At 40.9% G+C, this 144,179-nt stretch overlaps 1 protein-coding gene and 2 non-coding genes across 3 annotated transcripts; 2 read left to right on the forward strand and 1 right to left on the reverse strand.

The window, feature by feature from the left end:
- The first annotated feature begins 31,830 nt into the window (after positions 1–31,830).
- LOC102268490 (TAF5-like RNA polymerase II p300/CBP-associated factor-associated factor 65 kDa subunit 5L) lies at positions 31,831–33,654 on the forward strand. Its single transcript, XR_001351857.2, has one exon. It is a non-coding gene; the product is annotated as a TAF5-like RNA polymerase II p300/CBP-associated factor-associated factor 65 kDa subunit 5L (transcript).
- A 21,527-nt stretch (positions 33,655–55,181) lies between these two features.
- On the reverse strand, positions 55,182–92,380 carry GRPR (gastrin releasing peptide receptor). Its single transcript, XM_005888711.2, has 3 exons — positions 91,968–92,380; positions 57,554–57,905; positions 55,182–55,685 (listed from the first exon to the last, which is right to left on the reverse strand). The coding sequence occupies exons 1-3, from the start codon at positions 92,378–92,380 to the stop codon at positions 55,296–55,298; spliced, it is 1,155 nt and encodes a 384-aa protein (XP_005888773.1). The 3' UTR covers positions 55,182–55,295.
- Positions 84,587–84,690, forward strand: LOC138986526 (U6 spliceosomal RNA). The gene has a single exon (XR_011463342.1). It is a non-coding gene; the product is annotated as a U6 spliceosomal RNA (small nuclear RNA).
- Positions 92,381–144,179: the final 51,799 nt, after the last annotated feature.

Genomic DNA, 144,179 nt, shown 5'->3' on the forward strand with positions numbered 1-144,179 from the left:
TTTTTAAAAAGAGCTCAAAAAAAAAAAAAAAAAAAGAAAGAAAGAAATAACTTTGCTAATGAGTATATGATACAAAGATATTTCTAGCGTTGAAGTTTCTGGAGATTCCTCAAGACAACCATGAAAGACTAGCCCCAGGCTTGGTCTTGGCTTGAAGCCCACAGGCTTAATACCAAAAGGCTCAAGTGTGAAAGGAAGGGTGTGCCAGGTTCACTGGGATGCTCTTCTAGACCATTTGTTTTCTCTTTTGCCATGATTTACACCCAACTCAGTGGTTTACCTTCTCACCTTTGTATCCCCACTACCTATTTTAGGGTCTTCCACGGAGTCCACACTAAATAAGTATTCACAGATTTTTTCTTTTAAGGCCAAATTTTCCTTAAGTTTTTTAATTATACTTTTTATGTGTAATTAGTAACTCCCAAATTTTCTGCAGAAGAAAACACTGCCAGCACTTGACATGAGAATTTTAAATCTTCAGCTTTAAACAAATTATGTTCATAATGAAGGGGAGCAGAATAACACCGCTAAATATGCCACTTTTGTTTAAGGATTATCTTGAGCCAGTTGTTTTTAAGAAACTGCGAACACAGGAGAGGCTCTGAAAACCCAGCAAAAGTTACTCTTTTGTAAGAGACATTTACATTCCCCCATGAAGAGGAAGATGACTAAATCGCTAGAAACTCTTACCAATGGATAAGCCACTGACTTAAATCTGCATAACAACCATAACCTTGTTTACTCTGCTTTTCCTGGTAATCTCCCATAAACGTGCTGCAACTCCCCACTCCACACCCCTACTTCCTCCCCCACCCCCCACCATCTTTCTTCTGTCTTTAGCTAACAAAAGAAAGGTTTTGAAGGTGGTGGTGGCTTGGGCCATTTCAGGAGTTACTCAGTTTTCCTGGGTCTCTCCCATGTATACAGGAGGTCTACATGTTATAAAACTTCGGTTTGTTTTTTTCCTGTTAATATGTCTTTTATTAAAGGAGGTCTCAGCCAAGAAGCTAGAAGGGGAGAGGCAAAATTATTTTTCCTCCTTGTAATATAAACAAAGGGGAATTTAATTATTTTTATTTGGTAATTTTTGCCTTCCTCCGGTCCCATACACCCTTCTGCTGCTGCTACTGCTAAGTCACTTCAGTCGTGTCCGACTCTGTGCGATCCCATAGACGGCAGCCCACCAGGCTCCCCCGTCCCTGGGACTCTCCAGGCAAGAACACTGGAGTGGGTTGCCATTTCCTTCTCCAATGCATGAAAGTGAAAAGTGAAAGGGAAGTCGCTCAGTCGTGTCCGACCCTCAGCGACCCCATGGACTGCAGCCTTCCAGGCTCCTCCATTCATGGGATTTTCTAGGCAAGAGTACTGGAATGGGGTGTCATTGCTTTCTCCGATACACCCTTCTACCTGGATGTAACTGAGCTTGTACAAAGTCAAGATTGAGAACCTCCAGAATAAAAGTATTCAAGGAAAAGAAAAGTTATCAATGACACAGGTTAAACCAAAACAGAAAGAAAATTAGTATAAAGACTCATGAGCATATATCTGAAGACAAATCTCCATATTAGGTCAGTAAATAGCACATTAACTCATCAGAATATTTGAAAGTTTGCTACCAAAAAAAGATAATTTTTCATAAAGCAAAAGGAGACAGGTAACACATGAGCATTTACAAAGCACATGCATTTACCATTATTAAGAGTTTCTAGGGCAGTAAACTGGAGAAGGCAATGGCACCCCACTCCAGTACTCTTGCCTGGAAAATCCCATGGACGGAGGAGCCTGGTAGGCTGCAGTCCATGGGGTCGCTGAGGGTCGGACACAACTGAGCGACTTCACTTTCACGCATTGGAGAAGGAAATGGCAACCCACTCCAGTGTTCTTGCCTGCAGAATCCCAGGGACGGAGGAGCCTGGTGGGCTGCAGTCCATGGGGTCGCACAGAGTCGGACACGACTGAAGCGACTTAGCAGCAGCAGCAGCAGGGCAGTAAACTGAGCAAGCTGAGGTTGACATGAGACATTTTGAGTAGACTGAAAGGCATTCAGATTTGGGATAACATTTTAGAATTTTTACATACCTAAGGTCACAGTCAACTCTAAAACTGTTTAAAGATGTATTTATTCTATAAAATCTGGACCTTCCTATATTAACAATACCACAAAAGAGTAATATTGATATATTTGAAACAAGTGATCTCAAGAGCTGAGTTACTTTATTGTTTTCATTTAAAAAAAATCTATTTTATCGAAGCATAGGTGGTTTACAATGTTGTGTACAAAAGTGTGTGTTTTTCTGGTGTATAAAAGTGTTTCTGGTGTATAAAAGAGCTATTTTTTTCTTGGTAAGTTTTATTATGTGAAATGTTTAAATACTTTGGATGTAAGTTGCTTTTCCGTTGGCCCCCAGATTTCTAGTTCAGTGATTCTTAACTTGGGGGTGGGGTTTCACCTTCAGGGGACACTTGGCAAGGTGTGAAAAACGTGTGAAGACATTTTTGGTTACCTCAATTGTGAGAGTGAGGAGAGGGTTGCTACTGGCATCCATTGAAAAGAAACCAGGGAATTTATTTTATTCATTGTTTGATCTCTTGGACCTTTGAACATTGCCTGATAAATTGTTGTTGTTTAGTTGGCTGTCTTGACAGACTCTTGCGACCCCATGGACTGCAGCCTGCTAGGCTCCTCTGCCCATGGGATTCTCCAAGCAAGGATACTGGAGTGGGTTGTCATTTCCTTCTCCAGGGGATCTTCCCGACTCAGAGACCAAATTTGCATATCTTGCATCCTTTACCACCAGGGAAGCCTTGCTTGATACTCAGTAGATGCATAATAAGCTTTTGTTGAATAAGCAAGGAAGTAACTGAATGAATAAGCGGATGAATAAAGAATGATACAGTTATTCTCTCTGAGCAGTTTTCATTCACTTAGTTTATACTGTGGTGTTGTTAGCCATCAAAGTCTCTGCAAATGGAATTCGAATCTTAGTTTTCCATAATTCTCTCTACTGCACGAGAAAGATGTGAATATTCCCCATGCACACACACACGCACGTGTGCCCACAATGACAAACAACATGGATAATTCATTTTATTGGAGGGAAAAATCAATCAAGAGTGTTCGTTTTCACTGTGAATATCACCAGGAACAAGATTGTGGTTGTGCATTTCCTGATGAAATGTTTAAGGAGCAGCTATAGATAATTTGAGTCTGTGCCTCCAGATCACAGAAATCAGCAGTCGCTTTAGAAACAGCAACTCTATTTTGTTTCTGTTTGCTTTAATCTCACACCTGAGCTTTACCTGCTGCACTGTCATTTTAAAACTGTTTCCTTGCCAAGGTCAGCAGTGAAATCACTTGGTGCTGGGATCAAAGATTAATCACAGGCACAGCTTTCATTGGGGTAGAAGCAAGTATGGCTACTGTTGACTCTGCAGGCATCAGCAAAAAGCACTGATCTGGGCATTGGGAGTGTGTTAACTATCTAGTGCTGCCTAACAAATTACCCTGAAACCAAGCAGCTTCATAAAATAAATATTTGCTACCCCATGATCTCTGTGTGTCATGGCTTATGGGCATGGCTTAGCTGGGTCTTCTGTCTCGGAGGTCCTCACAGGGTAAAAAACAAAGTCTGGCTGAGACTGAAGTCCTCTCAAGCTTTGATGGCTTCTATTTTTTTTTTTTTTAAATTTATCTATTTTACTTGGAGGCTAATTACTTTACAATATTGTGGTGGTTTTTGCCACACATTCACATGAGTCAGCCATGGGTGTACATGTGTTCCCCATCCTGAACCTCCCCCCACCTCCCTCCCCATCCCATCCCTCAGGGTCATCCCAGTGCACCAGCCCTGAGCACCCTGTCTCATGCATCGAACCTGGACTGGTGATCTGTTTCACATATGATAATATACATGTTTCAACGCTATTGATGGCTTCTAAATTCACTCACAGTTGTGGGTAGGACTCAGTTCTCAGTGGACTGTTGGACTAAGGGCCTCAGTTACTGCATGGCTGTTGATCAGAGGCAGCCCTCATTTCCTTTTCATGGAGGCCTCTCCACAGGGCAGTTCACAACATGGCCACTGGCTTCATCAAAGTCAGGGAGCAAGAAGAGCCAGGCAGAGAGTAAAAGCAAGATGGAAGCCATAGTCCCTTACAACCTAATCCCTGAGGGTGACAATGCATCTCTTTTACCATATTCTACTCATTAGGAGCAAGTCACTAAATCTAGCTGACACTCAAGAAGGCAGTCACACAAGGGCATGAATACCAGGAGATGAGAATCTGAACTATGGCATTCTGACCTGCCCTCTCTCCCCCGAAAGGTATACTGAGCAGAGAATTATCTAAATTACACTCCATAAGAAGGTTTTAATTTATTTTAGTAATGAAGACTTAGGTTTGACTTCAAACTTTTCAATTGAGTTTAGTGAAATTGAAACTTTTGCTAACTCCCTGTTGACTTCCTAGTTTGGAGTGGAAGTCACAGCAGACAATTCAGCTCAAGGATAATATGTTTACTCTGGAACGAGAATGGAGAGTGCCTCACACACATACAAGTCTCCTCTCCAATTAGGAAGCGATGTTTCTACATTTCCCTACTTTTTCTAAAAATATAAATTCTGGCTTACAACATAATTTCAATACTGTATTACCCTTATAATTAAATGAAGATTCATTGATCCTTTTTTCATCTTTGCTCATTGATATTTTTCTTTTTTAAACCCTTTCAGGGTTCATTTCATCCAGAAAATCTTTTGCAACTTGATTCCTTAGTTTGAGTGATAATTATATGCTTTTGGAGCTCAAAGAGAATTGAGGAAGAGGCTTGCCAATGCAGGAGACACACAATAGATGCAGGTCAGGAAGATCCCCTTGAGGAGGAAATGGTTACCCACTCCACTATTTTTGCCTGGAGAATCCCACGGACAGAGGAGACTGGCGGGCTACAGTCCAGGGGGTCACAAAGAACTGGACATGACTTAGCAACAGCACACGCACACAAAATGTATATATGTAAAGAAGTGATTCCGTGGTGGCTCAGAGGTTAAAGCATCTGCCTCCAATGCGGGAGACCCGGGTTCGATCCCTGGGTCGGGAAGATCCCCTGGAGAAGAAAATGGTAACCACTCCAGTATTCTTGCCTGGAGAATCCCATGGACAGAGGAGCCTGGCAGGCTACCGTCCATGGGGTCACAAAGAGTCGGACACGACTGAGCGACTTCACTTCACTTCAAAGAAGTGATAGTTCATGTACCTTTGAGACTGGACCAAAGTATATGTCTGCTTCAAACTTAGTGTCACATTCCCATTTGATGAAATATTCCCCTTTAGGCAGCCCAATGGTTAATATGAATCCCCGCCCTTCTAAGTTTAACACTATATAGCGGAAATAAGTTTTATTAAAAACTTTAATAAGCCATTCACTGTTTTCTTTTTTTGGCTTGTGGGATCTTAGTTCCCTGACCAGGGACCAAACACCTGAGGCCATAGCAGTGAGACCACTGAATGTCCATCACAGGACCACCAGGGAACTCCCAGTCATTCACCATTTGACATTGTATAACAGGTTTTACATTACCCCAGTATCCCACAAGGTCTTCAAATGAAACTTTATTCAAACACCTCTTGAAAATCTACGATCAAAACAACAAAGTCTATGAACTAAAATAACTTCAGAATCTACTAAAAGTAAACACATTATAAAATCACACTTACTCATTTCACAGTAAGTGGTAATGACCAATCCAGGGAGGAGCCCTCAATTACTTGACAAGTTCCTTTTGTGACTATGAGGGATGTTTTGGGGGTTACTGTGATACAGTGCTTTTTCCTACAAAATTCTCTGCCTTTGGACATTTTTGCAAAAAATGTTTAGCCCAATCCTTTAAAGTCAACAGCTGACAAAGTTCATTTTTTTCTCTTGCTGAGCAGTGGCCTTGCTTTTGTGCATTAGATCAGCTATAAGAGGGCTCACTCATTGTCCATGGGAGAGTGGGGAGAATTGAGACCTCCTGTGTATGACTGGCTATTCCATCTGGAAAGCCTAGGATGTAGATGTGATTCCCACAGAAGACAACTCACTCTTGAATTTCTGCCCTCCAGCCAATCATGTGTTCTCCAGTCAGACATCTTAAGGGAAAAAGTGCCACGAGTCAGCTGTCAGAAGTCAAAGCAGAATGTATTTCTCAAACTTGTCCCTAGCTAATGAATATTTCATCATTAGACCTTATATTATTTGCACAAATACCTGAGCTTATTGATTATGTATAGAAACTGCTTTGCTTAGTATCACATTTACTCCAAAAGAAGGATTTACATGGTAAACTTGAGCAAACACTCTAATAAGAGCAGAATTAGCTGCCTCAGTGACAAGAAAATTTACATTTTAAAAAAGCTATTTTGAAATTTCATTATGCATGAAGAATTTATCTTGCCTTTAGCCTTTCCTCTATGGAAAACTGAAACTTTTTCACAGGCTCATGTTGATACTACAGTTGAGTGTCTAAATATGAGTATTATTGCAATTTATAAGTCTTAATCCCTTGTTGGCAGTTTAGTCCCTCTAAAGGGCTTCTTGATACTGCAATAAGATTTTGTTCCAGACTCTTCCTCTGACTGCCCCACCCCCCAAGGCAATATGTTTCTTTTGCATTAGTATTAATGTAAGGGAAAGTGTAGCCAATGATATTGAAGAAACAAGTAAAACATACTTTTTAAAATTTTTGGCTGCATGTTGTGGTATGTGAGACCTTAGTTCCCCAAACAGGGATTGAACCCATGTACCCTGCAATTGAAGGGCTATAATCCAATATTGGAATATTAATGGCGTGTAAGAGCTTCTTATCCTTCCAAATGAGGTCATGATATAACAGAACTAACAGACCATCTTGAAAAGATCCTAAGAACCAGATCTCTAGGCAATGGTTTTCAAACTAGACAGCATTCACTCAGGATAATTCCCCCCTCAATTTAGGGAACAAATAAATAATTATTTTGAGGGGCAATGATAACACAAGCATTCTGAGGGTTATTTTTTTTTAAGGGACTAACTACTCACTACTTGTTTTTTAGTTTTCAAATATGTCTACTGTAATCTTGGCTGTTTTTTTTAAAGATATTGAAGTATAACATACATTCAATAAAGTGCATTAATCATAAGTGTACAGCTGAATTAATTTTTATGACACCAGTCAAGACATAGAACGTTTCCAGAAACCCTGGAAGGCTGTCTTACTCATGTTCTCAGTCAACACCTCTCCCCAGAGATAACCAGTATTCTGACAGCTATCAGTTGTAATGATCTTTGCCTATGCATGATATTCATATGAAAGAATACTAAACAGTATGTCCAATTTTGGGTCTGGCTTCCTTTCACTCATCAAGTCTGTGACAGCCATCTGTATCCTTGTGTGCTGTTGTAGTTCATTCTCTTTTTACTGTTGTATAGTATTCTACTGTATGAATATAACACAATTTATATATCTTTCTCCTACTGATAGTCGTTCAACTTGTTTGGATTTTATGAATAAGGATATTATGAATGAATGTGCACATGTCTTTGGAAGACACATGCATTTATTTCTCTTGGTTCTATATCTAGGAGTTGAATTGCTGGCTCATACAATATATGCATGTTTAGCTTAAGTAAATACTGTCAGTGTTTCAAAATGACTTTGCCAACTTACACTCCCATTGATAATGTATATGAAAGTTCAGTTGCTCCACATCCTTGCCACCACTTGGTATTATCAATCTTACTAATTTGGGGCATTCTACTCTGTTTAGCAATATCTCATTGTGGCTTAAGTTTGCCTAAAAAAAACTGTGCATGTTTCCATGTGCTAATGGACCAGTTGAATATTCTCTTTGTAAAATGCCTCTGTAAATCTTTTGCCCAGTTATAAATTTAGTCACTTATCTTTTTTGTATTGATTTGCAGGAGTTCTTTATATATTCTGGATATGAGTCATCTTTTGTATACATAAACTTTCTTCCTAACTTACCTTTTTATTATCTTAAAGGTGTCTTTTGATAAATTGTTCTTAATTTTACTGAAGTTCAGTTTATCAATCTTTTCTTTTATGGTTGGTATTTTCTGTACTATTTTAAAGAAAAAAGTTGTACCTTCTCTAGTTTCACTCATAAACTATAAGGATTGAAAAATATAAAAATAGAAGCAAAAAAAGATAAGAATTGAATCCAACATTCTTATTGATGTGGACAATTGGAAAACTTTAAAGTGTTATAAACCCCACTAGAACAGCTAAAAGTTCAACGACTAACAACATACAATGTTGGTGGATGTGAAGCAACTAGCAGTCTCACTGTTGGTTGGAATGTAAAGTAGTACAATCATTTTGGAAATCTTATTTGTCAATTTCTTATGGAGTTAAATAAACATTCACCCAACCTATGACCCAAAATTTCTGCCTCTAGGCAGAAAGAAATGAAATACTTAAGAGAAATGAAAACATGTCCATAAAAAAGTGTTGTACAAAAATGTTTATAATAACTTTATCTGTAATAGACTTCAATTAGAAATACTCAAATACTCACCAACAAACAAGATAAGCAAATTGTGGCATATTCATACAAGAGAATACTACTGAGAAAAAAATTACTACAAGCAATAACCTGGATGAGTCTTGCAAACATTGTAAGTGAAAGACACAAAGAACGCATATTGTATTGCATCATTTTACTTATATAAAGTTGCAGAACTTGTAAATTAATATGGGGTAACAAATCAGAACAAGCTGACAAGTTTAAGTTCTAGCAAATATTTTTTCCTGTAGGGAAAACTCTACAGAGGATATGAACAGTGCCAGGAGAAAAACTGTATTGTCGGAAACACAAACCCAAATTCTACTGGCAAACAGCTTCAGTGTCTATTTCAGAGTATCAAGACGGTGACTATTATTATTAGCAGCCCAGGGAACATAAATCAAGTGTCCAGGTCAGACACTTTATTCCCCAGCACAGAGGGCATCTGGAAGCTTATGGCTCAAAGGAAACCTGTCTGTGTGGCTACAGTGGGGATAAAGCTATGGGCAAGAGGTGACTGTCAAGAGGATAAAAAGGCTGAAGAGGAGACAAAGGTCAAGTTAAGAGGAGGAGGAGGGTCCCCTCTACTAGTCAAAGGAGAGGCAAGTTATAAAGGGCTTCCAAAGCCAGAATGCAAACTCTGAGAGCTGTCCTAAGCAGTCTTCTGCATTCTCCCTGACCACTTAGCTACAATCAGTGCTATGACACTTACTGATTATTGTTTTTTTTTTTAATTTTTATTTATCTATTTTTTTACTTACTGATTATTGTAAGTGTGTGCCATCGTGTGACCTTCCAACTGTTGCATTTCAGCTTTTACCTTACATTGATCCTTACTTCTAATTCCTTAATCTATTTTACTTAGACCCCAGGGCTTGGTGCATCATCACCTGGTCTGTTCAAGGTATGGCTCCAGATGGAATTATTTCCATGTTATGAGGAAATGAAAAACTAAGGAAAGGAAAACATAGTACCAGTGTTTTCTGTTGCAATGTGGAAAGATCTCTTTTGGAAGACCTAAGGCCCATTATTAGCATCTTTGAAATACTTTGTCTTTCCCCAAGAGGTCTATATGTGCAGGAGAGTTATGCACGGAGATGCATCCAAAAGACGAGACTCAGAAATACCAGCTTAAAGAGTAAAGCACCCCTAATGGCAGAAGTTGACCTAGAACTGTCAGCTAAGCCTGAGTGTTGCTTGGAGCTGGGCCACAGTGCTCTCCTGGTGAACATAAGCCATCTCAGAAACACCAACATCACATAAGCCCATTCTGAAACTACAACAGATCAAGATAAAAACAAGACCACCCTGTAATCATGTCTGAACAGAGACAAAAGCATGAATAGTGTTCAAATGACAATAATGACCTCACCCTAGTCTCCCCTCCTTTGTTGTTGTTCAGTCACTAAGACACATCCCAACTCTCTGTGACCCCATAGACTGCAGCACGCCAGCCTCTTCTTCACCATCTCCCAGAGTTTGCTCAAATTCATATCCATTGAGTTGGTGATGCCATCCCACCATCTCATCCTCTGTCACCCTCTTCTCCTGCCCTCAACCTTTCCCAGCATCAGGGTCTTTTCCAATGAGTCAGTTCTTCACATCAGGTGGCCAAAGTATTGAAGCTTCAGCATCAGTCCTTCCAATGAATATTCAGAGTTGATTTCCTTTAGGATTGACTGGTTTGATCTCCTTGCAGTCCAAGGGACCCTCAAGAGTCTTCTCTAGCACCACAATTTGAAAGCATCAGTTCTTTGGCACTCAGCCTTCTTTATGGTCCAACTCTTACATCCACACATGATTACTGGAAAAACCATAGCTTTGACTAGATGGACCTTTGTTGGCAAAGATCCAGGGATCAAACCTGTGTCTCCTGCATCTCTTGCATTGGCAGACGGATTCTTTACCACTGTGCCACCCTGGAAGACCCTTCTCCTCTTTTAGATAAGATTTATTAAAGTACCCCAGGGGTTCCCTGGTGGGTCAGCGGTAAAGAACCTGTATGCTATTGCAGGAGACAGGGGTTTGATCCTTGGGTTGGGACGATCCCCTGGAGGAGGCAATGGCTACGCACTCCAGTATTCTTGCCTGGAAAACCCCATGGACAGAGGAACCTGGAGGGCTACAGTCCATGGGGTCGCAAACATGGGGTCCATGGGGGCACAACTTAGTGACTAAACAATAACAAAATTAAAGTACCCAATCATAGAATTACTCCCATTTCCTGACAGCACCTAAACTAGAATAAAGCCCTATTTCCTGAAGTTTGTCAATAACCTCAAATATGCAGATGACACCACCCTTATGGCAAAAAGTGAAGAAGAACTAAACAGCCTCTTGATGAAAGTGAAAGAGGAGAGTGAAAACGTTGGCTTAAAGCTCAACATTCAGAAAACTAAGATCACGGCATCTGGTCCCATCACTTCATGGGAAATAGATGGGGAAACAGTGGAAACAGTGGCAGACTTTATTTTTCTGGGCTCCAAAATTACTGTAGATGGTGATTGCAGCCATGAAATTAAAAGACGCTTACTCCTTGGAAGGAAAGTTATGACCAACCTAGACAGCACATTCAAAAGCAGAGACATTACTTTGCCAACAAAGGTCCTTCTAGTCAAGGCTATGGTTTTTGCAGTGGATGGATGTGAGAGTTGGACTGTGAAGAAGGCTGAGTGCAGAAGAATTGATGCTTTTGAACTGTGGTGTTGGAGAAGACTCTTGAGAGTCCCTTGGACTGCAAGGAGATCCAGTCAGTCCATCCTAAGGGAGATCGGTCCTGGATGTTCATTGGAAGGACTGATGTTGAAGCTGAAACTCCAATACTTTGGCCACCTGATGTGAAGAGCTGACTCATTTGAAAAGACCCTAATGCTGGGAAAGATTGAGGGCAGGAGGAGAAAGGGATGACAGAGGATGAGATGGTTGGATGGCATCACGGACTCGATGGACATGGGTTTGGGTAGACTCCGGGAGTTGGTGATGGACAGGGAGGCCTGGCACACTGTGGTTCATGGGGTCGCAAAGAGTTGGACACGACTGAGCAACCGAACTGAAATGAACTGTCCCAAGTCACTATTACAAATCCAAATACTATAATAAATCCTTTCCAACCCCCTCACTAAGATGCTCTATGATTCCCCAACATGTACCTTCATTCTCATTATAATAAATCAATAAATCAGCTTTGACTCTAGGTGTGTTTCTCATGGTCTTTAGCTAGAGGACATTAAGAGAACTATAAAGAAATCAAGTGGAATTGCTAAGACATGACCAAGAAAAACTGCACCTTGTGTATAACCTGCATATAGGTCAGTACCAAAAGTCAATTATGTACCCCTTAATGAGACATCTTGCATCTCAATCATTTTTAACCTGAGCTCTTTGCTACTAGAAGCAGAATAAAACCTGTTTACCTCATATGGTGGCGCTAGTGGTAAAGAACCCGCCTGCAATGCAGGAGACATAACGAGATGTGAGTTCGATCCCTGGGTCAGGAAGATCCCCTGGACGAGGGCCTGGCAACCCACTCCAGTATTCTTGTCTGGAGAATCCCCATGGACAGAGGAGCATGGCAGGCTGCAGCCCATAGTGTTGCATAGAGTCAGACATGACTGAAGCGACTTAGCATGCAGCACGCACTTCGTATAGAAACCTTGTATAGACTTATGTCTGTTCTTGATAAAGATGTCCAGGGGAGAAGTATGAAGTACCTATCAATCTTTAGTGGGTCTGAGTGCACAGAAATTCTTCCCAGAAGCTGAGGCTCACAGAAGCTGGAAAAAGTACAGGAAGTCCAAGCCTGGGGTGATCACCTTAACAGAGAAAATGTACGAGAAAGGCAGAGTGACACTGAGTCCTGGATTGCCCCCTGGTGTTTACACCAAAGAACTGTTATCTGTGACAGAACATTTGCCCCAGCAAATTGTCATACAATTGTCAATTTCCTGCAGACTCTTGGTGAACAGCTACATGCCCAAGGCAGTTTTACTAAGACCTTGTCCTTTTGACAGGATATTTATACTTAAAGCTACTATGTGGTAGTTAAAAATCAGGTTCTGGAGTCGGAAATGCTCGATTTTAAATCACTTACAAATTGATTCTGGGAAAGTTCCTTAACATTTTGTGCTTTAGTTTCTTCATCTGAATAACAGACACAATAATAACTGAAGCTAGTTTGTGGGGTTTTGTGGATTTAAGGGGCTTGCATAGTGCCTGCCACATGGTAAGCTTCTGATGAATGGTAGTCATTGTTTATGCTATTAGTCCGTATTCAGAAACATAATGATGTTGACTATTCCTAATACTTGAATTTTTATTTTTGGAGAGTTTTACAGAGATGTCACGCATACTCACATAGTTACATGTGTATGTATACACTCAAATACATATGTATCTGTACCACACATGGGGTTTTTCATGGATATTTGTACTTGAATGGGCAAATACTATCAAATACAGGGGCCATGTTAGCTCAGGGATGAATATAAACCGGTCAAATGCTAAAAGTGGCTTCATAAAATTCCAAATCTTAGTGATGATAAATTGTATTTGAATTTTCCCAAATTGTTTCCCTGAGCTTAGGTAGTTTTCTTCCTTAAAGAATTTGACACCCCATCTTGTCATTTTATACTTTCCACTAGTTTCTGAACCAGAGTTATCATGACCATCAATATCAGCTCTCTCCAAAAGTACTCTGGTCCACAGGGACACCAAAGAGCCACAGTGAAAAATTATTTAACTATTGCTAATGACTACCTCTCCAACGAGGACCTGTTTTAAAGCAGTCCCAGTAGACCCTAACACCAAAGTCCAAATGGTGATAATGTTTTTCATTAAAAATAGTTTAGAATGACTATTCATTAGTTTAGTGTGCCTTCTTAAAGGGAAGGATCAGAGAAATCACTTCATGCAAGGGAAGCATGAGGGAAGATTCCAGAGTGGAAAAAGATAGTGACCTCGACCAACTGTGGTTGAAATAGCTTGCATGTGTGAATTTGACAAAAACATATGACCATGGGAATCATGTTATTACTTGTAAGTCTATACTACTTGTAAATGAGCTCATGTTATAAAACTTTAGACAGGGGCAGTTTTCTCCCAGGAGCTGAGGAAACCCCTAAGTCTCTGCTAAGGCTCCGGGCAAGTGCTGAAGGAACCTCGCGCATCCCTCGGGCCTTACCACCTAGTCCACTTCAGCTAACTTCCACCTGCCAGTGTCAACACTGCCTTAGGTGGAAGGCCACTCGGCTCATACACAGGACAGGCTGGAATTTCCAGGAAAGAATGCCATCCAGGAACAGCTAACCACTGACAACTGTTAGTGTATAAATATCCCAGCTCCCAGGGCCCTTCGGTTAAATAACCTGGGGTATGGGTTTTACACCATTTCTCCAAGCTTTCCTGTAGGATTAAGCTCTCATTGTTAACAGTGGAAGTTAGCTTGATAATGGCTTCATGCTTTGTCAGCTGCCTTCTCTCTCTTTCACATTTCCCCACTCTCCTAACAGTGCTATCTGCACCTCCCAAATAAACTACTTGCTCTTGTATGCTTTGCTCAGATTCTGCTTTTGGGGAAGCCCAAGCAAAGACAGGTTTGGATAATGGAAGCAGTCTTGGAGAAAGGCAAATATTTGGCTTCACGCTGATAGCTGACCGTGCGGTTTCGAAGGAGGAGGATCAGTCATTGGGATGGGGTTAAGCTCTTGTGGTTCATTCTATTAACCCAACTACTAGTTTGCTGATGAGGGCTCACTTTCCCTGCAGTCACTGGTCCTCGAATCACCCCACCTGCCATGTGGGGAGGAGAGGTGTTTGCGTCAGCCAAGACCTATGCTGCTGCTGCTAAAGCAGAAAATAGTGCAGTGTCATCAATCAATGCCTTGTACACGCTCTCAGCCGAAGGGCAATTAGTGTTACTCAGGATGAAAACTAATGTAAGGCTGTGGATGAACGTGTCATTGGAGAGACTATCAGATCAGCCTGGCTGTAAGAAGTGATCAGAGGCAGTGGGAGTGCTCCTTGCATATGCCAGGCAACAGCTAGTGGAGAGCAGCCTTCTGTCTCCAGCTTGGACGGGGTCATACCACTCACTGATAGGAAGATTAGTCATTTTCACTACTTCCGCTCTTCTGGATTATTCCTTTAACAGGCTCAGTAAATAGGGCATATCTACTTCTACGGTTGTGGCCATGTTTTCTTTCCTAAAAGCAAGAAAATGGAATTCCTTCAACGTACTCAGGATATTTTTTGAAAGCTTTTTCCTTTTCTGTCTGGCTTCGGCTCTCTCACATTCTCTGTATTCCTGTCATCCTCTTCCCTCTGGCTCTTTCTCCCTGCAACCCGACCTCATCTCTTTCTCTCTCTGTCTCTTTTCTTCCTCTCCTCCTGCCCCTGTCTGTCTACCCTGCTTTTCTTTCTGCTTTTTTTCCCCATCTCCTGTATTCTTTCTCTCTCTATGCCCCCTTCCTCTGCTCTGGTCCTTCATTTGGTTCTTGGAATATATTTTCATGTTCTGACATTCTTTAAAGTAGATTAATTTACTGAGTCCTTGATATATCCACCAAGGAAAAGCAGTTATGCTTAAAATCTTTCTATGTCATGTGTAGTCAAATAACCCAACATAAAACCAGTTAGATTCATTTTTAAGTAAACTTCCCTCTTGGGCTTTGAAAATATGACTCCTACAGTTCCCCATCTGGATAGACTGGCTGTCTGCTTCTCTGCCTTTATTGAAGCCCTGCTGTACATGCTAAACAGGCAGTGGGGCAGCACAAAGTTCAGTCACCTTTTCAAAACAGGTGCCAAGTGACATCTCCTCCTGTTTGCCTAGAGAGGCAGAGGGGAAAGGTAGTAAAAGGGTGAAGGAAGCCATAAAGGCCTGCTGTTCACCACCACCTAGGGCTATGGTTTACTGCCTGCAGTTCGTAGGTTGGCCTGTGAGGGGAGCGAGGGGGGAGGCGGCCTTTACACCAGAATGGAACCAAGACCTCCACAGGCTAATTCTGGCTGGATTTTGAGATGTCATAAGACTGAGAGCCCCCTGGAACTTCCAAATAACTCCTGGTTCGGTATCATCCATTAACCCAAAGGCAGAAGTACTAAAAACTTGCTGGAAAGCAGCATGAGGAGAGAATTTCCTAAGTCTCAAAACGATCTTGGAAACTATAAGTCAAAGAAAGTGAATAAATCGTATGCTAAGACAGACAGCTGAAAAAACCATTGATCAAAACACAAATGCACTCAGAGCAAAAAGCTGAAATAAGAAAATAGCTTAAAAAGATTTGCACATAAGTATGCCTAAGATGGGGCTTCCAGGGTAGCTCAGCTGGTAAAGAATTAGCCTGCAATGCAGGAGACCCCAGTTTGATTCCTGGGCTGGGAAGTTCCCCTGGAGAAGGGATAGGCTACCCACTTCAGTATTTATGGGCTTCCCTGGTAGCTCAGGCAGTAAAGAATCTGCCTGCAATGTGGGAGACCTGGATTTGATCCCTGGGTTGGGAAGATCCCCTGGAGGAGGAGAGCATGGCAACCCACTCCAGTATTCTTGCCTGGAGAATCCCCATGGACAGAGGAGCCTGGCAGGCTATGATCCATGGGGTCATAAAGAGTCAGAGATGACTGAGCAACTGAGCACAGCACAGCAAAGCACAGTACATGCCCGAGACAGGTTAAAAAATAATTTTTCATAAATTAAATAGGAAACTATAAAAAAGCAGACTTAAAAGAGTAAGAGTCAGGACTTACAAAAGAAACCAAAGGGAAAACTTAGAATGAAAAATATAGTTACTGGGATTAAAAATAGGATAGGATAGTTCCTCAAAAGATAAGATAAACTGAAAGCTAGACACATTTGAATAGAAACTTTGTAACTAGAAAATAGTCAGTCTTAAATAATTCATCCAGAATCTAGCACATAGATTCTGATACCAAATATAAAAGATCAATTATAATGTATAAAGATTGAGGGGAAAAAAGAGGGGGAAATTGAAGAATATTTAAGGAAATACTGATAACTTTCCGTAACTGAAGAAAGACTTGAACCTTTAAAACAAAGTTTACTTTGAAACTGAGAAGGATAAATAAAATTATACCTATCTTTAGGCACATTGTAGTGGAAATGAACAGCAAGGATAAAGAGAAAATATCATAAAAGCTCCCCAATAGAAATGACAGGTATAATAGAACAATTAGAGAGTAGGCTTCTCATTAACAATACTTGCAAGTCAAGCTAGAAATTTATGTGCATGTAAGTTCATATTCAAGAGTGAAGGGAAAATAAAAATACTTTCAGATTTACAAAGGCTGAATTTATGATTCACAGACCCTTCCTGAAAGAAATATTAAAGTATATACTTTGGGCAGAATCCTGCCTCTGCTTGTGAAGGACCGGCTCTGTCACGTGGCCTTCGAAATCGCGCCGGGCTGCAGTGCGCCGCGCTCTTTTTAAAAAAAATAAATAAATAAAGTATATACTTTGAAAGAAGAAAAGTAATCACGGAGGGAATGCTCAAGATGTGTGAAATGACAGTGAACAAGTTGATAAAACATGTCAGTAAATTTAATTAATGGCTTAAAAATAATCATTTTTTATAAACCTGAGTGAAACTAAATCTCAAACAATAGAATGGTGGGGCTGTTCCAGGCATAGTTAGAGAATGTTATCTTCACCTTAAGAAGGAGAATAAGCAAAATTGAGAGTTTTTGCTTAGAAAAATTTATACTTAAATATATTTTTAAAAGTTGATCAGGGACCTCCAAAAAATAAAAGAAAGATATGTTCAAATATAAAATAATAAAAATAAATTTCAATGAGTTAAACCCACCCAATAAAAGATATAGACTATCACACTGGATTAAAATCAAAAACCAAATCTGCTATCCTTAATTTATAAAAGAAACCCTTAAAGTCAAACTACACATAAAGGTTTAAAATAAAGATCTAAGAGAAATTCATCAGATTAATAGTAATCAAATTAAAATTTGGATAGTGGTGGCAATTTGTGAAGCAGAATTTAAGAGTGTTGTTAGAAATACAGAGAAATATGTTGTTGTTCAGCTGCTAAGTCGTGTCTGACTCTTTGCAACCCCATGGACTGCAGAATGCTAGGCCTCTCTGTCCCTCAATATCTCCCGGAGTTTGCCCAAGTTTGTGTCCACTGAATCAGTGATGCCACCCAACACCTCATCCTCTGACACCCTCTTCTCCTGCGCTCAGTCTTTCCCAGCATCAGGGTCTTCTCCAATGAGTCAGTTGTTCGCATCAGGTGGCCAAAGTATTGGGGCTTCAGCTTCAGCCTCAGTCTTTCCAACGAGTATTCAGGTTGATTTCCTTTAGGATGGACTGGTGGTTAGGTCGTCTTGCTGTCCAAGGAACTCTCAAGAGTCTTCTCCAACACCACAGTTCCCATCAATTCTTTGGTGCTCTGCTTTCTTTATAGTCGAAGTCTCACACCTGTACATGACTACTGGAAATATCATATCTTAGACTATATGGACCTTTGTCAGCAAAGTGATGTCTTTGCTTTTCAATATGCTGTCTAGGCTTGTCATAGCTTTTCTTCCAAGAAGCAAGCATCTTCTAATTTTATGGCTGCAGTCACTGGAGTTCTCTTCTGCTTTTATTTTTTGTGTTGGATTTCTACTATTATTATAATAAAGGAGTACAATAAGGCTGTATATTGTCACCCTGCTTATTTAACTTCTATGCAGAGTACACCATGCAAAATGCCAGGCTGGATGAGTTACAAGCTGGAATCAAGATTGCTGGGAGAAATATTAATAACCTCAGATACAGATGATACCACTCTAATGGCAGAAACCTAAGAGAAACTAAAGAGCCTCTTGATGAAGGTGAAAGAGGAGCATGAAAAAGCTGGCTTAAAACTCAATATTAAAAAAACTAAGATCATGGCATCTGGTCTCATCATTTCATGGCAAATAGAGGCGGAAGAAGTGGAAGCAGTGAGAGATTTCCTCTTCTTGGGCTCTAAAATGACTGCGGATGGTGACTGCAGCCATGAAATTAGAAGACACCTGCTCCTTGGAAGGAAAGCTATGACAAACCTGGACAGTGTGTTGAAAAGCAAAGATATCACTTTGCCGACAGAGGTCCATATAGTCAAAGCTATGATCTTTCCAGTAGTCCTGCACAGATGTGAGAGTTTGACCATAAAGAAGGCAGAGCTCCAAAGAACTGATGTTTTTGAATTGTGGTGTTGGAGAAGATTCTTGAGAGATCAAACCAGTCAATCCTGGAGGAGATCAACCCTGAATATTCATTGGAAGGACTGATGCTGAAGCTCACACCCCAATACTTTGGCCACCTGTTGCGAACAGTTGACTTATCAGAGAAGACCCTGATGCTGGGAAAGATTGAGGGCAGGAGAAGAGGGTGACAGAAGATGAGATGGTGGGATGGCATCATAGATTCAATGGACATGAACTTGGGCAAAGTCTGGGAGATACTGAAGGACAGACAGACTTGATGCGCTGCAGTCCATGGGGTCGCAAAGAGTTGGATATGACTTAGCAACTGAATAACAACAACAAATTTGATAAGTATCTATTAAAAACCTACAAAAATTACATCTATTAATTTTTATTATTGTATAATACAACTCATAAACATTGTATATAAAATTCATATACAAAATATATGTACAAATCAAAGAATAAATTCTTAGAGCTTAACATGATTGTTAAATAGACTTCTGCTCTTTGTCGAAGTCAATATGACCTGGAAATATGGGTATTTTATTCACAGAGCTTTAGAACAGTGTTTGCATGCAGACAAGGTGTTTGACTTTCACAAAAACCAGGTAGTTCAAAACTAGTTTAAGGAAACATTTTTCACTTTGCAATCTCAACATCATACACTTTCCATATGGTTTTCTCCTGGCAAATGGACTTTTCCAATTATTTAAAAAACTAATTATCACCTAGTTGAAAGACATTATTTGTTTAAATCAACACTAAAAAGATTTTACGTGTACAATTAATACAAGTGGCTTAGTTGGGAGATTTTTGCAACATCAAAAACTAGAGTCAAAAGATTAGTATCTATAACATACAGGGAAATGATGTAATTAACAAAAAAAAAAGGCAGGAAAGATAAGAAAATGGATGAGTTATAAGAAAAGACAAGTCACAGAAACAGAATTGTTACTGAGTAAACAAGAACAAGAAGAGATGTACAACCTCTCTGGTAATCAGGAAAATGCAAAGTAAATAATTTTATTATCATAAAATATGAAGTGTTTGTGAAGAGGTGAGGAAACAGAAACACTCACGGACTTCCAGCAAGAGTTAAGACTGGAGCAGCTATTGTGGACAAAACTAGTGGTGTTTTAAGTGAAATTACAGATATTCCCAAAGAAATGGAATTCCCACTCCTTTGTATAGAATGTAGATATATCTCTCGCATGAATCCATGATGGTAACTGAATAGGTTTGCTCACTGGAGCTTCATTTGGGAAAACAAGGAGTTGGAGGCAACCTAGCTGTTCATCAATAGTGAAATGGATAAATAAAATGCATGCTAGTCTGGAATTAAAAAAACAATTGCACTGTGGAAAGATTTTAAAAACACATTCTCAAGTGAGAAAAAGAAATAGATGAGCTCTGCAAGACAATGCTGTGCTGTGCTTAATCACTCAACTGTGTCTGACTCTTTGCGACCCCATGGACTGTAGCCTGCCAGGCTCCTCTGTCCATGGGGATTCTCCAGGCAAGAATACTGGTGTGGGTAGCCATGCCCTCCTCCAGGGGATCTTCCCAACCCAGGGATTAAACCCAGGTCTCCTGCATTGCAGGCATGTTCTTTACTGTCTGAGCCACCAGGGAAGCCCTAATAAGACAATACCATTGTATAAATTTAAAGATACATGGTTTTTAGTTTGCAAAGATGCAAATACATCACAAGAGAGTTAACAAACATATTCAAGTGGGCCTGTGAGGGGTGAGAGGGTGCAGCCAGGCTTCACACCAGAATGGAGCCAAGAAGTCCACAGGCTAATTCTGACTGGATTTGGGATGTCCCTGATATCATCCGTCACAAGACTGAGTGGAGATGGAGCCATGGGACTAGTGACTGGTAATGAAGAAAACAAAAATAAAATAAAATAAAACAAGAAAGTGACCACGTACCATCCCAAGGTCATAGCATTCTCTGGTTTGGAGAACGAAAGAACTTAGATTTCTGTGTCTGGAATTAAAAGAAAAGGGATTGTGTTTTGTCTGGTTTAATTATCACCCTTCATTATCATTAAATTCTTTTATTAGTACTTTTAACTATTCATTGTTTTGTCTTGACTTTTTAGGCAAACATTCATGTTAATTGAGGTTAACTTTAATTTTGCCCACTCTTTTCATGTATAACTTACTTTTCCTGTCTTATTAAAGTGTCTTGCACTTTCATAATGTTGTATTTTAAAATATTTACATCCTGAGAGAATAAAAATTCTGTGCCAAAGAACTGTCTTTCATGCTCAACGTAGTCTATGATCACAGGCTACATAGGGGATGACAGAGTTTTAACTTATAACCTATTATAAGCACATTATAATGACAACATACCGTTTATATTGCTTGTCTATTAAATGAGTCTCTGGATCCTCACTAATAGAATTGCAGGATATTTGAATCTGAAGATATTGTTTGATCTAGTTTATTCATTCATTTCACAGAGAAGGAAGCTGAGGTCCAGAGAGGATAAGTAACCTGCCTGACAACACACAGCTGGAGTTGTAGGGCTAAGACTAGACCCATGCAATGCTCTTTATATTTATCCTCCTTGATCTGGCAGAAGTGCATATACCATGAAGCCAGTGAAGCTGAAGCTTCCAGGCCTCTAATTTGCAGAACCTGTCTCCACATGACTAGCAGTGCCGGGGAAATGCATTAACAGGGTCACAGGTAAACTTTGCAAAAGCAAGAAGTCTGAAATGTAGTTATCTAAGACCACTGTCTCTTTCCATTCTGACTTCTCCATCACACCTCCCCCTATGTTAGGGAACACTAGAGTGGCCAAGAACATTGTATATTTGTAAGTTCATATTATTTTTCTTAAAGAGTGCCCCTACAATACCTGGATCCACCCAACTTTCATTTCTAATACCATTAATACCTGTTATTGAGTGTTTGTGACCATCCATGAACATCCTACCCAATCCAGGGATTTGGACATCACCAACAATTTAATTCTACCCTGTGTTCTGCTCCTCTCCCATCCTGCCTCTCTCTGATGGAGTAACTGTATTTTGTGTTTATTGTTCCCTTGTCTTTTTCTTTTGTTTCATTTCATGTACTTTATATGCTTTACAATATACAATTATTTTGATTTGCAATGAACTTTGTGACAGGATCTTGTACTTTAGTCTTCACCCAGCATATTGTTGCAAGCAGCTGTGTTTCAATTATTTTCACTTCTGTTTAATGCTCTGTTGTATGAATGTACACAAATTAGTTTACTCATTCTTTTGTCAATGGCATTTGGGTTGTTTCACATTTTTTTCTGTTTTGAACAGTGCTGCTATAAACATTTTTGTACGTATTTGTGGAAAACCACATGCAAGAGTTGCCCTGGGGTATACATCTAGGACTAGAAACTCTAGTTCATAGAATTTAAGAATGTTTAAGTTTATGATATAATGTTTTACCATTTTCCAAAGTATTTGACCAAGATATAATATATGAGAAATGTGTTATACAAGAGATTCATTGTTTCACCTTCTTATCAACACTTGGTATTGTCAGGCTTCCTACTTTTCACAATCTTATGGGTATAAAATGAAATCTCCTTGCCGTCTTCCCATTTCTTCAGTTCAGTCACTCAGTTGTGTCCGACTCTTTGTGATCCCATGGACCGCAGCACGCCAGGCTTCCTTGTTCATCACCAACTCCTAGAGCTTGCTCAAATTCATGTCCATCGAGTTGGTGATGCCATCCAACCATCTCATCCTCTGTCATCCACTTCGCCTCCTGCTTTCAATCTTTCCCAGCATCAGGGTCTTTTCTAATGAGTCGGCTCTTCGCATCAGATGCCCAAAGTATTGGAGCGTCAGCCTCAGTATCAGTCCTTGCAGTGAACACCCAGGACTGATCTCCTTTAGGATGGACTGGTTGGATTTCCGTGCAGTCCAAGGGACTCTCAAGAGTCTTCTCCAACATCAAAGTTCAGTTCAGTTCAGTCGCTCAGTCGTGTCTAACTCTTTGTGACCCCATGAATCGCAGCACGCCAGGCCTCCCTGCCCATCACCAACTCCCGGAGTTCATCCAGACTCATGTCCATCGAGTCAGTGATGCCATCCAGCCATCTCATCCTCTGTCGTCCCCTTCTCCTCCTGCCCCCAATCCCTCCCAGCATCAGAGTCTTTTCCAATGAGTCAACTCTTCACATGAGGTGGCCAAAGTACTGGAGTTTCAGCTTTAGCATCATTCCTTCCAAAGAAATCCCAGGGCTGATCTCCTTCAGAATGGACTGGTTGGATCTCCTTGCAGTCCAAGGGACTCTCAAGAGTCTTCTCCAACACCACAGTTCAAAAGCATCAATTCTTCGGCACTCAGCCTTCTTCACAGTCCAACTCTCACATCCATACATGACCATAGGAAAAACCATAGCCTTGACTAGCCGGACCTTTGCTGGCAAAGGAATGTCTCTGCTTTTGAATATACTATCTAGGTTGGTCATAACTTTCCTTCCAAGGAGTAAGCGTCTTTTAATTTCATGGCTGCAATCACCATCTGCAGTGATTTTGGAGCCCCAAAAAATAAAGTCTGACACTGTTTCCCCATCTATTTCCCATGAAGTGATGGGACAAGATGCCATGATCTTCATTTTCTGAATGTTGAGATTTAAGCCAACTTTTTCACTCTCCTCTTTCACTTTCATCAAGAGGCTTTTGAGTTCCTCTTCACTTTCTGCTATAAGGGTGGTGTCATCTGCATATCTGAGGTTATTGATATTTCTCCCGGCAATCTTGATTCCAGCTTGTGTTTCTTCCAGTCCAGCGTATCTCATGATGTACTCTGCATATAAGTTAAATAAGCAGGGTGACAATATACAGCCTTGACGTACTACTTTTCCTATTTGGAACCAGTCTGTTGTTCCATGTCCAGTTCTAACTGTTGCTTCCTGACCTGCATATAGATTTCTCAAGAGGCAGATCAGGTGGTCTGGTATTCCCATCTCTTTCAGAATTTTCCACAGTTTGTTGTGATCCACACAGTCAAAGGCTTTGGCATAGTCAATAAAGCAGAAATAGATGTTTTCCTGGAACTCTCTTGCTTTTTCCATGATCCAGCAAATGTTGGCAATTTGATCTCTGGTTCCTCTGCCTTTTCTAAAACCAGCTTGAACATCAGGAAGTTCACAGTTCACATATTGCTGAAGCCTGGCTTGCAGAATTTTGAGCATTCCTTTACTAGCGTGTGAGATGAGTGCAATTGTGTGGTAGTTTGAGCATTCTTTGGCATTGCCTTTCTTTGGGTTTGGAATGAAAACTGACCTTTTCCAGTCCTGTGGCCACTGTTGAGACATCAAAGTTCAAAAGCATCAATTCTTCAGCACTCAGCTTTCTTTATAGTTCGACTCTCACATCTATACATGACTACTGGAAAAATCATAGCTTTGACTAGACAGACCTTTGCTGGCAAAGTAACATCTCTTCTTTTTAATATGCTGTTTAGGTTGGTCATAGCTTTTCTTCCAAGGAGCAAGGGTCTTTTAATTTCATGGCTGTAGTCACCATCTGCAGTGATTTTGGAGCCCAAGAAAATAAAGTCTGTCCCATTTCTTGATTACTAGTGAAGTTGAGCATCTCTTCATGTCATTTTCAAATCTTACAACAACCTTGTAAGTTAGGGATTATCATCATGACATCATAGAGAAAACCTGACACAGAGAGGTTATACTTAACCTCTCTTAACCTCGTACCCATCCAAGGTCACCCAGCTACTAAGTGGTGGTTCAAGGATTCAAACCCAGGTCCGCCTAATCAAAACCCTCATGCTTATCAATCCTACTGTATTAACCACCCCATTTCTTTCCTACAGATTGTGAGGAGTAAGAATCTTGGAGAAGTTGCTGTTCTAGGTCTCGTAAAATTGAGTACGCAATCACTGAAAAGGTTTTCTTTCTCAAAGTTTGAATTAGTAGCCATTGACCCACCAAAGCTAATATCTGTGCCCTTTCAGTATTAGCATTTATCAGAACAAGTCTTTGCAGGCATGGAATGACCTATTCTATCTAGCCCTTTGGGTTTCTGAGGCAGATATATTATTCTGTTTGCTTGGTGATGAACTTTTAGAATAATACTTAAATCATTCCATAAATACAGAGTGAGGGTTAGGAACCACGAAACAGAGCTGAGAAAAAGTTGGCTTTTAATTTTTGCCATGTAAACTATTACTCTGGCAGGAAAGAGGGGATACTGTATTTTATAGAGCTGCCAGTTACAAAGATGTCCGGAATATGCAATTAACCTACTACAGTTTTTTTTTTGTTGTTGTTGTTTTTTAAATCAGGACCTCTTCTGCCCTGAGCTCCAGTTACCTCACATAGGCCAAGGAGTGATCTCACTGAGGAGGGTGGTGTTGGCTCCAAGTGTTTAATTCCTGGGCTACTGCCAATGAGCCCAACTCCTGGCCCTCTATGAAACACCCTGAAAGGGAGCTGTCATGGGACAGCCAATCCTTATCTATGTCTTTGCCTCAGGGACATAGGAGTAGAATGAACACATATTTACAAATGCCTACCTGGGCACTGATTTTTTTTTTTTTTTTTTATGTGGACCATTTAAAAAGTCTTTATTGAATTTGCTACAATATTCTATCTGTTTTATGTTTTGGTTTTTTGGTTGTGAGGCATGTAGGATCTTAGCTCCCAGACCAGGGATCGAACCCGCACCCCCTGCATTGGAGGCGAAGTCTTAACCACTAGACTGCCAGGGAAGTCCCCGGGCACTAATTTTTGGAGAGGAAAAAACAACCTTGATATTTTAGATGCAAAAAAATCATAGCTTTAATATGTCTAGCATCTCTTTAGTCCACCTAAATGATTTCCACAACAAAACAAGGGATAAAGAATGGGTCCCCTTGCAGGAATTTTGAAAATAATGCTATCTGTATCTTCACCTTGGAATCTCTAGGTAGAGGTTATCACAGTGTTCTTGTGATCTGGGTCCCTTCTACTTCCATATGAATCTTAGAATCACCTGATCAATTTCTTCAAAAGAGGCAGCCGGAATTTTGATAGGGAATGTGGTGAATCTGTAGATCAATTTGGGGAGTGTTGTCATCTTAACAATATTAAATCTTCTAATTCATGAACATGATTATTTCCTTTTATTTAGGTCTTCTTTAAATTATTCAATGATGCTTCGTAGTTTTTAGTGTGTAGCAGGTCTTGTATTTCTTTTGTCAAATTTATTCTTAAGTATTTTTTTGACAGTATTGTAAATGAAATTGCTTTTTTAATTTCATTTTTGGATCGTTCATTGCTAGTTATATAAAAATACAACTGATATTTGTATATTGATCTTCTATTCAGCAACCATGCTGAACTTATTTTTTAGTTCTAACAGTTTTTTTGTGGATTCCTTAGGATTTTCAATATACAAAATCATGTCATCTACTAATAGAGATAGTTTTACTTCTTTCTAATCTTGATGCCTTTTATTCATTTTCCTTGCCTAACTGCCCTGGCTGAGACCTCCAGCACAAGGTTGACTGGAAGTTAGGACAGCAAATCCTTGCATTGTTCTTGATCTTAAGGAGAAATTGTTCAGTCTTTCATTATTAAGTATGATATAACTTTTATGTTTTCGTAAATGCCCTTCAATAGCTTGAGGAAACTATCTTCTGCTAGTTTTCTGAGCATTTCTATTATGAAAGTGTTGGATTTTGTCAAATGCTTCATCAGCATCTATTGAGATGATCATGTAGTTACTGTCCTTCATTCTATCGATATAATTTATTAAATTGATTTTCACATGTTAAACCAAGCTTTTACCCCTGCTATAGATTACACTTGGTCATGGTATATAATCCTTTTAATATGTTGCTGGATTTAGTTTGCTAGAATTTTGTGGAGATTTTTACATCTATTACATTTGGGATATTGGCCTGTAGTTTTCTTTTATTCTGATACTATTTGTCCAATACTGGTATCAAAGCCTCATAGAATGAGTTGTGAAGTATTCCCTCTTCTATTTTGTTAAAAAATTGGTGAAGGATTGGCTTGAATTTTTCTTTAAATGTTTGGTAGTATTCACCAGTGAAAACATTTGAGCTTGAGATTTTCCAAAAAGTTTAAGACTATTATTTCAATCTCTTCAGCTGTTAGAAGTCTACTAAAATTTTCCCTTGCTTCTGGAGTCAGTTTTGGTAATTTGTATCTTTCTAGAATTTGTCCATTTTATCTAGACCATCTACTATGTTAGCATATAATATCTCATGTGAAAGTGTTAGTCACTTAGTTGTGTCTAACTCTTTGCAACCCCATGGACTGTAGCCCTCCAGGTACCCCCATCCGTGAAATTCTCCAGGCAAGAATACTGGAGTGGGTAGCCATTTCCTTCTCCAGAGGACCAAAGCTGGGTCTCCCTGTATTGCAGGCAGATTCTTTACCATCTGAGCCACCAGGGAAGCCTCAAGAATACTGGAGTGGGTAGCCATTCCCTTCTCCAGGGTATCTTCCCCACCCAGGGATTGAACCTGCAGGCAGATTCGTTACTATCTGAGTCACCAGGAAGCCCTATAATATCTCAAAGAATTCCGTTATGATCCTTTTTACTCCTCCGAAGTTGGTAATAAAGTCTCCTCTTTCATTCCTGATTTTAGTTGAGTGTTCTTTTCTCAGTCAGTATAGCTAAAAGTTTGTCAGTTTTTGTTGATCTTTGCCAATAATCTACATTTGATTTCAATTTTCTTTACTGTTTTTCTATTTTGTTTCGTTTATTCCTGCTCTAATCTTCATTATTTCCTTCCTTCTGCTTGCCTTGGGTTTAGTTTGCTATTCTTTTGCTAATTTCCTAAGATTGAATATTAGGTAATTGAGATCTTCTTTCCTTTCCTCTTGAGTACTACTTTAGCTACATCTCATACATTTTGATATGTTGTATTTTCATTTATTTTCTAATTTCCATTATGATTTTTTTATTTGATTATTGGTTATTTAGGAGTACACTGCTGCTGCTGCTGCTAAGTCGCTTCAGTTGTGTCCGACTCTGTGCGACCCCATAGACGGCAGCCCACCAGGCTCCCCCGTCCCTGGGATTCTCCAGGCAAGAACACTGGAGTGGGTTGCCATTTCCTTCTCCAATGCATGAAAGTGAAAAGTGAAAGGGAAGTCGCTCAGTCATGTCCGACTCTTAGCGACCCCATGGACTACAGCCTACCAGGCTCCTCCGTCCATGGGATTTTCCAGGCAAGAGTACTGGAGTGGGGTGCCATTGCCTTCTCCGAGGAGTACACTAAATAATACTAATTAAACACTAATAATGTGTTTAATTTCCACATATTTGTGAATCTCCTAAATCTTCTTCTGTTATTTATTTCTAATTTTTTTTCATTGTGGTTGATTAATACACTTTGTATGACTTCCAATTCTTTTACATGTGTGGAAATGTGTTTTTGCAGTCCAGTGTATGGCCTATCCTAAATGTTCCATGTGCACTTGACATGAATGTGTATTTTGCTCTTGTTGGGTAGAATGTTCTATAGATGTATGATAGATCTAGTTGGTTTACAGTGTTGTTCAAGCCTTTTATGCAAGAGTGATTTTTCAGAGGTCCTTACGCCACCAACTCTGGAAATAATTTTCCACTACAGTTACTTTAACAGAAAATAGCTTTAGGATGATGCTCTCAAACAAAGAATTTTCTTTAGGTTGACAACATCAGTATTAATAAAACAATTTACTTAGCTTGTATTTGTCAGTCAAAGCTATAATCTTGTCTTTGATTACTTCTACAAAATGATGTAGTTTGAAAATACTAGTGAAAAAGTTTTTTTTTCTGGGCAATCTTTCAAACTAAAGAAGTCAAATTATTTTCCTGGTGGTACTTACTACCAAAGGCTATGATTGGGTCTTTGAAAAAACCATGAAGATAACAAAGTAATAAGAAAACATGAGAGGCTGAATTTCATTGGGATTTTGTTGTCCAGAGGATGTCTGACAATTTCTGCAGAGATTTCTGTATGTCTTTACCGGATGGCACTACCAGTATCTAGTGGGTCGAGGCTGGGGATGCTGCTAAATATCCTATAATGCACAGGACAGGCCCCACAAGAGAAAAAGATTTGGTCCGGCATGCCAATGGTACTAAGACTGAGTAACATTGCTCACAGATTAAATCCAATTTGTTGAGATCAAAATGGAGGAATTGTTTAAATTATATTACTATAAACATCATACATTTTTTTTCATCATGCACATTTTAAGTGCCTTGATTTTGTTTCATGGAGGAAAGGACACCAGAGGCATGGAGAGGTAGCATTTCCTTAAGGACTGAAAGGAACTAGAATATTGATCAGCTACTCTTTCTCTGCAAAGCGGTAAGTACTTAGAATACCTTTAATAAAGTAATTTTGTTTTAGGTTTCATAGACTTGTAAAGGTATTTAGGATTTTAGATTTTTAAAATATATACATATATATATATATGTATTTTCCTGGTAGCTATGTATAGCACATAGGATCTTAGTTCCCCCACCAAGGATTGAACCCACACTCCCTGCAGTGAAAGCCTGGAATCTTAACCACTGGACCACCAGGAAAGTCCCCTAGGATTTTAGATTTTTTTTGTCTAATAGGTAGCTCTCATTTTCTAAAATCCATTGGTATATATGCTCCATGAGGGCAAAGACTGTTTAGTATTTTATCAGGTATTCTGCTTTCTAGTTCTTTCTTGTGATCTAGAATAGGAGTCAGCAAACCTTTTCTATAAATGGTAAGATAAGAGATATCTTCACCTTTGCAGAATATATAATTCACATTACAACTGCCCAGGTAGGGTCTTCAGTTGGTCTTGTAATTGGCTGTTGTTTATTTATATGAAAACTACTGCTGTCTATATTTGATTTTACCACCAGAAATGTACTAAAATTCCAGATCATTTGTAACAGTTTTTTAGTTCATGCTGTTGGGTTTTCTAGCAATAATTTATATCATTATATATACAATAAATATATAAAATTATACATATAATTTTATCCATGAGAAATAATAACTTTACCTCATCTTTCCCAATTTTTATACCTTTTGATTTCTCTAGTCTAATTGTTTTGGCTAAAAATTTTAAAATAATAACAACAACGGTAATAAAAACTATCCTTTGTCCGGATTTTAATGGGAAAAGCTTCTACCATTTTCCCATAAATCGTAATAGTGACTTTTCTGTTAAATTCCATCATGGTAAGAAAGTAAATTAATCAATTCCTATTTTATTAATAGTTCATTTAAAATTGTGAATATATGTTTCATTTATCAAATGCCTTCTCTATTAAAAAAGGATTATGTCATTTTCTTTTGATTTGTTAACCTGCCAATCTCCAGTTTACTTAGTCTTTCAAACAGATTTTTCAGTTCAGTTCAGTTCAGTTCAGTCGCTCAGTCATGTCCCACTCTTTGCCACCCCATGAATCGCAGCACGCCAGGCCTCCCTGTCCATCACCAACTCCCGGAGTTCACTCAGACTCACGTCCATGGAGTCAGTGATGCCATCCAGCCATCTCATCCTCTGTCGTCCCCTTCTCCTCCTGCCCCCAATCCCTCCCAGCATCAGAGTCTTTTTCCAATGAGTCAACTCTTTGCATGAGGTGGGCAAAGTACTGGAGTTTTAGCTTTAGCATCATTCCTTCCAAAGAACACCCAGGACTGATCTCCTTTAGAATGGACATGTTGGATCTCCTTGCAGTCCAAGGGACTCTCAAGAGTCTTCTCCAACACCACAGTTCAAAAGCGTCAATTCTTCAGCGCTCAGCTTTCTTCACAGTCCAACTCTCACATCCATACACGACTACGGGAAAAACCATAGCCTTGACTAGACAGACCTTTGTTGGCAAAGTAATGTCTCTGCTTTTGAATATGCTATCTAGGTTGGTCATAACTTTCCTTCCAAGGAGTAAGCGTCTTTTAATTTCATGGCTGCAGTCACCATCTGCAGTGATTTTGGAGCCCCAAAAGATGAAGTCTGACACTGTTTCCACTGTTTCCCCATCTATTTCCCATGAAGTGATGGGACCAGATGCCATGATCTTAGTAGGCTGGGGTTGGCCACCAGAGAAAGCCCCATGAGATTTAGAAGTTAAGAAGTTAAGCAGCACAGGGCAGCAAAGGAGACACAGACTTAAAAAACCGACTTTTGCAATGAACATTTATAACAGCTAGGACATGGAAGCACCCTAGATGTCCTTCAGCAGAGGAATGGATAAGGAAATCATGGTACATGTACACAATGGAATATTACTCAGCTATAAAAATGAACACATTAAAAAAAAATGAACACATTTGAATCGATTCTAATGAGGTGGATCAAACTGGAGCCTATTGTACAGAGTGAAGTAAGTCAGAAGGAGAAACACAAATCCTGCATATTAACGTATATATATGGAATTTAGAAAGATGGTTATGACGATCCTATATGCAGGGCAGCAAGAGACTTAAAGAACAGATTTTTGGACTCTGTTGGAGAAGGTGAGGGTGGGATGATTTGAGAGAATAGCACTGAAACATCTATATTACCATATGTAAAACAGATGACCAGGGCAAGTTCGGTGCATGAAGCAGGGCACTCAAAACTGATGCTCTGGAACAACCCGGAGGAAAAGGGTGGGAAGGGAGGTGGGGCGGGGGGGGGGTGCGGTTCAGGATGGTGGGACACATGTGTACCTGTCACTGATTCATGTCGATGTATGGCAAAAACCAGCACAATATTGTAAAGTAATTATCCCCCAATTGAAATAAATACATAAATTATATATAAAAACAACAACAGACTTTTGGGCCCCAGTGGCCTGGCCCAGCCCACGACGGCTCTTTGCATTAGTCAGTCAGGGGGCGGCTGCCCAGAGCCACCACCGGGGGATGGGGGTGTGGGGGAAGGGGGTGGGGGAGGAGAGGGATGGGTAGGGAGGGACGGCGTGGGGTGGGGGAGAGGGAGGGGCAGCATGGGGTGGTAGGGGGGAGGGGGTGGCCGAGCCTTCCAGGAGAGACGGAAGTGGTTGTGGAGCAATCCCGGCGGCAGCGGCGGGCACAGGAAGCGGAAGCCGCCTGGGATCTTCAGTCATGGAGGAGTTTCGCACCGAGGAGATGCAGACCGCCGTGTCCTGCTACCTCAAAAGCCGGCAGTACAGGGGCGCAGATGGCCCACCGAAGCAAGGCCTGCGACTGTCACAGAGCGTCCAGGATATGGCTACCAGCCTCGCAGTCCAGTCAGAATCTGGTTGTGCCAACACAGTGTCTGCAGCCCCTTGTCAGGCAGACCCCCAGCAATATGAAGTACAGTTCGGACGGCTGCGGGATTTTCTCATGGACTCTGACTCCCAGCATAGCCACGAACTGATGCCTCTCCTCTACCCTCTCTTTGTCTACCTCCATCTCGACCTGGTCCAGAACAGTCCAAAGAGCACAGCGGAAAGCTTTTACAGCCACTTTCATGGAATGTTTCTCCAGAACGCCAGCCAGAAGGACGTCATAGAGCAGCTCCAGACCACCCAGACCATCCAAGACATCCTGTCTAACTTCCGGCTGCGGGCCTTCCTGGACAACAAGTACGTGGTTCGTCTGCCAGAAGACTGCTACAACTACCTTCTCTGCTACCTCCAGAGTGACAACAACACCGCGCTGTGCAGAGTCCTTACCTGGCACATCCACCTGGATGTGCAGCCCACCGAGAGGGTGGACTACCAGCTCTATGCCAGCGGCGGCTGCTCCAGCGGCGAGGGCAGCTGCTCCAGCGGCGAGGGTGGCTCCTCCAGTGGCAAGGGCGGCTCCTCCAGAGGCCAGGGCAGCGGCCTGGAGCCCACCGACCTGCCCATGTACATCCTGCAGAAAGAGGAGGATCTGGACATCCTTCAGGAGACCATCAAGTGCGTCCAGGATGGCCCCCCTTCCCTCATCACCATCTACTCCTACGCCTTCTACAACACTGAGCAGCTGCTGAACACGGCGGAGGCCTCCCCGGACAACAAGCTGCTCGCCACGGGCCTTAACAACTCCAGTATAAAACTGTGGAGTCTGACTTCCAAGTTTAAATCCAAGCCCCATCAAATAGACGTGTCCCACATCCACTTGATTAATGATACCCTCGAGGTCGACGAGGAGGACAGGACAGCCAGGGAGAGGAAGGTTCTCCTGGGACACTGTGGGCCAGTATACAGCACCAGGTTCCTCCCGGACAGCTCCGCGCTGCTCTCCTGCTCTGAAGACACGTCCATCAGGTACTGGGACCTGGAGAGCTTCACTAACACCGTGCTGTACCAGGGCCACGCCTACCCTGTGTGGGACCTGGACATCAGCCCTCACAGCCTATTCTTTGCCAGCGCATCCTACGACCACACGGCACGGCTGTGGTCGTTTGATCGGACATACCCACTGCGAATCTACGCTGGGCACTTGGCGGGTGTGGACTGTGTCAAGTTCCACCCCAATTCAAACTATTTAGCCACGGGCTCGACAGACAAGACGGTGCGGCTTTGGAGTGCCCAGCAGGGGAACTCGGTGAGACTCTTCACGGGCCACTGCGGCCCCGTGCGCTGTCTGGCCTTTTCCCCCAACGGTCAGTACCTGGTGTCGGCGGGCGAGGACCAGCTGCTGAAGCTGTGGGACCTGGCATCTGGGACCCTCTACAAAGACCTACATGGCCACACGGATGACATCACCAGCGTCACCTTCAGCCTGGACAGCAGCGTGATCGCGTCAGCATCCATGGATAACTCTGTGCGTATCTGGGACATCAAGAGCAAGCACAACAGCATGCCCGCCGATGGCTCGTCCAGTGAGCTCCTGGGCGTCTACACCGGCCAGATGAGCACTGTGCTGAATGTGCAGTTCATGGCTGGCAGCCGCCTGCTGGTGACCGGAATCAGAGAAGAAAATCAGGAACACTGATTTGTACCTTTGAGGTAACGGACTGGGCAGTGCAAAGGGTTCCAGACAGCAAGTCTTGGACAGACAGATGGAATCACTGACTGTAAGACTCCCCTTGTCCCCCCTTGCCCCACAGATGTCCCAAGGCCACCACCCTCCATTCAGCCCCCAGGTGTGGAAGGACAGGGGGAGGCAGGGTGGTAACGGGGAACAAACGGGAGATCAGAAATCCCGGAGATGCCGCTGTGTCCTCCAGCGGCCCCTTCCTGTCTTTGGCACCAAGGTGTCCTCGCCTTGCCAGGGCTGCACTTGTCTGGAGGATGTTTGCCAGATGCCCTTGCCAGGAGCAGTGCTGCAGGGTTACTGGGTGGAAGGGACTCCATCCCGGTAGGAATGCAGGGGTGGGATGTGGGAAGGGAGCAGGGTCATCCTGGCAAATGCCTTTCCTTTTCCCTGATTACAGAGAACAGGGCTTTTTTTAATGATTACTGTTATAATTATTCTTGAGAAGAAACCTAGCACTGGCAGAGGGGGCCTTTGCTGCTCTCATCTTTCAGGTTTTACTCCTGGCACTGGCTGTGATACTTGGAATTTAGAGGTTCAGGGAAGTCACAGAACTTGGTTGCATAGTGTATTGGGAGAAAGGGAAAATTTCTGGGTGACAGATAGATCACTCCGGATGACATGTTTCAGGAAGGGGGTGGGTGGGTTTGATTGAGAAAGTTGGGCTCTTGCAGCAGGGGTGGGAAAGAAAGATTCTTTTCGTGTCTGCACTTCTATTAACAATTCTCTCTCTTGAAAGGACAGATTGTGGTAAAGAAATGAAAATACTTAGAAGTGAGAAGTCAAAAGATAAAATTAGAAAATGTCAAATTTCCAAATGATTCTGAGGTGTGGCTTTTCCAACATCTTTTCCTGAGATGGTCCCGCCCACCTTCTGCTGTGCAATAGCAGTTTAATGAACAGTCTGTGAAACACGTGCATACAAACACATGCATTGAAAACTACGTTCTGGGGATGAAGCAACTTCTAATTTGTGGGAAAAGGATTAAATATTTCTGTTTTCTGAAAATAGTTATTTTGTATTTTGTTTTTTATTAAAATATATTTAGCTTCCAAAAAAGTACAGACTTTTGGACTCTGGGAGAAGGCAAGGGTGGGATGATTTGAGAGAATAGCATTGAAACATGTATATTAGGGTGGGATGATTTGAGAGAATAGCATTGAAACATGTATATTACCATATGTAAAATAGATGACCAGTGCAAGTTCAATGCATGAAGTAGGGCACTCAAAGCCAGTGCTCTGGGACAACCCAGAGGGATGGGGTAGGGAGGGAAGTGGAGGGGGGTTCAGGATGGGGGGGACACATGTATACCTGTGGCCCATTCATGTCGATGTATGGCAAAAACCATCACAATATTATAAAGCAATTATCCTCCAATTTAAATAAATTAATCTTTTTTAAAAAGAAGTTAAGCAGCAGCTATTTTAGCTGCTATATTTACAGCCTGCCGGGGTCCAGCCCCGGGTGATCCAGGATATTTGAAGGAGAGATGGCATCGGCGACCTATTTATTTAAATATTCATCAAAGATATAAAGAGTAATAGAATGAGGATAACTCAGTGAGGAAATTCAGTGGAGAAAAGCGGCTGAAATAAGGATAGCTCAGTGAGGAAATTCAGTGGAGAAAAGAGGCTGAATAATTCAGCCAGAAGGTGAGAGAAAGAACGACATGGGGAGACCAAGTTTCAGTGAACAAGGCCCGCACTTTATTTTTCAAAGTAGTTTTTATACCTTAAGTTATGCATAGAGGATAATGGGGGAAGGGGTAGAGTCATGCAGTAAGCCAGGCTTTCTTCCTGCAAACTTATCATATGCAAAAGTTTAGGTGATTTGCATCATCTTCTGGCCCCGAGGCCTGTTAACATTTCAAGACCCTTTCTTCAGAAAACTTATTTTTCTCTAAAGGTGATTAGTCAGGCGCCACCCTCCAAAAGCATTAAAGTTGCATTCCTATAGGGCAAAGGTGTGGTGGGCTATAACAAGAAAAAGAATTAACTCAAGGGTCCAAGGTTACAAACATTAAAGCTACTACTTATACCAATTATATTAATCAATACACTGCCAGGGACACAGCAGGTAAGGGATATGGAGACTTAGCAGCAAACATTGGCCCAACAAGTGAAAAACTCTTCACCAATACAATTTCTAATCAATCTATTAACTGCTCAAAGGAATCTGTATTTAGACAGTTTAGAACATCTCATGCCTCTCACAGTTGGGAGGCTCTGAGCAATCACATGTGGCCGGAAAAACCTATTCAGGCAGGCTAGAGGACTTCCAAAGGAGTTTGTAGGTTGAAACACTATCACACCCAGGAACTTTATTAACTGGAGCTATAAGTTAACTCTTTTTTCAGAGAGAGGTAGTGGGGGACAGCCCCCCGTAAAGTCAGAGGTGTAGGTGAGAGCACAAAGCAGAAAGCAGGCAGACTCTGGTTTGGGGGGTAGATGCTCGAGAATTTCCAGGGGGACTCCTGAGGCTCCATCCCGCCTTTGCGTATGCCGAGCCTCCTTCCTCATGACCTTTGCCACGGGCGGAGTTCCTCAGGCTGGCTCCTGGCAGTGATAGACTTCCAGTTGAGCTATTCCAGATCCTGAAAGATTATGCTTGTGAAAGTGCTGCACTCAATATGCCATATGCCGGGAGATGGCTCCCGGCAACAGCCCTGCTGTAGAGTACCAGGAGAGCTGCCACTGATCTGCTGGTTCACCTTGTTGGCCAGGGGCAGTACTCAGTGCTTTGGGTAGCCTTCAGAAGCTGGTTTTGCCATGGCGCTGCATCTCCTGACAGCTTCCATCCTTAGCTTCTCTGGGACAAGCACACATGCAGTGCCATGGCAAAACCAGCTTCTCCTGAAGGCTACCCACAGCACTGAGGCTGGAGGTCCAGCTTCTCATTTGTCTTTGGTCTCATCTATGCCCAGCTCACCTCCAATTACTGGTCTGGCTGAACTGCCAGCTCAACACTAGATGCAGAGAAAATAGCCTTACATGACCTGCTCCACCATCCCCACAATAAGCCCCATAGTAAACCCTTTATGTTATGCATGGTGTTTTTCCTTCTCTATTGAACTCTGATTATTCTCCTAGAAATTATTTCACCCATTCTCATTAATGACTTCAGCAAGTCTGCTGGTACAATCTTATTTGGTACAGAATCATTGAAATTTTATATATTTTATGTCCTAAGTTACACATCAATTTTAAAATGTGACTGAATCAACTTGAAGAATATCTCTTTGTTTCTTAAGTGCTAGTGAATTATATTTTTCTGAGGGAAAATGGTCTCCTGAATGGAAGCCACTGAAATTGTTTGTGATGTATACTGACTCAGCAATTCTAATAATCAGATTTCAGTCAAATCACTACATGGGTGTCCTGGGAGACCTTTGGTCAATGTGGAAGTTTTAATTGTTCTGGATTGGACAGAGGAGCCTGGTGGGCTGTGGTCCATAGGGTAACAAAGAGTCAAGACACTGCTGAAGCTACTTAGCACACATGCCTTGACTTAACCATTTAATACACAATTAGTGATTTTTCCACTCTTAGGGAAACAGATAGGACTGGAAATTGGGACTTTTTTCTTTTCTACTTAAGTATGTCACACTGTGTCCATGTTCCTAAAAACAGTTTTATGCACTGTAATGACTGAAACATGTACTGCTTAAATATTTCTGTGAACGATTTCTCTCAGCTCAGAGGTGATGCCAGCTTGCTATAATGTCATATTTTTGCATTTGGCTGATGATGTATTTCTGTCACCTACAATTTGAGGAATTCATCCTCTTATGGGAAAAACCTGGGTTCATCAATTTCCAGCATGTCTCAAGCTCAGCATGATAAAGATTTGGAGCCAGATAATTCTTTGTTGGGTGGACTGTTTAGTAACATCCCAGGCGTATGCCCACTAGATCCCAGTAGCAGCCCCACCTTGAGTCACCCTAAGTTCTGACAACAAAAACTATCTTCAGACTTTGTTCCATGTGCCCTAGCAGGGAGCGGGGAGGAGGAGAATCACCCTGTCTGATTACCACTGAGCATTTTGATTCAGACACACTTGGACATGGGTTAGGGAGAGAAGAAATCTCACAAGTGGAAGCTGTAAGTCATGGCAGGCACCATATGAATAACTTTATCCCTCTGTATTCAACGGGGATGGGTTCTAGGACCCTTGAAGATACCAAAATCCATGGATGCTCAATCCCTTATGTGAATAGTGTAGTACTTGTAGAATTTGGGCTTCCCTGGTGGCTCAGATGGTAAAGCACCTGTCTGCAATGTGGGAGACCTGGGTTTGATCCCTGGGTTGGGAAGATCCCTTGGAGAAGGAAATGGCAGCCCACTCCAGAACACGTGCTTGAAAAATCCCGTGGATGGAGGAGCCTGGCAGGCTATAGTCCATGGGGTCGCAAAGAGTTGGACACGACTGAGCAACTTCATTTCACTTACACACAACCTCTCATATGCTTTTTTTAATTTTAATTTTTAATTAGAGGATAATTACAATACTGTGATGGTTTCTGCCATACATCAACATGAATTGGCCAGCCATATACTTTAAATCACATCTAGATTACTCATAATACCTAATACTATGTAAATACCATGTAAATAGTTGCTGGTGTGTGGCAAATCCAGTTTTACTTTTCTGGAATTGGTTCTACTTTTTTTTTCTGAGTATTTTTGATTTGCAGTTAGTTGATTCTGCAAATGCAGGACCCAGGGATCCAGAGGGCTGAGTATAATGCTTAACACTGTTTGGGGAAGAGAATAAGAGATTCTCTAGGGACCCCTCTGCAAAGTCAAGGGTATGATCTTCATCACTGCCAAATGATGGGCCAGAATGGAGTAGGATACCATCTTGCTTAAGTAGCAGAATATATTAATATATGATTCTCTCTCTGGCTCTGTCTCAGCTTCCCTGGGGAAATAAGTAAATTTGAGCCTGTGCTGTGCTGTGCTTAGTCGTTCAGTTGTGTCCGACTCTTTGCGACCCCATGGACTGTAGCTCGCCAGGCTCCTCTGTCCATGAGATTCTCCAGGCAAGAATACTGGAGTGGGTTGCCATGCCCTCCTCCAGGGGATCTTCCCAACCCATGGATGGAACCCAGGTCTACCTGCATTGCAGGAGGATTCTTTACCATCTGGGTCACCAGGGAAACCCCAAGTTTTTGTCTGAGGGTTGCTAATTATATTCACTGACTTCATGATAGGTATCACAATAGAAAAGTAGTCAGTTGGTCAACTACGTATAAAAAAACGAAACTAGGACACTTTCTAACACCATACACAAAAAGAAACTCGAAATGGATGAAAGACCTAAATGTAAGACCAGAAACTATAAAACTCATAGGGGAAAACATAGGCAGAACACTCTCCGACATAAATCACAGCAAGATCCTCTATGACTCACCTTCCAGAATAATGGAAATAAAAATAAACAAATCAGACCTAATTAAACTTAAAAGCTTTTGCACAATGAAGGAAACTATAAGCAAGGTGAAAAGAGAGCCCTCAGAATGGGAGAAAATAATAGCAAATGAAACAACTGACAAAGAATCTCCAAAATATACAAGCAGCTCATTCAGCTATCAATACCAGAAAAGTGAACAATCCAATCAAAAAGTGGGCAAAAGACCTAAACAGACATTTCTCCAAAGAAGACATACAGATGGCTAATAAACACACTGAAAGATGCTCAACATCACTCATTATTAGAGAAATGCAAATCAAAACAACGAGGTATCATCTCACACCAGTCAGAATGGCCATCATCAAAAAGTCTATAAACAATAAATGCTGGAGAGGGTGTAGAGAAAGGGGAACCCTCTCTTACGTTGTTGGTGGGAATGCAAACTGGTACAGCCACTATGGAGGACAGTGTGGAGATTCCTTAAAAAACTGGGAACAGAATTGCCGTACACCCCAGCAATCCCGCTGCTGGACATACACCCTGAGAAAACCAGAATTGAAAGAGACACATGTACCCCAGTGTTCACTGCAGCACTGTTTACAATAGCTAGGACATGGAAGCAACCTAGATGTCCATTGGCAGATGAATGGATAAGGAAGTTGTGGTACATATATACAATGGAATATTACTTGCCTATAAAAAGGAGCACATTTGAGTCAGTTCTAATGAGGTGTATGAACAGGGTGAAGTAAATCAGAAAGAGAAAGACGAATACTGTATATTAACAATGATTGTACTGACGATTCTACATGCAGGGCAGCAAAGGAGACCCAGAGGTAAAGAACAGACTTTTGGACTCTGGAAAAGGAGAGGGTGGGATGATTTGAGAGAATAGCATTGGAACATATACACTACCATATGTAAAACAGATGACCAGTGTGAGATCAGTGCATGAAGCAGAACACCCACAGCTGGTGCTCTGGGACAACTTGGAGGGATAGGGTTAGAGGGAGGTGGGAAGGGGGTTCAGGATGGGGGGACACATGTATACCTATGGCCCATTCATGTTGATGTACGGCAGAAACCATCACAATATTGTAAAGTAATTATCCTCTAATTAAATTAATGAAAAAAAGAAAAATCACCAGTTATACAGTAAATAAGCAAAAAATATTACTTCTGGACTTTAGTTTCCAGTAATACAGTAGGCAAAATCTTTCAGATTGACCCTCCTGCTGAGAAAAATTTAAAATACTGGATTAAAAAAGTTATTAAAAGAGCTGATAGCAGGCAAGAAAGACAGGGAAACATAGGTAATAAGATGGAAACCCAGAGAGGTAAGTAGTGCACCAAAGCAGCCTTTGACATTGAGAGTAGTGGCCAAATTGATGTGAACTTGAACTTCAGTGTCACACTTCTCTGGGGCATGATACAGGAGAAGAAACCAAGGGCCTGCCTAAAAGGCAGAGTCTACACAAAAGTCCTCATCATAACACTGGGAACCCAAAGGGTTATAGTCTTAAGGAACTGCAATGAAAATTGCTCTCTAAATCTTTGTACTGAGAAGAGAGAGAGGAGATTCCCTCAGGAAGATGTAATAATAAGCTGCCCCTTTGGAGCCTGCTGCTGCTGCTGCTAAGTCACTTCAGTCGTGTCCGACTCTGTGCGACCCCATAGACCGCAGCCCACCAGGCTCCCCCGTCCCTGGGATTCTCCAGGCAAGAACACTGGAGTGGGTTGCCATTTCCTTCTCCAGTGCAGGAAAGTGAAAAGTGAAAGTGAAGTCGCTCAGTCGTGTCCAACTCTTAGCGACCCCACGGACTGCAGCCTACCAGGCTCCTCCACCCATGGGATTTTCCAGGCAACAGTACTGGAGTGGGTTGCCATTGCCTTCTCCGCTGCTTTGGAGTGTAGACAGCCCAAATTCACATTTCTTATAACACATATGGGTGTTCAACAAAACCTGAAACCAATAATCTAGTAGTTTTAGACAGGCTGGATAAGTACCTACAGCTGACAGATGAGAGCAAAAGCCAATTCTCTCTACACAAGGATCTCTACTCCAAATATCCAAGAATTCCAGCAAATAAAATTTTTAAAGGAATACAAGCAAGAGGCAAAATAAATCATGAAAAAGAAGGCAGGAAAGTACGGTACCATGAGTGAGAATTTGTAGAAAAAAATAAGAGCAAGGAGAAACAGACCTATAAAGATTTCACATATTAGACTATAAAACAGCTTATAAAAATAAAATAAATAACGAATAACTTTAAACATACATGCAGGGAACAAGAAATTGTGAAAAATAGCCATACAGATTTGAAACAGAACTTTTAGGAGTTAAAAATAAATAACTCAAAAGGGGACTTTGGAATATTTATCAGAAGAAATTAATCAGAATGCATGAGAGACAAAAGTAAGGAAAATGTGAAAGAGAGGTTATAAGATACATAGAATAGCATGAGAAAACTAATCAGAATTATAGATAGCAAAGAGAAAGCAAACAGGCACAGGTAATATCTGAACACACAGTACAATAAAATAAAGTCAGAGGACATAATTCAGTCATGACATGTTCATTCCGGAATATAAATACAAAATATCAAATAAGAAACATTGAGTTTAATCCAGAAACATAAGACTGCTCTAGTATTTAGAAATCAAACAATAACAAGAAACATGGAAATATGTCAACTCAGTAATTGCAGAAAAAGCATTTGAAAAAACCCCCACACCATTCATAGTATAAAAACAAGTACTCCAAATCTTTAAGAAACATCAGCATAGGAGGGAACTACCTTAACCTGATAAGAGCAACTATTATGTTAAAATATATGAAACTGCTGTTTTTGTAAGTCAGAAATGGTCAAATGCCACCAATTTTTATATTTTTCAATCTAATACGAAATGTTACAACAAACATCATAGTCAATGAGGACATCCTAAAAGCCCTGTCTCTGATACAAGGTGAGGGGCTCACTCATCACTTTCATTTAATACTGTGCTGATGTCTTGATCAAGGCATTAGGGCATGAAAGAGAAACATAAGGCAAATTGGAAAGAAAGAGATCAAGTATCATTATTCACAGGGGATGTGATTTATGTTTCTAAAAAAAGCCTAAACTATGCACGTATAAACCAAAACCAATACGAGAGTTTAACAACACTGCATGCCAAGTTACTTCAGTTGTGTCCGACTCTCTGTGATCCTGCCTGGCTCCTCTGTCCATGGGCTTCTCCAGGCAAAAATACTGGAGTGGGGTGCCATGCCCTCCTCCAGGGAATCTTCCGAGCCAGGGATCAAACCCGCGTCTCTTATAGCTCCTGCATTGGCATGCAGGTTCTTTACCACCAGTGGCACCTGGGAAGTCCATTAATAAGATTACTAGACTATATGTATATACACATATATCTCACATATGTTTTTCTCAATTAAAAAATAGATTGGGATGGGGAACTTCCCTGTTGGTCCAGTGGTTAAGACTTCCCCTTCCAAAGCAGAGGGTACAGGTTCAATCCCTGGTCAGGAAGCTATGATCTCTCATGCCCCACGGCCAAAAAACCAAAAAACATAAAACAGAAGCAATACTGTAACAGATTCAATAAAGACTGTAAAAATGATTCACTTCAAAAAATCTTTTACAAAAATTTGGAGGGCATGAGATTCCCATATACGTGCTTAATCATTCAGTCGTGTTCAACTCTTTGTGACCCCATGGACTGTAGCCCGCCAGGCTCCTCTGTCCATGGGGATTCTCATGATGTGCTCTGCATATAAGTTAAACAAGTAGGGTGACAATACACAGCCTTGACGTACTCCTTTTCCTATTTGGAACCAGTCTGTTGTTCCATGTCCAGTTCTAACTGTTGCTTCCTGACCTGCATACAGATTTCTCAAGAGGCAGGTCAGGTGGTCTGGTATTCCCATCTTTTTAAGAATTTTCCACAGTTTGTTGTGGTCCACACAGTCAAAGGCTTTGGCATAGTCAATAAAACAGATGTTTTTCTGGAACTCTGTTGCTTTTTCGATGATCCGACGGATGTTGGCAATTTGATCTCTGGTTCCTCTGCCTTTCTAAATCCAGATTGAACATCTGGAAGTTCACAGTTCACGTATTGCTGAAGTCTGGCTTGGAGAATTTTGAGCATTCCTTTACTAGCGTGTGAGATGAGTGCAATTGTGTGGTAGTTTGAACATTCTTTGGCATTGCCTTTCTTTGGGATTGGAATAAAAACTGACCTTTTCCAGTCCTGTGGCCACTGCTGGGTTTTCCAAATTTGCTGGCATATTGAGTGCAGCACTTTCACAGCATCATCTTTTAGGATTTGAAATAGCTCAACTGGAATTCCATCACCTCCACTAGCTTTGTTTGTAGTGATGCTTCCTAAGGCCCACTTGACTTCGTATTCCAGGATGTCCGGCTCTAGGTGAGTGATCACACCATTGTGATTATCTGGGTCGTGAATATCTTTTTTGTATAGTTCTGTGTATTCTTGCCACCTCTTGTTAATGGCTTCTCCTTCTGTTAGGTCCATACCATTTCTGTCCTTTATTGTGCCCATCTTTGCATGAAATGTTCCCTTGGTATCTCTAATTTTCTTGAAGAGATCTCTAGTCTTTCCCATTGTCTTGTTTTCCTCAATTTCTTTGCACTGATCACTGAGGAAGTCTTTCTTATCTCTCCTTGCTATTCTCTGGAACTCTGCATTCAAATGGGCATATCTTTCCTCTTCCCCTTTGCCTTTTGCTTCTCTTCTATTCACAGCTATTTGTAAGGCCTCTTGAGACAACCATTTTGCCTTTTTGCATTTCTTTTTCTTGGGGATGGTCTTGACCACATCCTGCTGAACAGTGTTACAAAGCCCTGTCCATAGTTCTTCAGGGACTCTGTCTATCAGATCTAATCCCTTGAATCTCTTTGTCACTTCCACTGTATAATCGTAAGGGATTTGATTTAGGTCATACCTGAATAGTCTAGTGGTTTTCCCTAGTTTTTTCAATTTAAGTCTGAATTTGGCCACCTGATGCGAAGAACTGACTCACTGGAAAAGACCCTAGTGCTGGGAAAGATTGAAGGTGGGAGGAGAAGGGGACAACAGAGGATGAGATGGTTCGATGGCATCACTGACTCAGTGGATGTGAGCTTGAGTAAACTCCATGAGTTGGTGATGGACAGGGAGGCCTGGCGCGCTGCAGTCCATGGGATCACAAAGAGCTGGACATGACTGAGTGACTGAACTGAACTGAACCCCAAAGAGGACTATCTTGAATAAGTACATCACCAGCCAAACCCCGTTTCCACCCCTCCGGGTTCCTTTCTTTTAGAGATCTTGGTTGATTTCAATAACTGACCACTTGTACTCTTGTCTTCCTGTGCTTTACATTCCCCCTAGCCCTCAAAACCCTAGGCCTCCAACCTCGACCCCAATAAAAGCAGGTATTCCGTGTAATTTCCAGGTCCTGTAAGTAATAAAACTTAATTTTTTCAGCGCTTTCTGATGGTTACTGCTGAAGGGCATCTTGCTGTCATAATAAAACCCCCAAGGACCAGTCCGCCCACAGCACTGGTTACTGATAGGCTGAGACTGGCACAAAACAAAACGCTCTACAGCAATGAAGATGAACAAACTAGAAGTGTGTGCTTCAACACAGGTGAATATCACAAACGTAGTAGAGAGCAAAGTAGAGAGTCACAGACGATTACCTACAATACTTGGCCAGGTTTAGTCAGGAAGTTCATTTGACTTTTTCTGTAACATGGAAAAACCCACGCAAGCTTTCTGGCCAACCCCATAGTTCCACTCAGACTTCAAAAGCAGGCAAAAGTGGGCAAAGGATTAAATTCTTCAGGAATACATTCAAAGTTGGGAAAAAGAAAAGCAAGAAACAAGTAACACAAGATTCAAATAGCAGTTACCTCTGGGGTGGTGTCTTAGCTCAAAAAACAAAACCTCTATCACTCACTGCTCTGGAGGCTTCGAGGTCTGAGATCAAGGTACAAGAAGAGGTGGTTCTCAGTGAGGGCTGTTTTCTCATCATGTCCCCACAAAGTGGAGAGAGGGCCAGCTCTTCTCCTCTTCTTTTAAGGCTACCAATCCATTAAGAGACTTCCCAGGTGGCACAGTAGTAAAGAACCTGCCTGCCAATGCAAGAGACTCAGGTTCGATCCCTGGGTTGGAAAGATTCTCTGGAGAAGGAACTGGCAACCCACTTCAGTATTCTTGCCTGGAGAATCCCATGGACAGAGGAGCCTGGTGGGCTGCAGTCCATGGGATCACAGAGAGTTGGACACGACTGAAGCAACGTAGCACACATGCACACAATCCCATCATGAGGGCTCCACCCTCAAGACCTAATTACTTTCCCTAAGGCCTCACCTCCAAATACCATGACTTTCAGTCTTCAACATATGAATTTTGGGGGCACAGTTATTCAATCCATAGCAGGTAGGAAGGGCTATGCCATCAGGAAAGGACCACTGGGGTTGCTGAAGTATTGGCAATGTTTTATTTCTTAAGCTACAAGTGGCACACTGGCATTCACGTAATTATTCTTTAAACTCTACATACATATTTTATATGCTTTTCTATATGAAATATAGATTTCAGAGTTAAAAAAAGGAGTGATATCAAAGTCCCTCCGGCTAATCTCAATCAGTGCATTGATGTCTTGAAATTTATGACTCTGTTTATTAATATTAACTGAGAAAAGAAAGGCACTCCTGATTTTCTCAAGCTCCTGTTTTCCCCGGCTAGTGTTATGATTAAGAGTTCTCAATCCTCGGAGAACCTAAAGGCCAAAAGATACTAAGAGGGCTGACAGCAGGGGCAGGTCTGGTTGCTGCTGCTGCTGCTGCTGCTAAGTCGCTTCAGTCGTGTCCGACTCTGTGCGACCCCAGAGACGGCAGCCCACCAGGCTCCCCCGTCCCTGGGATTCTCCAGGCAAGAACACTGGAGTGGGTTGCCATTTCCTTCTCCAATGCATGAAAGTGAAAAGTGAAAGTGAAGTCGCTCAGTCGTGTCCGACTCTTAGCAACCCCATGGACTGTAGCCTACCAGGCTCCTCCATCCATGGGATTTTCCAGGCAAGAGTACTGGAGTGGGGTGCCATCGCTTCCTCTGCAGGTCTGGTTAGGACCCCGCAGATATATATTCTCCCTCTACTGATCTGGGTTCTCAATAAGGGCGAGCAGTCCTGCAAGGGTGATATCCTCAACTCATATACTTACAGCTTTTAGAGAGCAGGGGTGGTTTGCTGGGGGACCGCACCAGTCTGTACGAACAGAGTTTAGGTCCAAATGACTAAGGTGGTAAACACAGGCCCAGAAGGAAAGGGATTCCAAGGCTCTCAACCCAGATGATTTGGAGAAATGTGTAGACATCCTCAGATGGCACAGAAAAAATATAAAGCCCAATATGGGTTTCTTCACAATAAACAATATCCTCTGCCAGTCACCATGGGCTTCCCAGGTGGCATTAGTGGTAAAGAACCTGCCTGCCAATGTAGGGGACATAAGAGATGCAGGTTCGATCCCTGGGTGGGGAAGATCCCCTGGAGGAGGGCATGGCAACCCACTCCAGTATTCTTGCCTGGAGAATCTCATTGACAGAGGATGGGTGGGCTACAGTCAATTGGGGCACAAAGAGTCAGATACAACTGGAGCAACTTAGCCACGAGCGCACACCAATGACCACAAGTTGAATATGCATAGGATTCACTAGGGTATCTGGTAAAATTGCGGCACAATAGATGTGAGGCCCAGCATGAGAGTCTGCATTTTCAACTAGCTACCAGTTGAGAGCGACAGGGCTGGCCCACTGAGCATACTTTAAGTAGCAATATCCTGGAAACCACCCCCCAAGAGTGGACACACCAACAGACTGTTCTAGCAAACAGCACACTGGTGAGTCTGAGCTAGTCTAATCCCTCTGACAGGCTCTGAGGTGGGAGGGACACCCTGAGAGACACAGTCGGTAGGTGTCAGGGTTGACAAGTGATCTCAGCTCTGGGAAGGGGGCTGTGCTTTTATAAATTCATCTGTATAATACTGAACAGAGTTCAGCCCATATTCAAGAGACATGACTCCTGCTTTTGTGTGTCTTCTTGACAACACATAATCCCATTTCTCTTGTATCAGAAAGCATTGTTTCTCAATATTGAACCCAGTGAACAGGAAGCTTCTCTGCATCATGTGTTACAGGATATGCCTGTGCGAGTCACCTGCCTTCCAGCAGAAGGGCATGATGAACCTCTGCTCATTCACGTCATCTCTGAAGATAATTAGTTTTCATTTTCCCAAAGCCTGATGACTGTGTAGGAACACAAGTCATGACACTTTGCTTTAACTTCCTCATTCTTGGGATGTGGGGTTGTATCTGGGCATTCTCTGGGGGTATCTTCCAATTCCAATAATCCACGACTCTAAGAGAATATTAAATTCTTCATGCTACAATCTGTGCATGCAATAGAGCTTTCTTTTCTAACATGGTAGGCAGCATGCTTACAAAGACACATTTCAGAGTTTCTAATAGGAAGAATCACCTGGGCTTTGGGTGGAGCTCTGAGCAATTAACATGGACAGATCTGAAATGTGCCATGTAATCCAGGGACACTAGAGACACAGAGTCTACTTCAGGCACGAAAGTGAATCATGACTTTTAGCGATTTAAAGCACTGACACTTTCAGAAAGCACTTACAATTTAACAGGGAGTTGTAAGTGCTATATGGCAGGGGAAATGGTGCGCCTTCCTCCAGGATGGTCCCATGGTTACACATCCCCTGCAGTCCGCAGCCCCCGGACCTGGGTGCCAATGCGCCCCTCCAGGAACTGGCTGACTATACCTGGTGGGCATGCCTGGTTACCCCTTCTCACCTAGGGTGCAGGGAGCATGGACAGCCCCCACTTGCTGCCAGCTGTTTTGTCGTTTCTTTGCTGCTTTCCTGGTCTCTGATGGTTAGGATTATCCCAGAAAACAGAGGCTCTCAAACTTTGGTATTCAAGCCCTAAGGAGAAAAATTTGGAATAACTGTCAAAATTATTAAGATACATTGGTCTCTGGTTCCACGATTCTACATTTAGGATTTTTTTTTCCTGAAGTAACACTTGTCCATACATGAAATTATATATGTTATTCACTGTAACAATGTTCATAACAGCAAAATAATGGAAACAACTTCAATGTTCATCAGAGATAGACTGGACAAATAAATTAGAAGATACTCTATAGGTGTAAGAAAGAAGGAGGAAGAACTTTATATAATGATATGGAAAGATTGCCAAGATAGGTGTGAGGTGAAGTAAGCAAGGGACCAAACAATGCCTATAATATTAAAGTAAAGTGAAAGTGAAAGTCGCTCAGTCATGTCCGACTCTTTGCGACCCCATGGACTATACAGTACATGGAATTCCCCAGGCCAGAATGCTGGAGTGAGTAGCTGTTCCCTTCTCCAGGGAACCTTCCCAACCCTGGGATCAAACCCAGGTCTCCCACACTGCAGGTGATTCTTTACCAGCTGAGCCACCAGGGAAGCCCAAGTATAATATGCTATGGTTTCTCTAAAATGTCAAATAGTGGTGGGATGCTGGAAAACACACATTTGTGTTTATTTTCATATGCATACATAATGTCCTGGAGTATACACACGTAAGAAGCTAATAACAGTGGCCACCCTTTGGAGGAAGGTGATGATGGATGCTGACCGTGAGGATAGCGGACTGCAGTAGCCCAGTGTCTTCTCACTGATTTCCTTTCTGTGCTTTCAATTTTGAATCATGAGACCAGCTTACTTCTTCAAAAGTTAAATATATATATTTTAGACATTTAATGAAACAAAACTCTCATGTTCTAAGGAGTCTCCTAGGGTGTTTTAAAATGCTGATTTTTAGGCCACATCCTCAGATGTTCCAAAGTCAATAGGAGTTGATTTGGGTGCTTCTGATGCAGATGGTTCTGGAACCAAGGAACTCTGGGGCGTATAGCCACAGACTACACTCATGCAACAGCTATGTTTTTATTGAATACTGCATACATGCATCGGTCCATTTCATAAATTATGCTTTATTATATTAAGAAACAAAACACATTTCTTATCTTCTGTGACTTGAATATTCAGCTTACTACATTGGATTTGACTTAATGTTATACAGGCCAGGTACAATGTAATAGAAGCACTGGGAACATTTCTTGAAAAATAAGAGTACAATTAATGAGCACGCTTCATAGATAGAATTTTACAAGGTCACACAGTTAAGTTTGCACATTTAAAAGGATCTGAATCATTTATATTATTATTGTGAATTTCTTATAAATAATTCATTACTCTTAGGAGTCTAGGCAAAGCCAAGCCATGACATTATTTATACTTGTTCCGAGTTATTTAATACAGTGCACGTTTTTAATGCAATAAATATTTACAGTTAAGAGTAACAAGTACAATTATAATTTACAAAATATGAATCTAATATTTAAAGCAAAACAGAAAATGACATTAAATAAGTTTGTGCCAGATATTTTTACAACTCACTGAATTGACCATTTAAACAAATTTTATTACCAAAACCCTGTTGACTCAGATGCAAAAAAGTCATGTTTTAATCAGTTAAGCCAAAATTACAGGAAAAAATTTTTCTTTAAGAAAATCAGTTTAACTTTCTTAATGTTGTCAATATCAATAGCTAAAATTGAAGTAAAGTGATGAAAAATTTGGATTCACTACAGGCCCAATTATATAATGCAGTCTGAACACTGAAATCCTGGATTATACCAAAATTTTCAAGCTTGTCTGGGAGTTAATCAGGTGTTGAATGTGTGAGGTTTTACTGTCCATTAAAATGGTCCTTTTAAAAGACCATAAAATTATGTGAGTCCTTCCATGGCACTATATGGCTCTGGGAATGAAATTTAAATTTGAGGGGAAAAGGAAAATAATCTTATCTTCTAGAACATGAGCTGAGAGACAGCAGAGAGGCAGAGGCATCTGGGATTATAACAGGGCCCTTAAGGTCAGGCACCCAGACACCCAGGTCCACATCTGAGCCCACAACGTGGTCCCTTAGTCCAGGAGATAGTTTTGTATTCAAGGCTATTCATGTGGCCCGTGTCTCCAGACTTCAGGAACCATCCACTGTCATGTTTTACTCTTTCTTGGGGAAAGTAAGTGGCTCTACCTCTTCCTGACACCTTTTCCTCAACTAACCCTGATCTGAAGAAGGATGCCTGGACTGACTACTCTCACTGGGGTGCTCTCTGTGAACATGGCCCTTCACCAAGGTTTTCTCCTCCTTAGTAAGTCACAGAACCAGGGCCACCAACTGCAACTGAATTGTGTCTCTGGGAGCAACTGAGCTAACGGACTTCCTTGCCCACTTATTTTGTGCTGTGCTTCAGCTTCTGTCCTTAACTTACGTGCTTACAAACATCTTTGGTGCCCTTATTGTATATTACTTGACATTATCACTAGTTCAGGCCTTTAGACAAAATGCAGAGTGGGTCTATGAGGTTCCATGAACAAACTTCTCATGTGGCCTGGATTTGGGGAGCAACACTGAGCAGTTGAACGGATGAGGACATAAGAGAGAGGCAGGCCCAGGTTAATGCTCTGTCATTCAGTTGTTCCAGGTGGCCCTGGAGCCGTGAATCAATCCCCCTGCACCTCGGCTTCATCTTCTGAATGTTCTTCAAGGTGCTGGTGAGGATGAACAGCAATGTGCTCAGCACTGCATGTGACACATCCTTGGGGCCCGGGGAAGTTGAGCCCCTTCCTTCCAGCACTTCTAGAATGGCAGAACTCCATTCAGATGGAGAATGCTGTTCCAAGTAGTATGCCTCTCTTGAGGCAACCAGTGATGAAACCACTCACTCCCTTGTGCCAAGTTAAATAGACTCACTTGGGCAAGAGACTGTCCTGTAAAATGGGTGGCAATGATCAGCTGTTCTTCAATAGGCACAGAACGGGCCATGAGAATGAATGAGATCACATTACATCGAATCACATGAAATCACCTTTCTGAACATCAGTGTGGGCCAATAGCCAGGTTCATGCTTCAGCCTCATAGTTCCCTAGGCCTTTTAATCTAATAGTGGACGGTCACGAGTCAATGTCCTTTACAAATTTCCACAGGAAAGGATGTACAGCAGCTCTCTGGCCAGCAACAAAGGCTTGGATAAGATGAATCAATGAGTATAAAAGTGCTTTACAGACCATGAACACTAGGTCACTGCAAAGCCTTTTTTGAATTAATTGTGGATATATGTAATACTTCAACTGAGGATTTCTGGAACTTTTTAGAAATTTAGATAAATTCCACCGAATGCATTTCTGATGTCAACTTTCACATGAGAAAAGCTTGTTCTCAGTGTGCAATCTGTTGACTGCCGGAGTTAATGCTTAGCCCTCACCTAAAAATGGGTGTTTTTGAAGGCCAAAATCATGGTAAGAGATTGCTTGATATGACGACTGTGTTTGTGTTGGGCCTGTGGGGCAGGAGGTGGTTGTTGAGGTGGGGGCTCAGAGAAATGACCATCTAGATTCAGAATGAAGTAGAGTTTGTTAGGGCTTGGTTTCATTGACTAGCTCACACAAAGTTTGGTCCCAGGGGAGTGACTAATTCCTTTGTTTTCATCTGTTAATCCATTTTATGAAAATTCAGTCAAATATTAGACAAATGGGCCAAATGTGTTTCATTCTGCCCAACAACCCAGGGTTAATTTTAAACTACTCTGTGATGACAGCTCCTTCCTGGTGTGGGTGTGAAGGTCACAAATGGCAAGAAAGTTTGTACCTCCCCATCTAATCACAAGAGTTTGTACAATTATACCACTCTTATACAGTCAGGTCACCAGAGCATTGTTTCTACCTGGCTCCTGGAAAAAATGATTTAGCTATCTTGATTTAGCAGTCCATAGATTGAGGATGTCATTCTTGTAGTCCCCAAACAAAGCTAATCACTATTATCAAAAGCTACTTGGCACATGAATAGACTCCAAAAGCAATAACTGGCTGCCACTTTGGGCACAAATGAAGACTTTTAACTTAAGTGGGCCCTGTGGGTAAGTTCATTTATTTCTATTCAATGTATATTTTCATAACAAGCTGAACTTGGTTTGTGCGAAGGAGTCTCTAAACTGTTTGTTTATCCAAGGTTTCTCCATCCTTCTAGAGGAAACCAAACTGTGGAGCAAAGCAGGGAAATCCAGGGCTTGTTAATGAGGCAGAAGATCATGTTCAGTGGGGGAGCGTGAGGGCAGCTAGAAGAAGAGGATTTGGCCATTCACATTTATGGGGAATCATCATGTCAATGACAAGGCGGGGCCTTGTCTGCACAGGGCAGGGAGGACCATCTTGCTCTGGAAAATCCCTGCCTGCAGCAGCCCTTGGTGGGAAGATTGCTTTGTTTATTGCTTAATCTATCACTGTTGAGCTGCCTGCCTTGGGGAGGCTCAATTTAAGATAGATTGAAAGGTAGTGTCTGTCAATTGAATAAACACAGATGGTTTTCCACAGCCAAAATTGATTTTTTTCCCTCCTCACCAAAGACATAGTGCTAAACGTGATTATCTTTGGAAGCCAGGTGTGAAATGTCTTAGCTCCAGCCCCTGCCATGCTAAACCCTAACACAGACGTGATACCGCATGGGGGCTTGGGTGTCTCACACTGTGATTTTAGGTTCTGGAGGTAAAATAAAAATTTGACTTCTCTAGAGAAGGGCCTGGCTAAGTTCATTCCACTGAGAAGGCTGGGGCCAATCAGTTGATTCACAAAATAATGTGACCAGTCCTATAGGTCACTGTCTGGCAAAGACCTCCTCCAACCTTTTCATTCAAGAGTCTCAAAGAGGTGATAAGATTTGCCTAAGAACACATAGCTAGAGCTAGATATCAATCTTCTATTTATTCAGAAGCTAGAAAGGAAGCCAAAGTCTATGCCTATGATGTTAACTGGAGGCATTAAGATAAGTCCTACTCCCAAAACATCTTTGGAAGCAGGTAGATCAGAGATGCTTGAACAAGTCATGCTAGGAAAACAGACACTTTAGCAACTAACTAGGTATGGAGTCACTTAGACTCAAGAGTTTTGAAGAAAGCTAAGGGTAAAACTGTGAGCAGCAGTTCAAGATAACAGGTGCGTGGAGGGTGAAGAACTGTGAACAGGAAGAGTACTCTTTGCACAATGAGGAGATCGAGTAATGTGTTTTCTACTGTCTCTTTCAGCTCTAATTACAAAATACAGCAAGCTAATGGGACATCATTCATACAAATTATTCCAAGCGATGGAATTCTCTATCTTCTTCCACTCCACTAATGTGAACATGCGTGTAGAATGGCGTAGGATTGGATTTCTCAAGAGGAATTGTTGCAAAGGTGGCAGAGGCGGGACAAATGCGGGCAGGTGGTTACATACATGCTTTAGAGACAGACCTAGAGATGATGGGGCTCAGAGGATCTTAGCAATAGGTGGAACTGTCTTCTCATTCTAGAGATTTTAAAAAATGATACTCATATCTATATATACACACACACACATATATGACTAGAGACAGAGCTGGGACATCAGGCTAAAAATCTTGGTTCTTTCAGCTACACTACCTGTCTTCTTTTCAAATGGCCCCATGTAATATGGAGTGCCAGGAAAGCAGGTGTGTACACTATATAAGTGCATGTGGCAAACAGAAGTGCAGAGGTTCATTCCAGCTAACACAATTATAGGTACAGATCTTGACAACAGTCTTGGTCCCAGCTCCTAAGCTGAAACAAAAATCTTATGAAATACGCCATGTGGAAAAGAGAGCTGGCTCTTCTATCTCACCTGGATAGAGAAACGGAACTAAAACTGTCTTAGTGTGTGAGGGCTACACATGAGGGCACATTTGCAGAATTTGGATTCATCTGAAAGTGGGTTAACACATTTGCAACCTAGCAGAATTGGCCTATCCTTGAGTAAAGAAAAACTTGATTCAGGGTTTCTAAAGTAAGAGAGTCAAATCCTTTTACTCAGTTGGAAAACAAAGGAGATTTAAATCCAGTATTTTCCTGTACATGGGCTGTTTTATAAATATACTTCATAAGTAGAAACTTAATGTATATATATCTGTCTTTCAGTCAGTTCTTAAACCTGAGACCCCTACAACTTTCTCACACATACTGAGACTGAAACATACATTACTGACATTGAATTCATTTCCTGCCACAGACTTTACCTAAAGCAGACATTAAATGTAAACATGTTTCTATTTCCACTCCAATATGATCCTTTTCGTCTCACATTCTTCAGCGTAGCAGACAAGGACAGCCAAATAGACGTCAATACAGTTGGCTGAAAACCTATATGCCTAAAATAAATACTTATTATGCATCTTTATAAATTTTGATGAATAAATAACATAATCAATCCCACCCACCCCCCAGCCAAAGGATTTCTCTAATATGGTAATGGCACCACAGATGATTATAACTGGGTAATAGCAAAAAGGACCTGCACTGAGTCAGAGCTGTCACTCCACAGGCACATGTGGATTTGATATATGTGTCAGTGTGTTTGGTTGTGTTTTTGCCTTAAAATGATGTGGTGAGTGTTTTTCCTATATCCTCAGCTATGTCTTTTAAAAACAATCGAAACTCAGGGATTTGTTTGAAATTGGCTTCCAGTGTTATCAATTTGGGGACTGTCCTTTATACATGGGACTCTCCGAGGGTTGGCTTTTCCCATTACAAGTGTAAAAATAAGTGCCTTGGTTTGTGATTATAAATATTCCTGAAAAATGACTCAAATCACATTCATAAAGCACTAGCTTCTGCTTAAAGAAATGGCAAGGGGCAGTTTTTCAGAAAGCAGTCAGTGTGCAACTTCTCTGCTATATAAATCTGGTTGTTCAGGCAGTTTCTCTGACTTAGTTGAGCACATCTGTATATCTGGGTTTAATGCTTAAAATAAAGATTTCCTATTTGTTCCCTTTTCTTAAAAAGGGAAAGTTTGTTCTACCTTCGAAGCAGCGTCCACAAGTTGAAATGGAAAATGCAAGCCGTGATAGGCCTTCCAAGTGACCCATTTGGGCCTCTCCTCTACCCACCTAGATCACTCACAAGCCTGCCAAAGGGTCTTCGGAGGGTACAGAGACAACCAGCAAAACAAGGGCTCCTCACCAGCCACAAAGCAAAACCAGGGGGGCAGGGTCAAAGATGAGTCTAGACATACCCCTCGTGACAGATGTTTCCATTGATGAGGCTGAAGGTGGCGGCGGAGGGGTTGGTGCTCTTGAAGGAGGTCATGCAGCTGGTACTTCTGCCGGCACTGTGAGACCGGCTCATCAGGCCAGGCCGGCAGCAGAGGAGCTGGGTGTTGAACTGCTTCCTGAAACTCTTGCTCAGCAGGTAGAGGGCAAAAGGGTTCACGCAGGAGTTGGTGAAGGCCAGAAGGCGGGCGCAGATGCTGGTGATGAAGTGGAGCATGGAGGTGTCCACCTCGGAGTAGTGGTAGGAGCGATACAGGTAGATGATATGGTTGGGGAGCCAGCAGAAGGCAAAGAGGCCCACGAACACCAGCACTGTCTTGGCCAGGCGCTTCCTGGATTCGATCTGAGGACAGAGTCACACGCAGAGAGACAGAGGGACCAAGGGACAGGGTGGGGGATGCAGAGCCAAAGATGTGGGCAGGGAAAAAGAAGGGGAAAATGCATTAGGGAAATGGACGAGCTCACAAGGCCCAGAAAATGAGTTCCATAGGAGAGAGAAGAGAAGAGAAACAGAGGAGAGAAAAGCAATAGAAACAGAAAAAGAAAACAGTCAGAAACACAAAAAGGCAAATGCCAGGAAGCAGAAATGAATGAGCAGAGTACAGTGAGAGCAGCTCTTTAAACAAAGTTGATTACACACTTGAGTGGACTGCACAATGAAATTCTAGTAAGTGCCCTCTTTTTCCTCAGGAGGGCATTGGTGCAGTTATCAGCCATATGACTTCATGTCTTCCTTGGCTCCACAGTTAATAATTTCTTCTTTCCTCTGATGCTTAAAAAAGGACCAAGCTTTGTTCTTCCCCACTGGCCAAACTAAGATAACTGCCTATTACTTTTTTTTTTTTTTAATCTCAAGTTATTTCTAACCTATATAATATAGGAAGAGTCTCAAACAAAAGCGGGCTGAGCTTCTCCTTCTGTTCCCAACTCACTTTGCTACGGCAAGAGGAAACATCATTCTCCTTCAAGAATTTGGGATACAATGAATGTTCTCCACTGAGAGCTCCTTCAAGCAGGGAGAGAGTTTCACTGAGGACTGCTGCTTTCCCCCCATAATTGAGTGGAAAAAAAAAAGAGAATTTTAGAGGTGAAGCCTCCAACTAAGTCGGCTACACATTTTAAATGAGGGGAGAGTCTTTCTGTCTTTCCATCATAAATACCACTCGATCTACATTTGGACTAGAAGGCCAAAATTGCCACAGAGGAGAAAGCCAGAGTCCGTGGTTTCTACCATTTATACCTCAGGATGAGATCATGGGGGTGATGGGGGGACTGGGGAAGAGAGGCTAACACAGATGGAGGGCATCCTGCATTCTGGACCACCTGGGGGTATATATGCTCCTCTTGTCATCCTCCAACAGCCTTCTAATATAAGGGTTATTACCCTCATCATGGGTAAGAAACTCAGAGAGGGTAAATGAGTAGGTCAGGAAGCCTGGATTTGAACTCAAATCAATGTGAACCCATCTTAATCAAACTACTTCTTTTTTCTTCAACCACCCTCATTTTCCAGCCCTTTCTGCCTTATCACATATGGTGACCCTCTTCCTACCCAAAGAATGCGACTGGAGTTTAAAGCAGGCACATCCTCTGAGACACTACATTTTATCTTTTAAAAAACACTAACATGCTTTTTTTTTTTTTTTTTTGGAGAAGGCAATGGCACCCCACTCCAGTACTCTTGCCTGGAAAATCCCATGGACGGAGGAGCCTGGTGGGCTGCAGTCCATGGGGTTGCACAGAGTCGGACATGACTGAGCGACTTCACTTTCACTTTTCACTTTCATGCATTGGAGAAGGAAATGGCAACCCACTCCAGCATTCTTGCCTGGAGAATCCCAGGGACGGGGGAGCCTGGTGGGCTGCCGTCTATGGGGTCGCACAGAGTCGGACACGACTAAAGCGACTTAGCAGCAGCAACATGTTTTTCAGATTTTTCTCAGAAACAAACCCATACTCCAAAGCTTTCAGGTTCTCAGCACCTCACTAAACCTAGCCTTAAGTAAAAGAACAAGATTCTAAGGGACATCTGAATGCTGAGTCTTCTGCAGCTAGGAGCCTCTGTTTACCATCTGGCCACAGATCACTCACCTCTTCTACTGTAGAATCAGGCAGCAGGACCACCTAAATATGGAACTTGTCAATGGAGTCCTACACATAAGCAAGGGATCGAATCCCCAAGGAGGAAATGAATTACTCCTAAGCACCCACCTGCTTCTTGACATGTATATTCCCTTCCACGGGGAGATTGTAGGCACTCTGGATCAGATTTCTGGCGATGAAATAGTAGTAAACAGAGATGATCGACAGTGGGATGATGTAGAAGACCAGGAAGGAAGCCATGGAGTGGATTTTGGGGTGCAGCTCATTAGAGTGTGGGTACGGGGCACAGCTAATGAAGGTCCGGTTGGTGCTTTCCTCATGGAAGGGATGTAGGTCAGAAAACACGGCCTCTGGGATGGCCAGCAGCATGGAGACAATCCAGATCAGTGCAGCTTTGAGGCAGATTTTCAGCAGGGCATGGGAGGCCTGGATATCCATTGGCCGCACGATGGCTTTGTACCTGGGGCAGAAAAGAGGGAAGTTGCTTAATACTATTACCAACTGGAAGCCAGGATCTGGACTAGGGCAAGGCCAGGGAGGCCCCTAAGGTGCGATACTTTAAGAAAGGTCATCCAAAGGCCAACTCTGAACTCATAGTGAGCACCTCCTTAAATGCTGCCCACCAAGCTCGTTGCTCACCTCATCCTAGCCTGGCTCTGAAGGATGTCCCCCTCTCCCCATTCTCTCTTGATTTTAAGAATACTTCTCAGAAAAGCTGAAGCTTCTTTTATTTTCTTAAATCACAGAAATGAATAACAGAGCTTGTTTAACAAAGGACACTGGAACAAGACGGTTGGTTGCTTTTTGTTTTTTGGGCAAAGCTTTCATTTTGAGTATTTAAATGCAGTTTAGGAAACTTTAGTCACTGAGTATTTACAGACACCTCTTTTCTTTCTCAAAGGTTGAAGAACACATAGTTCGCTGAAAAAGTTATACACAGATGCATCGCTGTAATTATCAAACTAATTGTTCCCCTGCCCTCCTACTCTCTTTCAGCCTCATCCTCTCTTGCAGTATGCAGGTAGAGCTCTGGGAAGCAGACACTGAGATGAAGTCAGGAGGACAAAGAGTTTATTGTTGATGAACACGTATGGGGAAAGGGGAGGAGGCAGGACTGGGCAGAGGGAGCTGTCAGACCCTGAGGCAGACCTGATAAGGTATACACCAGCCAAAGTGACCAACCATCCAAGTTTCCCTGGGCATTTCCCAGTTTTAGCACTGGAAGTCCTACATCCCAGGAAATTTCTCAGTCCCAGTAACTGTGACAGCTGGTGACCCTGCACCAGCCCAATGGGAAGCTCAGAAGCAAAGATTGCCCAGTGGGGGAGTCCTATCTCAGTGGAAATGGCCAAGCCCTTGTAGCACCACCTTGCTTGGTTACTGGCTGGGGCCACCCAAAAAGAGGGTGATCTCAATTGCTACCTGGTTCTGTCTCTGGGCAGGAAGTGCCCAAGAAGAGCATGACCATAGCTTGAAAGCTGAAGTGGACCTGGAAGGAGCTGACATCTGGAGGTTGCCAGCTACCCATACAACACCTACCACAGTGGGCCACACACCTATTTTGGGCCCACTTGTCTGAGAACCCACTAAAAGATGAACTTCTGGTGGGCAAAGACTGGGTCTTTATCTATCTTGGTATCTATCAAGATCTGCACATACTGTACAAACATTTGTTCCACTGCACATGAGCTGCTATAGTGTAGAAGTTGACATGAGTTGGAACCATCTAAGTGTGAGTGTTCAATGCTAAAAATGCTGTGTTGACACCAGGTTCGGCCTCTGATATTCTTTTGTATCATGGCCTTCAGTGAGAGAGGTACAGTTATCTCCACTTGTTTCCAAGTTGGCTAAACTTCCACTGAGTTGCCATTCTTGGCTGCATCCTGACCGCTCCCTCACTTTCTGCCTCCCTCCAGGGAAGTGGGTGTGAGTTTGAGAAAAGGAACCTGGCCTGTGCTTATCTACGTGCCCCTAACTAGGAAAATGGCGCCTCTGATACAGGCGGTTGGTGTCTGCAAGTCCATTATTGCTGTGGACCTAGGTCACAGTCTCCAAACAGCTTTATCAGATGGAGAAGCAATTATTTTTTATCATCATCTGTCTCATTTTTATATCTAGTTCTCTGTTCCCACTTCAGGTAGGGAAGAAGAGGAGACTATTTATCAGATATCCCCAACACTCCAGAACAACACTATTGTCCTGCTTCAGTATACCTGCGTGTGATTTTCCATCCATAATTTGCATTTGTGCACTTAAAACAATTTAAAAAACAAACATTTCAAAAGTCCTGTGGTGCTTTCTCTAGTCACTAATAATTTCAAACATTTTAATTTCTAATTTAAAATGAAGGAAAGGAATCGATATTTTTAATGAAAGATATGTGAACATCCTCAGCCAAAGATGTATATAATTAAAGATATCTTAGGTAAATCAATTAGAGATAAATGGGCAGTCACAAGTACCATTAACTCTCCAAGGGAAGGTGATCCCCTCATGCATGAAGCGGAAGCCAGAGGGAGTGGCTTCCCTCCTTCCCTCTTGGGAATCTTGTATTCCTAAGTGCAAAATGCCATGAGATATTGAGCTACTATTTCAAATTCACAACTTTTAAAACATGTAAGATAGTATAAAACATTTCTTTGATTGCTTTGTCAGAAAAATAATTTGAATCTAAAACTAAATTAGCCTCTGGATCTATGTACCAGTTTTCAAGAAATGTGGGGATAGAAGAACCAGCTAGATAATGCAGTCAGTCAAATCCTGAAACAGAAAATTCTACAGGAATAATGACCCCATTTTTTTCAACAAATATAAGGCATAAAAAAGCAGTGAGAACGGTTACAGACTGACTGATATCAGTAGCGCAATGTGTAGACCCCTTTTGCGTGATTTAAAATTTAGTTTATTTTTCGGCCATGCTGTGCAGCATGCAGGATCTTAGTTCCCTGACCAGGGATCGAACTCAGGCCCCTGGCAGCGAGAACAAGAAGTCCTAACTACTGGACAACCAGGGAAATCCCTTCTTTTGGATTCTGATCCAAATCAAACAACCGTAAGAAGACATTTTTGAGACTACTGAAGAAAATAAAATACAGATTTAGTACTGGTGATATCAAGGAATTATTTTTAATGTAATGGGTTTAATAGTGGTATTGTGATTCTGTTTTAAAAAATACTTTATTAAAAACACACCCTAAAATATTTACCAATGAAATAATATAATATCTATCTAGGGTTTGCTTTAAAATATTCATATATCATTTGTATAATTTAAAAATAAGTAAAAATGCATTGCAAACAATTTTGTTATGGAATATTAATAAAATTTCAAAGAAATTAAGGAAATCCCATTCACTAAGCTCTTGACTTATGCCAGGCAGAGAATAGCATCTACGTGATCTCACTTACGTTTTAACAGGTAGGTGCTATTATCCCTACTCTACAGTGACAAACTGAATGAAATGCAGATGGTTTCAGAAGTGGTGAGGTCAATATTCAATTTAAACCAAGTCTGTTCAGGATACTACAGCTTTTTCAGAAGAATGCTCTGGGTAAATTCTTCCTAGAGATAAACAGATCAGCCATTTCACAACTGTGTATGTAACATACCAAATGTTCCTTGGAAGTCTAATGGTTCTGTAGAGCATGGAACATATCAGTCTATATCTTCTGGTTTAGACTGCTCTGCCTGGAGCTCCCAGTGAAGGGAGATCCCCAAGGGGTGGTTCTTGTTTAGGAGTGATGGCCGGCTGAACTAGGGTGGATACTCAATATTGTAAACCAGCCAATAAACTGTCTGGCCAGCTACCAGAGAGCCTCTCTTTGTCTTAAGCATTTAAACTGAAAAATTGAGAGGATGTAATCAGTCAATCATAGATGCTACAAATAAAAGGTTATGGTGTCAAGGAAGCAATCAGGGCAAGATGAATAACCAAAGTAGGTAGTGAGAGAAGGAGAATGGGGGACATAAAAGAAGAAGCTGAGATGATGTGGCCCTGAGTCCTACAGAGGGTCCTTGGCTCCTGGCCCATGAACTACTTTTGAATGTACAAGAGGTGTCCTGTTATAATCTTACAATTCTTCTGTTCCCTTTTCACTTGAGTTGGTTTAAGTGGCCACCATTCGCTATCAACAAAAGAGCCTTATCTAGAACAATTAGACATGCTGGTCATTTAAAGCTATCATCAGATTTTATTTCCAGGGTCATTTTGCATAAATTATCCCCTGCTTGCTGTCCTCTGAAAGAATGAGCTGTCAACTTTCGATTGTTCTCAAGACACAGACCAGTTCCTAAATCCACCATTACTTTCTTGCCTCCTCCTTTCTTCATGCTCCATCCCAGAGGCTCCATTCATCTTAAGGCGATCTTTTCAAATTCCAGCTTACAAGTACCATCTTACAGCTTTTGCTGACCAATCGAGACATCGATGATTCCCTTTCCTTCTAACTTGTCCGATTTTACTCTTCTCATTTTATGCTTCCTCTGCATTACCTTCAATTGCTTCTAGCTTTCCATGGGCATGTCTTTTCTACATAATTTTTTCATAAGTTTCTGAGGTCAAAAGTTTATATCTTCTCCTCTTCTTGTCTTCTGTATCATTGAAAATGCCCCAGGTCCCCTCTTGTGCATACCACTTATTTCAAAGTAGAGGCTCAGCAATGACTTGCTAATCAATTAAGATTAATGATAGGTGACTCGCAGATGTGTCTTTTATTTTCAACTTCACATAAATAAGTGACAACAGATTCACTTTCACACACCTAGTAAGAATCATTCTTCCACAGACTGACCGATTCACTCCTCTGATAAGAGGGGGCTGAAAGTGCTTCCCACTTCTGAAAACATCTGTGCTTCATTTTTCTTATGCAAACACTGGAAAGGTCAAAAATGTCCTCTGTGCCAGATTATTGTGTCAAAGGGGTTCTTGGCAAGTGGAAGTAGTGGGCTCCCACACCCACGGTTGGAAACTTTTGCCCACAGAAGTGTATGTCTTTTATTCAAACACGGGCAGTTTGTTTATGTTTAAGGATCCAGCAGTTCAGCCCTTATGTATTCATAATTACCTACCGAGATCTGTAGGAATTGTTGAACGACAATATTTTAAAACCTCCATTACAATCCTAATGCACGCTACCTGGAGAGGGCTGAGGTGAAGAGAAAACAAAATGAACTAAAAGGTCTCTAGGGTAACTGACACAGTGTCGGCATTTAAATTAGAATCCTAATACCTAATAAGATTTGACAAGACTATTAAACCTTGGCTTTATTTTCTCCTGAGAATAACACCAAGAACTTTTCTGAAGAAATGTGAGGCAATTATTAGCTGGTTTGTAAAATGACTATAATCCAGAGCAACGGAGTCTTAACCTCCATTGAGCCATTACTCTGCAAATGCAGAGCTTGCTGCTCCTTGGTGCCCATCCAACCGTTATCTTTAAGTATGTAACAGATTACAGTCATCCTTTTCTCTTCTTCTCTCTGGACCAAAAAACTCCAGTGCTTCTTTTCACTCGTTCTTAATATACTTCAGTTTCCTCAGGGCTCTACTGTGAATTGGGGAGCAGAGACCTAGTTCCTAATGGTGATTCTAGCCACTAGTTTTATGATCTCAGACAAATCACTGACTCTCGGAACCTCAGTATTCTCATCCCTGGGTTGGGAAGATCCCTTGGAGAAGGAAACGGCAATCCATTCCAGTATTCTTGCCTAGCCAACTCCATGGACAGAGGAGCCTGGGGGGCTACAGTCCATGGGGTCGCAAAGAGGCGGACATGACTGAGCGACTATACTTTCACTTTCACTATTCTCATCCCTGAATAGGATATAACTCCTACAACCTTGAATGTAATGACTGATTCAGGCAAAAATGATAAAACCACTGAGGGAGAGGTTTTAGGGGGACAAGATACTCACATAGTCTCAAAGAGCTCCCCACATATTACTACTTAATTACAAAGGGAAAATGTACCTTTATGTAGGGGAGGTCTGGGGGTTACTCCTCTAATCAAGTGGTCAAACCCAGGGTGAACTTCTCCATTAGGTGGAACAGGCATAGGTCTGGGGCCCATGATATTTTTAGAGGCTCAAGAGAATATCTTAATTCCTTTTAAAATCAGAAGAAAATAATTTAATACAATCTATCTTGGATTATGGTTATCTTTGTGCCAATACAACTATAAAATAAAAATTTTTATGCTTTTTACGGAGAAAGGATCCCATGAAGGTAAAAGTGCAAAGGGCCCAGGAAATTCATAATGTGGCCCTGATCAAACTTACCATCACCAACAGTGGGACAATATGAGATCTTGTGCCTCTTGATACAATGCAATGGGAAAGACATGGCATTGCCTACAACTGTTCTTGCCTCCAATTTTTAACCTGAATCTACCATGAAGAAACAATCAGACAAATCCAATTCTGGCACATTCTAGTAGATAACTAGCTTGGATTCACCAAAACAGTCAATATTATTGTTTTAGAAGAATGTAGGGGAGCTACTATTCTACCTTAAAGGAGGTGAAAGAGATATAACAAGTAATGTTTTTCCACAATATATAGAATACATACGTATAAACTTCTTCAGGAGTTGGTGATGGACAGCGAAGCTTGGTGTGCTGCTGTCCATGGGGTTGCAAACAGTCGGACATGACTGAGCGACTGAACTGAACTGAAGGAATTATTGTTAATTTCACTGGGTATGATAACAGCACTGGGGTTATATAGAAGAGTGTCCTTGTTCTTAGGAAATATACAAACATACTTAGGAGTGAAAGGTCAGAATGTTTGTACCTTACTTTCTAGAGTTCAGCAAAGTAAAACAAAACAAACAAATATATATATATATATGGTAGATATATATTATTATTATATACTTTACATACATATATGCTACAAAGAGCAAGAATAAAATCTAGGAAATGTTCATTGTGGAATGTGGGTGGGTATTATACAGGAATTCATAAACAGCTTGGGGAGAAAACTTACATTAAAATATAGAGTTTGTAAAAGATGAGCTAAGAGTAAAGTAGCAATCTTAAAATAATGTGTTATATATTTTAATAATAGTCCTTTTGTCATCGGAAAGACTTTATTATAATTTTAATGTAATTGAATGTGTCATATCTAATTCGAGTCTCCACCAGGAATGAAGGAAGCGTCTTCTCTGTTATGTTTATATTGTTCTCTTGGACTTGTGGTTTTAGTATCATCTACAGTCTATTGGATTTTATTTTGCTCTGCTTTGCTTTGGCAGTATTATTTTTAAGCTATGTGCTCATTTAGGGAGGTTAATTAAAACTAGGTCATGCACAATCAGATGCCAGTCTGCAGTTCCTCACCATTATCTGGAAAGTGCCGGGAAGAGTCAAGTTGCTATAGAGACTTGTACACAGTGGGCACCCACCCCTGCTGCCTCAGCTGCACATGACAAGGGATCCTCTGATGTGAATTCAGTGACAGGGTGAGCTATTCACTTTTAATTCATCCTTATTTTTAAATAAAAATAAGAGTAGAAGTAAACTCCACTGTGGGGTCCAATGTCCCCAAACACACTTTCCAGAAGCTTTAGCTAAGGTTTCAGGAGGTTTTCTAAGGTCTTAATAAGCTAAGATTTCCTAAGTCTGCAGTGAAGACTGTCTTGTCTCTGGAGGAAGTGAGCTTTAAACTCAGACCAAGACAGAGGATCAAGATCCATGCGACAAAGTGTAATCACGATTTTTCTTTTTCTCATTTTCTTCCAAGAGACCAAGACACAGATTGTGGATCCACGCAGGACCACCGCTGAGTAAAATCCTGAAGTTACTTCTCTGTGAATCAAAATTTCCCCTCCACTGTGTTCACCCACTGTAGAAGGCCACTGTTTGCCTGACATCAAGCCCTGCTTTGAGGAAGGGAGTGTACATCAGTCATTTGCTCTTTAGTATGGGCTGAAGTCAGTGAGATCACCTCCCTGTATGTAGAGTTCTACCTCTGATTATGGAAGGAAAGCTCTGTTTCCCAATAAAGGTATTTTTGTTTATTCCTCCAGCAGATGGAAGAGATATCTGGGGTGCAAGTAGTTAGACTTCTACCTCTTCACTTCCTTCAAAGGCTTACTCTGCAGCTACCAAGTGGGGATTTCTTTCTAATAACAGACTACAGAGGAACAAGACCATTTTGTACCTGGTTTTCAGTTAGATCAATTTTGTTAAAAACAATAATAGTAGCTAAAATTTATTAGAGATTTCGTATGGATCAGGTGACTATGCTACGAGTTTTGTTTAAAACGTTGCTTTTTATCTTCACAGCAGTTCTATGTGGCAGGTACTAACATTATCGCTCTTTTACAGATGAGAGAACTGACATGAAGTAAGTTTTCCAAGGCTATCAGTGCTGAGCATTGGATACAAGATTGGAGCCCATGCAGCCTGTCCCCTAAGCCTCTACCACCAGGCCCTACTGCTTCCTATAATGATGGTCCTGAGATTAACCACACAACGTGGGCTTTCAAGTGTGGGGAAGGAAAAATCATTTTCCCTCTACCCTTCTAAGTTCTTGACTAAGACCCCCGTAATAAAAGACAGCTTAACAAGACAAAAACAAACAAGTTTAACAACATGTATACTTCTTTGGGGGCTTCCCAGGTGCCTCAGTGGTAAAGAATCTGCCTGCCAATGTAGCAGATGCAAGAGACGTGGGTTCGATCCCTGGGTCGGGAAGATCCCCTGGAGGAGGAAATGGCAACCCACTCCAGTATTCTTGCCTGGGAAATCCCATGGACAAAGGAGCCTGGCGGGCTACTGTCCATGAGGTTGCAAAGAGTTGGACATGACTGAGCAACTAAGCATGCATATCTCCTTGACAACATGGGAGAGACCCAAGAAAACTGAGTAACTCCCTGAAAAGGCCCAAGCCATTGCCTTAAATACCATCTCCACCTAAAGACAAAAAGATGTGGATAGGGGAGCCAGTTATAGGAGTTTATCAGGCAGAGCACAGTAAATAAGAACAAGCTCATTATACAGATTTAAATCCATACCTTCTACATTGATAAGTTTCTAGACATTCAGAGTCATCCTCTTTTTCCTGGTACCAAGAGAAAGATCACCTTAGAATGGAGATTTCCCTCATAAATATAAATATCTCCTATAACAGGGTAACTTCTATGCAGTTTTTAAGAGCTTCTCCTATATGTGCTATTTCTTTAAAAAAAAAAAGTCTAAAATTATTTTTATGCCAATGAGGCACATTTTGGGGCAAATTTTGCCCCCCTTCACTGGTACTAGAAATAAGAAAGAAACCCGAAGAAAGGATCAGGGTGTCTGTTCCCTGCCTGCTACAGCCATGGGGAAAATAGTGTCTTTCTAGACAGACACAAATTTCATATTCTGCCTCTTCAAGTCTGCTATACCTAATTGCCTGCATTTTCACCCTTATATGTACACCCTGATGTTCTCCATGGCCTGAGGCCAGAGTGAGGCCTGGACTCTTCGTATATTGAGAGTCCTCAGGGCCTAAAGAGGCCATCCTAGCGAGACACTGGAGCAGAAGTGAAAAGGCATCAGAGAAGGACTAAAAACCAAAGGCTGGAAGGAGGCTACAGAAAGAGCCATGGACATGGGGAAGGTTTCAGAAGTGCGGGGTTCTGAGGGATGTAGAAGCTGAGGTATAAAATTGGAAGAGAGACGCAAGTGACTGTTGGACATCTGATGGTGTTTTGGCAGAAAGAGTTGAGCAACTATAGACCTGGGCCCAAAAATGAGTTTCAGTGGGATGATCTAATTCCAAAGCTAGGTGCTAATCCTGTAAGGGAGCCCATCGGAAGGGGTATAAACAGGATGAAACATTACAGTTGCCAGTGGGTATGTTTAAAATGACAAAGGAAAGCAGTAACCCAGTTAAATTTCAGTAGGTTTGCAAACATCCTGGCACAAGTTGTTCGAAGGCCATTCCTCAAAAATGTTATGGAGAGAGGAACATATATTTATAACTTGCAAGACTTTTTTCAGCAATTTATGAGCCAAAAAGTTTGAAGAACGTTTATAAGTCCCATCTGTAAATTATTCTTAGACATGGCCTGCATTTACTCTACTGTGTGGCATAGAAGATACACAGAGAATTCAGAAGAAAAATCACCCATGCTCTATGGTGGAGGGTGAAAGTGAAGTCGCTTAGTCGTGTCTGACTCTTTGCGACCCTATGGAATGTAGCCTACCAAGCTCCTCTGTCCATGGGATTTTCCAGGCAAGAGTACTGGAGTGGGTTGCCATTGTGGAGGGTATAATAGGCTCTGGGTCATAAATTGTCTGTATAAATTGTCATTCATCCCTAAACAGAGCCTGGGACAAGGATTTGGGTTCATGTAGTTTATTTGGGAGGGGCTCCCTGGTAGCATGGGGAAGGGGTGGGGAAGTGGCACAGGGAGGGGATGAAAGGCAATGAAGGGTATCACTCAAGGCAACTGAATCACAGGCCGGCTGGGGACCCCCTGAGAGACTATGGTGAGTACATTCCAGAACTTGCCACCAAGGTGTGAGGAGGTTGGGGTGTTTACCCCTTGACTCCTGTTCATCTTTGGTAGAGAACTGTCCTGCAGTATTAATTTGGGGATACTCTGGCCTGCCCCAAATCTTACCTTGGACAGGATCACCCTCTGTCAGAGAAACACAGGAAGCCCAGATCTGTAAGTGACCTCCAGGGACCACTAACAGCATTCACTATGTTAACTCTTCCTCTGATCCAGTCAAATCAAATATATACACAAAAAATGAAACAATTTCAGTTTTTAAGTATATTTCAAATTATTGAGAATAAAAATAGAATTTCTAAGTTTCTAAATTATCTCAATAAAATACATTATCATTTTTTTTCTTCTTCAAATAAGAATCATTAAAGCTCAAAAATACCATCATGGCATATGAGTCATTGTGTATAATTACAAAAATATGAGTACTATATTTAAATTACCTTTTGTGAGAGGTTTTATACAGGGGGAAATGGTGGGCCAACTTTGTAGATTAATCTTTTAATTTTTATTGAACCCAAACTTATTAGCCCTGTGTGCCTGGTACAGCTCCCAACACTTTTCAAGTGACTGTCCACTAGAACATCAATCAGTTGCAATTTCAACCACATCCTCTCAGCTCCCTTATGAACATGAACAACAATCATGCTAATGGTACACTCACTTTTTTGACTCGGAATTCTAACATTTCATAAAGAAGTCAACACATTATTTCATTTCACTCTTACAAAAATTACAAGTCTTATGAAAAGTAAATACCCTATCCCCTTTTAACAGATCAGAAAACTGAGGCCTGTAATTTGCCCAATGTCACACAGCTGATCATTAGAAAAATTAGGGCTCAAATTCAGATATCTCTTCAACCAAATTCAGTACTTTTGAAGTTATCCTTACTATAAATTGGGCTTCCCTGAGAGCTCCGTTGGTAAAGAATCTGCCTGCAACGCAGGAGACCCCAGTTTGATTCCTGGGTTGGGATGATCCCCTGGAGAAGGGAAAGGCTACTCACTCCAGTATTCTGGCCTAGATAATTCCACGGACTGTATAGTCATGGGGTCACAAAGAGTTGGACACAACTGAGCGATTTTCACTTTCACTTTACTATAAATAGTGCTCTATTAAATGTGAACCTCCAAAACATAATAAGTGAAAGGAAGGAAGGAAAAGGGAGGGAGGGAAGGAGGGAGGGAGGGCGGGCGGGCAAAAGAGTTTGGAAGTTTGTCACCATGAAATTTGGGGGGGGTGTCATAAAAACCAATTGGAAATTTGCTTTGATTCAACAAAGATAATGTCAAGGAAGGTGGTTGAGAGGCAATTAGCTCATTTGAACATTTTTCATTTAAAAATTTAATACAAAAGCATTAACAGCTCGTTGTAGACATTTAGTCAGAATTTTTTAAAAAAGGAAGAAAATCATCCAGAAGTCTTACATGTGATGTTTTGGTATATTTCTTTCCAATTTTCCTTTGTCTTTTGTACAGAGCATACAATTTTGTATCTTTCATTAGGGTCTAATAGCCTTGAGATGCCCATGACCCCTCTAGCCAGCAGGCAGCACTTTGCAGATGCCAGCTGGCCTCTCTGGGCACCATGTCTGTTTAGCTCCGAGGAGCCCTGGGGGTCCCTAGAGGACAGGGCTCCAGCCTTCACAGATCCCTCCTAGGGCTAGCTGCAGTGGAACACATCCCACCTAAACGAAGCAAAGCATCCTGACTCCTCAAGCGCTAGCACTTTTAATAGTCAAAAGCGTATCTTAAGCATCTACTTTTGCAGGGTCCTGTACTAGGTACAGACAGATGAGGTGAAGAGAAGCACAAGCCCTGGACACTCAGTGACATTTTCTCTCACTCCATCCTGGAAATTAAAAAGGCTCATACACCCTGGCTCACAGGACTACAAGCTTTCTAAGGGTTGGGTCTATGTCTTGTTCATTTTATGCCTATTTTATTTATTGAACAAATATATAATTAAAACTTAAAATCTTGAACTGTACACCCAATTTGTCTGGCCTGTACTGTCTTACTTTCAGATAACGAAATGGGTTCACGATGTTCAAAATAACCCACTCCTCTGCTGCCACGCTCCCAGCCAAATCCTCCTTTAAAGTTCACTTATCCCCAAACCACTCTGGAAGCCATCTTATTAGGCTTTTGCCAAGATATCTCTTATGACGCAAACATTTCCTATTTTTCTAACCATTTCAAGCCCAGAAGAATCCCTAGGGGTACTGAGGCAATGATTCCCCCGAGCACAATTTCCCTTTGTAACAATTTTAAGGTGACTTGCTTACATGAGGCTATCATGAGAAGACCTTGGAAGAGGCAGTGCCAAGCGTGATGGTGGAATATTAGGAGGAAGTGGTGAGAGGCACAGTGTATGTTTCTATCTTTACTTTCCCCAAAGGAAGGCTCTGCCCCAATGCCCACCTCCCATGGGAGCTGGAACTGACTAAGCCAGGATTTAAAACTCTCATTTTCTTTATTTAAATAACTTTTAGCATCACAGAGGACTCAGGACTTGCTGGAAAAGACACATGGCTTAAAGATGTTGGCTTGATGCTCAAGCTTTTGATGATCCAAAAGCTACTGTGTCTGACATGATGGTGCCTCATAAAGTAAAGCATCACACAGCTGTATGATCTGTCTGTATGATATCCCCTAGGAAATCTATCCTGGCTAACTGGACAAGGGTCATGGATTCCCCAAGGTCCTACTCCATTTAAATTGAAAACTCTCTACTAAATGACCACTTTGGCAAGCAAGTATATGTCTCTGTATCAGGAACAGAAAACTAAGGTTGTCTGGCCAAACCTGGCTTTCTGCCTATTTCATATGGCAGACGAGCTAAGAGTGGTTTTGACATTTTAAATGGTTAGAGAAAAAAATCAAAAGAAAAAGAATACTTTATGATGTGAAAATTACACGAAATTCCCATCTCAGTGTCCATAAATAAGGTTGTACTGAAATTCAACCATGACCATTTGCTGACATCATGTCGATGGCTGCTTTTGCATCATAAAAGCAGAGGTGAGTGGTTGCAACAGGGCCCTGGCCCTCATGGTCCACAAAGCCAAAAATATCCACCACACAGCCCTTTACAGAAAGTTTCCTGGTCCCTGGCCTGTGTGCTTTGCATGTGTGATCAGTGCTCACGTTTCTGTTTCTCTCTGCCTGTCCATATTAGAGCTGTTGGTTCCTTCTTTAGACGGAGGAAAGCCCATCTTCCATTACACGCAGCACTGCCTGTCAGGCTTTATTAATTTGTGATAATGAAGATGACAGGCCACTAACCTCTGCCACTGGTCTTCCAGTGTTAAACACTCATGGCTCAAGATGCTTAGTCAATTTATCAGCGCATTAAAATACTAATTTAGTATTTCAGGCTCTCCTTGGCACTATGGATATAAAAGTCCCTGGCCACTAAGAATTTAAAATTTGCTTGAGGGAGTGAGATATACCCAGGGGAGGCTCTTGTAGAACAAGAGAATGGTACTCACATGTATACTCCCCTTCATGGAACACTCAGAACAGATGATGCTAGGCCAGTACACAAAGTGTTGTCACCATGGTACAGACGTAAGAGAATATGTTTGATTATAGTGAAAGTTGCTCAGTCATGTCCAACTCTTTTCGACCCCATGGACTATATCCTGCAGGCTCTTCTGTCCATGGAATTCTCCAGGCAAGAATACTCGAGTGTGTAGCCATTCCCTTCTCCAGGGGATCTTCCCAACACAGGAATCAAACCCAGGTCTCTCACATTGCAGGTGGATTCTTTACTATCTGAGTCACCAAACCTGCTTTAAATATAACTATGGAATATAAAGAGTCTGCCTGCAATGCAGGAGACCTGGGTTGGATTCCTGGGTCAGGAAGATCCCCTAGAGAAGGAAATGGCAACCCACTCCAGTATTCTTGCCTGGAGAATCTCATGGACAGAGGAGCCTAGCAGGCTACAGTCTATGGGGTCGCAAGAGTCAGACATGACTGAGTGACTGAGCATACACACACACACACGGAACATAAAACTTAGGTGTCCTAAAGTTGCATTTCCTTAACTTAAAGAAGAGGAAACTGGTGCCCACTAGTTTCCATAGCTGGTTAGCTGAGAACCAAGACTAGAACATCCATCTCTGGATCCCCAAGTCACTTGTATTTGTCTGCAGCACTTTGGACTTGCAGACTTTTTAAAGAATAAGTGAAGAATGCTTAAAACTAAATATTGACTACATTTATCTTCATCCTGTAGTATATGTATGTATTCCTGAAGCCATCATTTTAACCTTCAATTTCACCTCTGTTGACAATCTAGGAAAGAAAAGATGCCAAATTCTGACTTTTCTGTTCTTCTATGATGTTTCCAATCATTTAAAGGGAAAAGGGAAAAGATAAAAATGAAATCCTTAAAAATCTGTTTTGATCACCATTTATGTTAAAATAAATAAGCATTTCCCATATATCCTGACAGAGAAACTACTGTAATTTTGTTTTTAAATAATTGCATATTATAAAATTATGTTTATAAAGTATCTTTCATAACAGAGGCCTGACCCTGGTATGAAACAGCCTGACAATAAAAACAAACACCACTAAAGAGAAAAAAGAAACTTCAAAAAACTTAAAGTTGACCTGTAGTTATTCTATTTATATGTAGACAGCATAGAAATAAGTGAGTCACATGAATGTATTATCTATTGCCACAGTAAATTCTTCTCACAATGGAAATAAATTTCTTTATGTGCTGCATTTCACATTTCCCCCCTATTTCTTTACTATGTAACTTTTAGCTATCACCACTGGCCAATCGGTCTGAGTACAATACAAAAAAAAGTAATGAAGAAGAGAACTTTAAAGAAGTGTATCTTAGCAACACTTTGGTGCTGTCCTTCCCATGAAATTTCAGCTGTTATTAATCATTGCACAACTACGTGTTGGCTCTAGCTCCTGCTTATTGGGGCTAAGAGACCTGGCCTAGTTGAAAGATCCCAGAGGCTTTGATGTTCCTATAATACTTGGCAGTGTCCACTGCTGAGGGCCTCAGTTGAGATTCCTGACTTACTCACTTTGAGGTTAGCCAGAGCTCACTTCTCTGAATCTAAGTTGCTGATTTAATATGAGGCTCTGAATGCTGATCCCATAGGTCTGACTTGGTAGTTCTGGACTCCTCTTTAGAGCAGCTGGAATGTGGACAGCTTGGTGGGGAGCGCATTAGGTCTTTAAGAGAGGGAGCAGAGGATTTTCCCTTTTTGATAATAGCAACCTAGCTTGTTGCTGACCAACTCTCCAGAAATGAAAAACTAGAAAATCCCTCTGAAAACATCTGAGAAATACCAAGACAGTAAAGATTTGAGGGACCAGAGTCCTGGAGAGAAGGAAGTGCAAAGAGATGAAGCTGTTATTCAGCATCATTTTCCAATTGACCAAATTTCAAACAGCAGCAGAGAAACTAAAAGCTAAAAAGAGCTTCTAGCAGTTTCAGGATGAAGGAGAATAATAAATGGAGTTCGGGGCCCACCAAGGAAGAGAAGCTGAGGTAAATACCCCAGGTTTATAGTTGAGATGTCCAAAGAGGTACATCCTAGGAGTTGGGGTGAATCAGAAATGGACCAGTTCTCACAAAGATCAAAGCCCAGCCTCCAATCTGTTCAATCTTTGATTGGGTCAGTCACACCACCACCTCTACCTGCCCACAAGAAGCAAAAGCTCATCTTTTCTGGAAGATAATACCAGCCCCAAATTATCTACACTTCTTCATATACAAAATCAGGTAGTGAAACAAAAATTGCCTTGTATACCAGAAAACAAAAGGGTCAAAAAACCAGAGGCTATATAATAGAGACAGACTATAGAGTTCCACAAGTTAGAGTTACCAAAGAGGGACCTTATAATATATTGGGATGAATTCAAGAAATTATGTGATGAGATGGAACAAAATGGAAATTCCACAACTGCAATAAACAGTAACTGAAATTAAGAATTAAATGAAAGCTTCAGAAGCAGATTAGACACAGTTGAAGAGAGAATTTGTGAGCTAAAAATGGCCAGACTGAAGTACAGTGAGGGAAAAGGATGGAAAATACAGAAAAGGTAATAAAATATATAGGTGAAATGAAATTGTGTTTAAAATAGTTCCCAATCACAGAGGCCTGAGCCAAGTATGAAACTGTTTGCCTCAGTAAAACCAAAAACAACCAAAAGGAGAAAAAAATCATGAAGAAGCTTTAAGTAAACCTGCAGTTATTCTATTTATATGTAGATAGCACACAGAAAGAGAGAAAAGAGAGAATGTGGCAGAAACAATCTTTGAAGTTGTCATAGCTGAGAACTTGCCAAATATTACTGAAATCATCAAGTCACAGATTTAAGAAAAAAGCTATGAATCTCAAGAAGGAAGAATACAAAGAAAACCATATCTAAGTGCATCATAGTAATGCTGTTGAAAACCAGAGATAAAGAGAAACATCTTAAAATGAGTCAGAGAGGAAAAAATGAATAATTTTAAATTATTTCTAAAATGAATGAAACAGACATCTGAATTCACAGTGGAAGTCAGGACAATGAATGGCAACTTCTAAGTGGGAAAGATAAGAATGGCCAGCCTAGAATTTTATGCCCAGTAAAAATATCCTCTTCCAATACATTAAATAAAAACAAATGAAACCAGCAAGAGAGTTCCAGAAAAACATCTATTTCTGCTTTATTTTTTATTTTATTTTTTCATTTTTATTTTTTATTTTTATTTTTTTAAACTTTACAATATTGTATTGGTTTTGCCATATACCAACATGAATCTGCCACAGGTATACACGTGTTCTATTTCTGCTTTATTGACTATGCCAAAGCCTTTGACTGTGTGGATCACAATAAACTGTGGAAAATTCTGAAAGAGATAGGAATATCAGACCACCTGACCTGCCTCTTGAGAAACCTGTATGCAGGTCAGGAAGCAACAGTTAGAATTGGACATGGAAAAACAGACTGGTCCCAAATTGGGAAAAAGAGTGCGTCAAGGCTGTATACTGTCACCCTGCTTATTGAACTTATATGCAGAGTACATCATGAGAAATGCTGGGCTGGAGGAAGCACAAGCTGGAATCAAGATTGCCAGGAAAAATATCAATAACCTCAGATATGCAGATGACACCACTCTTATGGCAGAAAGTGAAGAAGAACTAAAGAGCCTCTTGATGAAAGTGAAAGAGGAGAGTGGAAAAGTTGGCTTAAAGCTCAACATTCAGAAAAGTAAGATCATGGCATCCAGTCCCATCACTTCATGGCAAATAGATGGGGAAACAGTGGAAACAGTGTCAGACTTTATTTTGGGGGGCTCCAAAATCACTGCAGATGGTGATTGCAGTCATGAAATTAAAGGACGCTTGCTCCTTGGAAGGAAAGTTATGACCAACTTAGACAGCATATTAAAAAGTAGAGACATTCCTTTGCCAGCAAAGGTCCATCTAGTCAAGGCTATGGTTTTTCCAGTGGTCATGTATGGATGTGAGAGTTGGACTGTGAAGAAAGCTGAGCATGGAAGAATTGATGCTTTTGCACTGTGGTGTTGGAGAAGACTCTTGAGAGTCCCTTGGACTGCAAGGAGATCCAACCAGTCCATCCTAAAGGAGATCAGTCCTGAGTGTTCATTGGAAAGACTGATGCTGAAGCTGAAACTCCAATACTTTGGCCACCTGATGCAAAGGACTGACTCATTTGAAAAGACCCTGATGCTGGGAAAAATTGAGGGCAGGAAGAGAAGGGGACGACAGATGATGAGATTGTTGGATGGCATCACCAGCTCAACGTACATGGGTTTGGGTGGACTCTGGGAGTTGGTGATGGACAGGCAAGCCTAGTGTGCTGCGGTTCATGGGGTCACAAAGAGTCGGACACTACCGAGCAACTGAACTTAACTGAAGTGAAATACTGACGGATATTCTTTGGGCAGAAGTAAAATAATCTAAGATGATGTCACAGAGATGGAGTAAGGAATGGTGAATAAGTCTAAAGGTAACCATGTGAGCAAATATAAAAATAAACATAATGTCTTCTAGGTTTTAAAGTATGGAGAGAATTGAACTATAGAATAACAAGACTTCCCCCCGCACCAAAGAAAAAGACAGGAGGGAATTAGAATGAAGTTAAAGTGTCCTATTACCCTTGTCTGGGAAGCAGGAAAGTTCTAATTTATAATAAATTTAAATGATTCAAGGATACATATTATAAACACAAGGGTAACCCTTAAAAGAACACTGAGTTTGTATAATTTAAAAATTCATGCCAGGGGTGGGGGGAAGGATAGAATAATTTATATGTTTAATTAATTTAAAAGAAGGAAAGAAGGGAGGGAAAAAGGATTATGAAACAGGTGAAACCAACAAAAACCAATAATAAAATGGTAGATCTAAACCCAAACATATCAGCAAATCGACGTTATCAGAATGTTTGACTTTATAGGGCAGAAATCTATAGCCAAGTTACAAACAGCAAAGACATTTCTGTTTAGTCACTCATTTTATGCATACCCACAAAATACCAACATTGATGAAAGTAACTTAACATCTGTAATGCAAAGACATCCATGGCAAATAGGTTAATGGGCATCATCAAATAAATGAGTATCTAAGATTACTCAAGGTACAAAAAAACTTTGAAATTTTACAGCCCTTATAGGAAAGAAACTTGACAGTGGCTTTCTCTGATAATCTTAAACATTTGATAATAATCTTAAACACTTATATGACATTACCAGTAATGAGTTATGGAGCTGAAACTTTTCTAGCCTCTCATTAATAAGTCAATTTGAATCAACCATGCTAGGAGACTGAAGTATCTTTCTAATTTCTCTATAGAAAAGCATATCACCCAACAGGCACCTGAAAAGATGCTCAACATTGCTAAGCATCAGGTAAATGCAAATAAAAACTACAATGCCTGTCAGAGTGACTATCATCAAAAAGAACACAAATAACAAATGTTGGTGAGGATGTAAGGGAAAGGGAACCCTTGTACACTGTTGGTGGGAATGTAAATTGATGCAGCCACTGTGAGAACAGTATGAAGGTTTCTCAAAAAGCTAAAAACAGAACTATCACAGGACCCAGCAATTCCACTCCTGGGTATATATCTAAACAAACAAACAAAAAAACTAATTTTAAAAGACACACGCATCCCAATGTTCATAGCAGCTTTATTTAAAATTGCCAAGATATGGTAGTATCCCAAGTGTCCATCAACTGATGGATGAATAAAGAAGATACGTTTTTCTCTGAATATATGCCCAGGAGTGGGATTGCAGGGTCATATGGTAGCTCTATTCTCAGTTTTTTCAAGAATCTTCATACTGTTCTCCATAGTGGCTAAACCAATTTACATTCCCACCAACAGTGTAGGAGGGTTCCCTTCTCTCCACAACCTCTCCAGAACTTGTTGTTTGTGGATTTTTTTTTATCACAGCCATTCTGATTGGTGTGAGGTGATATTGCATTGTAGTTTTGACTTGCATTTCTCTAATAACCAGCGATGTTGAACAACTTTTCATGTGCCTATTGGTCATCTGTAGTCCTCTTTGAAGAAGAGGTCTTCTGCCCATTTTTTGAGTGAGTTGTTTGTTTTGATGTTGTTAAGTGTAATAAGCTGTTTGTATCCAAGGCAAACCATTCAATATCACAGTAATCCAAGTTTATGCTCCAACCAGCAATGCTGAAGAAGCTGAAGTTGAATGGTTCTATGAAGACCTACAAGACCTTCTAGAACTAACACCCAAAAAGATGTCCTTTTCATTATAGGGGACTGGAATGCAAAAGTAAGAAGTCAAGACATACCTGGGGTAACAGGCAAATTTGGTCTTGGAGTACAGAATGAAGCAGGGCAAAGGCTAACAGTTTTGCCAAGAGAACGCACTGGTCATAGCAAACACCCTCTTCCAACAACACAAGAGAAGACTCTACACATGGACATCACCAGATGGTCAATACCAAAATCAGATTGATTATATTCTTTGCAGCCAAAGATGGAAAAGTTCGATACAGTCAGCAAAAAAAAGACCAGGAACTTACTGTGGCACAGACCATGAACTCCTTATTGCCAAATTCAGAATTAAATTGAAGAAAGTAGGGAAAACCACTACACCATTCAGATATGACCTAAATCAAATCCCTTATGATTATACAGTGGAAGTGACAAAGAGATTAAAGGGATTAGATCTGATAGACAGAGTGCCTGAAGAACTATGGACAGGGGCTTGGAACATTGTACAGGAGTCAGGGATCAAGATCATCCCTAAAGAAAAGAAATGCAAAAGGGCAAAATGGCTGTCTCAGGAGGCCTTACAAATAGCTGTGAATAGAAGAGATGTGAGAGGCAAAGGAGAAAAGGAAAGATATATCCATTTGAATGCAGAGTTCCAAAGAATGCAAGGAGAGATAATTTTATTTTTATTTATATTTTGGCTGCTCCACAAGGCATGTGGGATCTTAGTTCCCTGACCAGGGATTGACCCTGTGCTCCCAGCAATGGAAGTGCAGATTCTTAACCACTGGACTGCCAGGGAAGTCCCACAAGGAGAGATAAGAAAGACTTTCTCAGTGATCAGTGCAAAGAAATCGAGGAAAACAATAGAATGGGAAAGACTAGAGATCTCTTCAAGAAAATTAGAGATACCAAGGGAACATTTCATGCAAAGATGGGCTCAATAAAGGACAGGAAAGGTATGGACCTAACAGAAGCAGAAGAGATTAAGAAGAGGCGGCAACAATATACAGAAGAGCTATACAAAAAAGAACTTCATGACCCAGATAACCACAACGGTGTGATCACTCACCTAGAGCCAGACATCCTAGAATCTGAAGTCAGGTGGACCTTAGGAAGTATCACTATGAACCAAGCTAGTGGAGGTGATGGAATTCCAGTTGAGCTATTTCAAATCCTAAGAGATGATGCTGTGAAAGTGCTGCACTCAATATGTCAGCAAATTTGGAAAACTCAGCAGTGGCCACAGGACTGGAAATGGTCAGTTTTCATTCCAATCTCAAAGAAAGGCAGTGCCAAAGAATACTCAAACTACTTCACAATTGCATTCATCTCACATGCTTGAGAAGTAATGCTCAAAATTCTCCAAGCCAGGCTTCAACAGTATGCAAACCATGAACTTCCAGATGTTCAAGCTGGATTTAGAAAAGGCAGAGGAACCAGAGATCAAATTGCCAACATCTGTTGGATCATCGAAAACACAAGAGAGTTCCAGAAAAACATCTATTTCTGCTTTATTGACTATGCCAAAGCCTTTGACTGTGTGGATCACAACAAACTGTGGAAAATTCTTAGAGAGATGGGAATACCAGACCACCTGACCTGCCTCTTGAGAAATCTGTATGCAGGTCAGGAAGCAACAATTAGAACTGGACATGGAAAAACAGACTGGTTCCAAATCGTGAAAGGAGTACGTCAAGGCTGTATATTGTCGCCGTGCTTATTTAACTTATATGCAGAGTACATCATGAGAAACGCTGGGCTGGAGGAAGCACAAGTTGGAATCAAGACTCCTGGGAGAAATATCAATAACCTCAGATATGCAGATGACACCACTCTTATGGCAGAAAATGAAGAAGAACTAAAGAGCCTCTTGATGAAAGTGAAAGTGGAGAGTGAAAAAGTTGGCTTAAAGCTCAACATTCAGAAAACGAAGATCATGGCATCTGGTCCCATCACTTCATGGCAAATAGATGGGGAAACAGTGGAGACAGTGGCTGACTTTACTTTTCTGGGCTCCAAAATCACTGCAGATGGTCACTGCAGCCATGAAATTAAAAGATGCTTGGTCCTCGGAAGAAAATTTATGACCAACCTAGATAGCATATTAAAAAGCAGAGACATTTCTTTGCCAACAAAGGTCCATCTACTCAAAGCTATGGTTTTTCCAGTAGTCATGTATGGATGTGAGAGTTGGACTATAAAGAAAGCTGAGTGCTGAAGGATTGATGCTTTTGAACTGTGGTGTTGGAGAAGACTCTTGAGAGTCCCTTGGACTGCAAGGAGATCCAACCAGTCCATCCTAAAGGAAGTCAGTCCTGAATATTCATTGGAAGGACTGATGCTGAAGCTGAAACTAATACTTTGGCCACCTGATGCGAACAGCTGACTCATTTGAAAAGACCCGATGCTGGGAAAGACTGAGGGCAGGAGGAGAAGGGGACGACAGAGGATGAGATGGTTGGATGGCATCCGTGACTCAATGGACATGAGTTTGAGTAGGGTCCGGGAATTGGTATTGGACAAGGAGGCCTGGCATGCTGCGGTTCATGAGGTTGCAAAGAGTTGGACACGGCTGAGAGACTGAACTGAACTGAATGGGAAGAACTGATTCATTGCAAAAGACCCTAATGCTGGGAAAGGTTGAGGGCAGGAGGAGAAGGGGACGACAGAGGATGAGATGGCTGGATGGCATCACTGACTCAATGGACATGAGTTTGAGTAAAGTCCAGGAGTTGGCAATGGACAGGAAGCCTGGCATGCTGCAGTCCATGGGGTTGCAAAGAGTCAGACAGGACTGAGTGACTGAACTGAACTGAAATTTTGGAGACTAATCCCTTATCTGTCACATCATTTGCAAATATTTTCTCCCAGTCTGTGGGTTGTCTTTTCATTTTGTTTATTATTTCCTTTGCTGTGCAAAAGCCTTTGAGATTAAGTAGGTCTAGTTTGTTTATGTTTGTTTTTATTTCCATTATTGTGGGAGACGGATTGAAAAATATGTTGCTGTGACTTATGTCATAGAGTGTTCTGCCTATGTTTTCCTCTAGCAGTTTTATAGTGTGTGGTCTCACATTTGGATCTTTAATCCATTTTGAGCTTATTTTTGTGTATGGAGTTAAGGAATGATCTAAACATGATTCAGAGAAAAACATGATCTGAAAGGATACATGCACGCCAGTGTTCACTGCAGCACTGTTTACAATAGCCAAGACATGGACGCAACCTAATTGTCCATTGATAGAGGAATGGATCGGAGAAGGCAATGGCACCCCACTCCAGTACTCTTGCCTGGAAAATCCCATGGACGGAGGAGCCTGGTAGGCTGCAGTCCATGGGGTCGCCAAGAGTTGGACACGACTGAGCGACTTCACTTTCATTTTTCATTTTCATGCATTGCAGAAGGAAATGGCGACCCACTCCAGTGTTCTTGCCTGGAGAATCCCAGGGACGGCAAAGCCTGGTGGGCTGCCATCTCTGGGGTCACACAGAGTCGGACACGACTGAAGTGACTTAGCAGCAGCAGCAGAAGAATGGATAAAGAAGATGTGGTACATATATATAATAGAATATTACTCATCCATTTAAAGGCATGAAATAATGCCATCTGCAGCAACATGGATGGACCTAGAGAGTGTCACACTGAATGAAGTAAGTCAGACAGAGAAGGAGAAATATCATATGACATCCTTTATATGTGGAATCTAAGAAGAAATGATATAAATGAATTTACTTACAAAACAGAAAGAGACTGACAGACTTAGAAAATGAACTAACAGTTGCCAGGAGGAAGGGACAGTTAGGGACTTTGGGAAGGTCACGTACACGCTGCTATATTTAAAATGGATAACGAATAAAGACCTATGGTACAGCACAGGGAACTCTGCTCAATGTTATGTGCCAGGCTGGGTGGGAGAGTGTCTGAGGGAGAATAGACGCATGTAGATGTATGGCAGAGTCCCTTCACTGTTCACCTGAAACTACCACCACACTGTTAATCAGTTATACTGCAATACAAATAAAAAGTTTAAGTTTTTTAAAAATATAAGATATGGTATATGTATATATAATGGAATACTACTCAGCCATAAAAAAGTGACAATTTGCCATTTGCAGCAACATAGATAGTAGAACCTAGCAGAATTCATTCATTCCTTTGTTCCTTCCTTCATGGATCCATTTATTCATGTAGTCAGCAAACACTTATCAAGCACCTACTACAGGCTAGAGACTGTCCTAGTGTCAGATAATGCACTAATGAACGCCATAGCCTCCCCTGCCCCCCTTTTTTTTTGAGCTTATATTATAGTGACAGGAAACAGAAAGTAAGCAAGTAAACCAAGAAATGAACAAAATAATTCTCAAAAAAAAAAAAAAAGTGGATGATATTTACCCAAGAAAAATGAAGATATACATCCGTACAAAAACTGTACGGGAGACAGCTTGATTTATAATCACCAAAACTGAAAACAAATCTAATACCCATTAACTGAAGAATGAATAAACAAACTGCCGTCTGGCCACACAATGGACTACTACTCAGCAACAGAAAGGAAGAGATTACTGATACATGCAACAACATGAACTGAAAGAAGCCAGACTCAAACGGCTTACACACTGTATGATATCATTCATATGATATTTTGGAAAAGATCAGTGGCTGCCAGGAGCTTTGTTTTCTTTCTTTCCTTTTTCTAGGAGCTTTATTTTCTGTAAGAACAACTTAGTGTGTAAGGGAGGTTATAAACTAAAGAAAGTTTGGATCTGGAAAAAAAATCCCCTCCTGGGTGGAGGAAGAGAATAGACTACAAAGGGACATAAAGGAATTGGGGGCTGATGGAAATGTTCTATATCTTGATTGTGCTGTGCTCTGCGTGAGTGCTAAGTTGCTTCAGTCATGTTCGATTCTGCGACCCTATGGACTGTAGCCCGCCAGGCTCCTCTGTCCATGGGATTCTCCAGGCAAGAATACTGAAGTGGGTTGCCATGCCCTCCTCCAGGGGATCTTCCCGATCCAGGGATCAAACTGGCATCTCTTACATCTTCTGCATTGGCAGGCGTGTTCTTTACCACTAGCGCCACCTGGGAAGCAGGTGATTGTGCTGGTGGTGGTTATATGACTGTGTAAGTTTGTCAAAATTCATAGAACGCACACTTAAAAATTTACTGTATATGAGTTACACCTCAATCAACCTGAAAGAAAAAACTGGATGATGGAATAAAGTGTTAGTCATTCCTTTAGACTGAGTGATCAGTGAAGACCTCCTACAGAAGGTGACATTTAATATGTAAAATGAACCTGCAATCTCTTACTCTTGTAGCAGCAAATACCAGATATTAATCCAATACTCAGTAATCAGAATTTCAAAGATTACTATAACAAACAAGATCCCTTGATCTACTACAGGGAAGTAGAAAAAGGAATGGAGAAAAATTTTTTCTTTTATTCTGCAAACCATGTGTTTAATTAAGAGAGAATTTATGCAAACCCCACACACCAGGAGGATTTACAAGTGCAAAAATGCAAATTTAGTCTATTTTCAAAGGCTGTATTGACAAGCACAGTTCAAAAAACCTCACCAGGGAGCCCTTTCAGTCTATACTCTATGTTTCATGATTAAGTATGCGCCTTTTTTTTTTTTTTGCCTCCATGCATTTTAAGTTGCCAGAAATGATAATTAATCATATAAAGGTCTACGACTTTAAAAGATAATGTGTGAGAGACAAGGTCAGAGTTCTTTGCTGCCCTTATCTGCAGAGCACTCCAACTCAAAGAGTCTTGCTGGGAACCAGCCCCCCTCCTCCCCCCCCTCCCCACCCCCCCTATCCCCAACCCTTTCCCTTGCAGCTGCCCTCTGAGCACTCCCACAGCCAGCAGTTATGACAGATCCCTCATTGTGGGGAGACACGAGCTGAGTTTCCTTCAGGAGAGGCAGCATATGCTTCAGAAAAATCATACTCTATAGAAGTTTTGGACTGGTGACTCATGTAAACTCCTCCAACACAGACTTTCTAGGAAAGATGCTTACAAGAGATTAAATTGTCCTCCCTTTTGAGAAAAGGCCAATCCCCTGGAAACCAGTGAAGCTGGGCCTCTAGAACAGTAGAGAAGCTCTGTAATCACTGGGGTGATCCCCTCAGAAGGGGACCAATTTGGAATCACTCAGGACATCTTCCCTCAGAACAGTAGGGTTTTAACTCCCACTGTCCAGAGAAGGGAAATGGAATCAGACTTTGGATGGTTTTTTCAGTTTCCCTGAAGGCATAGGGACCTGAATGTGGAAAGCAGGGTTCTAGTGTACTTCCATTTTGAATTTGTTGTGACAAGGCCAAATTCCAGCACCTCTTTTGGTGTCTGTGTCAAACAAGGTAAGATATTGTGATTTATAAGAAATACATATTTGGTCATTCAGAAATATATTTCTCATATGCATTTGGTTTTCCTCTAGTCCCTGGCTCACACTCCTAAAACCCTTGGAGTTTCCTAAGTGTGTTGAGAGTCATAAAGGCGTCTTTTGTTATGTTAATAAGATGACTTTTGGAAAGCCACTAAGGATGGGGGCTGGTTTCCAAGTGTCCGACTCTTTGCGACCCCATGGACTGTAGCCTATCAGGCTCTTCCGTCCATGGGATTTTCCAGGCAAGAGTGGGTTGCCATTTCCTTCTCCAGGGGATCTTCCCGACCCAGGAATCGAACCCAGGTCTCCCTCATTGCAGGCAGACACTTTACCGTCTGAGCCACCAGGGAAGCCCCTAGGCCTGATTAGAAGGCTGGAACTTTCACTCCCAGCTCCAGACCTCTGGGGAGAAGCTGTGTGTTCAATCAGCTGTCAATGGTCAATGGTTTAATCAATCATGCCTGTGTAATGAAGCCTGCATAAAAATCCAAAAGGACAGTGCTCACTTCAGCAGCATATATACTAAAATTGGAACAATGCAGAGATTATCATGGCTCCTGCCCAAGGATGATATGTGAATTCATGAAGTGTTCCATGTTTTTTGATGCAACCACTATGGAGAACAGTATGGAGATTCCTTAAAAAAACTAGAAATAAAAATACCATATGACCTAACAATCCCACTACTGGGCAAATAGCGTAAGGAAACCAGAATTCAAAATGATACATGTATCCCGTGTTCATTGCAGCACTATTTACAATAGCTAGGACATGGAAGCAACCTAGATGTCTGTCGATAGATGAATGGATAAATAAGTTTGGTTCATATATACAACAGAATATTACTCAGTCATAAAAAGGAATTTGAGTCAGTTCTAGCAAGGTGTATGAAACTGAAAAGCCTGATATACAGAGTGAAGTAAGTCAGAAAAACAAGTATTGTATATTAACGCATATATATGAACCTAGAAAGATGGTACTGAAGAACCTATCTGCAGGGCAGGAATAGAGATGCAGACATAGAGAACACACTTGTGGGCAGAGCAAGAGGAGAGGGTGGGACAAATTGAGAGAGTAGCATTGAAACATACACATTACCATATGTAAAATAGATAGCTAATGGGAATTTTCTGTACGATGCAGGGAGCTCAATCTGATATTCTGACAACCTAGAGGTGTGGGATGGGGGTGGGGCGTGGGGGGAGGTTCAAGAGTGAGAGGACATACGTACACTTATGGCTGATGCACGGTGTTGTAACCAACACAGTGTTGTAAAGCAATTATCCTCCAATTGAAAATAAATAACCTTTTTTAAAAAGGACAGGATTCAGAGAGTTCTTGGGTTAGAGAACGCGTGGAGATGCAGGGTTTGTGGTGCCTGGAGAGGGCATGGAAGGTCCCTTTCTTCATACCTTACCTTCTGTATCTCTTCCACCTGGCTGTTCCTGAGGATAAAAGCATTATATCCTTTTACAATAAACTGGTGATTTAATAAATAACGTGTTTTTCTGAGTTCTGTGAGTCATTCTAGCCAATTAATGGAACCTGAGGACAGGGGGTCATGGGGACCTCTGATTTTTAGCCAGTTGGTCAGAAGTACAGGTTTGTGACTGGCATCTAAAATGGGAATGGCGGGTGGTACAGTCTTGTAGGACTGAAGCGTCAATGTGTGGAATCCAATGCTGTCTCTGGTTTGATAGTGCCAGAATTGAGTTGAATGCTCAGACACGTAGCTGGTGTTCCGAGAATTGCTTGTTGGATGTGTGGAAATTCCCCCAGTGTTGGAAATTGAGCCTCAGAACACCATTTATAGGGGTATGAACTTGTGGCTGTTGCACTTATTGTCGTGTCGCTGCTCAAACATCAACCAAGCTGTAGGTACTGTCCTCTTATTAGATGGAAGGTGGGCCTTAGCGTTGTAGCAGGTATAGACCCCATGGAACTTCCCATAGGACGAAGGGAGTAAAAAACACATCAAGAGTAACATGGAAACTTACATTACCATATGTAAAATAGATGGACTACAGGAATTTGCTGTATGGCTCAAGAAACTCAAATAGGGGCTCTGTATCCACCTAGAGGAGTGGGATGGGGAGAGAAATGGGAGGGAGTTTCAAAACGGAGGGGATATATGTATACCTATGGCTGGTTCATGTTGAGGTTTGACAGAAAACAGCAAAATTCTGTAAAGCAAGTATCCTTCAATAAAAAATAAATAAGTTTTTTTTTTTTTTAAAAAGGACCCAGTAATACAAGGTAGGATAAATTCGATATTTAATTAACAGTACAGGCGAAAGCCTCTTAGGAAGGGGGAAAAAAAAAATCAATGAAAGCAAAAGGGGACTGCTTCATAAAAGAGAAGGGCTTTAATTGTGCCTTGAAAGATTGGTAGCATTTGGCTAGATGGAGGGAAGAGCCTAGTCATCAGGGAGGGGGGAGTGAAGTCAAGAGCTGAGAAGTCAGGTGGCAGGTGTAGGAGGCGATAAGAGTGTAACTAGAGCAGTGTTTGCTCTGGTGAGTTTTGAGATAAGGTAAAAAGATAGGCTGGTAGATGGAAGAGGGCCTGGCAAAAGAGAATGGAAGGATTAGACAGAAGTTCACAGCACATACCCGGGAAGTGAATCCCATAGGTATTCTTTAGAAAGTCTCAAAACCTCATCAGTGGGATGCCTGAATTCCCCAAGCCTGTGACTGGTGATTGTATTGGGTTGCCTGTTTTCTTTCCTCTTCATCTTTGAGTATCTTCCAATAGAAGATATTTTATAGACAGGAAGAGCCCATGTAGCTTGGAGCATTTGATATCTGCCTGAGGAATTCCTGATACCCTCAGTGAACGAGAGCAGCTAACATGAATCCTGGAAAGAGATTTGGACTCCAAGGCACATAGCAAATGCTCTTCTGTGTTTTTGTCCAACAGAACTTTCTCCAATGATTAAAATGTTTTGTATCTGTGCTGTCCAGTAGAATCACACATGGCACTGAGCACTTGACATGTGGCCGGTTTGACTAGGGATTGAATTTTTAGTTTTATTTAAATCAAATCTTGAGGGTTCCCTGATAGCATAGTCGTTAGGATTCTGGGCTTTCACTGCTGTGGCCCAGGTTCAATCCCTGGTTGGGGAACTGAGATCCCACAAGCCATGTGGCACAGCTAAAATAATAATAATAAAAAATTAAATCTAAATTTAAATAACCACATGTGGTTAGTAGCTCCCATGTTGGCTCTGCAGCTCTAGATGTCAGGAAAGGCTGAAAACTACATTATCTCATAAATTCCTTGCAATGATTTAAAAGAATCTGCACTTCAAAAAGCTTGCACTTACACATTCCAAATCACAAGGGTGGGAAAAACTTAGGAAAGGTCTTTTCCATGGAATCAAAGAAGGATCACAGTACGGTGGAGCACATCAGTCCTTGGGATTTATTCTGTCAGCCCCCTTCTAGTGGAAATAAAACTGAGTAACAATACTGAAGCAGAAACAATATAACTTGAGCATATAATATAAATGCTATTAACCTTAAATTCAGCTTTATTCTTTGCACTTATGCTGGAAAAGAAAACACAAACTCTCCTTACCCTTTTCCTGTTAGGTTTAAAAATCTATTTACATAATACTGAGGCACCTAGTACAGATGGACATCTTGTAGGAAAGATCAGTATGTAAAAAATATATCCATCCTTCCCAACCATTCACCTATCTCTCCAATCATCTGTCTATCCATCTGCCTATCCACTCATCCTTCCATCCACCTGTCTTTCCATTCATCCATCTATCTACCCATCTACCCATTGTACCCCTTTGTGATTTGCTGACTCACAAAGAATAGATTTTCTCTCATTTGCCCAAATAATGAGAGCTTAATGGAGAGGAATAGAGAGGAAATAGGTGATGGAGTGACATGTTTTTAAGAGTATGCTTTCAGATGATTAATCATACTTAACACTCCTAATAGTATGTTGTTTACAAAGTCAAAGTAATGAATATATGAGAGACTAAAAAATGACAAATGACTAATGCTTCAAAACAGTAAGATGAAAGGCATCACGAGATAATTCATGTCTCAGATAATAAGCCTCATGTTTAGAAGAGGGTCAAAAATCTGGGCTAGAATGGTCTAACTTAGGGCTTTAAGATGAAGGCTTGAGCCAGAATCCGAGTGATGGGTAAGATGACAGATAAAAATCATGATCAAAATTTGGAAGGACCTTAGAAATAATCTAGCTCAAGCCTATTATACTAGAGATGATTCAACTAAGGTCAAAGAGATAAGAGACTTGGTTCAATTCCTTTATGTGGGTAGCAATGGCAGGAAACGAAAATGTAGGGTTCTTGATGCCCATTCAACTTTCATGCATCGCATGAGATGGGGAGAAGGGTCTTCTAATTAGGAAAGGAGAAAGCATTCTGGAGAATGGGAGTGACACAGCATGAGCAAGGAAGCAGAGCCAGGAACTTGTCGGTGTAATGACCATGTATGAGGATGTCAATATATGTGAGGAGGGGAAGACAGCATGGTGGGGGAGCAGGACTAATAGGGAAGGGCTTGAATATAAATCTGCAGTTGGTCAGTGGTGTGAAACGTAGAATCCTGGGACTGCCTTGAAGTCTCCCTTTTATGCCCCAGTATAAACATTTCCAGAAAAAATGCTTTGCTTTTCATATAAACAAAGACAAATTCACCTGGGGAGGGAAAGCTGAAGAAAGGTGGCTGGGATGAGTACTTGCGTATCTGGTCAACCCACAGTGGGCTGATAAGCATCCATCCTGAGTCAGGAGATTTACAATGGGAACTAAGAATCTGCATATTTTTAAGCTCCCCAGTGACTGCAATGATTACCAAGTTTGGAGGGTCTTCTGGTTCACCCTTTTACCAATCCATCAGATACAGTCTACCACTTTGGAAAACTCTTTGACAATATTTATGAAATACCTGCCCTCTATGATCCAGCAATTCCTCTCTCAGGCATATACTCACTTACGTTGCCCAACAGGCATGAATAAGAATACCCAGAGCAGGTTATTATCAACCCCGAACTGGAAACAATCCAATATCCATCAGTAGTAAAAAGAATAAATTAACTGAGGTATATTCATACAATGGAACACTACACAACAATTGAAAAGAATAAACCATTGCTATCTGCACCAACGTGGATGACTATTCCTGACATAATGATAAGCATTAAGAAGTATGATTCTATTTACATAAGATTAAAGAACTGGCAAAAATAATACATGGTAATTGAACTCAGAATAATGATTGCCTCTCTTTGAGGGTGAGGATTAACTGTAAAGGGACATAAAATACACTCCTAGGGTGCTGCAATTGTTCTATATCTCTATTTGGGTGGTGGTTATATTGTTATATAGAATATGTGAAAAATACTGAGCTCTATACTTGTTCAGTTTACTGTACAGATTAACCTTGTTGATAAGAAAAAATACAGGTATTGTGTGTGTGTGTATGTATATTTCCTTGCCAACCTTATGAGGTTGTTATAAAACTCCAATAGCTTTTCTTTTTTTCTTTTTTTATTGGAGTATAATTGCTTTACAATGCTGTATTAGTTTCTGCTGTACAATGAAGTGAATCAGCTGTATGTATACATATATTCCCTCCTTCTTGGACTTCCCTCCTTCCCCACCCTTCCAGGTTATCACTGAGTACTGAGCTGCGCTTCCTCTGCTTCATAGCAGGTGCCCACTACCTATCTGTTATACACATGGTAGTGCATATATGTCACTCCTAATCTCCCAATTCATCCCACCGTCCCCTTTCCCACCCTGTGTCTACATGTCTGTTCTCTCTGTCTCTGTCTCTATTCCTGCCCTGGAGATAGGTTCATCTGTACCATTTTTCTAGATTTCATATATATGTGTTAAAGATGAGATACATAGATAAGTACAGTCATACATTTTAACTAGCTCAATACTGATTCTTGTTGAAGTTGGTTACAAGCACTACTTGTGATACAGGCATTCTGTCAGTTTTTTTAAGCCTTAGCAAAACACAAAAAGTTAGTTATATGTAAGCTTACAAGTAATTTCTGAATTTGGAAAAGACATGCAGTAACTGTTAACTTAATGGTGCAGCCCAGCTTTTGAGAGAGCCTTTCTGCTGATGGTGAATTTGGTCTGCTTTGAAACCCTGGAGAAGAGTTCCCTGCAGCTGTATCTTTTGTTGCACGCCCTCACTTTCCTCTCCCCCCATTCCCGATTCCACCCTAGGAAGACAGGAAACACTATCTGTAGCACTGCATTCACCAACCCAGAAACCAAAATCTCATCTCACTTCCTGTCGTGAAAATGATCGTCATCCTGAGGTACCCTTGGCCACTGGTAACAAGCTACCTACCTGCTGCCACTCCACAGTTTGCCTGCCCTGGCCCAACAGTAAGACTGCCTGTGGTCATGAGGCCCTGGTGGGCACATGATCAGGGTTACAGCAAGCTGAGGATGCATGGTGGGAAGTGAAAAACCCTGTCCAGTGGGTGCCATGTGTAAACCTCATTCCTGGGCTATTATTTTTCAGTCTGTGAAAAAGTTGTGGGTACTGAGCAGTGTACTTCAGGCAGCTAAGTATAAACACATGTCTCCAAATACTGATAACACTATCTTTATTTGTCCATTACTTCACAAAGCCACATCACCTGGGGACTGTTTGTTCCCCTACAAAGTGAGAATCCAGCCCCCCCATATGTATTAAAATGTGGGACATTTTCTTCAGGGTATACATTTTCAAGAGCTGCTTCTATGCCTTTCTCAGTACACTCTTACATCCCCATGTATCTTTAACACCACAACATACAGTAGACTTTAAAATAAAAATTGATTATTTCTGGTTCCTTGCACCAGTTTTTCTTAATTTGGCCATATGGTCAACTATGTGTCTGGAGCCTATCCATTACTGTGTCCAAGTTCTAGAGCCCAGAAGTATATAAGATATGTTCAGCAATTTATGTGAACCTGCAGATATTTCCTGACTGGTTATTTCAAGCAAGGTTTTTTTATGTGACAGACATCTGATAAATGCTTAAAGAATGAATATGAATGTTTAAGAATGGATAAATGTGAATTTTTAAGCACTATGTTCACACAAGAAATGTAGTTCACAAGTATGTATATTTCCCAGAATAAAACATTGTACTGGATTCCCTACCCACTCCCCCCACCCCCGAAAAAGCCCTAAAGGTATTACATATGGAAGTACATCAAAAAACATACTAAAATCTGAAATCAACCTTGAATGGAGCTTTCTCATGAAAAAAAAAAAAAAATCCTAATAATGCTTGATTTCACTTAAGAGATATTTAGAAAAACCAGCACACAAACTGTTCAGTTCCAGAGAACCAAATACAACATCAGCTGTGAGAAACATTAAACTGTCTGAAGAGAATGGATTTCAAGGAAATGCTGCTTATTTTCTCCTCTTGGTTATTTCTGAAAGAATATTTAATGAAGAAATGCAGTGGGACTTTTCTGTTCTTTGAAGACTTTGCTTCCAAGAAACATTTGCCTGGGGTTTAAACTCTATTAGGTGTGATTTTTTTTTTTTTTTCTCACCAGTCAATTAATTTTGCAGGGAACAAGAAGTTAGGAAGAGGCAAGGCTAAATCAATTGTCTCCAGAAAATGCACCTCAATCTTATTCTCAGAGATTTTTTTTCCCCCTTTCCCCTGCCATGCACTGACTTTTCTTTCTTAAACCAATATATCAAACTCAAGAAGTAATCCCTAGCATAGAAACATGCCCGGAAGGGAACTGGAGTTTGAGAAGAACTTCCCTGTGCAAACGGCCCCATATCTCCCAGTGTGGTAGCTCACCTACTGAGGCATCTACCACCCTTGGCGAGAATGTCACTGTCCTCCAGGACTTACCTGTCTGCTGAGAGGGCCGTGAGTGTGAAGACAGACACCCCTACTGAAGTAAGCTGGATAAAGGGGATCAGTTTGCAGCCAATTCTGCCAAACAGCCATTTGTCAGCCAGGTACCTGCTGGCATCCACAGGTGCACAGGTTACCAGGAGGAGCAGGTCTCCCAAAGCCAGGCTGGAGATGAACAGGTTCGGCACGTTTCGCATGGACTTCACAGTACAGAAGATCTTGATCAGGGTGATGTTGCCAATGAGGCCTATCAGAATGATGACTCCATAAATTGCAGGGATGACATAGAGGATCCCGGGGTGGAACCAGTCGTCATTCATGGGGAGCTCCACACTATGATTAGAAATGTTGCAGTGCACGAAATGGTCCACTTCCAAGTTCAAAAGCAAACAATCATTCAGAGCCATCCTCTGGATTCCTTCCCACCTAAAAAAGTGCCCTGAGATGCTGTTTCTTAACTTTTGACTTTGCAGTTGGGTAAAGATGAGGACAGAATCTATGCTGGGCTCTTTATCTTCTTGAATAAAAATATAGATACTGTGGCATTCAAAACTGCCTGGCACTATTTTGATGCTGGTGCTGCTCTGCTCTTTACATGACCAGTGTAATACATCTCTAAATTGAGTAAGTTAACAACAAAACAAACACAAAAACTCAGCCCCCAAAAGGCTTAGAATCAGACCCGCTCTGTACCAACACCTTTTACCTCTGGTCTAGTCCGAGTCTCCCTGGCTGTAGTTTACTAAGAACTTTGGGCCTGCTATTTTCACACGGCATTTGCTGTCTTTCCTGATATTTAGAACCTGAAGGTTTAAAGTGGGTAGAAAAAAACTGCACTGAGAAAGCCTCAAATACCATAGGCGGGAATGCTTTATACGTCACCATCTTCACCAGCAAACCGCAGCTCTGCTGAGCAGAGGCTCTGAAGAGGAACCAGGGCTACTTACAGACAGACAATGCCAGCCCCCTGCTGGACACTTCAATCACTGCCCGGATGCCTGCTCTGCCCAGATGAGACTTGCACAGCAGTCTGCGGGTCCTAGGCGACAACTTTAGCAGGTAAATTTGGGCTTCACTTTTCAGATGCAGCACTTCTGGTAGGTATTTCCTAAGTGTTGCCGGCACTATGCAAAGCACTGGAAATCCTTCTGATACTAGAAAGATTTTCCATATCCAGATTCACAGCCCATTCTCTCATCTTTTCCAATACATTAGAATATAACATGTTAAGGCTGCTATAAAATGAGGTCTGTCCCTGAATCAAACTGCACACAGATACACAGGGCGTCCACATGCGAGTGGTCCCACGCAGCCTTCCTGCTGCCTATTTGAATGGGGATCGTTTCTGAGAGCAAACCTTCAGCACCTGACATCTGGGAAAAGTAGAAAGCAGGACACATACATGCTCTGTCCTGTAGATGGGCCAGGCCATTCCTGTTCCCTTTACCAGAGAGAAAAAAAATCAAAAGCCAGCTATTTTTTAACTCTCACAGATTAGCAGTCTTTTCCAGAAGAATGGGTATTTTCTCATTGGATCTAAAAAATACATGAATTGGCATTCTGATGCAGCTATTTGCAATTTTTAATTAATGCTTGCTGCATTTTATAGCAAATTTCCTCATAAGCTCTGAGTGGGAAATGAACTGTGAAGTAGTTACAGATAACATACTGAGGATTTGGGGAGTGGAAAGAATAACTTAGAGTTAACTTGTGCCAGGAAAGGCTTTACTGAGGCGGTACTATTAGATGTCAACTTTGATCTTTAGCAACATACAAAGGTGAATCTTTAAGACTTTATGTGCAGCCAGCTCTTCCAGATACATTGCAGGAAGCCAGTTACTAGCGGGCACTGTTACCAAAAGTTTGGTTTTTGAGGATTCATAAGGAATAAAGAAGTTTGCACTCATCACCATGCCGGGGCCCACTAATAAAGCCTCCAAGTGTGTTGTCATGGAAATTTCCAAAGGCAGGTTACAAAACCAAGGTGGCTGCCATGTTCCTTCTATAAACCCAAGGGCTTTTGCTCCTCTCAGCCAGTAGTAGTAGAATCTGATGCTACATGCCCAGAGTGCGGAGAGCTTCTCAGTGGAGATCAATAGCACCAGTAATCAGTCAACAACCATGAGCCTAATGGTGTTGATGAGCTGTTGGCAACAGAGGTTAATGCTGTACATGGACTCTGTGCTTAAGTCCTGGCTCCTTCACTCATTACCTTGGCAAGTTAGACTAGTCACTCAGTGTCTTAAGTGTCTCCTCATGAGATTAAGTTCCTCATCTGTAAAGTGGGGATAATTTAAATGAAAGTTAAATGAAATTATCCATGTTAAGACTTCATAGAATTTGGCACATAGTAAGTACTCAAGTAATATCAGCTTCTATTATTATAACTATTATTATCACTGTGATTGAAAGAGACTATTTTTGTGATTTTACTTTGGAAAAGCCCAATAAAGTCAGAATAGCAACTGACATCAAGATCAATAGGCAAAAGGTCCTATCATACACGTGAATCAACTAGTCCTCCATCTACTTGAAAGACATCAAACAATTGTCAGGTTCCAGGCACTGTGTAAGAGCTAAGGGATTGAGAAAAATAAGATGAAGATACATGTTATTATGGGTTTCCCAGATGGCTCAGTGGTAAAGAATCCACCTGCAATGCAGGAGACATGGGTAGACTCGGGTTCGATCCCTGGGTCAGGAAGATCCCCTCGAGAAGGGAATGGCTACTCACTCTAGTATCCTTGCCTGGAAAATCCCATGGATGAAGGAGCCTGGCAGGCTGTGGCCTATGGGATCGCACAGTCAGACATGACTAAGCGACTGAGCACATATAAACATGATGAGATCCGTCATGACCCCAATTATTCAAGCTTAGACTTAGAGGACTTGGTTTCAAAGAATAACTCAAGAAGGGTTTTCACATAGATACTGCAAATGCTTCTGTTTATTCTATACCATATTAACAATTCTGCTTCTTGAAATTCCTATGGTGGCTTTCTTCTCTGATCTTTACCTTTCTTCCTCTCAATGACAATGATTGCTTCTGGCGTTGTTTTTGTTCATTGCTAGAGGGACAGCCTTGTAGGAACTATGGCAAAACTCAGAGAAATTCACCACTCTTGGACTAGAAGAATTGGTGAGGCATTGAACTACCTGGGTTCATCCTGAGGATTTTGAAACAAAGGTACCAATAGCCAGAACCTGCCTATATTCTTATATTAGACTTGGGCATCTTTGGGCCTTTTAACCTTCTGAAAGTTAAAAGCTGAGTATTGTTTAAATAGAAATAAACTCCGGCTTATTAAAAAAAAAAAATCACAACATTTAGACCCCATCCCCTCCCTAGAATAAAGCAACTACCTTTTCTCCAGAGAAAGTGACATTTGATCTTAAAGGTTAAGTGTCTGGCAGAATCCTTTGAACAGAGAAAACAGTATGCCCCTAGGATGGAGGCTTAAAGGAAAGAACGTGGCACTGAGCAGGGGACAACTTCAAGTCCAAAAAGGCCATCCAGATTGGAAGAGGGGATGGGGAAAGAGCAGTGTGAAAAGCACCCTGAGGCAGGTTTGAGTGACACTGTGATGGATCTTGGATTCTTTTTAAGAAGTTTGGTCTGAAAGGCATAATTCTGGTTCACAAAGAAGACTCCTGGATGTTGTTGTCTCCTTTTATTTCTTTAGACATCCCATATGCTGGGCCAACCTCACCTTGTAAATCCAGCTGGGCCCTTAGTGTTTCTCCCCATATAAGCTTATAGTTAGCCATGATTTCTCACGGCTGCTGGTGGTATTGAGTGTTCCACAACACGATAGACTGTTACGGTAGTATTTTAGAAGTGAAAATATAATAAAATTCAACACCTAATATTTTTGGGGAGCAAGGTTATTTTAAAAAGCTCATTAGAAAATTTTGATGTCATTTCAACTAATTAGCTATAATGACTCTCCATCCCGATCATTATGTGTTACCTTCTGGCAGATCACCAAACATAGTTAAAAATTTGCTTCGTTTTTTATTTAGTGGTGAGCATGAGATGCCTATGACTTATGAAAATGAGACAGAACAAACATAATACAAAGTCCCCATCCTCAGGGACTCCTTTCTGAATAGGAGTGTGACTCAGCATCCTTTCTTATGTGTTGGAGCAGGAGTGTCACTTCTATTTCAGGCTAAAGAGTCACATTTTCCATTCTTCCAGAAAACTGGATTTTTTTTAAATATGGGGGAGAGGCACAGTCCCTTGGTAGAATTTGGTAGGATGGGTGGATTCAATGGGACCAAAGAGAGTAGAGACAGTCTCTTTCCACCAGCTATGTGCACACCACTGCGGCTTCCAATAGCTGGTACTCTTGGTAGACTGACAATGAACGTACACAGAAAAGGTAAATTAGTTATAGAGTGGGTAGAACTTGTAGGTGGAACCCAAGTAAAGAGAAAGGGATGCTTTGGGTCTAAGAGAGAGTCTGTCTGGAACAAAGCTGTACAGGGGAGTAATAAATGAGAAAAGGGAGATTGGATCTGCTGGGGAAGACTTGACATTTTAGGTTTCTGGTTGGACTTTAGGCTATAAAACACTGGCTCTTTTATATATATTAAAAATTTTTCATCAAGATTACCTGGAGTTATTCTTAAAAATGCAGATTCTGAGGCCATACCCCAGACCTATTGAATCAGAGATCCAGGGATAGAACCCAAGAATCACTATTTTTCATGAGGTCCCAAGGGGACTGCAGCGCTCTGCTATCCCAGAGATCATGGCAACATGACAGTCCTTGTGCCTTCCCTCTGTGGAGGGAGAGGCTGAGCAAGGAAGCAGATTTAGGAGACTGTTAGTACAGGCCCTTGATACCCAAAGTATGGGCCCTGAGTCAGAAGCCTGGGTATCACCATAGAGCTTATGAGAAATGCAGAAATTCAGGCACTACCCCAGATTTCTTTAATCATAATCTTCATTTAAAAAATGTATTTATATATTTGGCTGCACTGGTCTTAGCTGGCACATAGTATCTTTAGTTGCAGCATGCAAACTTCTTAGTTATAGCATGTGGGATCTAGTTCTCTGAGCAGGGATCGAATCCAGGCCTCCTGCATTGGGAGCTCAGAGTCTTAGCCACTGGACCACCAGGGAAGTCCCCATATTTTGCATTTTAAGAAGTTCCCCAAGGACTCATATGCACGCTAAAGTCTGAAAAGTGTTGATCTAGTGGTTAGGGAGCTCTGGCAGAAAAGGTTAAGAAACCAGGGCAGAAAAGGGGAACAGATAGGAAACTGGAATTTCAAGTTCAGAATGAAACCAGCAAGTGGACCAACTGGAAGCTGAATGAAGAATCCTTGATTTGGGGTTGTTGATATCTCTGATAAGGCTGGGAACTGTCCCAGACTGCAGGGCAGGCAAGTTGTTTTTGTCACAAGACAGGGGGCCAGAATCCCATTACAAATATAGGGAATACAGGCAATGGAGAAGCCCAGAATGATGAATTTTTTAGGCTTGTGACTCAGTCCAGCAAGAACAAGGGGGAAGCCACTGTGGAGGGAAATGCTGAATCTGGTTTCAGGCATACTGAGTTCACTATATGAACAAGGGGAAGGAAGAAAGCCAACGGAAACAATTGCTGAAGTCTGGAAGCAAAGAGGTAAATAATTAGAAGGGCTGTCTGAGAACCAGGATGTCGGATGACAACAGTTTAAATGCACAGAGAAATCGCCAAGAATCAAGTGAAGTTACGCTTTGAGGAAAAAGTCATGTGCTGAAAATTAGTGGGTACCGAACATGACTGCAATATATGTTTGTGGCAGCACCATGGAGAAGCTGCTGAAAAGATTGTAGCAACCCTTGCTTGAGAAGAATCAGAGATGTCAAATTTTAGTGCTGCAGCAGGAACAAAAGAGACAGATGACTATATCCAGATCCTGTAATGCTGGGATCACTTCAAGTTCCCTTCTCTTTTCTTAACAGTCTGTGACTTTTCATGGTGCTTGGAAACTTAGGAGAGATGGGGGGAGTCTTTTGAAAGAAAGAGTCAAGTTTCATTTTGAGCCACATGAAGCTGCAGGTTGATGCTCAGAGAAGGCCTGGAAGTGGAAGACCAGCCCCTCAGTCAGACTCAAGGCTGAGAGGACACCTCACATGGTGTTTTTAACATATTCCACCAGTTCCTGGTACTGTTTCCTTCAAAAGGTGGAGATAAGTTTCCCTCCCTTTGAATGTGAGCTGAACTCAGTGACTGGCTTCTAACAGAGTGAGGCAGCAGTGATAGTGTGTGACTTCCAAGATTAAAAGACAAAGGACACTGCAGCTCCCTCTGTGCACTGTCTCTGAAGGAAGTCAGCCATCATGTTGTTAGGAGACTCAATGGACCACAGGCTGAAAAATGGAGGACTCCCATCCACAGCTCTGTGAGTCATTTTGGAAATGGTTCCTCCAGCCCCAGTCCAGCCTTCAGATGACTGCAGGCCCAGACAACTTCTTGACTATGAGCTCAAGAGATACTCCAAGCCAGAACCATCCAGTCACAACACTCTTGAATTCTTGATCCACAGAGACTGTAAGTTATGGCAGCTTGTTACACAGTAGTACATAACACCTGGCAAACAGAATGGATGAAGGGGCCAGGGCAGGGGCGGGGACCACCAAAATGACAAAAGAAAATAGAACAAGAATATCAGAAAAGGCAAGTACTATAAACTGGTTGAATCTTGAATAGAGTGTGAAGCAAAGAATGGTCAAATCTAGAAAAGTTAAGGAGACAAATCCACATGTTATTCAGTACCACCAAATTTTCTTACCTGGATAAAACAGATGTATTTAAAAAAATATATAAATAAGCTGAACTTTCTTGACTAGCCACCATGTACTGGGAAATTAGATTACTTATATCCCATTTTTCCATCTGCTAAGTGAGCTTGGGCAAGTCAAATCAATTCAGTGAACAGTATTTGCCACTGAACTGTTCTGTGCCATAGATTCCTCCTCCATAAAATACAGGGCATTTTCCCCTGGCCTATGCTTCAGAACAACTTGAGGCATCAGTATCACCCAGTGGCACCTAAGGCAATGTAAAGTGGCACCTTCCCCTCTGCCCTCAGCCATCTCTCTTTCTAGCTCTTTCTCTCTTGTGGAAGGATCCAATCAGTGAGACGGCAGGCCCCCTGAAACACATCACTGTGTTATGCCTGTATCCACGAATAGATGTCTCACAAACCAACATGTTGCTGGGATGCCCTTCTCAAAGCTTCCTCTATTGTTAACATCTATAAAACTAAGAAATTGGCATGGGCACAAGACTGTTATCTAAACTACAGACTTTATTCAGATTTCACCAGTTTTCCTGCCAGTCATTTTCTGTTCCATGACCCAATCCAAGACACCACACTGTATTTAAACACCACGATTCCTTAATTTCCTCTCTTCTGTGACAGTTTCTCAGACAGTCCTATTTTTCCTGATCTTGACACTTCTGAAGAGTACTGGTCAGGAATTTTGTAGAATATTCCTCCAGTTGGGTTTGAGTGATATCTTTTCATTTTGAGACTAAGGATATGAATTTGGGGGAGAAAAAGCATAGAAGTGAGGTGCTCTTCTCATCACATTATATCAGGGAGTATGTATTAGTTGCTCCTATAACAAATTACTATGAATTTATTTGCTTAGAACAACAGAAATGTATTCTTTCACAATTCTGAAGGATGAAAGTCTGAAATACATTTTACAGGCCTGGTTCCTTCTGAAGGCTCTAAAGGCTCCCACCATTCCTTGGCTGGTGGCCATATCACTCCAATCTATGTTTACCTCATCACATTACCTTCCCTTCTTCCATAGGCAAATCTTTTTTGCCTCACTCTTACAGACTCTTGTGATTACACTGAGCCCACCTAGATAATCCAGAATAATCTCCCCATCTCAACTGAATCTGCAAAGTCCTTTTTGCCAAATAACATAGTCACAGGTTCCAGGGATCAGGACCTGGATATCACTGAGGGCCATAACTCAGCCAATGCTGATATTCATGTGATTTATCAGTTGGCCCTGTTAATCTTGATCCCTTGGTTAAGGCTGTGTTGGCCAAGATTCTCCACTGTAAAGTGATTCTTTAGGTGGGATAGATTCCTTTTAATTACCAGAAATATGATTGTATTCACACCCAAAGTAAAGATGTTGACATTATGTAACCATGCAAAACTACTTACATTAAGTGCCATTCACTACCAGACCCAATTCTAGACCTTGGAAATACAAAAATTAACAATGGTCCCTACCCTCAAGGAGATAATTGCCTAACTAGGACAACATTTCCAATTTCTTTAAAGAAAGCAAGTCTATAAACATAAACAAGCTTTTCGTTTAAACAATCTGGACACCGTTTTGGTGATGACCTTTAACTGTATAGAGAGTTTTGCGTGATGTGAAATGGAAACTAATTTTCTTGTAGTTTCTGAAGTTCACTTGGACATTCTGTGACCATTTTCCACTTTGATATTCTCTCTTGAATTTTCTCAAAGATGAAGTATAATCTCATGGGCAAAACCAGTAAGAATGCCATCAGGCTTCTCATCAGAAAGTCTGGCTTTTATTTTGTATCCAGACAGCTTTATGGGACAAACAAAGCTGAAATGCACCCCTAGACTCTAAGCACTCATGTAACTAAAGTGAATCTCTACACCTCACACTTCACCCTTTTTCTTTGGGCTGTGAAATAATACAGCATGTTCTTCTCTAAGGAAGATGCTAAGAAATAGGATTACCCATAGATTTTTCTCTAGATGCCACTATAGCACTTCAAACTCAGACTGGTTCCATGGGAACTTTCACTCAACATAAAAACTGTTATTTTTACCGTTTGAAACGGACTCACCTCAAATTAACTCCAAGTCATGTCTGAAATATATATCCTATACTAGGTTCTTCAAGTCAAATACTCTCAAAATGGAACAACTGAGAAATACATAGGGCATTTATCATTCACATACCACAGAATTCAAGCTTCCCTTGGCCTTACCACAATATATCAGAGGCAATATCTCACTCAAATTGTTTATTAGCTGCCTACCTTAGATAAAGTCACTTTTAAATTCTCTGTGCTTACAATTTTCTTCATGTATAAAAAGGATTTACATGGCATTAAGGCTTTCCATCTTTATCTCTGAGAGCTGTTGTGAGATTCAAATGAGATAACAAATATGAAGACATTTAAAAGGTATAGATTCCTAAACAATTTTAAGTTACTGTGTATATTGCTCATTCCTGAGGTGTGATAATGGTATTATAGATACATTTTTAAAGTCCTTATCTTTTAGAGCAGGGGCAGCCAGCTTTCTCTAAAAAGCCGAAACAGTAAATATTTTAGGCTTTGTGGACCATCAGGTCTCTGGGAAAGCAGTCAATAAAAAACAGGTAAAGGAATGGGGGAGGCTGTGTCACAACAAAATGTATTTGTAAAACAGGAAGTTGATCCACAGGCCAGAGTTTGCCAATCTTTGTTTCTGAGAAACTTTTGAAATTGTTATGGGTGAAAGGATATGGCAGCCAGGATTTCCAAATCATATGGCAAGTGGAGAAGTGAGTAGGGGCAAAAATGAAATAGGATTGGCCAAGTAGATGATTGTTGAAGAAAGGTGAGGGTAGGTGGGGATTCATGTTGTGAGTCTATTTTGTATATGTTTTAAATTCTCCACTATTTCAAATAGTAGAAAAAATATAATTTATTATTGACATGATAAACAATGCCAAACAACTAACTATACATGTATCTCTAAGACCTTGGCTGGATGGCATAGAGGGGAGCTTCCCAGAGGCTGACAGCATCATTCTGGCCATTCATGCATTTTGTCTCTTTCCACCTTAATCTGGAGACCCAAAATTGAAGCAGCGTGGAGTACACATGATTTGGGATGGGAATGATTTCAGAGTGGCTATTGGACTGTCAGTCTAGGAAAATGGCTCTTAGATACAGTGGGGAAATGGATCGATTTCCTTTTTTTTTTTAACTACCCTCTCCCTCTCTCTCTCACACACATCCTTTCTTAGTCTTCTCCATGGCCACATTAGTGTATTTTAAATTCTGCTTGTGTCCTACAGAAGTCAAAAATGCGAGATCAATTTTTAGTCCAAATTTCCTTTTAAGACAAGGTGTCCTAACCTAGGTTTTTTTTTATCAAGACTATATCCCTATCTTCCTGTATGAGTTATATCAGCTCAAATGATTGTTTTCGACCCTTATGCTACAATTCTCAAAAGGACCTTCCTATACTTTAATGACAACTGAACACTTTCCCCTGCTTGAAAGCTACTATCAGCATTCACCTTTCTACTTCTCTTAGCGACTTTTCTCATCCTTTTCTTTTAAATTGCCAGATAATGAATAGTACAGGATCTATAGGAAGGGGCAAGGACAGAGGATACAATAATAGAAAGAACCAACACTGACTCCAGATGCTTTATAGGTGTTCCCTCATGGAGTTCTTACACCCACCCTATGATATAGCACTGTTAATATCCCTTTTACAGATGAGGAAACGAGGTGTAGGGAGGGGGAAGCAACCGGCCTAAATTTACACAGTTAATAAATGTGTTCCGGTAACTGGGTGCTTAACCACTAGACCACACGCCTCTCAGGGAACAAAGGGTAGCAGCAGAGAGACAGTCATACCTTGGAGTTCTCATGGGAGGTAAAAGAGACAAATAGGAAAGAGGGGAAATGTGTGCTGAAACACAAGGAAGTAAGAACTAGGGATAATTAGGGAGCTGAACAACTAGTGGAAAAAAACCACAGAGAGGCTAGCAGCTGTGCTTTCTATTTCTTCCTCAGCAATAGTGTCCTGTGTTTTTGTTTTTATGTTTTTTGGGTTTTTACCTCTAGGGAAACAAACAGGATGCTCAGTTCCTGTCTCATGTCTACAGTCACATTTCTTTAATATCAAAGTAATTTAAGATGTAGAATAGAGAAAAGAAACTCACTGATTCCCAATGGTGACAGGACCTCAACTGTGCTTCCTCTTTTAATAAACAAGATGAAACATCCTCATGGAAACATGAAGCAAATTATGCACCACTTTGCTGAAAACAATGCTAGGCTTTGGGGTGACTCATAACAGTGAACATGCCCCCATTTCTGATCTCCTGGCAAAGAGGCTACTTGTGGGCTCAGAGCAAGGCTTGATACATCATTTTGTATTCCCCTCTCACATACCCGACTCTCCTAATAGTACCAATTCCACTTCTGCATTCCTTTGCCAACAGTGAGGACACCAACTTTGAAAATGAACAGTTTCAATTGTACTGCTGGGATGAGAAAGACATCACTCGAGTCATTAAAAAACATCCACTTCTCTTCCTTCATGTGTAAAGTCTTTTTTTGATGATTATGACCGACAATAGTCTTGCTCTTTGGGTTTTCTACTATTGGAATCAACTCTCCAAGCACATTCTCTTTCTTCAATCAAAGGTCTGAAAGTATGGGAGACTGCCTTTGAGAAGAGATTGAGCAGACCTCCCCACCACTACCAATCCCCTAGTTGCGAGGCTGACTTAAGGGGGACATCTCATTATGCCTACAGTAAAGACAGTCTGGTTGCCAAGCATCCAAAAAAATAAAAGAATAGACAGTTAATAACTGAGCAGTTTAGAACAAACAATGGTGTTTATGGGCTTCTGAAGCATTTTGTTTGAGATGCAGTGACTTCAAATGGTCAGGGGTGCAGAACTCAACAATTTTTTTTAAAACCTTCCATTGAAAAAATTGTTGAGTTGTAAACAATCAGATCAGAAAAAGAGTGAGGAAAAGCTTTTGTTACTATGCAATCCAGAAGCATCACAAACTGCGCTCTGGAAGAAAACTACTTTCTACACTTTATCAGAAAGGAGATTAAAAAAAAAAAAGCAGAGCTAAAGTTTGCCTTAGACTTAGCTGCTGCTGGGCTTAACCCGGACCCACTCACTCCTTAAATTCTCACTCTAAGGTCTGGGTCCTTTCAAGAGTATCTGTATGTGGGAACATGTATAAACAGGGAATTGGAGTTCCAACTAGCATTTGCTGAGCATTCATTCACCATGTGCCAGGCACTATTCTAAATGCTCTCTTCTTTTTGGATTTTCAACCCTATTAGGTAGTTACTAGTATTATTCCCATTTTAAAGATGAGGAAAGCAAGGTTCAGAGAGATTTTATAATTCACCCAAGATTACACAACTAAAAGAGGAGAGTGAAAAAAGTTGGCTTAAAACTCAACATTAAAAAATCTAAGATGGTGGCATCTGGTCCCATCACTTCATGGCAAATAGAAGGGGAAAATGTGAAAGCAGTGACAGATTTTATTTTCTTGGGCTTCAAAATCACTGCAGACAGTGACTTCAGCCTTGAAATTAAAAGACACTTGCTCCTTGGAAGGAAAGCTATGACAAAGCTAGACAGAGTATTAAAAAGCAGAGACATCACTTTGCTGACAAAGGTGTGTAGAGTCAAAGCTATGGTTTTTCCAGTAATCATGTATGGATGTGAGAGTGGGACCATAAAGAAGGCTGAGTGCCAAAGAATTGATGCTTTTGAATTATGGTGCTGGAGAAGACTCTTGAGAGTCCCTTGGACTGCAAGGAGATCACACCAGTCAATCCTAAAGGAAATCAACCATGAATATTCACTGGAAGGACTGACGTTGAAGCTGAAGCTCTAATACTTTGGCCATCTGATGCGAAGAGCTGACTCATTGGAAAAGACCCTGGTGCAGGTAAAGATTGACGGCAAAAGGAGAAGGGGGAGGCAGAGGATGAGTTAGTTAGACAGCATCACTGACTCAATGGACATGAATTTAAGCAAACTCTGAGAGGCAGTGGGGGACAGAGAAGCTTGGCGTCGTGCTACAGTTCATGGGGTTGCAAAGAGTTGGACACAACTTAGCAACTGAACAACAACAATAACACAACTAAAGCCGGATTTCAAATTCAGGCAATCCATGTTCTTAATACCATGGGATTTCTCCTTCCATAGGATTTCGGATTAAGAATTCTTGCTATCTGGAATCAAATACATTCTAGATTTCAACCAGAATCTCCTCACCTTCCTAGCTGAGAAAATTAAAACCAGAATATTTAAGAGGCTGTGACAGTAAACTAATGTTGACTGCGGGTCAGAAACTAGGTCTTCTGGGAGCTTACTAACTTCTCTTCTTCCACCTCCCATTCACAGTGCTGTCTTAGGAGACACTTCATCGAAGGAACCATGGCATCCATCCACAGAGATGCATTTCTCTGATCTTCCCTGTTCAGCTACCAGGAATACAGTTAGCGAGAAATTCCAGTTGATAAGTATCTTCAAGATCCAACTTAACTTTTGATCTGAGGCCATGCTCTTCTTAGCAGCCCTCAGCCAAAGACCCAGCATGGTGGGAACACTAAAACTGTCATTTCTGCCCAATGAAGGACTCTTCTAATGGGCAATCTTTGCCCCAGAACTCCCCACTGGGTTGGTGGAGACTTTGTGGGAGCTGCATCATGGTCTGAGGCTTTCACAGGTCATTCCCTCTTCCTTCCACTTGTATCTTTCACAGGTATTACCTCCACAGCACATCTCTTCCTCACCTAATGCTGTTTCATTGTCACCTTCTGAGGAGGACCCACGAGGAACAGGAACCAAGTCAACTTCTTTGATACTTCCAACATTGTAAGTGGAAGAAAAAAATCAAAGGAGTTTTGTTCTGAATACTGCCTTTGCTCCTCTCTCTGGTCTTACATGTAAGATCTCTCAATACTAAGTTACAACACTGTGCTTTCAACAGTCTCTTCCATGGTGATTCTTAACGTAACATTCTCCTCTTAAGAAATTCTTAAAACAATTAAGAATGCAATGAATTTAACCACAGAGAAGTTCTTGTTCTTCTCTAGGTAGGCTCTTTTGCTGCCCTATGATTATTCAAACATGCTGCTTGAAATGCTCTGAATCCCCTTCATTCTCTCCTCTAGAATATCAGTCCTATAAAACCTGCCTGGAGTCCCCCAGGCAGAACTGTCCCAGAGCATCATCACCACTCCCATGCATCATCACTATTGACATCTATTGAATACTACCTATTGCCAGAACTACATCTGAATATTCTATTTGATCCTTACAACCACACAATGAGGTAGGTAATATTTTTGTACCCATTTTACAGATGAGGAGTCAGAGGCACAGAGAGGTTAAAGTCACATATCTGGAAAGGAATGGGGCTAGAATTCAAGCTCCAGATTTTAGAGAACTATTCCATGAAATAGCAGGTCCTATTCTTGTTTTCTCCTAGGCATCTCCTCTTAAGAAGTAAATGACTTGAAATTAAGTCTGAGCAATACTTTAGAGGCCTGGCAGGAGAAAGAGTGAGAGGGAAAGACTCTCTGCTTCTCCCGCTGATAAAGTTAATTCTGCATATTTCCCAGGGCCCTCTTAACTTTTACTCCCTTTATTTTTCTCTCTCCTCAGTCTTCTCCTTTCTACTCCTTGATTCTTTGAAATGTAAAGTGGAAAACAGAAATTACTGTTATAAGGGTCTGCAGATTGGAGAGTGGAGGACACACCTATGCCACTTTTTCTCTGTTTAAAGCTTTGGTATAGGAACAATGTGATTTCTTCTTAGTTCTTACTGCTGGGTGCCCATGTTTGCATTTCACTGTCATGAGGGGGAAAGAGCATGGGTCTGAGCTACAATGAATTACTGCTATGTATGAGATATGTGAACTTGGGCAAGATTGAAACCCTCCACGTAGTTCTATTTTACCATTTACAGAACAGGAATAATAATTTCTAACCCACAAGGTAGTTGTGAGAATTAAATGACACACAGCAATGCTCAATAAACATTAGTTCCCTTTCTCAAGGTTACTGACAAATTTTGTGCTTGAAATTCACAGTCAACTTCACTATAGTCTCTTGAATCACATTGTATACAATTAACTAATTCCTATATTTTATGGGAAGACTTGATTTTTTATCTATAAACACACTGCCTTTATGTGATTATATAATATAAAGTATGTGTTGTGTGTTAATTGCTCAGTCATGTCCGACTCTTTGCGACTCCATGGACTGTAGCCTGCTAGAGTCATCTGCCCAAGGAATTCTCCAGGCAAGAATACTGGAGTGGGTTGCCATTCCCTTCTCCAGGAAACATAAATTATATATATGATAAAATATATCATAATCACTATTGTTACTTTTGAATACACAAATCAAATGATTTGATAAGGAAGCTTATATGTACATTTGACTGTGAGAAGTAAAGCTTATTGGTGAGTATGAGAATTTTTTTTCAAATTTTTGATATGATGAGAAGGGGTGTTAGAGTACTAATAAGGCATGGAATGGCAAAAGAATTATTGATTGAATGTAACTCCTGGGCAATCTATGACTATGAGGGACTAAAATATTAGGGAAAAATGGGTTTTTAAACTGCTGTAACATTTATTCACACACCTATTCACTCATCCATGTACTAATTCATCTACTCATCCATTTATTTTTCATCTATCCTCCATCCATGCATCCATCTTTCTATCCATCCATTACTTTATTATCCAGCCATTCATTCACCCATGCATCCATCCTTCTATTCACCCATCCATTCCACTAATCCTTGAACTCTAGGGAGTAACACTGCAGTACATATAAACACATATAAGAAATGGTCCTTGCCATATAAGAAATTTCCATTTAATAGGGGAAAAAAGAAAAGAGAAAATATGAGAAAGGCTCCTGAGAGTTGTATGTCTACAGATCTGCGAAGCATGAGAACTCATACCTGACAGAAGAGAAAGACAAACCTCTTCAATGAAAGAGACAGAATTTATTAATACTTTGGATTTTGTAGATTCTTAAAGAATTGGCAGGATACCATTAACAGAAGAGAGTGCATTTTTGGGAAAGAGGCTGGTAGAGAGGGCAAATCAAAACTCTGGGAATGATGAATATTCTGTTTTAGTCAGATGATAGTGATAGAAGTATACTAAACACTAAAAAGTATGTTGGTGGTGGAGGGGAAAAGAATCAGGAAAGAACACATGAAAGGTCTGCAGTAATGGTCTGGGAAACTTGGTGTTTTCTTGGTAGGCATGAGAAGACACTGAGATTTTTAAGTAGTAGGCTGATACAAAGTTGCATGTGCCAAATATTTTTAATCAAGTTCAACTTTCAATTAGCTATCTAATAGACAAAATATCTAAACCCAAGGTTTCAAAACTTTCTCAGTTTACAACAATCTGTGTCTATACAATTTTTTCATGGGCTCCCTGGGCCATAAGTCCCTTGGACTGCAAGGAGATCCAACCAGTCCATTCTGAAGGAGATCAGCCCTGGGGTTTCTTTGGAAGGAATGATGCTAAAGCTGAAACTCCAGTACTTTGGCCACCTCATGCGAAGAGTTGACTCATTGGAAAAGACTCTGATGCTGGGAGGGATTGGGGGCAGGAGGAGAAGGGGATGACAGAGGATGAGATGGCTGGATGGCATCACTGACTCGATGGACGTGAGTCTGGGTGAACTCTGGGAGTTGGTGACGGACAGGGAGGCCTGGCATGCTGCGATTCATGGGGTCGCAAAGAGTCCGACACGACTGAGCGACTGAACTGAACTGAACTGGGCCATAAGAAACACCTAACAACTCCGTTCATTAAATAGTTAAGTTCAAATGGCTTCCTGAATATTTGTATCTTAACAACTTAGTAGTCATGTGAAAAAAAACAATGCATGGAAATAAAATATAAATATATATATTTATCATAGAATTTCATTCTTAAATAATCACAATTGCTTCCCAATGGGATGGGTGTACCTGCTGGGCACTGTATAGTTTCTCAAACCTTGGAGTCAGATTGGTCACCACCACCCTCATGCTCTGTTCTACACTGATTTCCACTTAGTATTTGTTTTCTACCACAGCAGCTGCTGAACAGCCAGTTTCACAAAGACATCATGCTATCAAAAGTACTGTCACTAGATCTAATGTTGAAACTGTGAACTACATCAAGAAATTAGTTTGCACAGTGTCCAAAGGACATTGCATAGCCCTATGTTTCTCTAAAAAAATTAAAATATCCTGCAGATTCCACTCCTGGGTATATCCAAAGGAAAGGAAACCAGTGTCTTAAAGAGACAGATGTGCCCCCGTGGTCACTGCAGCATTATTCACAATAGTCAAGCCATGGAAACAATCTTCATGTCCTCTGATGGATGAATAGATGAAGAAAATGTTGCATATATACACAACATAAACATGTATAATGAGATATTATTTAGCCATAGAACATGGAAATCCTACTATTTGTGACAACATGAATGAGCCTGGGTGGTTCTACAGTAAGTGAAATTAGCCAGACAGAGAGAGATAAATACTGTATAGAATCACTTACATGTGGAATCTGGAAAAAATAAAAACCAAAAAACTGATTTCATAGAAACAGAGAGTACAGAGTATAGAATGGTGGTCATGAGGGGCTGAGCAGAGGGGGAAATAGAGAGAAACAGGTCAAACGGTACAAACTTCCAGTTCTGAGATGAATACATTCTAAGGATCTAATGTACACCATGGTGACTAAAGTTAATAAGATGGTACTGTATATTTAAAAGTTGTGGAGAGTAGATATTAAACATTCTCACCACACACACACATGTAAACACACATTAAAAAGTTAATTATGGGAGATGATAGATGTGTCAGTTATCATGATCTTGGCGATCGCTCCACAATGAATATGTATATCAAATCACCACATTGTATACTTTAGTCATATACAATTTTATTTGTCAATTATCCCTCGTTAAAATATTCTGCCTCACCCTTGAGAATTTACTAGAGTGCCCAAGAGGTATGTCAGTGCATGAGTTGAGAATTTAGTGTTCAACCATTACCATTTGCCAGGTGGTACTGCCCTAGGCACCTTATACATATTGTTTCATTTAATACTCACAGTGGGGTAATTACTATTATTACCTCCATTTTTCAGATGATGAACCTGAGGTCACAGGTCTGGAAAGTGATGAAACTGACCTTAAATCCTATGCAGCACCTCTGTTAATACGTATCAAAAGACTGTACTTAAATGCTTTGGTCCATGTTTCCCTACTTGACTAACAATATAAGAGGAGGAACCATATCCTACATATCTATATATTCCTAGTGGCCAGAGTATCCTACTCAATGCTATTCTCAGGATGTAATGCCTTTGTTGATCTTATGTGACCTGTTTAATTTCCCAGAAGCAGACCCTAAGACATGAATTTTAGTGCAAATAATTCATTTGTGAGGTAACTCAGAAAAGTCTGGCACGTGAGTAGGGAAATGTGCCAGGGAAGGGAAGGAATGAATAAAAAGTATGTTACCAGCCAACTTTCCACAGTGGGCAACTGGAACTCAATCACACTAAGGAACCATGTAGAATACATGGCTCAGAACTATCCTACTAGAGGGGCAAGGAAGCTGGGGTATTCACACACCTGTTCCCATCTGACGCTGGTTAAGGACAGCTCTTGGGAGAGGAGGTATTGATTTCCTGGCATTTTTGGCCTGCAATGTACATAGACAGAGAGGGCTTCAGTGTCCAGAGAGAATCCTTAGAAAAAGAGACAAGATTTTTGCAGCTAGAAATCAGATCTGCTCACTAAAATGGTAAGGCCCAACTAGATATGGGTGAGGTATATCTGCTTCACCAGTAGAATCTTCTAGGAAGCATTTATAAAGTGATTTGTGGGAGGGCCGTGCTTTTCTATGAGGGTGAATCAGAATATCTGGTAGACATGTATAGTCTGTAAAACCATACTTAATATAATTTTACATTTACAAAATAAAAATATTTTTTGTTTTTATCTCTTTGGTGAATATATTAGAGAAGACAGTATTTTTCAAGACAGTTCAGCATCAAAGTACAGCATTGGGACAGATGAGCCTCAGAAGCATCTTAGGCAAAGTAGTACCTAAGGAGGAAAGCGTTTGCTACCACGGGCTTTCCGTTTTGTTTTTCTAAACAGAGGAAGCAACGTGCAGATTTCTCAACTGGAAAGGAAAGCTGAAGTTTAAATTCCCATTTCATCTACATCTTTGGGGCCAAGTTGAGAGCTTATCTTAGCAAGAAAAAAGTGACCTTTGGGAATATGTACAAGCATTTAGCACAAAGACTCAGTTTCTAAATGCATTCTCAGTAAAATTAAATGGGTTTACCATGTTCCAATTCAATTTAGCTATGCCCCATGAAACTGAGAAGTTTCTTACACACTGCAGTTTAGAAACCATTTTAAAAATGTCAAATAGTAATTTCTAAGGGGGAAAAACAAGATAGCTACAAAGCAAGTCACTAAAATCAGCTATTCATCATTAATTTCCCTTTTCTAATGGAAATGACTGACTTACACCTTTGCTGAATTTCATTTTGGGCTACAATATTTTTAATGTTAATCTGAGAGTTCATCTTTTAGTTTAGGCTTTACCTGTGGTTCAGATATGTCTGGTGAATTTATATTTATAAACGTATTACATCCTTAGTTGAAGGAAAAGGAAGTTAGAGTCAGAAATGATCTTTTGAATACAGGTCCCTAGCCTGGCCCTTTGTACTCATGTCTGAACTCTCTGAGGAGATGGGATAACAAGGAAACTTAGGAGCTCATTTTTATGAGAGATTCTGAATGTGCAGATCTAAGCCACATTGTACTGCAGCCCTACTGAGGACTGTGAATGAAGGCTACAGGGAACAGTGTCACTTGGGCGACTTGACGGTTCCTAGTTCCGGGGCACCTGAGACATCAGCTCTCCTAGAGGGGCTGGTGTAGCAGTGAGCAGTACCAAACCCAGATACTCTTGAGGCGTAAAGGGGAAGAAGACGAGACGGCCTCTCATGAGCCATCAGAAAGGGATTTTGGAAAACCAGTGACATTTGGACTTTTCTTTTTAATGTGACCAGTTTAACACTCACAGGCTGGAGATACTTGGGTTGACATTAAATGAAGACAGGGCCATGTTTAACATGCATCAATGTGTCATATGCCTTTGCGGATAATAAGTATAGAAATCTATGAATGGCTTTTAATTATGTGGCTGGAAAAGAGAAAAATCCAGATCAAATAAATAACTAGTTGTGCAGTGTAGAAGAATTATAGTCTTCTAACTGAGACATTATGTAGTTTTTTGACTTTAGGCAAATTTTGCATGGATGATTAAATGATTGGCCCTATTTCTTCATCCAACACTAAATCCATACCCTTGGCAGGGTCTCGTTGTGGACAGAGAGTATTTCCCTGCCCTTTGAGTTTGAGCTTGGCCATGTAACTTACTTTAGGCAATGACATTTGGGTAGAAACAAGTGTTTCATTTCCAAATCCAGACATTCAAATGCCTTGTGCACATCCACTTGCTCTCTTGTGCTTTCACCACTCAGCTCAGTTCAGTCACTCAGTCGTGTCCGACGCTTTGTGACCCCATGGACTGCAGCACACCCAGCTTCCCTGTCCATCACCAACTCCTAGAGCTTCTTCAAACTCATGTCCATTGTGTCAGTGATGTCATCCAACCACCTCACCCACGGTCGTCCCCTTCTCCTCCTGCCCCCAATCTTTCCCAGCATCAGGGTCTTTTCCAATGAGTCAGTTCTTCACATCAGGTGGCCAAAGTACTGGAGTTTCAGCTTCTTCCCTGGTAAGATGTCTCTGTACTCACTTTTTTTTATAACAACTTCTCAACTATACCATGCAATTTCTTCACATAGCAAAACAACACTATTTAACTTCTTTCAATACAGGAAGTTAACTTTATCCTTTGGTTTCCTCCTTTTCTTTGCTGCATTAGAAGTATATACAAAACCTACTGCACCACCAGCACTGCCACTACAGGTAGAATGCATGCACAGATCTGAGCTTGCCAGGCTGATGAAGGCTAAAGATTTGGGTCATCAGCTCTATCAAGAAAGAAAAGGGGAAGAGATGGAGAAAGAGGGTGTGTGTGTGTGTGTGTGTGTGTAGATAAATAGGTGGAGGGCTGAACCCTGGAAGGAACAGGGATGGGACAAGATATTGGGTGTGGTAGGCTGAAAAATCCCACCACCCCAAAATATGTCAGGTCCTAATCTCTGGATCCTTGTAAATATTACCTTATAAGATAGTAAGATCTTTGCAGATGTGATTAAATTAAGAATCTTGAGCTGAATAGGATATTCAGGATTATCAGGGTGGGCACTAAATGCAATCATATGTAGAGGGAGGTAGAGGGAGATTTGATAGATGAAAGAAGAGGAAGCAATGTGACCACAAAAGCGGTGACAGGAATGATACAGCCACAAACCAAGGAAGCCAGCAGTCTCCAGAAGCTCCAAGAGGTGAGGAATGGACCATCCCTAGAGTCTTGTTCTGCTGACACCTTGATTTCAGCCCAGTGATATTGTCAAGATCCTTAGCTCAATCACATCTGCAATCTGTCTCCATACAAGTTAACACTGCTCTCTTCTTCTCCACCCCCACCCCTGCTGCTGAAGCAGATGCCAAACTGGGGAGTGAAATAATGGCTTCCCCTCATTGTAGGGGAATCTCTAAGAATTATTTTATTTTTCTCAATGCTTCACATGGCTTCTAATGTGGAAAAGAAAAAAATCATTATATATATATATATATGAGAGAGTATATGTATTATATATTACAGTTATTTATGAAGTCATATTTTTAAAAACAAGTATAAGAATATAGGCATATATATTCATCAAGCAGTGGAACTTTCAATGCAAAGATACATGAATATTTTTCCTTTCCTGAAGAACCATTACCCATGTCCTAGCCTAGGGACCCTCAGGGGATCTGGTGTAATCTGACACTTTTTCCCATTGTCCCAGTGGCTCTGAACATTGCCCAGAACCCAGTTCAGTTTTTCATGGTTTGTTCAAGGAAGATTATAGAGTTCAGGCTGATCTTCTTATCTCCCTAATTGTTGGTGAGCACAAAAAGTCCTCAGGCTGTCTCCAAATCTAGCAGTTTGCTTAATAATCACTCCTCCCTGGCTTCTAAGAAAGGAAGAGATCAGTCTCAGACATTACCAGTTACTGTGTTGTGAATTTATTATCTCAGCCCCTTTTAAGCACTCAATCAAACCTTGGATACAAAGAAGACTTATCAAGAGTTATAGAAAAAGCTCTATAAGGTGTAAGTTGTCAATAAAACTCTATTAAATTCATTTTCTTATTCTTCTCCTGCTTGTCTTTAAAATCCTCTACTGACTTTCAGAATTCACAGTGTCACTCAGCTAGGGCTGTTTCTAGTTGTTGGCAGGGAGTTCTCAATGAAATAGCAATTCTTTGGTGGGTTTTTTTTCTTTTTGGAAAATTTAATAAGTATATCACACGAAAGGGAAAGCCTTCCCTCGACCCCAGCTTTTCTGGGGAGGTGTGTGTGTATGTGTGTGTGTGTGTGTGTGTGTTGGCCAAATTCATTTCTCCTGTTCATTCCCTTCTGGTTGTGCACCTGCAATTTGATCACACACTACAATAACTCAATTTTGCTTAATCTGATTATACCTGACTGGAATGAAAAGCAGTGTTTATATGATATATTGGAGGATTTGTAATGGGAAAGTGTTTAAAATTTTAACAGACTGTAATAGCTTAAATGCAGGGTTTCTTTGCCTTACCTCCATTGATATTTTGTGTTGAATAATCCTTTGTTGTGGGGAAAAGTCCTTTGCATTCACAAGATGTTTAGCTGCACCCCTGGCTTCTACTCACTAGATGCCAGGAGACTTAAAAATGTGCCCAGACATTGCCAAATGTCTCCAAGAAGGGGGACTGATAACCTCTACTTTAAACTGTAAATCTATTTTGAGAAGATGACTGGAGCAGTCTGAGAGAGACTGTGTTGAAAAACATGTATTAGAAAGTGTGGTAGCTAGCCTCTAACATGGCTCCCCATGATCCTGCTTTCTGGTATTCCTACCCTTACAGAGTCCTCTCCCATACTTAACAGGTCTGACTGGGTAACCAATAGGATACTGTGGAACTGAGACAAAATGATTTTTTAAATTAGGTCATAAGAGACATTGCTCTGAGATTTCTTGTTTTGGGGAAACTAGTTGCCATGTCATGAGGACACTCAGTAGCCCTATGGTGAGGTCCACATGGCAAGAGCATTATGAGTAAACCGTAAGTGGAAGTGGATCCTCCAGCCCCTGTGAAGCTATTCCTGGAAGTTCATTCCTGGATGACATCTTGACTGCAACCTCATGAGAGACCCTGAGCCAGAATCACCCAGCAAACCACTCCTGAATCCCTAATGTACTGAAACAGCTTCTTGTTTATTGTTATTTTAATCTTCTAAGTTTTAGGATAATTTGTTACACAGACTCAATGGACATGGGTTTGGGTGGACTCCGGGAGTTGGTGACAGACAGGGAGGCTTGGCGGGCTGTGGTTCATGGGGTCACAAAAAGTCGGACATGACTGAGCGACTGAACTGAACTGAACTGAATAAAAATGAATAGAATTTAGAACTGGAGAAGGCAATGGTAACCCACTCCAGTACTCTTGCCTGGAAAATCCCATGGGCGGAGGAACCTGGTGGGCTGCAATCCATGGGGTTGCGAAGAGTCGGACACGACTGACTTCACTTTCACTTTTCACTTTCATGCATTGGAGAAGGAAGTGGCAACCCACTCCAGTGTTCTTGTCTGGAGAATCCCAGGGACAGGGGAGCCTGGTGGGCTGCCGTCTCTGGGGTTGCACAGAGTCGGACACGACTGAAGTGATGTAGCAGCAGCAGAATTTAGAACAAATACTACTTTCAAGCAAAGAAAACATTTCTATGTCCAATAGTTTGCTTTTGTTTGTTTTATAAGAGAGGCTTTCTTTCACCTAGTTAAAGATTTAAAGAATAGGTACTATTAATCACAGCATAACTAACAGAACAAGGACAAAAGCAGATCAAAAGAATAAAGCTAAAGTTTTGGTGAGGAAGAAACAGAACATACACTTTACCTGGCTAAATTCAGGGAGATACCTAGTTTCTGAAGTAATGGGACTAAGCAAATGAATAATTTAGTGAGTAAAAATATGTCTTTGTAAACACTGACTTTTAATTTATTAATAAATAGGATTCCACTTACAATGCTGTTGGGCTTCCCTGGTGGCTTAGTGGTAAAGAATCCTCCTGCAAAGCAGGAGCTGCAGAAGATGTGAGTTTGATCCCTGGCTGGGGAAGATCCCCTGGAGGAGGACATGGCAACCCACTCCAGTATTCTTGCCTGGGAAATCCCATAGACAGAGGAGGCTGTTGAGCTACAGTCCACAGGCTCGCAAAGAGTTGGACATGAGTGAGGCAACTTAGCATGCGCATAGAATGTTGTTATAGGTCATGACAATACTAATATTTGTTTAAAAATTAAAATAACTATAGTTTATTTTGTGAGATTATGCTCTCAGGGTTGTGTATCAGTTAGTTATTACAATACTAATGCTGCATAGCAATCTCCCTCAAAAACCCAGTGATGTATAGTAACAAATACTTACTTCTTACTCATGCGTCCTGAAGTCAGTAAGCGTCTGGCTGGGCTTGACTCTAGCTCTCGGTTCAGTTCATTTCAGCTCCACAGATCTCTCATCCTCATTAGATCAGCAGCTTACTCAAGGTATGTCCTTCTCATGGTGAAGACAGAAGTGCAAGAGTGTAGAGCACAAACACCTGATATCTTTTAAGGCCTACACTATGGCTGTCACTTCTGCCCACAGCCCACTGACCAAAGCAAATCACATGGCCAAGTTTAACATCAATGTGGAAGGGAAATACGCTTTTTCCATGGAGTTTTGGGGACATGGAGTGGGAAAGAATGAATATATGGTGAATAACAGTCTAATCTATAGGCCGTTCTCTTCTTTTTGTCTGTTTCTGTGCATTTATCATTCTTATACTGTTGTGGATACATAGAAATTTATGTTTCACAATTTGCAAGCATGACTTGTGCTTCACAATTTACAAAGCTGATTATACATTACAAAGCTTCACTCTCTATTGTTTTTCTGACAGGTACAATATTTTTTCCTTTGGTTCATCAGGCTATTATATTAAAACATCATGGGGGAAGGTGAGGCTTATCCCATGGATGGGATGTCAACTTGGAATGCATTCAATAGTAAATAACATGAAACTCAACTTACAGTTGCTGAAACAAACAGGAGTTCATCTTTCTCATGTGACAAGCAGTTCAAGGTAGGCAATGTAAGGCAGATGGCATCACCAAAGTCCCAGCTCTTACCTTTCTCCACTCCATGACTGTTAGTCTCTTCATGGTTGTAAGATGGCTGGTGCAGCTTCATATGTCAAGTCTACATTCCTGGCAGGAAGAAAGGATAGAGGACCATGGCAGCTGATGGTCTCCTCTTATGTTCAGAAAGCAAAGCTTTCCCAGAACCACCCTAAGTAGATGTCCACTTATAGCTCATTAGAAAAGATGATTTCAAGCTCTATAGCCTTGATAACAAAAGAAGGCAAGGGTGAAAGCTACTGGAAAGGGGTGTTGAGACAATCTACGTTATATACCACAGAAGGACACAGGTGATCCCTATACCCAGCCCTCCCCATCTCTAAGTAATCCTTACCTTCAGGAATCTATTTGTAATAAGTACAAAATACTCATCCCCTGGGTACTCCTAACTAAACAATAACCTTGTCCCTGAGCCTCTGTTCCACTTAGGAACTTGCCTGTCTGAGCTTTTCTTTAGGCCACATAGAAATTAGTCCTGAATTTTCTGTATTGATTTAGAAATTTTGTATTCTTAAGCAATGTTATAACTTTTGATGATTTGAAAAGTATCAGGCAAAGTTATTATTTTAAGGTGGTATCCTTGGGCAAGTTAGTTAATTACTCTGTGCTTATTGGGGGAAAAAAAAAACCCAAAACTATCTTGCAGGGTTGCTGTAGAGATAAAAAACAATATTTGAAAAGGATTTCACACTTTACCTGGTGTTTAGAAGTTGAGTTTTGTTAAGTGTAGTCAATGTAGTCTTAAATGGTATACTCACTATGCTTTCAGCCTTGCTATATATTACAATATTTCAGTGTAATACTCCGAGGAACCAAAGGGGTAAAAAAAGGCACTTATCAAAAAAGGAATACACAGTGAAGTCTTATAATCTGCAGCTGATATTATTACCATTATTGTTCTAGGATACTTCAACTCATTCTGATTGGACAGTTCATCCCCCTTTAAATATCTGGTAACTTTGCAAACAGTTTCAGAGCATGATAAGGCTACCAATAACATGTTTAGAACCTGTACCTAGTACTGCTTTCATCAGGATGCTAAGTCTGCATCATCATTGTGTATCAGGCTTCTAGAATGGTCAGATACTAAGAGGATGAGTAGGTAGGATTTTTTTAAATATGAAGGGGAAATGCAGAGTAATAGACAAATATCTTTCCTGAAACATAATATCCATGCCAGGCAGAAATTGTCTTCCTCCTTTCCTTTCTATCCCCTTGTCACCAAAGCTCCTCTCTGCTTCTCCTTAGAGTGGAACTAAAGTAATGGGAGAGAGTAAGACAATTTCTGCCTGTGCCACTCTTTTCTAGAGAGAAAAGCATTTGCTTTTTTCCCTTCCTTCTTATTCCTCAAATTCAGTGGTCACAAAACTCACACATATGTTATTTTCTACTCACTGTTCTAATTGGGATTCAGATCCAACTATTCAGCTTAATGGTGATTGCAACAATGACGCTTACTCCTTGGAAGGAAGTTATGACCAACCTAGATAGCATATTGAAAAGCAGAGACATTACTTTGCCAACAAAGGTCCGTCTAGTCAAGGCTATGGTTTTTCCAGTGGTCATGTATGGATGTGAGAGTTGGACTGTGAAGAAAGCTGAGCATGGAAGAATTGATGCTTTTGAACTGTGGTGTTGGAGAAGACTCTTGAGAGTCCCTTGGACTGCAAGGAGATCCAACCAGTCCATTCTAAAGGAGATCAGTCCTGGGTGTTCTTTGGAAGGAATGATGCTAAAGCTGAAACTCCAGTACTTTGGCCACCTCATGCGAAAGAGTTGACTCATTGGAAAGGACTCTGATGCTGGGAGGGATTGGGGCAGGAGGAGAAGGGGACGACAGAGGATGAGATGGCTGGATGGCATCACTGACTCGATGGAGGTGAGTCTGAGTGAACTCCGGGAGTTGGTGATGGACAGGGAGGCCTGGCGTGCTGTGATTCATGGGGTCGCAAAGAGTCGGACATGACTGAACTGAACTGAGTCACTCTGAATGTGAGAGGACTTAACTTTAATAATAGTCCTTAAGTCAAGATGTCATTTAAAGTTTTTCGTTCTGTACATACTTCCATGTTTAGATTAATTTTCATAATCCCAGTAAGTAGAAGGGTGGATACATGTTTGACCCTCTCGCCAACTGATAGGTATGAAGAAAATGGTGATGATGCTGGTGGCAGGGTCTTCTAAGTATCATTAGCATTTAAACAAGAGAGAGGACAATCCTGATACTTCAGCAAGATTTACCCAGACCCTGGATTTGCTTAAATCATCATAAAAGATCAGAACTTGAAGGTGCCTTTACAATCACACCCTCATTTTACAGATGGCTGTTTGTTTGCTGCTTGTGTGTATGTCTGAGAACCACCATGTGCTAAATGTTATCAATGCTGTCCACCTAGCCATGAAGGAGTTCCCATTAGACATTGGGCATCTCAAGGATAGTGACTAGGGATCGCCAATGCATCTCCAGCACTGGAGCAGCCTGTCATGCAACTACTTAGTATATATTGCTTGACTCAATAAACTATTCTTGTTTGAGAAGAGCTAAGTCTTTTTCATTACAGAAAAATTTAATATAATATTGTCAAGTTGGAGAGAATATAGGAGAAGGAAGTGTTGAAAGTGGCGTGTGTGAAAAGAGTATAAATTTTACAGTTTGGGGCAGCACAATCTCTTCCAATTTATTAAAAAAAATTCTCAGAAATATCACTTTAAAAGTAGGTTCAAAGTATTATAGAATTAATTTTACTATCCTCTCTCCTTTTTATTTTTCACTTGGGCAACAGGTTAAAATAGCAATTCATATGATGTTTAACCTGTTTGCAGTTGTTCATCAACACTTCTGATTCAATACCCTTTGTGTTTCTGTTCACAGAAAATATTAATTTACATGGGAAACAATACTTCCATTTGAGGGCTTTTTGGAAATATTTTCCAATTAAAGTATTTGCTTTGAATAGTTTTCTTGAGGCTGTCATATTAAGAGTTCAAAAAAGAGAGAAGTAAATAAATGTATTCTTGATAGGTTATATTTTAGCATTTTGTGGCAGCCTGGTAAAGTCTGGCTGACTATTGTCAAGGTCACTGTCTAGGGCAGATGTTCTCAACAAGGGTGATTATGCCTCCCAGGGGACATCTGGCAATGTCTCGAGGCAATTTTAATGTCATTGCTGGGATAGAAGCTGCTACTGGTCTTGAGTGGGATTCTGCTTACTATCCTTCAGTGCACAGGACACAGCGCCTGAAAATGAAGAGCTGCTGCTGCTGCTGCTAAGTCGCTTCAGTCGTGTCCGACTCTGTGCGACCCCATGGATGGCAACCCACCAGGCTCCCCCGTCTCTGGGATTCTCCAGGCAAGAACACTGGAGTGGGTTGCCATTTCCTTCTCCAATGCATGAAAGTGAAAAGTGAAAGTGAAGTCGCTCAGTCGTGCCTGACTCTTGGCGACCCCACGGACTGCAGCCTACCAGGCTCCTCCATCCATGGGATTTTCCAGGCAAGAGTACTGGAGTGGGTTGCCATTGCCTTCTCCAAAATGAAGAGCTATCTAGCGCCAAATGTCAATAGTGCCATAGTGGAGAAATACTGTTCAGAGTCAAGAGACCCCGCTCCCTAGAGTAGAGGAACCATATCATTTATCATCTAAATCAGGACATTGCTGAATTGAAGGGGGATACTATTAGTAGGAGCTTCCCTGGTGGCTCAGATGGTAAAGCGTCTGCCTGCAATGTGGAAGACCCAGGTTTGATCCCTGGGTTGGGAAGATACCCTGGAGAAGGAACTGGCAACCCACTCCAGTACTCTTGCCTGGAAAATCCCATGAACGGAGGAGCCTGGTAGACTACAGTCCATGGGGTTGCACAGAGTCAGACATGACTGAGTGACTACTATTAGTAGGTATGGCAGGACAATAGGCATAAACAGGGACAGTCCCAGGCAAAGACTGTTTTCACACCTAAAGGCTATGTGAACCCGAGCAAACAGCATCCTCAGTTGTAAAGTGAGGAGGTAAGACTAGCCCCAGGTCCCTTCCTGCTCCAGCATTTTAGTTCCAAGGATGTAAACCTTTAGTGCCTCAAGCACACATTATTCTTTATGTGTCACCTCTGTCAGTCCATAATCTCTTCTGGAGCAGGCCTCTATCCAACTCATTTTTCTGTCTCCTTTGCTCTCTTCACACAAGCCCTGCAGAAACAATGTTTGTTGAACTGCATAGTTCCAGCAGATTTACAACTTCCCACAGAAGCAAAATGTTAACATGAAAGATTTTAATAACAAACATATTTTGGTCATACTTCTCTGTGGGGAATGGATATGGGGCTTGACTTTCCCTTCTTGAGTTACTACCATGGTGGTATAATTTGACTGCTAACTTAGGGCACTTTTGAGAGTGAAAGGGCATGCTGTTAAAAACTACAGGATAATAGGCATGAGCTGGGAGCCAGGGTTCCTAAATCAGGTTAAATGCCATTAGGATTCAGATTGCTACTCAACAGAAGTGTGAGCTTAGCAGACATATTATGCCCACCCCATATAACCCCTGACCCCAATTATATGGCCTCTTTGAAGATAAAACATAGCTAGTTCCTTTCATCCACCTTGGGTAGTATTTGAATTTTTCTTTCATTCTTGTCCAAAGCTCATTTTTCCCTATATGTATTCCACATTAAACTTGCTGACCTTTGAAAGCAAAAGGAAAAAGTCCAGGAACCCGGCTCACATTAATTCCACTGAGTTTTACCCCTACCTCGGCTTATATGTTTGAAGAGTACATCCTTTAGAGAATGCTGAGGCCCTTCTTGATTCACTTGAGCAGTTGAGGAAAGAGAAGGCTCTGACCCTGTGTTCTCCCACCTTCTGATGAAAACGGTAAAAGCATTTAATCTCTAGGCTGGGAGGTTGTAAGTGAAAACAGGCTCTACTCCCCTGTATGCATTTACTTACTGATCTGTTTCCCTCTTCTGAAATGTCCTTGTGGGTATTATTTCTCTCTTCATCCCAAGATCTTGCACAAAGTGAGCATTTAATATATGTTTGTTAAAGGAATGGATGGATGGGTGAACCACAAGGAAATTCCACTTGTCACTCGTAGGATCGAAATCAACGACCCCCTGCTGCACTCACAACAGTCTTGAGTAAAGAATACTTGAGCTGGAAAGTCCTTTTCTCTCTTTCTCGCCACAGTCCTTACCTCCTTCACCAAGTTATTAACCCTTGCACAAGCCATGTAGCCTGGTTCAAGGTGGAGAAATCAGGTTGATGAAAGCCCATAGCCAATGAGAACCAAAACAAAGGAAATGTAAATAGAAGTACCAAATGTACATGGAACTACCCAGTTCCACTTCTGGGTATCTATCTGAAGAAAACCAAAACACTAACTTGAAAAGATATCTGCACCTCTATGTTTACTGCAGCATTATCTAGAATAAACAAGATGTAGAAGCAATCTAAGTGTCGTTTGATAAGTGAATGTATAAAGATGTAGTCTATAAACACAATGGAAAACTATTAAGCCATGAAAAAGGGAAACCTTGCCATTTGTCACCACAAATGGACCTTGAGGGCATTGTGTTAAGAGAAATAGGTCAGACAGAGAAGAACAGATACCGTATGATCTCACTTATTCATGGAATCTAAAAAACCAAACCTGCAGAGAATAGACTGGTGGTTGCCAAAAGTGGGGGTGGGCAAAATGGATGAAGGGGGTCAATATGTGCCAACTTTCAGTTATGATGTAACTAAGCTCTGGGGATGTAATATACAGCATAGTGACCATAGTTAATAATACTATAGAATTTTTTTGAAAGTTGCTAGCAGAATAGATCTTAAAAATTCTCAGTAGAAGAAAAAAATTCTGTAACTATGAATGGTGATGGATGGTAACTAGACATTGTGGTGACAATTTCACAATATATTCAAGTATCAAATCATTGTATTGTACACCTGAAACTAATACAATGCTCTATGTCAAGAAAAATAGAAAGGAAAGGCCATACTCCCCATCTGGGATTATAATGAGCTGATGTCTATAGAGGGTTTCTCTGCTGTTAGATACCATGATTACAACAATTATCATCATTAAAATTATTTTAGTCTATTGGCAGAATTAGGTAACACTTCTAGAATGTTATTTTATGAGCAGAGGAAATGAAGCTGGAAGGATGGAAAGTTTAGTGCACTGGTCCTGATGAAGTCTTCCCTGTGGCCCTAGGCCTTTAGTGCATAGCCTCTCACAGTGCATCTCTGGCCTTGCATCTTCATTCCCCAGATGGAGATTGAGAACTTGGTATATTCTGGGCACTGCAGTAAGTGCAAGGATTAAAAAGTGACTAAGTAGTCAGGATCCCTCCCATTCACGAGTCATAATATTCAAAATTCAACTGCCATGTCGCTTAAAAGAAGTTTGAAAACCCATGTAACTTCCTCACCCATTTTTAAGTTGACAACTCACGTTTTTCATCACAAATTTAAATATTTACAAAGGTTAGTTACCAAAGCATTATAAATATGCCAAATACCATTTGATACCTAGCACCATTCACTTTTTTTTAGGATACAAAAAATTTTTATAATATTTATTTTTCTCCTTCATCTCATATTTCCATTCCATTTCTCCCACAGAAATTTATCCTGTTGAAATTTATTTTTATGTTTGAAAGACTCCAGTCATCCTATAACACAGAAACACACACTTTTTCCCATGTGACCATCCAGTTCAATTTTCTCATGAAAGCATAGGTCAACCGTAGCACTGCTTGTTCAAAATTGCAGAGCAATTACACAGCTCTACTATGTACAAAAAATGTCTTAATGACCCAAATAACCACGATGGTGTGGTCACTCATCTAGAGTCAGACATTCTGGAGTGTGAAGTCAAGTGGGCCTTAAGAAGCATCACTACAAACAAAGCTAGTGGAGGTGATGGAATTCCAGCTAAGCTACTTCAAATCCTAAAAGATGATGCTCTTAAAGTGCTTCACTCAATAGGCCAACAAATCTGGAAAACTCAGCAGTAGCTACAGGATTGGAAAAGGTCAGTTTTCATTCTAACATCAAAGAAAGGCAATAACAAAGAATGTTCAAACTATTACACAATTGCACTCATTTCACATGCTAGCAAGTTCATGGTCAAAATCCTCTAAGCTAGGCTTCAACAGCATGTGAACCAAGAATTTCCAGATGTTCAAGCTGGATTTAGAAAAGGCAGAGGGACCAGAGAGCAAATTGCCAACATCCATTGGATCATAAGGAAAAAAAAAAAAAAAGCAAGAAAATTCCAGAAAAACATCTACTTCTCCTTCATTGACTACATTAGAGCCTTTGGCTGTGCGGATCACAACAAACTCTGAAAAGTTCTTCAAGAGATGGGAATACCAGACTACCTTACCTGCCTCCTGAGAAATCTGTATGCAGGTCAAGAAGCAACAGTTAGAACCGGACATGGAACAATGGACTGGTTCCAAATTGGAAAAGGAGTGGAGTCAAGGCTATATATTGTCACCCTGTTTATTTAACTTATATGCAGAGTACATCCTGTGAAATGCTGGGCTGGATGAAGCTCAAGCTGGAATCAAGACTTCTGGGATAAATATTAATAACCTCAGATTTGCAGATGACACCACCTTACTAGCAGAGAGCAAAGAAGAACTAAAGAGCCTCTTGATGAAGGTGAAAGAGGAGAGTGAAAAAGCTGGCTTAAGACTCAGCATTCAAAAAACTAAGATCATGGCATCTGGTCCCACCATTTCATGGCAAATAGATGGGGAAAAAATGGAAACAGTGAGAGACTTTATTTTCTTGGGCTCCAAAATCACTGTAGACTGCAGCCATGAAATTAAAAGACACTTGCTCCTTGGAAGAAAAGCTATGACAAAGCTAGACAGTGTATTAAAAAGCAGAAACATCATTTTGCAGACAAAGATGAGTATAGTCAAAGCTATGGTTTGTCCAGTAGTCATGTACAGATGTGAGAGTTGAGTCATAAAGAAGGCTAAGCGCTGAAGAATTGATACTTTTGAACTTGGTGATGGAGAAGACTCGAGAGTCCCTTGAACTGCAAAGGAGATCAAACAAGTCAATTCTAAAGGAAATCAGTCCTGAATATTCATTGGAAAGGCTTATGCTGAGCTGAAACTCCAATACTTTGGCTGCCTGATGCAAAGAGTCGACTCATTGGAAAAGGCCCTGGTGCTGGGAAAGATTGAAGGTGGGAGGATGGACTGGTTTGATCTCCTTGCAGTCCAAGGGACTCTCAAGAGTCTTCTCCAGCACCACAGTTCAAAAGCATCAACTCTTTGGTCCTCAGCTTTCTTTATGGTCCAACTTGCACATCCATACATGACTACTGGAAAAATCACAGCTTTGACAAGATGGACCTTTGTCAGCAAAGTAATGTCTCTGTGTTTTAATATGCTGTCTAAGTTGGTCATAGCTTTTCTTCCAAGAGCAAGCCTCTTTTAATTTCATGGCTGCAGTCACCATCTACACTGATTTTGGAGCCCCTCAAAATAAAGTCTGTCACTATTTCCATTGTTTCCCCATCTATTTGCCATGAAGTAATGGGACCGAATGCCATGATCTCAGTTTTTGAATGTTGAGTTTTAAGCCAACTTTTTCACTCTCCTCTTTCACTTTCATCAAGAGGCTCTTTAGTTCCTCTTCACTTTCTGCCATAAGGGTGGTGTTATCTGTGTATCTGGGGTTATTGATATTCTTCCTGGCAATCTTGATTCCAGTTTGTGCTTCATCCAGCCTGGCATTTCGCATGATGTACTCTGCATATAAGTTAAATAAGCAGGGTGACAATATACAGCCTTGACTCTACCCCTTTTCCAGTTTGGAACCAGTCCGTTGTTCTATGTCTGGTTCTAACTGTTGCTTCTTGACCTGCATACAGATTTCTCAGGAGGCAGGTAAGGTGGTCTGGTATTCCCATCTCTTGAAGAATTTTCCAGAGTTTGTTGTGATCCACACAGTCAAAGGCTTTGGCATACTCAATGAAGCAGAAGTAGATGTTTTTCTGGAACTGTCTTGCTTTTTTGATGAGCCAACAGATGTTGGCAATTTGCTCTCTTGTTCCTCTGCTTTTTCTAAATCCAGCTTCAACACCTGGAAGTTCTCAGTTCATATACGGTTGAAGCCTCACTTGGACAATTTTGAGGATTACTTTGCTAGCGTGTAAGACAAGTGCAATTATGCGGCAGTTTGAATATTCTTTGGCATTGTCTTTCTTTGGGGTTGGAATGAACACTGACTTTTTCCAGTCCTGTGGCCACTGCTGAGTTTTCCAAATTTGCTGGCATATTGAGCACAGCACTTTAATAGCATCATCTTTTAGGATTCGAAATAGTTCAACTGGAATTGCATCATCTCCACTAGCTTTGTTCATAGTCATGCTTCCTAAGGTCCACCTGACTTCTGACCCCAGGATGTCTGGCTCTAGGTGAGTGATCACACCATCGTGGTTATCTGGGTCATTAAGATCTTTTATGTATAGTTTTTCTGTGTATTCTTGCCACTTCTTCTTAATATCTTAGTAGAAGGAGCATTGCTGTCCACAAGGGGAAAAAAATATAAATACTTTCCCAGGAAATAATGAAATTTAATCAATCCTCTCCTTCAGAAATATGAAATGTTTAACCTTTCTGATTTTTGTTTTGTTTTCCAAGAAAACAGGGCAAAAAACTTTACTGGATACACACTACTGAGTATTAAAATTCTCTTAATTTCTCACTATGGTGTTACTGGGTAAGAGGAGAAAGAAAGGAAATAATTAACGAGAAACCCAAAAGGTGAACCACATACAAATCGGAAAGATTTGCACATTTACATGTTTCCCATCTTCAAAATAATAATAGCTCCCATTACCTGAATGCTTACTATTTGCCAGTCACTATGCCGAGCACCTCAGAAGGATTCTGTTGAGTCCTCTATTATTGTTCCCACATCACAAATGAGGAAACTGAAGCTCAGTGAGGTTAAATCACTGACTATCTAGGGAATAGTAGGGTTGGGATTTGAACCCAGACAGTATACACAGTGAACCTGCACTTTCCACCACCACATTCTACTGGTTCTAGGCCCCAAACTCCAACATATGGGGAACACTAATGTTTCTTCCAAACATTTGCAAGGAAAGATATGATCAGAAACTGTCAAATCTCTCAAAGCAAAAGAAAGTAGTATCTCAAAGGAAGTTTTTAACCTTTATGTATGCCCATGGATACATGGCAAACAATGAAAGGAATCCAGGAGTGTTAAAAATTACCAGTTATACTAAAAGCAAAATAAAAGAGCTAGAGTATTTTCATCTTAATCTATTTTCCAGAGTTTCTGTTAGGTTAGAACTGTCAAGTAATAGTCTATTTTAAATTCAAAACTGACACAGACTTTAAAGTTAAAAGAACCCAAACTATAGGTTGGGGGGTAGGGGAGGAAGCATCTGGCTGGCGAATCCCTCAGTTCAGCTCTTTGTCATGTAACATGTCAGCCTGGTACATCTTTCTGATGTTCACATTTGCATCATTCAGAACAGCACTGTTCAGACCTACTGTCTATCATCAGTGACTAGGTGCTCTGGCTGTTTACCTCTAATTCTTCCAAATTTGCTAAAGAAGAAAAAGACTTTCATGTTGAGTTTTATTTTTAAAATTCTTTCTCAAAGGCCTCAGTACTCCTCCATAATGTATACTTTAAACGTTAAAAACGTGACTCTTATATAAAGTGAGCACATATCACAGATTATTTCTCTCATTAATCAGAAAATAAAGCAGGTTCAAAGGATAATGGGAGAGACTGAATATATATGAGAACAGAAAGAAAGAATGTAGGAATGGGATTATAAAATTTGATACAAAAGTACTTCCTCCTACAGAGCAACAAAAATGTAACCATCTATTTTACTGGAGAGAAATTATTTACATACATCTCAGTTCAGTTCATTCACTCAGTCATGTTCGACTCTTTGCAACCCTATGGACTGCAGCACACCAGGCTTCCCTGTCCATCACCAATTCCTGCAGCTTGATCAAACTCATGTCCATTGTGTCGGTAATGCCATCCAATCATCTCATCCTCTGTCGTCCCCTTCTCCTCTTGCCTTCAGTCTTTCCCAGCATCAGTCTTTTCCAATGAGTCAGTTCTTCACATTAGGTGGGCAAAGTATTGGAGCTTCAGCTTCAGCATCAGTCCTGCCAATGAATATTCAGGACTGATGTCCTTCAGGATTGACTGGTTTGATTTCCTTGCTATCCAAGGAACTCTCAACAGTCTTCATCAACACCACAGTTTAAAAGCATCAGTCCTTCAGTACTCAGCTTTCTTTATGGCCCAACTCTCACATCCATACATGACTACTGGAGAAACCATAGATTTGACTAGATGGACCTTTGTCAGTAATGTCTCTGCTTTTCAATATGCTGTCCAGCTTTGTCATAGCTTTTCTACTAAGAAGCAGGTGTCTTTTAATTTCATGGCTTCAGTCACCATCTGCAGTGATTTTGGGGCCCAAGAAAATAGTTTGTCACTATTTCTGTTGTTTCCCCATCTATTTGCCATGAAGTGATGGGACCAAGAACTTCCAGATGTTCAAGCTGGATTTAGAAAGGGCAGAGGAACCAGAGAGCAAATTGCCAACATCCACTGGATCATAGAAAAAGCAAGACAATTCCAGAAAAACATCTACTTCTGCTTCACTGACTATGCTAAAGCCTTTGACTGTGTGGATCACAGCAAGATGAAAAATGCTTCAAGAGATGGGAATACCAGACCACCTGACCTGCCTCCTGAGAAATCTGTATGCAGGTCAAGAAGCAACAGTTAGAACTGGACATGGAACAACAGACTATTTCCAAATTGGGAAAGAGTACGTCAAGGCTGTATATTGCCACACTGCTTATTTAACTTATATGCAGAGTACATCATGCAAAATGCTAGACTGGACTGATTGAAGCACAAGCTGGAATCAAGATTAGGGAGAAATATCAATAACCTCAGATATGAAGATGACATCACTATTATGGCAGAAAGCAAAGAGGAACTAAAGAGCCTCTTGATGAAAGTGAAAGAGGACAGTGAAAAAGTTGGCTTAAAACTCAACATTCAAAAAACTAAGATCATGGCATTCGGTTCCATCACTTCATTTACATATGAATCAGACCAAAAAAGTGTGAAGTTGTCATATAATCTCTCAGAGGCTAGGCCTCAGTCAGGCTGCTGCTACTGCTGCTGCTAAGTCGCTTCAGTCGTGTCCGACTCTATGTGACCCCATAGACGGAAGCCCACCAGGCTCCCCCGTCCCTGGGATTCTCCAGGCAAGAACACTGGAGTGGGTTGCCATTTCCTTCTCCAATGCATGAAAGTGAAAAGTGAAAGTGAAGTCGCTCAGTCATGTCCGACTCTTAGCGACCCCATGGACTGCAGCCTACCTAGCTCCTCCGTCCATGGGATTTTCCAGGCAAGAGTACTGGAGTGGGGTGCCATTGCCTTCTCCACGGCCTCAGTCAGGAGCAAATAGTAAATCAAACAAAGGTATATTTCCTTCTAGAATTAAATAATCCTTGGATTATTTAATAAATTATTTAATATTATTTAATTAATTAACAATTATTTAATTAATAATTAATTAATTATATAATATAATTAATAATTAATTAATAAATTATTTAATAAATATTATTTAATTATTTAATTAGTAAAAATTATTTAATAAATAAATCCTTGGATGGGCCTGTAGAAAAAGCTCCTGTATGTCACTGAAAGGATACATAGTCATCCTTTTGTCTTATTTCCAAGTTTTAGATAATTTTTCTGAACAAATTTTATACCTAAAAAGCATCTGATTGGCAACAGGCATGGAATTTCCATTTCACAGTCTTCAAAATTCCCATATCAAGAGTATTCTTTGTAGAGTCTATCGTGATTTATGATTCTCATGAGGGTATTAGTCATTTAGTTGTGTCCGACTCTTTGTGACTCCATGGACTGTAGCCTGCCAGGCTCCTCTGTCTATGGAATTCTCCAGGCAAGAATACTGGAGTGGGTTGCCATTCCCTTCTCCAGGGAATTTTCCTGACCCAGGGATAGAACCTGGGTCTCCTGAATTGCAGGCAGCTTCTTTACCATCTGAGCCACCAGATTCAGCCTGGTGATTCTGGATTCCAGCTTAATCTCTGGCAATCAATTTATTCCAGTGGTGTCAGGTAAATGCACTCCCATCCTGTGACTTCATCATCAAATTTGGTACTAGAACCAAATCCCAATCTACTTCTAAGCTCCCTCCCTTCTCTTCCCCAGCACTGATTCTAAAGCCTGAAGGACACTGAGAAACTACTATCAAGAGTCTTCAGGGGGAGGACACAATCTGTTTTTGAGTCACTCTGCCTTAAGTTCCACTGGGTTCACTGTTGAGGTATTGTTATCTGTCTTCTTCAGGAAAGACAACTGAAACTGGGGGCTCTGGAAGGCAGTACATTGTTTCCTGTTTTCACAGTGCCTTCTCTCAATTCACCTTCACCCTTACACAGGCTTGTGTGGCTCAGAAATGCTTCAGGGAGGACCTCATATTTGACCAGGCTCTTGGAGTATGTGTAGGACTGAGAAGCATGGAAAGAAGAGTTGAGGGTATTCCACACAGGAATACTAAGGTAAGCAAAGACATAGAGTGAGAACAAGAATGCAGTCACTGTGGCTTCACTAGGCCAAGCTTTGGAGATGTGAGAAATAAAGAGTGACAAGTAAGGGTTGTGGGGTATAGGATATAAGTAGAAGGTAACATTTGTTGAGTACCTACTATGTGTCAGGCATTTTTGAGACTCATTTTGCAATGTCAATTTCAAATATTATTCCTTATTCCCCAAGTCAATATGTTAGAGAGACTTTTCACAATTAAAATATAGAAGCAGAGTAGACCTTCTCCTAAGATTACATATATATCTTCCATTTCCCTTATCAGTAAACCACCATCAGATGCCAACTTTTTCAAGAAAAATTTGTCCTGAGTGTGGCCTCAGCTGAAAGCTAAACACAACCTATTCTCTGATGCGTGTGTATTACATGACAAATCATGCCTGAAATTGATATAGCCATCACAATAATCACTATTCTGGCTAATGTTTACTGAGCAATTATTATGTGTCAAGACTGTTCCATGCAATCCCCACAACAAGCCTTCGGAGTAAGCACTACAATCAATTTCCAATTTGTAGAAAAGGAGTCTGTGAAATGAAGACAGAAGTAATAAAGGCAAGGCCCCAGAGTCGATAAGTGATGGTACTAGGATTTGAATCCAGGCCTTTGACTCCACACTGAAGAGAAATCTACAGAAGAAAAGCTGCCGCAATGGCTACATGGTGACTGTGGCTCTTCCCAGCCTCCCAGTTTCATGTGCACCTGTCTCCGGCACTCTCACATCTCACCGCCACCTTTCCAGTCTGCCCAGAAGTCAAGAGCAAACACGCTGATAAAATTGCTCTGCCTGAAATAATAAAGGCAGGACATCTCAATCAAGCATCGTAGTGAAAGAGAGAATGTAAAGGAATGAAGAGACAGGTAAAGGGCAATGGACACAGTGGTTAGGCTGGTAATCTGGAACTAGACTTTCTGAGTTCAAATCCTGGCTTCATGACTTATTAGTTCTGTGACCTTGAGGAAGTCACTTACCTTCCCTGTGCTTTACTTTCCCCATCTGCAAAATAAGGATAATGATACACCCTACCTGTAGGTCCTTATAAGGATTAAACGAGTGAATATTTGCAAAGCATATAGAACAGTGCCTGAGATGTTTAAAAACAGTATATAAAATAGAGAAACAAATGCAAGACTAGATTAGCAGCTCCTCTTCAGGCAAGGAAATAGGGTTTCAAAACAAAGAAACAAAGAAACAAGACTAGATTAGCAGCTCCTCTTCAGGCAAGGAAATAGGGTTTCAAAACAAAGAAACAAAGAAACAAGACTAGATTAGCAGCTCCTCTTCAGGCAAGGAAATAGGGTTTCAAAAGGCCATCAGTCAAAAACTTTGCTCACAAATCTAAAGCTAAACTACACCAAGGGTAGCAACTGGCATGCAGTAGGGGCAGGCATGATTAATTTGCTTTGGTTCCAACACAGCAGCACTGCTATGTATGATAGCATGTGTCTTTCAAGTTCAAGAACAGAAAAGTTTCTGAGTACAAGTGTTCAGTAAAGAGGGCTGACTATCTCCCTTCAGTAATTCAATTTTCCTAGTGGGTGATCCATTCATTGTGCTGACTGAAAATGGCCAGTCAGCCACTGTGTGTGTGTTTAGTCACTCAGTTGTGTCCGATTCTTTGTGACCCTATGGACTGTAGCCCAACATGCTCCTTTGTCCATGGGGATTCTCCAGGCAAGAATAACAGCATGGGTTGCCATGTCCTCCTCCAGGGGATCTTCTCAACCCAAGGACTGAACCCAGGTCTCCCGCATTGCAGGCGGATTCTTTACCACTGAGCCACCAGGGAAGCCAAAGAATACTGAAGTGGGTAGCCTATTCCTTCTGCAGGGGATCTTCCCGACCCAGGAATCAAATTGGGGTCTCCTCTATTGCAGGCGGATTCTTTACCAGCTGAGTTACCAGGGAAGCCACATGAGATACTATTTGCCAAGAATGGGAATTATCCCTATTTGGATAACATCCCATCAAAACTATGTAGTGGAAGTCATAAAATTGCCAAATTGTATATAGCTCATTAAGTAACTGAAGAGCGGCAAGATTGGTGGGCTGAGTCTTGCCCATTAGCCAGATTCTCCTATTTTTTCCTCCTGAAGATTTTTGCCTTCTATACCAGCTAGATTTTGTCCTTTCCCTTTTAGGGCCCTTTTTTCTATAAACCTCACCTCATTATGGCATCATTGTATCAAGCAACGGACTTAATGACACATAATGACTTGCAGAGCTGAGGCTCCTGCAAGTCCCTTAACTGTGTATCATAAAAGCACAAGTCCTCTGACACCCTGCATAGTTGTTCTGTTGCTCTGCCACTATCTTTTTTTTTTTTTTTTTTCCAGCAATAACACTGTCATTTCTTTTATTTATTTTTTAATTGGAGGATAATTGCTTTACAGTGTTGTTAGTTTCTGCCATACAACAACGTGAATCAGTCACATAGTATACATATATCCCCTCACTCTTGAGCCTCCCTCCTACCCTCCCATCCCACCCCTCTCAGTCATCACAGAGCATCCTGTGCTATACAGCAGCTTCCCACTGGCTATCTGCTTTACACATGGCAGTGTAAATGCGCCAGTGCTACTCTCTCAGTTAGTCTCACTCTCCCCTTCTCCCCACTCCCATGCCCACATGTCCGTTCTCTATTCCTGCATCTCTATTCCTGTCTGCAAATAGGTTCATCTGAACCATTTTTCTAGATCTCCATATACAGGCCTTAATATAAGACACTTGTTTTTCTTTCTTACTTCACATGGATACTGTTTATCTCCAGTGGTTGCTTACACTGCTTTTCTTCATCAATTCCTTTCTTCCCAGATCACTGCTAAAAGTCAATGCTTTCACCTCATGCAGTAAAATAGGTTCTAACAGGTATAGCTGTCACAAAATATTGAGGAAAGTAGATCAGTAGAAAGCAAAATAATTTTTAGTTCCACAGAGTTTGTCTTGATAAAATTTAACATTTGTGTCAAACAAGCAAAATATTCTAGCAAAATATGAAGTTTATAGAAATACTAGCTATATTTTATCAAGTTATCTTTTTTTCTAAAACATAGATTTTGCTGTTAAAATCTACATCTTTCAATGTGATGCTCTTTGTTTTTTAAAAAACCTTTTATTTTGTATTGGGGTATAGCTGATTAACAAACAACATTGTGATAGTTTCAGGTGAACAGCAAAGGGACTCAGCCATACATATACATGTATCCATTCTCCCCCAGACTCCCCTCGCATGCAGACTGCCACGTAACATCGACCAGAGTTCCATGTGCTGTACAGCAGGTCCTTGTTGGTTATGCATTTTAAATATAGCAGTGTGGACATGTCCATATCAAACTCCCTAACTATCCCTTCTCCCCATCCTTCCTCCCCTCCACCCCCCTCCCCCAGCAGCCATAAATTTGCTCTCTAAGGTTGAGTCTCTAAATGTGATAGTCTTATCTTAGGGGGAAAATCTTCTTCAGATACCTTAATTTTAAAATGTATCAAACAGCAAATTAAGGCAGATTCATTTTTCAGACTGGTAACCTATTAGAAATGCATTTACTTCTTCCCTGGGTTCTGTTTTTCCCTAGCTTTCTTTTCCCTTTCCCTTTAGAGTTGGGCTATTTGCATAGGAGACCCTCCTTCTCGCCAAGGACCCTTACTTCCCCTCAACACACATCAAACACAAAGGTTCTAAACAGAACATTTAATTTGGTTACAACCAAAGAATCCCAACAGGAAATTATGCATAATTTCATGTTCTACTCATAAACACCAGGTGTTGCTTGTCTTTTGTTAAGGGATTATTTGTACCTCATGTTTTACCAAAATTACCGTATGTGACGCTGTTTGGTTGCTAAGTCCCTTCTTAATATTATGCCACAAATATCCAAAACAACTAACTATAGCCCTACAAAAGATACAGTTCTTTGTTTTTGACTATCACGCTGCTGAGTCATCATCAACGCACTTATTTGTATTGTCCTGTTACTTGGTCCCATTTGTGATAAAGATATACGGATGTGCCTATTAGCTGGCTGACATCAGAGGAACAGGCTGTGTCCATTTGCTGTTTTCAAGGAAAGCCAAATGATCTATAAAACTTTCTAGTAGAACCTTTGCCTTATCTAATAAACAGACAATGATTATTAGTCTCGAGTTTTCGAATCTCTGTTTTTCTCCAACTGACTCAAGGTGTGTCATGAAAATGTTCAAGAAATTAGCAAATGAACCCTCAGAACGGGAGAAAATAAAAGCAAATGAAACAATTGACAAAGAATTAATTTCCAAAATACACAAGCAGCTCATACAGCTCAATAGCAGAAAAACAAACAGCCCAATCAAAAAGTGTGAAAAAGACCTAAAAAGACATTTCTCCAAAGAAGACATACAGATGGCTAACAAAGATGGCTTTTCACCTTTATACGAAAAGGTACTCAACATCACTCGTTATTAGAGAAATGCAAATCAAAACTACAATGAGATAGCACCTCAGACCGGTCAGAATGGTTATCATCAGAAAGTCTACAAACAATAAGTACTGGAGAGGATGTGGAGAAAAGGGAACCCTCTTGCATTGCTGGTGGGAATGTAAACTGATACAGCCACTGTGGAAGACAGTGTGGAGATTCCTTAAAAAGCTAGGAATAAAACCACCATATGACCCAGCAATCCCACTCCTAGGCATAAACCTTGAGGAAATCAAAACTGAAAACAACACTTGTACCCCAATGTTCACTGCAGCACTATTTACAATAGCAAGAACTGAAATGAACTGAACACAGCATGGCAAAATGGTTGTCTGAGAAGGCCTCACAAATAGCTGTGAAAAGAAGAGAAGGGAAAGGCACAGGAGAGAAGGAAAGATATACCCATTTGGATGCAGAATTCCAAAGAATAGCAAGGAGAAATAAGAAAGGCTTCCTCAGTGATCAATGCAAAGAAACAGAGGAAAACAATATAATGGGAAAGACTAAAGATCTCTTCAAGAAAATTAGAGATACCAAGGGAACATTTCATGCAAACATGGGCACAATAAAGGAAGAAATGATATGGACCTAACAGAAGCAGAAGACATTAAGAAGAGGTGGCAAGAATACACAGAACTATATTAAAACAATCTTCATGACCCAGATAACCACGATGATGTGATCACTCACCTAGAACCAGATATCCTGGAACGCAAAGTCAAGTGGGCCTTAGAAAGCATGCTGCTGCTACTAAGTCGCTTCAGTCGTGTCTGAATCTGTGCGACCCCATAGACGGCAGCCCACCAGGCTCCTCTGTCCATGGGATTCTCCAGGCAAGAACACTGGAGTGGGTTGCCATTTCCTCCTCAAATGCATGAAAGTGAAAAGTCAAAGTGAAGTCGCTCAGTTGTGTCGGACTCTTCTCGACCCCATAGACTGCAGCCTACCAGGCTCCTCCATCCATGGGATTTTCCAGGCAAGAATACTGGAGTGGGGTGCCATTGCCTTCTCCTTAGACAGCATCAGATCAGATCAGATCAGTCACTTAGTCGTGTCCGACTCTTTGTGACCCCATGAATCACAGCACGCCAGGCCTCCCTGGTCATCACCAACTCCCGGAGTTCACTGAGACTCACGTCCATCAAGTCAGTGATGCCATCCAGCCATCTCATCCTCTGTCGTCCCCTTCTTCTCTTGCCCCCAATCCCTCCCAGCATCAGAGTCTTTTCCAATGAGTCAACTCTTCACATGAGGTGGCCAAAGTACTGGAGTTTCAGCTTTAGCATCATTCCTTCCAAAGAAATCCCAGGGCTGACCTCCTTCAGAATGGACTGGTTGGATCTCCTTGCAGTCCAAGGGACTCTCAAGAGTCTTCTCCAACACCACAGTTCAAAAGCATCAATTCTTCGGCACTCAGCCTTCTTCACAGTCCAAATCTCACATCCATACATGACCACAGGAAAAACCATAGCCTTCACTAGACAGACCTTTGTTGGCAAAGTCATGTCTCTGCTTTTGAATACACTACCTAGGTTGTTCATAAGTTTTCTTCCAAGGAGTAAGCGTCTTTTAATTTCATGGCTGCAGTCACCATCTGTAGTGATTTTGGAGCCCAGAAAAATAAAGTCTGATACTATTTCCACTGTTTCCCCATCTATTTCCCATGAAGTGATGGGATCGGATGCCATGATCTTCCTTTTCTGAATGTTGAGCTTTAAGCCAACTTTTTCACTCTCCTCTTTCACTTTCATCAAGAGGCTTTTGAGTTCCTCTTCACTTTCTGCCATAAGGGTGGTGTCATAGTGGCGAATAAAGCTAGTGGAGGTGATGGAATTTCAGTTCAGCTAATTCAAATCCTAAAAGATGATGCTGTAAAAGTGCTACACTCAATACACCAACAAATTTGGAGAACTCAGCAGTGGCCACAGGACTGGAAAAGGTCAGTTTTCATTCCAATCCCAAAGAAAGGCAATGCCAAAGAATGTTCAAACTACCACACTATTGCACTCATCTCACACGTTAACAAAGTAATGCTCAAAAATATCCAATAGAGGTTTCTGCTGCTGCTAAGTCTCTTCAGTCGTCTCTGATTCTGTGCGACCCCTTAGATGGCAGCCCACCAGGCTCCTCTGTCCCTGGGATTCTCCAGGCAAGAATAGTGGAGTGGGTTGCCATTTCCTTCTCCATTCTAGGCACTGCTGCTGCTGCTGCTAAGTCGCTTCAGTCATGTCAGATTCTGTGCGACCCCAGAGACGGCAGCCCACCAGGTTCCCCTGACCCTGGGATTCTCCAGGCAAGAACACTGGAGTGGGTTGCCATTTCCTTCTCCAGTGCATGCAAGTGAAAAGTGAAAGTGAAGTCGCTCAGTCGTGTCTGACTCTTCGCGACCCCATGGACTGCAGCCTACCAGGCTCCTCCGCCCATGGGATTTTCCAGGCAAAAGTACTGGAGTGGGGTGCCATTGCCTTCTCCAATAGAGATTTCAACAGTACACAAACCAAGAACTTACAGATGTTCAAGATGGATTTAGAAAAGGCAGAGGAACCAGAGATCAAATTGCCAACATCTGTTAGATCACTGAAAAAGCGAGAGTTCCAGAAAAACATCTACTTCTGCTTTATTGACTATGCTAAAGCCTTTGACAGTGTGGACCACAATAAACTCTGGAAAATTCTTAAAGAGATGGGACTACCTTACCTGCCTCCTGAGAAATCTGCATGTGAGTCAAGAAGCAAGAGTTAGAACTGGACATGGAACAACAGACTGGTTCCAAATTGGGAGAGGAGTATGTCAAGTCTGTATATTGTCACCCTGTTTATTTAACTTAAGCGCAGAGTATATCATGTGAAATGTCAGGCTGGATGAAGCATAAGCTGGAATCAAGATCACTGGGAGAAATATAAAACCTCAGATATGCAGATGATACCACCCTTATGGCAGAAAGTGGAGAGGAACTGAAGAGCCTCTTGATGAAAGTGAAAGAGGAGAGTGAAAAAGCTGGCTTAAAACTCAGCATTCAAAAAACTAAGATCATGGCATCTGGTCCCATCACTTCACGGCAAATAGACAGGGAAACAGTGGAAACAGTGACAGATTTTATTCTTTGGGGCTCCAAAATCAGTGCAGATGGTGATTGCAGCCTTGAAATTAAAAGACACTTGCTCCTTGGAAGAAAAGTTATGACCAACAGAGACAGCATTTTAAAAAGCAGAGACATTACTTTGCCGACAAAGGTCCGTCTAGTCAAAGCTATGGTTTTTCCAGTAGTCATGTATGGATGTGCGAGTTGGACTAAAGAAAGCTGAGCACTGAAGAGTTGGTGCTTTTGAACTGTGGTGTTGGAGAAGACTCTTGAGAGTCCCTTGGACTGCAAGGAGATCCAACCAGTCTATCCTAAAGGAAATCAGTCCTTAATATTCATTGGAAGGACTGATGCTGAAGCTGAAGCTCCAATACTTTGGCCACCTGATGAGAAGAACGGACTCACTGGAAAAGATGCTGGGAAAAAAAAAATGCTGGGAAAGATTGAAGGCAGGTGGAGAAGGGGATGACGGAGGATGAGATGGTTGGATTGCATTGCTGACTTGATGGACATGAGTTTGAGGAATCTCTAGGAGTTGGTGATGGATAGGGAGGCCTGGTGTGCTGCAGTCCATGGGGTTGCAAAGATTCGGACACCACTGAGCAGCTGAACTGAACTGATACATACATATGGAATCTAAAAAGGTGGTACTGATGAATTTATTTTCAGGGCAACAATGGAGAAACAGACATAGGCAACAGACCCATGGATGTGGGGGGAGGGGAGGAGGGAGAGGGAGAGATGTTTGGAGAGAGTAATATGGAAGTTTACAATACCATATATAAAATAGATACCCAGTGGGCAGGGAACCCAAACAGGGGCTCTGGGACAATCTAGAAGGGTGGGATGGGAAGGGAGATGGGAGGAAAGTTCTGGAGGGAGGGGACATGGCTGTACCTATGGGTGATTCTCATTGATGTGTGACAGAAACCCACAAAATTCTGTAAAGAAATTGTTGTTCAATTAAAAAATTAAATCAATCAATTAATAAAAGAAATTAGCAAATGAAATTAACTTAGTTCAACCTAAACTTGTTTGGATGTCTTCATTTTGAAGGTACTGCATTTATAAAATTAAATACAAACATGATGAAAAAATTAAAAGGAAAGAAGCCTATTTTTCCTCTGTGGTAGATATAGATACTGTTTTACAAAACTTAGTGGATTCTAAAATAAACAAAACAAAAGCAAAAATAATTTTAAAAATTGATATATCTAAAATTAGGTGTTGAAAGTTCTAACTCTATTCTACCCTCTGTGGACTATAATCCCTAAAACTGAGCCATGCTGCTGTAATTACTTTGACTAACTGGAGGAAATGAACCTATGATGAGACTGCAGTTGTCAAAAAATAATTAGGAATAGAAAATGTTTTTGTAATATTAAATAATATTCCAAATGTTGACTATCAGAACAATAGGCAGGCGTCATAGACCTCCCTGTCTCCCAGGTTCTTATGTAACCAGGGACTTGCCTCAGTTTCAGGTGATGTCTGCTTCACCCAGAGATGTAAAAACACCAAAATTAAAGTCTCTTTTGTTTTGATTGCATATAATATAAAATACTCCTAAAGCTTACCAATAAACCTAAGGCATATGAGATAACTCATAGATGAAGCAGACTTATCATAGCATCCCATGGTACCCCTGGTTTGTGCTGAATTTTATTTTTTAAAGGATTTTATCATACTAATTCTTCAATCAACACTTTTATTTAAACAGTTATTTTCTAGCCTTCTTCCAGTGAATATTTTGGTGTCTGGAAGAGGAAAAAACAATTTTTGCAAGATAAAAACATTGGCATTTTCAACCAAATAAAGGATATTGCCTGTGGGGATTCTGTTGGATTTTATAAGCATAACACCATAGGTGCTGTTACAGGCAGTAAGTTAATGACTGAGGTTAAGTTCAGGGAGCAGCAGGAGGCCAAAGGGGACCCTAGAGCCAGCTGGAGGAAGAGGTTGGTTAGGGAAGTTTTCTAAGAGATCATCAGCATTGATAGGCAAAAGAGAGAGATGAGGCTTCACTTCAGAGAACAGATGAAATAAAGACATAAAAGTAAAATTTAGTGCAATGGCATGTGGAGAAAACTATAAACAATTTGGTGGTGTTGGGGTACAAAATATAAGGCATAGATGAACAATAACATCCTACGGCATAGCACAGGGAACTATATTCAGTATTCTGCAATAAACCATAATGGAAAAGAGTATGAAAGAGAATATATAGGTATATGTATGGCTGAATCATTTTGCTACACAGTAGAAATTAACACAACATTGTAATTTCTACTTGGCTTCAGTCCTTCTACTGTGTCTGCTGTTAATTGAAAATAACCAGCTGAATATAATCCTTGTGCCAAAGAAGCGTATTTTGGGGTGGCAAGTTCTGTTTCTCCGTCGTTGGTTTAATGTTCTGTTGTTGCTGTCTTGAAATTCTTAATAATTTTTTAACAAAGGGCCCTGTAATTTCACAAATTATGTAGTGAGTCATGCTCTTATACACCAAGAAGAAAAATAAACTTTCTGTTTCACATTTATAATACCTCCAAGCCACCCAAAATGTTTGACAGTAAAAAAACTTAGATGACCCTTATTCCTATGTGTGACCTCACAGAAATGTTTTTATATTTTGTAATCCCTTGAGTCTGGTTTGCCCGAAGAAAATTAAAAGAAGGAAAGCTCTTTAAATTATATTAGGCTTATGGACCCCTGTGCCCCAAATTGGCAGAAATAAAATAGGAAAGTTACAGATGCTCAACTATAAATATTAAAGGATATTTTAATCTTCTTACTGGAAATATAAAAAGACTTGATCCACAAAGGTAATCGTAATATTTTTTAATGTTATGATAGTATTGAGAATATAAAACCAAATCATAATTATGTACTATATGCATACCTATAAATAGCTTAGTCATTTTGTGGTCAAAATGCAAATACACACTGTCAAAGGGATAAATTAAACACTTTCTGGGAATTTACCCTGCTCTTCACATAGAAGGCAAAAAAATGTACTAGTTGAAATGCTTCAGTACTCTCCTGATACTGTCTGGCACACAGAGGAGAATCAGTTGATTTTTGCTTGCCCAGAAACCAAGTGTGAACAATGATTGATTCTGTCTTAGAAGAAGAGAGGAAGCTGCTGGTAGGATCCAGGCATTGCCCAAGAGCAGCGGCTAGGTCTCAGTGGTCAACCTTTGATTTCCAAACCACGTGACCAGTTTTCAGCACTTTGCAATTAGGTACTCAAAAGTAAACAGACAGCTGCATTTTTTTTTTTTTAAGGGAGGGGTGCTACTCTTTTTCTTTTGCATTTAATTTAATGACCGTAGAACCAATCACAGAGGAAAAGGATGCTGAGACTACACTTCTACAGCATCTCTATGTACCTAATCCTCTTAGAATCTATCCTCAAATAAACTTATTATTATCCATGATGAAACATACTTGGGGTGGGATTGGGCGGGGGAGGTGGGGGAAGGAGCTACTCTTTTTTTTTTACCATGTGGATAAAATACTTCTCTTTTGAAGAAAACATATTTAGATACAATGAGCCAACCTACTTTTTGAAAGTAAGCAGCTTACAAGTCAAGGGAAGATAAAACAATGACTTCAACAGTGTTTTTATTCACTATAGAAGTTGTTTAAAGTTAAGTTTCTACAGTCAGGTAGGCCAATATTTACTAGTGATATAGCCCCAGAAATGTTACTCTAAGATTCATCCCTGGCTATTTATGTCCCAAAGAAAAGAATGCTCCAACCTAATTATAGATATTGAATATGTGCATATACATAGGTATAAATGCACATATATATGCATATATATATATAAAATATATACACATACACATAGTAGCTGTGAATATTTCAACTTCTCCTGACTATGTTACATCAAAAGCATTGCTCAGTCACAGCTATCTCTTTACAATTTTATTTCCACTGATTTCCATATGCATATCCAAGTAGCATTTCTAAAGTTTATGTGGGGATTTTTCTTCTTTCTATTCCAGAAGTTTCACCATTTGCCTTAAAAATGCTACTCATTTAAAAGATTAAAAGCCTTAAGCTGAAACACAACTAGAGTAGAAATTCCTTTTATACAACTTGGGATATGAAAGAAGGACTCCTTGCAAATTGATTCAAATCAGTCAGTTCTAAATATTTAAAACTATAGAATATATTGGAGCATTTAGGTCTTGAGATGAATTCATCCTATCATTTATTTTAGAAATTCAGGCTTCTCTGTAATCTCAAGGCTGGCAAGCTCTAGTCTAGGACTTTTATCTGTCACTAAAGCTGGTAAAACTGAGCAACTTTCATCCTGAGTCTTTGTGGGGAGTCCCTACTTTCTGAAAAGTCATTTTCATCTGACATTTTCTCATTTAAACTTTCCATTAATAACTATAGTGCATCATGCCATTATAGTGTTATGTAGCTTCTGAGTCTTTGAAAAAAATTTGTTTTGTTTTATTGGTTTAACACTTAGTATTTTATTATGTTTTGAAAATTACTACTCTGTATATGATATACTGAAATTCTTGATAAAGTAGCACATATTTGCTAATTAGGCCAGATAACAAAGAAGTATTCTAAGAAATTATCCAAGTCAAACACTCATTTTCATCATTTATGCTCAAGGCTAAGTTACATAGGCTATTTTCTTTTGGCCTCTGGCTCAAAGTTAATTTTAGTTAAATGTTGAGCTGATCTGGTTCTTTAAAAATCTTTTTTTTTAATTTAAGTAGAGTTGATTAACAATGTTATATTAGCTTCAGGTGCACAATATAGTGATTCAATATTTAAAATCTTTTTTTAACCTATTTGTAGTAGAAAATCTCTACTGAACAAAATTTAAAACTCCACTGAAGAGTACAAAGAATTGGAATCAACCTAAAGATATATCTGTTCAATGCAAAGAGTCAATATCTTAAAATACATCAAGTCTCTCTACTTCTATCAGAAAATAAAGCATGATAAAATGATTATAACAAAAACAGTTTGATTCAGGCACTTAGCAGAAAGACAGATTAATGTAAAAAAGTAGAATATAGAAATAGAGCAAAATAATTCAAGGATTGAGTAAACAACAGGAGTAACATTTTATATCAGTAGTAAGGATATGGATTATTTAATAAATTATATTAGAACAACAAATAAAAATAAGGGGAAAAATAAAATGAATTTCTTTTTTACTACTTACAACAAAAAATAGATTTAAGATGTATTAAAGATTTTACTTTAACAAAAAATTAAAGCAAATACACAGGAAAGCTCAAGTTGCCTTTTTAGAAAGTATCATCTTGAATAGGAATAGTTTTTCTAATTAAGATGCAAAACCCAAAGTCATAAAACATGGATATTCAATCTTGGCTGCACATTCAGTCAGTTCAGTCAGTTGAGTCACTCAGTCGTGTCCGACTCTGCGACCCCATGGACTGCAGCACGCCAGGCCTCCCTGTCCATCACCAACTCCCAGAGTTTACTCAAACTCATGTCCATTGAGTTGGTGATGCCATCCAACCATCTCATCCTCTGTCGTCCCCTGCTCATCTTGCCTTCAATCTTTCCCAGCATCAGGGTCTTTTCAAATGAGTCAGTCCTTTGCATCAGGTGGCCAAAGTATTGGAGTTTCAGCTTCAACATCAGTCCTTCCAATGAATATTCGGACTGATTTTCTTTAGGATGGAGTGGTTGGATTTCCTTGCAGTCCAAGGGACTCTCAAGAGTCTTCTCCAATACCACAGTTCAAAAGCA

The sequence above is a fragment of the Bos mutus genome, chromosome X (genome assembly GCF_027580195.1).
Source record: "Bos mutus isolate GX-2022 chromosome X, NWIPB_WYAK_1.1, whole genome shotgun sequence".
Taxonomy (NCBI): domain Eukaryota; kingdom Metazoa; phylum Chordata; class Mammalia; order Artiodactyla; family Bovidae; genus Bos; species Bos mutus.

What these genes read in the sequence shown, in the direction of transcription:
- GRPR (XM_005888711.2), bottom strand. Translation starts at nt 92,380, where the DNA reads ATGGCTCTGAATGATTGTTTGCTTTTGAACTTGGAAGTGGACCATTTC. An exon ending in ACGGCCCTCTCAGCAGACAG is followed by an intron (nt 57,906 to 91,967) that starts GTAAGTCCTGGA and finishes TTTCTGCCCCAG; the next exon opens with GTACAAAGCCATCGTGCGGC. An exon ending in ATATACATGTCAAGAAGCAG is followed by an intron (nt 55,686 to 57,553) that starts GTGGGTGCTTAG and finishes CTCTGTCCTCAG; the next exon opens with ATCGAATCCAGGAAGCGCCT.